General features: G+C 40.5%; 1 protein-coding gene across 1 annotated transcript; it reads left to right on the top strand.

Annotated features, from left to right (window-relative positions):
- Positions 1-44,096: 44,096 nt before the first annotated feature.
- Positions 44,097-139,998, top strand: LOC122798768 (gastrula zinc finger protein XlCGF26.1-like). The gene is made up of 4 exons (XM_044067879.1): positions 44,097-44,271; positions 72,692-72,818; positions 90,802-90,924; positions 135,889-139,998. Exons 1-4 carry the CDS (start codon positions 44,260-44,262, stop codon positions 137,598-137,600), a joined length of 1,974 nt encoding a protein of 657 aa, XP_043923814.1. The 5' UTR covers positions 44,097-44,259; the 3' UTR covers positions 137,601-139,998.
- The last annotated feature ends 4,181 nt before the right edge of the window (positions 139,999-144,179 follow it).

The following is a 144,179-nucleotide window of genomic DNA, read 5'->3' as shown; positions in this document are numbered from 1 at the left end:
AGTAGCATGAAGCATGATTTAGCCACACCCCTAACAACATGAATCATGATTTAGCCACACCCCTAACAACATGAAGCTTGATTTAGCCACACCTCTAACAACATGAATCATGATTTAGCCACACCCCTAACAACATGAAGCATGATTTAGCCACACCCCTAATGACACTCCTCAGTCTCAGCCTCTATACAAGTTTTGTACCAAGTGAATGGAGAACAACTATAGTCATTCACTTGCAAAAGAGAGGATCTTCCACAGACCCAGGCAATTATAGACTCATAAGTCTGACCAGCATCATATGCAAAACCATGGAAAGGCTTATCATGGAATTAATCAGTCAGGATATAGGGAATCTCCAAACACTGGACCAGTCTCATTTTGGATTTATAAAGGGCAGGTCATACTTACGTAACCTGCTGGATTTTTTTCAAAAGGACACCAAAGCAATAGGTGAAGACAAAATGGTACACATATGCATACCTTGACTTTGTCAAAGCTTTTGACGCAATTTGCTGGTCAGGCATAGTAGTAAATCTAAATAAACTGGGAATACACTCCCATGCCACCTGCTGGATTGCCAACTGGCTCAGAGACAGAGTGCAGATAATCAAAATAGGGGAAGTTACTTCCACAGAGAGATCAGTCTCTAGTGGAGTCCCCATAGGTTCTGTGCTGGGACTTCTCCTGTTTGGCATATCCTTTCTGAAGTAAAAGCCAATACCAAAGGACTCTAGCTGACTGTGTTTGCAGATGACTGCAAACTAGGAGCAGTCATTCAATTCCCAAATGACTTAGCCATCCTACAAGAAGGTTTTTCCCATATAATTTACTGGTGCCAAAATCATGGACTGGAACTACATGCCAAAAAATGCATTATTGTATCCTTTGGTAAGTCACCTACCTCAGTGCACTACCATGTTGGCAATATGCCTCTAAGAGTTGATTGGGATTTGGTAACTTATGTGGACAGTGGCCTAAATTTTGACCAGCATGTGTTCATTGTTGTAAGAAAGGTCTTCTATACTGCACAGCTTATAAACAAAGGAATTGTGTCTAGATCTAGAGATGTCACTGTTCCCCTTTAGTCAGCCCTCATTAGGCCAGTCATTGAATATAATGCCCCCTTTGGCATATGTCTGTCCAGACACATGCAACAACTGGAAAGCCCACTGATGGGCATACTAAAAGGATGCAAGGCCTAAACAACATATCCTACATGGACTGACTCAAAGTTCTGTTGCTATACTCAATATACTGCAAATTGTTAAGAGGTGACCTATGTCTGGCATACAAGGCATCCTCTGACCCAATATTGATGGATTTACTACACATCAGCAAGTCAAATGGCATCAGAAATACCCAGTCTAGGGATATAAACCTCTTCTGCAGCATCGACAGAATGGTTTGGAGGGACAGGTATATCTCTCAGAGGTTACCAATGCTGTGGAACAGACTCCCCATTTACATAAAACAAACTTCATCCCTATCTATATTCAAGCCCAGCTTAGATCTATCGATGGGAAACAGACAATTTACCTCAGGAATGTTCCCTGTACTACTAGTGGACAGGGGCAGCTACTAAATGCTTTATCCCATGTTTGGGCCCCCTCTTATCTGTTTTTAATTTCTCCAAATAATTTCAATTTCTAATACTATGACGGGAATGGACCCCATTTCTAAGTCAAAGATGATTAATGTTCATGAAATTAATATTGTTTCAATCTTTGATGTTAGCCAGAAGTGCTCTTTGCAGCACCTGCAATGTGTCCAGTAATGACTCCTTCTGCAATTCGTATGGGGTTACATGTATTGGTAACATATCTAAATATGATTGTAGATTCTTTTTTTATAAGACCCATTGCTCCTACTACTATTGGAACTGTCTGGGTATCTTTTTTCCACATTGCTCTCATTTCTGCCTGCAAATCCTGATATTTTATGAATTTATGTCTCCCTGTACACAAGACACTGTAGTCACTGGGTGTAGTGATTTCAATGATCAATGCTACTTTTGTCTTCTTTTCATGGATCACTATATCTGGTTTTCTAGCATCTGTCTTTTGAACTGTTGGTAATGGGTGATCCCATGTGATGTAGACATTGTCATTTTCTATGATGCTTAGTGGCTCATGTGTCCAGTGCTTTTCAGCTGCTTAAATATTATAATGTTTATACAATTCCCAGTGCAACAGTCTTGCCACATTATTATGCCTTTCAGTATACAGTCCTTCTGCCATTAGTATATCACAGCCAGCAACAAGGTGTGTGACTGTTTCCAATTCTCTTTTACAAAACCTGCATTTCTGTTTTACAGAACCTACATTTGTCTGTTCCTCCCATGTGTTCAATGGACTTTGTAAGCCAATGTGTACGTAGCCCACTATTTTGGGCTGCCAATATTAACCTTTCATCTTTTGGTCTGAATTTGCCTCATCTTAACCATTCCTGTGTTCGATCCTGATCAACATGAGGTTCTTCCATGAGTTTTCTATACTTGTAACTATATTCATGAGTTTTCCACATTTCTTGCATTCTCATCTGATCCTTCACCTTATATTCTTTCTTTTGTTTTGTGGCACATTCAGTTGCTGCCTGATTTTTAGATCATCGACAAAGAGAAGATGAGAAGTCTTTACACTTGGTCGCTTTCTGGGAGCCAAATTATAGCCATGACCTAATATGTTAAGTAGACAGCTTAATGGGTTAAAGGCAAGGCAAAAGAGAACAGTGACAGAGAGTCACCCTGGAATATCCCCCTTTGGATTTATATCCCTGGAATAATAATTTGTCCTTTATCATGGATTAACTGGAAAGTAATTTGCCACTGTTTTATGGTCGCTGTGATGTAGTTTATCAGTGTAGGATTTATCTTATACATTTTAAGTACTTTTTAAATCCATGAATGTGGGATACTATCAAATGTAAAAACAAATAATACTTTCTTTCATATGACTTTCGTTTATTGCCCCTTGGTTCTGCTGCCATAATTGAGTTTTCTTCTAAATGACTATAAACTCTGTCACCATCAACTCCCATGGATAGTTTATACATCATCGGAAGGCAAGTTATTGGTCTATAATTTTTAGGGTAGCTTGCAGGTTCACTCTTAAGTAGGAACATTGTTTTTCCTGTTGTTAGCCAGGTTGGTGTCTGTTTGGGGTGCCCATATAAATAGTTCTTACTTAAATCTTTGTGCAAAGATGTTAATATTTTAAGCAAAAGTTAGGTACTGCATCTGGGCCTGGGGTTTTCCATTTGGAAGCTTTTCTTAAATTTATTTCAGTCTCTCTGTTCGTTACTTCATCCTATTTCATATCCTGTACCTTTGAACTTCTTATTCTTTCTATTACTTATTTTATCCATTTAGCATTTTTGTTATGTTCCACAGGATCTTCATAAATACTTCTCTAAAATGTATCTATTTCTTCTTTTTATGGTGGTCTTTCAATTCCTTTTACCTTGTTTCCTAATTCTCTATAAAACTTTTTGGGTTATCAATAAATTGCTTATTTTGTACTTTTCCTTTATATTTATCTTTGTATCTTCTAAGTTTTCTGCCTTTGTTGAGAATTTTACTTTATTTTCGACAGAGCATGATAAATCCTGAGCTGTTATAATACCATGCATTGTTTTTATCACATCTATCTTTCTGAGTATTTTTATTATCTGTTTCCTCTTCTATACTCTTCTAACAGTGACACTTCTTGCCTTAATTGCTTTATAGTTTTTCTCTATGTGATACATCCATGATGGTATCCAATTTCTCCCCTTCCTTTCCCTTACTACTCTGTGTTTTTGTGGTAGAACTTCATCAGTTGTTAATTTAGTTGCACAGTAATATATCTTGTTTACTTCTGTTGTATTGCATGGATCTCTATGGACAGTCCTAATTACTGTGTTCCTTTGTTTTATCAAACTTCTAACTTTTTGGGTTTTATTGACCTTCTGCAGTTTATTTCTTTCATTGATCTTAATATGTCTATCTCAATTAAATCAAGCAACTCTTCTTTTAGCCCATTTTTGCCTAAACTGAGGGCACATTTTTTTGTTCTTCATTTTCTGCAGGCATTCTATGCTAAGTTCTATAGCATCTACCTGTGGCACATTCTCTTCAATTTCATCCCACGTCATCTGTTGTTCTGTCACATGGGAACTCGCTGGCCTATTACTCCTCAACATTGATTGCGTAAGAGTTGCCACAGTTTCCTGTTCCTTCCCTTGGCGTCCAGCTTCAAGTCAACATTTATACTGGCTTCCTGTGGAAGCCTCCAAAATATCTTCATATGGCAACTGACCAGTTGCATCCTCTTCCACTGGTTTCTCCTTAATTTGGATTTCTATTGCTCTATCCTGCTCTGGTGCTTTCTGAGTTAGATTTTCTACATTGAATCCCTCACTTTGCAAGTTCTCCATAACCTCAGTTTTTATTTCTTTAATTTCTCCATTACTAATTTCCTTTTCTATTTTTCCTCTTTGTCTTCTTATTTTTTGTATTGTAAAGTTTTCCATGCCCAGATTCCTTTGTCTGTATTTCTCTTCAAATATCTTTGGTGCTGCTCTTTTTGTATTGATTAGCTTTGCTTTTTTCATTGCATAAATATTACACCATATTAAATCTCTTTTTCTTTCCCATGTCCATATTTCTTCTTCAGATGTCTCTTGATCTTCCTGTTTCTCCTTAATTTAGGGACTCATTCCATCATGCTGCAATGTAATCTGTGTTAGACCTTCTATACCAAATCCTTCACTTTGCAGACACTCCATAACTTCAACTTCTCTTTTTTTTTAACTTCTACTTTACTAATTAATTTTCTTTTCTACATTTGTTCTTTGTGATATTATTTTTTATTGTAAAATTTTCCATGTCTGGATGCCTTTGACTATATTTCTCTTTGAATATCTTTGGGGCTGCCTTTTTGTTTTCATTAATTTGGCTTTCGACTTTGCATAAATAGTGTACCATATCAACTCTCTCTTTCTTTCCCATGTCCCTATGTTTTTTTTTTTATACTTTTCAAAAATCTCTAGGTTTTGTTGTTTATATTTTCTCACTTCCTCAGATGCTTCTTTTTCCAAACAGATCAAAGTTTCTTGGTCTATATACTGTTTTTCACAAATCTGTTGTGTTAATGAACACAACTTTTTATTTGAAGCTTCTGACAGTTTTTCTTGTGGAAGTATTTTTTTCCTCTCACTTCTCTCTTAATCATTTTGTATATATTGTGTCTAGAAATTTTGGGCTTTTTGCATAATAATAACAGTACATAATTTCTATGTAAAGCTATGTTATTATCCCAATTATTATCATTAAGGATAGTGTATAATTATCGACCATGGGTTGGATAAGGCTGATATATAACCAAATGGGGTAGGTTATTTTGAGCACAAAAAGGGAACTTGGTCAGGCATAAAATGATCCACAAGGGCCTTGTGCTAACCTATGGACCTATGGACCTATGTCAGAGCCATGGACTAAAACTTAATGCTACAAAATGCCTAATAATATCCATGTGGAAGCTGACCACCCCTGGTAACAATCATACTGGCAACACACCCCTTAGAGCTAACCCAGTAGCCAGGGACTTTGGGATGCACATAGATAGAAATCTAGTGTTTGACAGTCACAAGGCATTAATCTAGCTTTTGATAATCTCGTGTCTATGGTAGTGAGGAAACCATACTTATAAACAAAGGTATGTTAACTAGGTCAAAGGAGCTCATTGTTACACTTTATACAACACTCATCAGACCTATCATTGAGTATAATGCCCCCCTTTGGTATATACCTGACCAGGCACATCCAACAACTGGAAGGTCCGCAGAGGTTCAGCACTAAAGGAATAAAGGGTGCGAATAACATGTATCCTTGTATTCTGTCTCCTACAGGCTGTTCAGGGGAGATCTATGCCTGGCATACAGGACATAGTCAGACCCCACACTGATAGACCTCCTGCATATCCACAAAACAAATAGCACCAGAATTATCCATTCTAAAGACTGAAACCTTGCCTGTGATATAAATAGGCTTCCCAGCCATGTGAAGCAGAGTTCCTCCCTAACTCAATTCAAGTATAACCTGGACAAGTGAACAAGAGACAGAAAATTCACTCCTAGCTTTGCACATATGCCTCTAATGGACAGAGACAGCCTGTAAATGTTTCACCCCCTCCCCAAGTCCCTGCCTGTAAATGTTTCACCTCCCAACCCCCCTGATTACTTCTACTAGGGGTACCAGAATTTGTCAGAGATGTGGACTGCATAGCTAGGGTTAAAAAGGCCCCAGTGTTCACCTAGTACACATCTCTGAACCTGTGATCCAGTGCTGTCCAGAACATAAATATGAGTAGTAGACAGGAGCTGTCAGGTAGTAGCCAGAAAGAGTGTGTAGAGAGTCGATACGAAGGGAAGAGTTTAGGTCTAGGGGAGTTAGAATAAATAGATTGGGAAAAGAGAAAGGAAGGGAAAACAAAGAGCAAGACGGTAGACCTGGAGAAGACAGAAAAAGAGGAGGAGCAGACTAAAGTAAAAGCGGAAAGGAGAGATAGAATGGATAAAGGCCTGCTACAAGTTTAATCATTTTATAAACTGTCATGTAAATGAGTAGACAAGAGGAAGGGAAAGTTGTCTAGAAAGGTGAAGACAGTGTTGGGTTTTCACCTTTGCAAGGGTTCCATACTTGCTACCTTCTAATTGTTTGGTTCTTCAGCAGTTGCCAGTGGTCTATTGAAGATCTCCTTCACAGGGTCTGCAAACACACTGAGCGCATCAGTGACCTCAGAAGACAGCTCATTTACTTACTGTGCAGCCAGTTTTTCTGTATCTTCCCCCTCTTTACCATGCTGCCTTTCCAGTGTTTTCCCATTCTGCCTTATATCCCTCCCCAATATGGCATCCTCATCATGCATGTTTGTGAAGACCAAAACAAAGTGTTCATTCAGTTGCTCTTCTTTTCTATTGTCTTATAAGATCTCCCTCCCATCTTCAGTCATCCTCACCAGTGCTGTCTTACTCCCACTGCGACCACCTCTGTTAGTCTGGACAATGTTCGTTCTTGTGGCACTGGGTCCTTGTATGTAGCCTGCATTAATTGTACCAATGTTTCTAGGACTTTGAACCAACGCAGGACTGATCAAATCTGTTTCTTGGGACCTTGTCATATATTTTCTCCAAGTCTAGGAATCCCAGTCAGACTCTTTAATCATGTTCTACATCTTCTTCACGTGTGCCAATTCAAGCTGCCCAGAGGTTTCCCACTAAAAAATACAAAGCATTAGGCACAGGATATATTCTGTGGGGGACTTTAATATGGCACACATAGCATGGAGTACAATGACCACTTCCACCTGAGGAACAGAATCATTCTTGATTCCTTGCAAGTTGTTAACATCAAACATCTTTTTCAGCACATTAATGAGTACGGCGGCCATCTTAGATGTGCTACTCTTAAACAAGGACAGGAAGCGGTGCTGTCATTAGGGAGTAAGTTGTCACCAAATAGGGGGCGCACATTCATGTTCAAACAGATCAGAAACAATCAAAAGTGAGGGCTATTAACATCTAAACGGCAGATACTGGCAAAATGGGGCATAGTCTTAGAAAAATCTCCAGTTTCGCTTTTAAGAACAATACTGCTATTTAAACATGATTGACTTCTTTGAGAAACTCACCAAGGACCTGGACGAGGGAAAGACAGTGCATACCACCTATTTTGACCTAGCCAATGCATTTGACACAATCTACAACTCAGATATTATAGAGAAACTCTCCCAATTGGGAATTAACCCCTACATTACCAGATGGGTAGCTAACTGGCTTATCGACAGGACACATACTGTCAAAGTGGGTGACTTCACCTCTAGCAAAAGACCAGTCACCAGTGGCACACCACAGAGTTCTGTGTTGGGCACTTACTGTTCGGAATTTATTTCTCAGAAGTCAAGGCAACCTTGGGTAGCCTGTGGCCGTCCAAGTTCGATGATGATTGCAAATTGGGAGCAATCACCGAGTCCTTCAATGATGTTAATACACTGTAGACAAGGTTAAAGCTGACAAATTACTGGTGCCAAAGCCACAGATTAAAGCTAAATGCATTATTATTCCCTTTGGGAAAATTGACATCCCTACTAATTACATTATAGACAGCACCCCCCCTAAGTGTAGACCCAGTGGAACATGATCTGGGTACTCAGGCTGATAGCTATCTGACGATTAAGTATCCACAGTAGGAAATTACAGGGTACACAAAATAAGTCATATGTAGGAAGAATGAAAGCCCTGTCACTGTCTTCTGTCTCCTAGATGTTGCTAAGGGATGACCTGTGCCTACGCTACTGAGCAGTCTCTGACACATTTTGTAATTCAAACTGCAGAAGGGTCACTCGCTCCAGGGATCTTAACCTAGCCTCTGATATGAACAGGTCATGCTGGAGAGATATATACATCTCCCACAGACTGCCCCTTCTCTGGGACAATTCATGTTAAACAGAGCCCTTCTCTGACCCTCTTCAAACACAACCTAGATCAATGGATGGGTGATGGCAAATTCTCTCCTGAGGTGGTGCCCATGTCCCTCCTGGACAGAAGATGTTGGTATTAACTACCATAGACCCCTATCTATGTGAACTTCACTTAGCTAACCGCTAACGATTGGGGCAGCTCAGGATAAATATACCTAGGCTTGTAAGGGCTCTAGGGCCATTAGCCAAGTAATCCCCTATGAATCCATGAACATATAAAGAGTACCATCATAGAAGTGTCAAGGCTATTTCTTCAACCTAATCCGAATTCTCAAAGAAAAAAAAAAAAAGAAAACCTGGGATGGTGACCTAATGGTTAAGGTGTTTGCCTTACAAACACAAGGTGCAAGGTTTGAGTCTCACAAGGGATAATTGGCTAGGCTTAAAAATGGCTCACAAGGGCATTTAGCTTAGTACTAATCTATGAACCTATGAACATTACATTTCTCACATGATGTGACTCTTTAGGTGAAAAAAAAAGTCAGAGATTGTTTTGGAAAACTGTGAGGAGGAAGACCCAGACATATATAACTACAATCAAAGTAAACAGACTAGATAGTCAAGTCATAAATACAACTGAGACAATTAGTACCATCAAGGAAGGAGAGAAAACATTTATAGATACATGCAGAAGCAAAGAAATGTACTGATTTGTTACAAAAAGGTGTCAAATGCTGGAATGCTAAATGAATGCATCTGTTTACATTTCATGGAATAAGAAAAGGCAGATTAACTCAAACCAGCCAATAGATGTGCTTGGGATAAGGGGATGATTCATTTTCTTTTAAAGGAAAGGACGGATTCCCGAAAGTCTCAAGCAAATAAAGGTACACACAGCAATGGGGCTTGAGGTGGTTCAACACAAAAATTCTTTAAGAATTGAGAAGGGAGGTAGATGCACCATTAAATAAAATGTTTAATGAATTACAGCATGCAGGCAAAGTTCTTGTTGCGTAGGATATGGCAGAAGTAATTCTATTTCATGTAATTTGAAGCAAAACAGCAGCTGGAAATTACTGAACTGACAGTTCTACCTCACCTGTAGGAAAACTTATGTAACCACTGTTGAAAGAAAGAAAGAATTTTAAAGTATGTGGAAGTAGATACGGCCTAAGACTGAATGCCACATGGTATCACAACCTGAAGGTCATACTTAGCAATTGTGTTGGAGTTCTTTGACAGGGTAACTGTTACAAATCCAGAAATGTTTAAGAAAATAACCTAAAATAATTTATCAATGTATGTGAAATGCCACCACAAAAATAATAACACCACCACCAACAACAACAAAAATGAATATGCTTATGCTGGGTGCTAGGTATGATAATATTGGTCAGACGTCATGACTCAGAGCTTTAATATATGGCATGTACTCAGATGAAAGGATAGTAATCACTGGGGTAGCACAGTCGGCAGTGCTTGGGAGAGTCATTTTCCTTGTCCAAAGAAGTGATGGTGCTGAAAGGTAGGAAAGATTTAGCTCTTATCTCACTTATGCAACAGGGTTGATGTAGAAATGAAAGGAGGGAAGAAATTGAAGGAATAGTCTAAAATATGACATTATAAATCCAGTACATTAATGCAGAATAAAGAACCTGTGAACAAAAATCCTTATAATGAAGTGTTCCGTTTGTGAGGCAAGGGAGTAGCTCAGTAGTAAAAGAGGAAAAGGGGTAATGGGTTAGACATATCAGATAAGCTAATGGTATCTTAGGAATGTAAGAAATATGGAAGGAATGAACTACTGAGCTGTACATGAAAAAGCATCACCACAAGGAAATGGAAACCTGTCAACAGATAGTAAGATACTACCTGTAGTGGGAAATGCATAAATCTGCCAGCATAGAAGTAAGACCCCTTTACATTAAACCAGACTGCAAGACAAAATAAGTGAGAAAAAAGAGAGCTGTTTTTATTTATCCTTTGTTGACCAGATTAGCCTCACCAGGATCTTTTCAAGGGAGACTCAAGGTGATACTTATACTAGGGGAAATTTGGCCAGGGCATCAGGGAACTTCCCTTACTATTTGTGATAGGTGCAGTGCAATCTTTTACATCCACCTGAGCTACCAACTATTGTGTCACTGATGTTACAACTCAAACCGCATCAAAAGTTAGAGATAAACATACAGCATTAAGGAAGAGTACATAATAGCCGAAATGGTGTAATTACTTTAGAAGGCGAATTCTCAAGGTATATTTAGAAGCCAAGTCTTTATACGATGATGCCACCAAAATCTAGCCAAGATGATAAGATAACCTAATAGTAAAACCAGGATGGGCTGTAGATATGGTTCAGTTAGATTTAACAATGCCCTGCAACCAATGCATCACATTTCTAAAAAATATAGCCTTGAAGATTAATGTAAGGCAGTTTTATAAAAGACAAATGGAAAAAGTCATAGTAAATGAAGATACCACTAAACAACAACCAAGGATCTGCTCTCCTCCGCACACACACACACACACACACACACACACACACACACACACACACACACTTATTAAAATAAAAGTTTAACGCTTTTGTCCCCTTCTAATTCTGGACTTCATCACTACTCTCAATTTCTTTACTAAAGGATTCTGGACAAAGCTAAAAGTAGTGAGGGACAAACACCAAAAATCTGGGACTTTAAACATTAATTTCCTTAAAAAAGTTAATAGAACAGGCTTTGCATTAGCATGAGATTTCTGAACAATAACAAGTATTAAAGTCTAATGTCTGGCATTATTGACTGACTTTAATCTGCAGTGATTTTCCAGAAAATCACAAATTTTACAAGATAAAAATATGCAGAAATATGAAGCAAAATCAGGGACAGTGGAGAGTTGTGAATGATGTCTATTCAAACGACGAGAGATGTACAATATATTTAGTTTATAACAGTTTCAGAAACTGGAGATACTCTAGAGATGAATAAAGGCTGATCCTTTATTCCAGCCCAAAGCAGCATAAATATATTTCAGTTAGGAGAGCAGCTCATCTGTCAGCAGCTGTCAAAGGGAGATTCTGAACATATAAAACTTGTTTTTGAAGTATACGTGCCTTGAAATAAACTAGGCAAGGGAAGAAAACTCAGAGTGCTGGCTTAAAGAATCCATGCTAGTGCTGTATGGTATGTTATTACAGGATGATTAACATTGGATAGATATCTTTACATATTCATGGGTAAGTACTAGGCAATCAGCCTGCAGACCATTTCAAACCTAGCCAAAATCTGTATTCAAATGTTCCCTCTAGCCTCAAGGAGGACAATCAAGATGGACTGGTGGTGAGTTCAAGGCTGCTCATCCAATTATCTAGGTTTACCTTGTAGGTGGCAAGGGTGCTGCTCTGCTTAACATGCAGATGAAGTTTGTCCCAGAGGTGAGGGATGCATTCAGATATGAATCTATCAGGCTACTGTATCTTATTTATCTGCTGATGAATGTTTAGTTCCTTTAATCAAGTATTTGAGGTACCATTAGTTCTGGGAAGGAATAGGAGGTCAAATTGGGTTGGACATGGCTTGAAAGGCTAGCTACAAATCTCCACGGAGGAGTCTGTAGGAGGCTAAGTACAGAGAAAGGAATGACAGTCTTGCATGATAACGAAGATTTTTGAGGCCACTGATCTTTTTAGTTATAAATCTCTGAGGTCTCTCAAGTTGTATGACATGTTTAGATAAATACAAGGCAAAAGGTGCATTATATTAAATAATGGTTTGGATAAGATATGAGTAATGGGGAATTAAGACTTCTTTGGATCTAGTGGCGATGCATTTGGAAATTAGATGTGCCAGATAAAAGGCTTTCTGAGCTACTACAAAGTCATGATGGTCAAATGATAAGGAATTGGTAACAAGAGAACACAGATACCTTACAACAGTGTCTGGTTAGAGTGCTGCATCTCCTATATGGTAAGTGATGCTGTTTTGTTTATTGAACCATGAAAAAACAAACAATAAAACAAAAAAGAAAAACTGCAGACTGCTAAAATCTGTTTAATGAAACTGAAGATATGAAGAAGTATCATTACAAAAAACATGAAAGAGCTAATCATATGACGATTTATAGTTTGATTTTAAAACGTTTCATTAAACGGATTTTAGCAGCCTGCAGCATTTTTTTTTTGTGAAACTGTTTTGTTTACCAAAATAAACTATGCTACATTTTTTACATTCAATTTTTGACCAATATCCTTGCACCAATTGTTATCAAGGTCTAATCCATGTGTAGCAATTGTGAGTCAGCTGAAGATCGAATAATAGCACACAGTTTACAGTTGTCTGCAACATAGGCCAGGGGTGCTGGCCTGAAGGCCTGTGAAATATATGCCAAATAGGAGACAGACCAAAACTGAGTCCTGTGGTACACCAGTGGTAACCATTTTGCTTTTGGAAGTGGCACCTGCAATTCTAACCACATGGGTTCAGTCAGAAAACCAGTTGGCAATCCACAGCACAATATAAGGATGTGTATTTAGATTTATAAGTCTACCAAAAATGCCTGCATGGAGAATAGTGTCAAAGTGCTTTGCCAGGTACAGATATGCTGTATACACTATATTACCACTATCCACTGCTTCAGTTACTTTTTCAAAGAAATTAATGAGGTTAAAGAACCAGGACCTTCCTTTGATAAAGCTGAAGTGATGAGGGTTCAGGGCTATGAGAGGTCATTTCTACAGTTTGTTCTATTCAGTGTCTGTGAAGATAACACACCAGGTCAGGAAGGAAGACCCTTTTTGTTAGTGCCACACTGATCTGCAACAAGTTTGATAGACAAGAATATGAGCAGCAGAGAGAGTTTTTGTTAAGATGCAGTGTAAAACACAGGCATATTAATTAATCGAGAATCATGGAAAACAATTCTTTAAGGAAGAAATTACCCAGGAAAAAGGTACACAGCTGCAGCAACAGCAAAAGTGTTTATCAGTAGATGTGTGTATGTATGTTTTATTATCAGGCTGCCTAATTGGGCTCATTTTCACTGAAAGCAGGAGAAAGAAATCTCCAGACAATAAGAAAGCAGACAACAGCATAAGCCACATACGATAACCATAACGAGAGGTGACTGTATGAGATGTAGACAGAGTCAGGTTTGTCTGATGGGATCCAGAGGTGATAACATTAGGTAATATGAAGGTAAGTAAAGAGAGGTAACAGTATATAATACATACAGACAGATACAGGGCTGTCCAAAGGGATCTGGAGGTGATACCCTCAGGTAATATGAAGGTAAGTAAAGAGAGGTAACAGTATATAATACATACAGACAGGTACAGGGCTGTACGAAGGGATCTGGAGGTGATACCGTCAGGTAATATGAAGGTAAGTAAAGAGAGGTAACAGTATATAATACATACAGACAGGTACAGGGCTGCGAAGGGATCTGGAGGTGATACCGTCAGGTAATATGAAGGTAAGTAAAGAGAGGTAACAGTATATAATACATACAGACAGGTACAGGGCTGTACGAAGGGATCTGGAGGTGATACCCTCAGGTAATATGAAGGTAAGTAAAGAGAGGTAACAGTATATAATACATACAGACAGGTACAGGGCTGTATGAAGGGATCTGGAGGTGATACCCTCAGGTAATATGAAGGTAAGTAAAGAGAGGTAACAGTATATAATACATACAGACAGGTACAGGGCTGTACGAAGGGATCTGGAGGTGATACCCTCAGGTAATGGGAAGGTAAGTAAAGAGAGGTAACAGTATATAATACATACAGACAGTTACAGGGCTGTACGAAGGGATCTGGAGGTGATACCCTCAGGTAATATGAAGGTAAGTAAAGAGAGGTAACAGTATATAATACATACAGACAGGTACAGGGCTGTACGAAGGGATCTGGAGGTGATACCCTCAGGTAATGGGAAGGTAAGTAAAGAGAGGTAACAGTATATAATACATACAGACAGGTACAGGGCTGTACGAAGGGATCTGGAGGTGATACCCTCAGGTAATATGAAGGTAAGTAAAGAGAGGTAACAGTATATAATACATACAGACAGGTACAGGGCTGTATGAAGCGATCCGGAGGTGATACCCTCAGGTAATATGAAGGTAAGTAAAGAGAGGTAACAGTATATAATACATACAGACAGGTACAGGGCTGTACGAAGGGATCTGGAGGTGATACCCTCAGGTAATATGAAGGTAAGTAAAGAGAGGTAACAGTATATAATACATACAGACAGGTACAGGGCTGTGCAGAAGGGATCTGGAGGTGATACCCTCAGGTAATATGAAGGTAAGTAAAGAGAGGTAACAGTATATAATACATACAGACAGGTACAGGGCTGTACGAAGGGATCTGGAGGTGATACCCTCAGGTAATATGAAGGTAAGTAAAGAGAGGTAACAGTATATAATACATACAGACAGGTACAGGGCTTTCTGAAGGGATCTGGAGGTGATACCCTCAGGTAATATGAAGGTAAGTAAAGAGAGGTAACAGTATATAATACATACAGACAGGTACAGGGCTGTACGAAGGGATCTGGAGGTGATACCCTCAGGTAATGGGAAGGTAAGAAAGAGAGGTAACAGTATATAATACATACAGACAGGTACAGGGCTGTACGAAGGGATCTGGAGGTGATACCCTCAGGTAATATGAAGGTAAGTAAAGAGAGGTAACAGTATATAATACATACAGACAGGTACAGGGCTGTACGAAGGGATCTGGAGGTGATACCCTCAGGTAATATGAAGGTAAGTAAAGAGAGGTAACAGTATATAATACATACAGACAGGTACAGGGCTGTACGAAGGGATCTGGAGGTGATATCCTCAGGTAATATGAAGGTAAGTAAAGAGAGGTAACAGTATATAATACATACAGACAGGTACAGGGCTGTACGAAGGGATCCGGAGGTGATACCGTCAGGTAATATGAAGGTAAGTAAAGAGAGGTAACAGTATATAATACATACAGACAGGTACAGGGCTGTACGAAGGGATCTGGAGGTGATACCCTCAGGTAATATGAAGGTAGGTAAAGAGAGGTAACAGTATATAATACATACAGACAGGTACAGGGCTGTACGAAGGGATCTGGAGGTGATACCCTCAGGTAATGGGAAGGTAAGTAAAGAGAGGTAACAGTATATAATACATACAGACAGGTACAGGGCTGTACGAAGGGATCTGGAGGTGATACCCTCAGGTAATATGAAGGTAAGTAAAGAGAGGTAACAGTATGTAATACATACAGACAGGTACAGGGCTGTACGAAGGGATCTGGAGGTGATACCCTCAGGTAATATGAAGGTAAGTAAAGAGAGGTAACAGTATATAATACATACAGACAGGTACAGGGCTGTACGAAGGGATCTGGAGGTGATACCGTTAGGTAATGGGAAGGTAAGTAAAGAGAGGTAACAGTATATAATACATACAGACAGGTACAGGGCTGTCTGAGAAGGGATCTGGAGGTGATACCCTCAGGTAATATGAAGGTAAGTAAAGAGAGGTAACAGTATATAATACATACAGACAGGTACAGGGCTGTACGAAGGGATCCGGAGGTGATACCCTCAGGTAATATGAAGGTAAGTAAAGAGAGGTAACAGTATATAATACATACAGACAGGTACAGGGCTGTCTGAAGGGATCTGGAGGTGATACCTCAGGTAATGGGAAGGTAAGTAAAGAGAGGTAACAGTATATAATACATACAGACAGGTACAGGGCTGTACAGAAGGGATCTGGAGGTGATACCCTCAGGTAATATGAAGGTAAGTAAAGAGAGGTAACAGTATATAATACATACAGACAGGTACAGGGCTGTACAAAGGGATCTGGAGGTGATACCCTCAGGTAATATGAAGGTAAGTAAAGAGAGGTAACAGTATATAATACATACAGACAGGTACAGGGCTGTACGAAGGGATCCGGAGGTGATACCGTCAGGTAATATGAAGGTAAGTAAAGAGAGGTAACAGTATATAATACATACAGACAGGTACAGGGCTGTCAGAAGGGATCTGGAGGTGATACCCTCAGGTAATATGAAGGTAAGTAAAGAGAGGTAACAGTATATAATACATACAGACAGGTACAGGGCTGTACGAAGGGATCTGGAGGTGATACCCTCAGGTAATATTAAGGTAAGTAAAGAGAGGTAACAGTATATAATACATACAGACAGGTACAGGGCTGTACGAAGGGATCTGGAGGTGATACCCTCAGGTAATGGGAAGGAAAGTAAAGAGAGGTAACAGTATATAATACATACAGACAGGTACAGGGCTGTACGAAGGGATCTGGAGGTGATACCCTCAGGTAATATGAAGGTAAGTAAAGAGAGGTAACAGTGTATAATACATACAGACAGGTACAGGGCTGTACGAAGGGATCTGGAGGTGATACCCTCAGGTAATATGAAGGTAAGTAAAGAGAGGTAACAGTATATAATACATACAGACAGGTACAGGGCTGTCTGAAGGGATCTGGAGGTGATACCCTCAGGTAATATGAAGGTAAGTAAAGAGAGGTAACAGTATATAATACATACAGACAGGTACAGGGCTGTACGAAGGGATCTGGAGGTGATACCCTCAGGTAATATGAAGGTAAGTAAACAGAGGTAACAGTATATAATACATACACACAGGTACAGGGCTGTACGAAGGGATCTGGAGGTGATACCCTAAGGTAATATGAAGGTAAGTAAAGAGAGGTAACAGTATATAATACATACAGACAGGTACAGGGCTGTACGAAGGGATCTGGAGGTGATACCCTCAGGTAATGGGAAGGTAAGTAAAGAGAGGTAACAGTATATAATACATACAGACAGGTACAGGGCTGTACGAAGGGATCTGGAGGTGATACCCTCAAGTAATATGAAGGTAAGTAAAGAGAGGTAACAGTGTATAATACATACAGACAGGTACAGGGCTGTACGAAGGGATCTGGAGGTGATACCCTCAGGTATAATGAAGGTAAGTAAAGAGAGGTAACAGTATATAATACATACAGACAGGTACAGGGCTGTACGAAGGGATCCGGAGGTGATACCGTCAGGTAATATGAAGGTAAGTAAAGAGAGGTAACAGTATATAATACATACAGACAGGTACAGGGCTGTACGAAGGGATCCGGAGGTGATACCGTCAGGTAATATGAAGGTAAGTAAAGAGAGGTAACAGTATATAATACATACAGACAGGTACAGGGCTGTACGAAGGGATCTGGAGGTGATACCCTCAGGTAATATGAAGGTAAGTAAAGAGAGGTAACAGTATATAATACATACAGACAGGTACAGGGCTGCATGAAGGGATCCGGAGGTGATACCGTCAGGTAATATGAGGGTAAGTAAAGAGAGGTAACAGCATATAATACATACAGACAGGTACAGGGCTGTACGAAGGGATCCGGAGGTGATACCGTCAGGTAATATGAAGGTAAGTAAAGAGAGGTAACAGTATATAATACATACATACAGGTACAGGGCTGTACGAAGGGATCCGGAGGTGATACCATCAGGTAATATGAAGGTAAGTAAAGAGAGGTAACAGTATATAATACATACAGACAGGTACAGGGCTGTACGAAGGGATCCGGAGGTGATACTGTCAGGTAATATGAAGGTAAGTAAAGAGAGGAAACAGTATATAATACATACAGACAGGTACAGGGCTGTACGAAGGGATCTGGAGGTGATACCCTCAGGTAATATGAAGGTAAGTAAAGAGAGGTAACAGTATATAATACATACAGACAGGTACAGGGCTGTACGAAGGGATCTAGAGGTGATACCCTCAGGTAATATGAAGGTAAGTAAAGAGAGGTAACAGTATATAATACATACAGACAGGTACAGGGCTGTACGAAGGGATCTGGAGGTGATACCCTCAGGTAATGGGAAGGTAAGTAAAGAGAGGTAACAGTATATAATACATACAGACAGGAACAGGGCTGTACAAAGGGATCTGGAGGTGATACCCTCAGGTAATATGAAGGTAAGTAAAGAGAGGTAACAGTATATAATACATACAGACAGGTACAGGGCTGTCAGAAGGGATCTGGAGGTGATACCCTCAGGTAATGGGAAGGTAAGTAAAGAGAGGTAACAGTATATAATACATACAGACAGGTACAGGGCTGTCTGAAGGGATCTGGAGGTGATACCCTCAGGTAATGGGAAGGTAAGTAAAGAGAGGTAACAGTATATAATACATACAGACAGGTACAGGGCTGTACGAAGGGATCTGGAGGTGATACCCTCAGGTAATATGAAGGTAAGTAAAGAGAGGTAACAGTATATAATACATACAGACAGGTACAGGGCTGTACGAAGGGATCTGGAGGTGATACCCTCAGGTAATGGGAAGGTAAGTAAAGAGAGGTAACAGTATATAATACATACAGACAGGTACAGGGCTGTCTGAAGGGATCTGGAGGTGATACCCTCAGGTAATATGAAGGTAAGTAAAGAGAGGTAACAGTATATAATACATACAGACAGGTACAGGGCTGTATGAAGGGATCTGGAGGTGATACCCTCAGGTAATATGAAGGTAAGTAAAGAGAGGTAACAGTATATAATACATACAGACAGGTACAGGGCTGTACGAAGGGATCCGGAGGTGATACCGTCAGGTAATATGAAGGTAAGTAAAGAGAGGTAACAGTATATAATACATACAGACAGGTACAGGGCTGTACGAAGGGATCTGGAGGTGATACCCTCAGGTAAAGGGAAGGTAAGTAAAGAGAGGTAACAGTATATAATACATACAGACAGGTACAGGGCTGTACGAAGGGATCTGGAGGTGATACCCTCAGGTAATATGAAGGTAAGTAAAGAGAGGTAACAGTATATAATACATACAGACAGGTACAGGGCTGTCTGAAGGGATCTGGAGGTGATACCCTCAGGTAATATGAAGGTAAGTAAAGAGAGGTAACAGTATATAATACATACAGACAGGTACAGGGCTGTACGAAGGGATCTGGAGGTGATACCGTCAGGTAATGGGAAGGTAAGTAAAGAGAGGTAACAGTATATAATACATACAGACAGGTACAGGGCTGTACGAAGGGATCTGGAGGTGATACCCTCAGGTAATATGAAGGTAAGTAAAGAGAGGTAACAGTATGTAATACATACAAACAGGTACAGGGCTTTACGAAGGGATCTGGAGGTGATACCCTCAGGTAATGGGAAGGTAAGTAAAGAGAGGTAACAGTATATAATACATACAGACAGGTACAGGGCTGTGCGAAGGGATCTGGAGGTGATACCCTCAGGTAATATGAAGGTAAGTAAAGAGAGGTAACAGTATATAATACATACAGACAGGTACAGGGCTGTACAAAGGGATCTGGAGGTGATACCCTCAGGTAATATGAAGGTAAGTAAAGAGAGGTAACAGTATATAATACATACAGACAGGTACAGGGCTGTACGAAGGGATCTGGAGGTGATACCCTCAGGTAATGGGAAGGTAAGTAAAGAGAGGTAACAGTATATAATACATACAGACAGGTACAGGGCTGTACGAAGGGATCTGGAGGTGATACCCTCAGGTAATATGAAGGTAAGTAAAGAGAGGTAACAGTATATAATACATACAGACAGGTACAGGGCTGTACGAAGGGATCCGGAGGTGATACCGTCAGGTAATATGAAGGTAAGTAAAGAGAGGTAACAGTATATAATACACACAGACAGGTACAGGGCTGTACGAAGGGATCTGGAGGTGATACCCTCAGGTAATATGAAGGTAAGTAAAGAGAGGTAACAGTATATAATACATACAGACAGGTACAGGGGCTGTGCGAAGGGATCGGAGGTGATACCGTCAGGTAATATGAAGGTAAGTAAAGAGAGGTAACAGTATATAATACATACAGACAGGTACAGGGCTGCTGAGAAGGGATCTGGAGGTGATACCCTCAGGTAATATGAAGGTAAGTAAAGAGAGGTAACAGTATATAATACATACAGACAGGTACAGGGCTGTGCAGAAGGGATCGGAGGTGATACCGTCAGGTAATATGAAGGTAAGTAAAGAGAGGTAACAGTATATAATACATACAGACACGTACAGGGCTGTACGAAGGGATCTGGAGGTGATACCCTCAGGTAATATGAAGGTAAGTAAAGAGAGGTAACAGTATATAATACATACAGACAGGTACAGGGCTGTACGAAGGGATCTGGAGGTGATACCCTCAGGTAATATGAAGGTAAGTAAAGAGAGGTAACAGTATATAATACATACAGACAGGTACAGGGCTGTACGAAGGGATCTGGAGGTGATACCCTCAGGTAATGGGAAGGAAAGTAAAGAGAGGTAACAGTATATAATACATACAGACAGGTACAGGGCTGTACGAAGGGATCTGGAGGTGATACCTTCAGGTAATATGAAGGTAAGTAAAGAGAGGTAACAGTATATAATACATACAGACAGGTACAGGGCTGTGCAGAGAGGATCTGGAGGTGATACCCTCAGGTAATATGAAGGTAAGTAAACAGAGGTAACAGTATATAATACATACAGACAGGTACAGGGCTGTACGAAGGGATCTGGAGGTGATACCCTAAGATAATATGAAGGTAAGTAAAGAGAGGTAACAGTATATAATACATACAGACAGGTACAGGGCTGTACGAAGGGATCTGAAGGTGATACCCTCAGGTAATGGGAAGGTAAGTAAAGAGAGGTAACAGTATATAATACATACAGACAGGTACAGGGCTGTACGAAGGGATCTGGAGGTGATACCCTCAAGTAATATGAAGGTAAGTAAAGAGAGGTAACAGTGTATAATACACACAGACAGGTACAGGGCTGTACGAAGGGATCTGGAGGTGATACCCTCAGGTATAATGAAGGTAAGTAAAGAGAGGTAACAGTATATAATACATACAGACAGGTACAGGGCTGTACGAAGGGATCCGGAGGTGATACCGTCAGGTAATATGAAGGTAAGTAAAGAGAGGTAACAGTATATAATACATACAGACAGGTACAGGGCTGTACGAAGGGATCCGGAGGTGATACCATCAGGTAATATGAAGGTAAGTAAAGAGAGGTAACAGTATATAATACATACAGACAGGTACAGGGCTGTACGAAGGGATCTGGAGGTGATACCCTCAGGTAATATGAAGGTAAGTAAAGAGAGGTAACAGTATATAATACATACAGACAGGTACAGGGCTGTACGAAGGGATCCGGAGGTGATACCGTCAGGTAATATGAAGGTAAGTAAAGAGAGGTAACAGTATATAATACATACAGACGGGTACAGGGCTGTGCAGAAGGGATCGAGGTGATACCGTCAGGTAATATGAAGGTAAGTAAAGAGAGGTAACAGTATATAATACATACAGACAGGTACAGGGCTATGCGAAGGGATCCGGAGGTGATACCGTCAGGTAATATGAAGGTAAGTAAAGAGAGGTAACAGTATATAATACATACAGACAGGTACAGGGCTGTACGAAGGGATCCGGAGGTGATACCGTCAGGTAATATGAAGGTAAGTAAAGAGAGGTAACAGTATATAATACATACAGACAGGTACAGGGCTGTACGAAGGGATCTGGAGGTGATACCCTCAGGTAATATGAAGGTAAGTAAAGAGAGGTAACAGTATATAATACATACAGACAGGTACAGGGCTGTACGAATGGATCTAGAGGTGATACCCTCAGGTAATATGAAGGTAAGTAAAGAGAGGTAACAGTATATAATACATATAGACAGGTACAGGGCTGTACGAAGGGATCTGGAGGTGATACCCTCAGGTAATGGGAAGGTAAGTAAAGAGAGGTAACAGTATATAATACATACAGACAGGTACAGGGCTGTACGAAGGGATCTGGAGGTGATACCCTCAGGTAATATGAAGGTAAGTAAAGAGAGGTAACAGTATATAATACATACAGACAGGTACAGGGCTGTATGAAGGGATCTGGAGGTGATACCCTCAGGTAATATGAAGGTAAGTAAAGAGAGGTAACAGTATATAATACAAACAGACAGGTACAGGGCTGTACGAAGGGATCCGGAGGTGATACCGTCAGGTAATATGAAGGTAAGTAAAGAGAGGTAACAGTATATAATACATACAGACAGGTACAGGGCTGTACAAGGGGATCTGGAGGTGATACCCTCAGGTAATAGGAAGGTAAGTAAAGAGAGGTAACAGTATATAATACATACAGACAGGTACAGGGCTGTACGAAGGGATCTGGAGGTGATACCCTCAGGTAATATGAAGGTAAGTAAAGTGAGGTAGCAGTATATAATACATACAGACAGGTACAGGGCTGTACGAAGGGATCCGGAGGTGATACCGTCAGGTAATATGAAGGTAAGTAAAGAGAGGTAACAGTATATAATACATACAGACAGGTACAGGGCTATGAGAAGGGATCCGGAGGTGATACCCTCAGGTAATATGAAGGTAAGTAAAGAGAGGTAACAGTATATAATACATACAGACAGGTACAGGGGCTGCAGAAGGGATCTGGAGGTGATACCTCAGGTAATGGGAAGGTAAGTAAAGAGAGGTAACAGTATATAATACATACAGACAGGTACAGGGCTGTGCGAAGGGATCTGGAGGTGATATCCTCAGGTAATATGAAGGTAAGTAAAGAGAGGTAACAGTATATAATACATACAGACAGGTACAGGGCTGTGCAGAAGGGATCTGGAGGTGATACCTTCAGGTAATATGAAGGTAAGTAAAGAGGTAACAGTATATAATACATACAGACAGGTACAGGGCTGTCTGAAGGGATCTGGAGGTGATACCCTCAGGTAATGGGAAGGTAAGTAAAGAGAGGTAACAGTATATAATACATACAGACAGGTACAGGGCTGTACGAAGGGATCTGGAGGTGATACCCTCAGGTAATATGAAGGTAAGTAAAGAGGTAACAGTATATAATACATACAGACAGGTACAGGGCTGTACGAAGGGATCTGGAGGTGATACCCTCAGGTAATATGAAGGTAAGTAAAGAGAGGTAACAGTATATAATACATACAGACAGGTACAGGGCTGTACGAAGGGATCTGGAGGTTATACCGTCAGGTAATATGAAGGTAAGTAAAGAGAGGTAACAGTATATAATACATACAGACAGGTACAGGGCTGTACGAAGGGATCTGGAGGTGATACCCTCAGGTAATATGAAGGTAAGTAAAGAGAGGTAACAGTATATAATACATACAGACAGGTACAGGGCTGTCAGAGGGATCTGGAGGTGATACCCTCAGGTAATATGAAGGTAAGTAAAGAGAGGTAACAGTATATAATACATACAGACAGGTACAGAGCTGCAGAAGGGATCTGGAGGTGATACCCTCAGGTAATATGAAGGTAAGTAAAGAGAGGTAACAGTATATAATACATACAGACAGGTACAGGGCTGTCTGAGAAGAGGATCTGGAGGTGATACCCTCAGGTAATATGAAGGTAAGTAAAGAGAGGTAACAGTATATAATACATACTACGAGACAGGTACAGGGCTTACGAAGGGATCTGGAGGTGATACCCTCAGGTAATATGAAGGTAAGTAAACAGAGGTAACAGTATATAATACATACAGACAGGTACAGGGCTGTCTGAAGGGATCTGGAGGTTATACCCTCAGGTAATATGAAGGTAGGTAAGAGAGGTAGCAGTATATAATACATACAGACAGGTACAGGGCTGTCTGAAGGGATCTGGAGGTGATACCCTCAGGTAATATGAAGGTAAGTAAAGAGAGGTAACAGTATATAATACATACAGACAGGTACAGGGCTGTGCGAGAAGGGATCTGGAGGTGATACCGTCAGGTAATGGGAAGGTAAGTAAAGAGAGGTAACAGTATATAATACATACAGACAGGTACAGGGCTGTGAAGGGATCTGGAGGTGATACCCTCAGGTAATATGAAGGTAAGTAAGAGAGGTAACAGTATATAATACATACAGACAGGTACAGGGCTGCACGAGAGGATCTGGAGGTGATACCCTCAGGTAATATGAAGGTAAGTAAAGAGAGGTAACAGTATATAATACATACAGACAGGTACAGGGCTGTCTGAAGGGATCTGGAGGTGATACCCTCAGGTAATATGAAGGTAAGTAAAGAGAGGTAACAGTATATAATACATACAGACAGGTACAGGGCTGTACGAAGGGATCTGGAGGTGATACCCTCAGGTAATATGAAGGTAAGTAAAGAGAGGTAACAGTATATAATACATACAGACAGGTACAGGGCTGTCACAGAAGGGATCTGGAGGTGATATCCTCAGGTAATATGAAGGTAAGTAAAGAGAGGTAACAGTATGTAATACATACAGACAGGTACAGGGCTGTACGAAGGGATCTGGAGGTGATACCCTCAGGTAATATGAAGGTAAGTAAAGAGAGGTAACAGTATATAATACATACAGACAGGTACAGGGCTGTGCGAAGGGATCTGGAGGTGATACCCTCAGGTAATATGAAGGTAAGTAAAGAGAGGTAACAGTATATAATACATACAGACAGGTACAGGGCTGCTCTGAAGGGATCTAGAGGTGATACCCTCAGGTAATATGAAGGTAAGTAAAGAGAGGTAACAGTATATAATACATACAGACAGGTACAGGGCTGTCTAGAAGGGATCTGGAGGTGATACCCTCAGGTAATATGAAGGTAAGTAAAGAGAGGTAACAGTATATAATACATACAGACAGGTACAGAGGGCTGTCTGAAGGGATCTGGAGGTGATACCCTCAGGTAATGGGAAGGTAAGTAAAGAGAGGTAACAGTATATAATACATACAGACAGGTACAGGGCTGGCAAAGGGATCTGGAGGTGATACCCTCAGGTAATATGAAGGTAAGTAAAGAGAGGTAACAGTATATAATACATACAGACAGGTACAGGGCTGTAGAAGGGATCTGGAGGTGATAGCCTCAGGTAATATGAAGGTAAGTAAAGAGAGGTAACAGTATATAATACATACAGCAGACAGGTACAGGGCTGTCTGAAGGGATCTGGAGGTGATACCCTCAGGTAATATGAAGGTAAGTAAAGAGAGGTAACAGTATATAATACATACAGACAGGTACAGGGCTGTCTGAAGGGATCGAGGAGGTGATACCGTCAGGTAATATGAAGGTAAGTAAAGAGAGGTAACAGTATATAATACATACAGACAGGTACAGGGCTGTACAAGGGGATCTGGAGGTGATACCCTCAGGTAATAGGAAGGTAAGTAAAGAGAGGTAACAGTATATAATACATACAGACAGGTACAGGGCTGTACGAAGGGATCTGGAGGTGATACCCTCAGGTAATATGAAGGTAAGTAAAGTGAGGTAACAGTATATAATACATACAGACAGGTACAGGGCTGTCAAGAAGGGATCCGGAGGTGATACGTCAGGTAATATGAAGGTAAGTAAAGAGGTAACAGTATATAATACATACAGACAGGTACAGGGCTGTACGAAGGGATCCGGAGGTGATACCCTCAGGTAATATGAAGGTAAGTAAAGAGAGGTAACAGTATATAATACATACAGACAGGTACAGGGCTGTACGAAGGGATCTGGAGGTGATACCCTCAGGTAATGGGAAGGTAAGTAAAGAGAGGTAACAGTATATAATACATACAGACAGGTACAGGGCTGTACGAAGGGATCTGGAGGTGATATCCTCAGGTAATATGAAGGTAAGTAAAGAGAGGTAACAGTATATAATACATACAGACAGGTACAGGGCTGTCTGAAGGGATCTGGAGGTGATACCGTCAGGTAATATGAAGGTAAGTAAAGAGAGGTAACAGTATATAATACATACAGACAGGTACAGGGCTGTCTGAAGGGATCTGGAGGTGATACCCTCAGGTAATGGGAAGGTAAGTAAAGAGGTAACAGTATATAATACATACAGACAGGTACAGGGCTGTCTGAAGGGATCTGGAGGTGATACCCTCAGGTAATATGAAGGTACGTAAACAGAGGTAACAGTATATAATACATACAGACAGGTACAGGGCTGTACGAAGGGATCTGGAGGTGATACCCTCAGGTAATATGAAGGTAGGTAAAGAGAGGTAACAGTATATAATACATACAGACAGGTACAGGGCTATGCAGAAGGGATCTGGAGGTGATACCCTCAGGTAATATGAAGGTAAGTAAAGAGAGGTAACAGTATATAATACATACAGACAGGTACAGGGCTGTACGAAGGGATCTGGAGGTTATACCGTCAGGTAATATGAAGGTAAGTAAAGAGAGGTAACAGTATATAATACATACAGACAGGTACAGGGCTGTCAGAAGGGATCTGGAGGTGATACCCTCAGGTAATATGAAGGTAAGTAAAGAGAGGTAACAGTATATAATACATACAGACAGGTACAGGGCTGTACGAAGGGATCTGGAGGTGATACCCTCAGGTAATATGAAGGTAAGTAAAGAGACGTAACAGTATATAATACATACAGACAGGTACAGAGCTGTACGAAGGGATCTGGAGGTGATACCCTCAGGTAATATGAAGGTAAGTAAAGAGAGGTAACAGTATATAATACATACAGACAGGTACAGGGCTGTACGAAGGGATCTGGAGGTGATACCCTCAGGTAATATGAAGGTAAGTAAAGAGAGGTAACAGTATATAATACATACAGACAGGTACAGGGTTGTCTGAGAAGGGATCTGGAGGTGATACCCTCAGGTAATATGAAGGTAAGTAAACAGAGGTAACAGTATATAATACATACAGACAGGTACAGGGCTGTACGAAGGGATCTGGAGGTTATACCCTCAGGTAATATGAAGGTAGGTAAAGAGAGGTAACAGTATATAATACATACAGACAGGTACAGGGCTGTACGAAGGGATCTGGAGGTGATACCCTCAGGTAATATGAAGGTAAGTAAAGAGAGGTAACAGTATATAATACATACAGACAGGTACAGGGCTGTACGAAGGGATCTGGAGGTGATACCGTCAGGTAATGGGAAGGTAAGTAAAGAGAGGTAACAGTATATAATACATACAGACAAGTACAGGGCTGTACGAAGGGATCTGGAGGTGATACCCTCAGGTAATATGAAGGTAAGTAAAGAGAGGTAACAGTATATAATACATACAGACAAGTACAGGGCTGTATGAAGGGATCTGGAGGTGATACCCTCAGGTAATATGAAGGTAAGTAAAGAGAGGTAACAGTATATAATACATACAGACAGGTACAGGGCTGTCTGAAGGGATCTGGAGGTGATACCCTCAGGTAATATGAAGGTAAGTAAAGAGAGGTAACAGTATATAATACATACAGACAGGTACAGGGCTGTCTGAAGGGATCTGGAGGTGATACCCTCAGGTAATATGAAGGTAAGTAAAGAGAGGTAACAGTATATAATACATACAGACAGGTACAGGGCTGTGCAGAAGGGATCTGGAGGTGATATCCTCAGGTAATATGAAGGTAAAGAGAGAGGTAACAGTATATACATACAGACAGGTACAGGGCACATGCGAAGGGATCTGGAGGTGATACCCTCAGGTAATATGAAGGTAAGTAAAGAGAGGTAACAGTATATAATACATACAGACAGGTACAGGGCTGTCTGAAGGGATCTGGAGGTGATACCCTCAGGTAATATGAAGGTAAGTAAAGAGAGGTAACAGTATATAATACATACAGACAGGTACAGGGCTGTACGAAGGGATCTGGAGGTGATACCCTCAGGTAATATGAAGGTAAGTAAAGAGAGGTAACAGTATATAATACATACAGACAGGTACAGGGCTGTCTGAAGGGATCTGGAGGTGATACCCTCAGGTAATATGAAGGTAAGTAAAGAGAGGTAACAGTATATAATACATACAGACAGGTACAGGGCTGTACGAAGGGATCTGGAGGTGATACCCTCAGGTAATATGAAGGTAAGTAAAGAGAGGTAACAGTATATAATACATACAGACAGGTACAGGGCTGTACGAAGGGATCTGGAGGTGATAGTCTCAGGTAATATGAAGGTAAGTAAAGAGAGGTAACAGTATATAATACATACAGACAGGTACAGGGCTGTATGAAGGGATCTGGAGGTGATACCCTCAGGTAATATGAAGGTAAGTAAAGAGAGGTAACAGTATATAATACATACAGACAGGTACAGGGCTGTACGAAGGGATCCGGAGGTGATACCGTCAGGTAATATGAAGGTAAGTAAAGAGAGGTAACAGTATATAATACATACAGACAGGTACAGGGCTGTACAAGGGGATCTGGAGGTGATACCCTCAGGTAATAGGAAGGTAAGTAAAGAGAGGTAACAGTATATAATACATACAGACAGGTACAGGGCTGTACGAAGGGATCTGGAGGTGATACCCTCAGGTAATATGAAGGTAAGTAAAGTGAGGTAACAGTATATAATACATACAGACAGGTACAGGGCTGTACGAAGGGATCCGGAGGTGATACCGTCAGGTAATATGAAGGTAAGTAAAGAGAGGTAACAGTATATAATACATACAGACAGGTACAGGGCTGTCTGAAGGGATCGGAGGTGATACCCTCAGGTAATATGAAGGTAAGTAAAGAGAGGTAACAGTATATAATACATACAGACAGGTACAGGGCTGTACGAAGGGATCTGGAGGTGATACCCTCAGGTAATGGGAAGGTAAGTAAAGAGGTAACAGTATATAATACATACAGACAGGTACAGGGCTGTGAAGGGATCTGGAGGTGATATCCTCAGGTAATATGAAGGTAAGTAAAGAGAGGTAACAGTATATAATACATACAGACAGGTACAGGGCTGAGAAGGGATCTGGAGGTGATACCGTCAGGTAATATGAAGGTAAGTAAAGAGAGGTAACAGTATATAATACATACAGACAGGTACAGGGCTGTACGAAGGGATCTGGAGGTGATACCCTCAGGTAATGGGAAGGTAAGTAAAGAGAGGTAACAGTATATAATACATACAGACAGGTACAGGGCTGTCTGAAGGGATCTGGAGGTGATACCCTCAGGTAATATGAAGGTAAGTAAAGAGAGGTAACAGTATATAATACATACAGACAGGTACAGGGCTGTACGAAGGGATCTGGAGGTGATACCCTCAGGTAATATGAAGGTAAGTAAAGAGAGGTAACAGTATATAATACATACAGACAGGTACAGGGCTGTACGAAGGGATCTGGAGGTTATACCGTCAGGTAATATGAAGGTAAGTAAAGAGAGGTAACAGTATATAATACATACAGACAGGTACAGGGCTGTACGAAGGGATCCAGAGGTGATACCCTCAGGTAATATGAAGGTAAGTAAAGAGAGGTAACGGTATGTAATACATACAGACAGGTACAGGGCTGTCCAAAGGGATCTGGAGGTGATACCGTCAGGTAATATGAAGGTAAGTAAAGAGAGGTAACAGTATATAATACATACAGACAGGTACAGGGCTGTATGAAGGGATCTGGAGGTGATACCCTCAGGTAATGGGAAGGTAAGTAAAGCGAGGTAACAGTATATAATACATACAGACAGGTACAGGGCTGTACGAAGGGATCTGGAGGTGATACCCTCAGGTAATATGAAGGTAAGTAAAGAGAGGTAACAGTATATAATACATACAGACAGGTACAGGGCTGTACGAAGGGATCTGGAGGTGATACCCTCAGGTAATATGAAGGTAAGTAAACAGAGGTAACAGTATATAATACATACAGACAGGTACAGGGCTGTACGAAGGGATCTGGAGGTGATACCCTCAGGTAATATGAAGGTAGGTAAAGAGAGGTAACAGTATATAATACATACAGACAGGTACAGGGCTGTACGAAGGGATCTGGAGGTGATACCCTCAGGTAATATGAAGGTAAGTAAAGAGAGGTAACAGTATATAATACATACAGACAGGTACAGGGCTGTGCAGAAGGGATCTGGAGGTGATACCGTCAGGTAATGGGAAGGTAAGTAAAGAGAGGTAACAGTATATAATACATACAGACAGGTACAGGGCTGCAGAAGGGATCTGGAGGTGATACCCTCAGGTAATATGAAGGTAAGTAAAGAGAGGTAACAGTATATAATACATACAGACAGGTACAGGGCTGTCAGAAGGGATCTGGAGGTGATACCTCAGGTAATATGAAGGTAAGTAAAGAGAGGTAACAGTATATAATACATACAGACAGGTACAGGGCTGTCTGAAGGGATCTGGAGGTGATACCCTCAGGTAATATGAAGGTAAGTAAAGAGAGGTAACAGTATATAATACATACAGACAGGTACAGGGCTGTCTGAAGGGATCTGGAGGTGATACCCTCAGGTAATATGAAGGTAAGTAAGAGAGGTAACAGTATATAATACATACAGACAGGTACAGGGCTGTACGAAGGGATCTGGAGGTGATATCCTCAGGTAATATGAAGATAAGTAAAGAGAGGTAACAGTATGTAATACATACAGACAGGTACAGGGCTGCAGAAGGGATCTGGAGGTGATACCCTCAGGTAATATGAAGGTAAGTAAAGAGAGGTAACAGTATATAATACATACAGACAGGTACAGGGCTGTGCGAAGGGATCTGGAGGTGATACCCTCAGGTAATATGAAGGTAAGTAAAGAGAGGTAACAGTATATAATACATACAGACAGGTACAGGGCTGTGCGAAGGGATCTGGAGGTGATACCCTCAGGTAATATGAAGGTAAGTAAAGAGAGGTAACAGTATATAATACATACAGACAGGTACAGGGCTGTCTGAAGGGATCTGGAGGTGATACCTCAGGTAATATGAAGGTAAGTAAAGAGAGGTAACAGTATATAATACATACAGACAGGTACAGGGCTGTCTGAAGGGATCTGGAGGTGATACCCTCAGGTAATATGAAGGTAAGTAAAGAGAGGTAACAGTATATAATACATACAGACAGGTACAGGGCTGTACGAAGGGATCTGGAGGTGATACCCTCAGGTAATATGAAGGTAAGTAAAGAGAGGTAACAGTATATAATACATACAGACAGGTACAGGGCTGTACAAAGGGATCTGGAGGTGATACCCTCAGGTAATATGAAGGTAAGTAAAGAGAGGTAACAGTATATAATACATACAGACAGGTACAGGGCTGTACGAAGGGATCTGGAGGTGATATCCTCAGGTAATATGAAGGTAAGTAAAGAGAGGTAACAGTATGTAATACATACAGACAGGTACAGGGCTGTACGAAGGGATCTGGAGGTGATACCCTCAGGTAATATGAAGGTAAGTAAAGAGAGGTAACAGTATATAATACATACAGACAGGTACAGGGCTGTGCGAAGGGATCTGGAGGTGATACCCTCAGGTAATATGAAGGTAAGTAAAGAGAGGTAACAGTATATAATACATACAGACAGGTACAGGGCTGTACGAAGGGATCTAGAGGTGATACCCTCAAGTAATATGAAGGTAAGTAAAGAGAGGTAACAGTATATAATACATACAGACAGGTACAGGGCTGTCTGAAGGGATCTGGAGGTGATACCCTCAGGTAATATGAAGGTAAGTAAAGAGAGGTAACAGTATATAATACATACAGACAGGTACAGGGCTGTACGAAGGGATCTGGAGGTGATACCCTCAGGTAATGGGAAGGTAAGTAAAGAGAGGTAACAGTATATAATACATACAGACAGGTACAGGGCTGTCTGAAGGGATCTGGAGGTGATACCCTCAGGTAATATGAAGGTAAGTAAAGAGAGGTAACAGTATATAATACATACAGACAGGTACAGGGCTGTACGAAGGGATCTGGAGGTGATAGCCTCAGGTAATATGAAGGTAAGTAAAGAGAGGTAACAGTATATAATACATACAGACAGGTACAGGGCTGTACGAAGGGATCTGGAGGTGATACCCTCAGGTAATATGAAGGTAAGTAAAGAGAGGTAACAGTATATAATACATACAGACAGGTACAGGGCTGTACGAAGGGATCCGGAGGTGATACCGTCAGGTAATATGAAGGTAAGTAAAGAGAGGTAACAGTATATAATACATACAGACAGGTACAGGGCTGTACAAGGGGATCTGGAGGTGATACCCTCAGGTAATAGGAAGGTAAGTAAAGAGAGGTAACAGTATATAATACATACAGACAGGTACAGGGCTGTCTGAAGGGATCTGGAGGTGATACCCTCAGGTAATATGAAGGTAAGTAAAGTGAGGTAACAGTATATAATACATACAGACAGGTACAGGGCTGTACGAAGGGATCCGGAGGTGATACCGTCAGGTAATATGAAGGTAAGTAAAGAGAGGTAACAGTATATAATACATACAGACAGGTACAGGGCTGTACGAAGGGATCCGGAGGTGATACCCTCAGGTAATATGAAGGTAAGTAAAGAGAGGTAACAGTATATAATACATACAGACAGGTACAGGGCTGTACGAAGGGATCTGGAGGTGATACCCTCAGGTAATGGGAAGGTAAGTAAAGAGAGGTAACAGTATATAATACATACAGACAGGTACAGGGCTGTACGAAGGGATCTGGAGGTGATATCCTCAGGTAATATGAAGGTAAGTAAAGAGAGGTAACAGTATATAATACATACAGACAGGTACAGGGCTGTCTGAAGGGATCTGGAGGTGATACCGTCCAGGTAATATGAAGGTAAGTAAAGAGAGGTAACAGTATATAATACATACAGACAGGTACAGGGCTGTGCAGAAGGGATCTGGAGGTGATACCCTCAGGTAATGGGAAGGTAAGTAAAGAGAGGTAACAGTATATAATACATACAGACAGGTACAGGGCTGTCTGAAGGGATCTGGAGGTGATACCCTCAGGTAATATGAAGGTAAGTAAAGAGAGGTAACAGTATATAATACATACAGACAGGTACAGGGCTGTACGAAGGGATCTGGAGGTGATACCCTCAGGTAATATGAAGGTAAGTAAAGAGAGGTAACAGTATATAATACATACAGACAGGTACAGGGCTGTACGAAGGGATCTGGAGGTTATACCGTCAGGTAATATGAAGGTAAGTAAAGAGAGGTAACAGTATATAATACATACAGACAGGTACAGGGCTGTACGAAGGGATCCAGAGGTGATACCCTCAGGTAATATGAAGGTAAGTAAAGAGAGGTAACGGTATGTAATACATACAGACAGGTACAGGGCTGTCCAAAGGGATCTGGAGGTGATACCGTCAGGTAATATGAAGGTAAGTAAAGAGAGGTAACAGTATATAATACATACAGACAGGTACAGGGCTGTATGAAGGGATCTGGAGGTGATACCCTCAGGTAATGGGAAGGTAAGTAAAGAGAGGTAACAGTATATAATACATACAGACAGGTACAGGGCTGTACGAAGGGATCTGGAGGTGATACCCTCAGGTAATATGAAGGTAAGTAAAGAGAGGTAACAGTATATAATACATACAGACAGGTACAGGGCTGTACGAAGGGATCTGGAGGTGATACCTCAGGTAATATGAAGGTAAGTAAACAGAGGTAACAGTATATAATACATACAGACAGGTACAGGGCTATGAAGGGATCTGGAGGTTATACCCTCAGGTAATATGAAGGTAGGTAAAGAGAGGTAACAGTATATAATACATACAGACAGGTACAGGGCTGTACGAAGGGATCTGGAGGTGATACCCTCAGGTAATATGAAGGTAAGTAAAGAGAGGTAACAGTATATAATACATACAGACAGGTACAGGGCTGTACGAAGGGATCTGGAGGTGATACCGTCAGGTAATGGGAAGGTAAGTAAAGAGAGGTAACAGTATATAATACATACAGACAGGTACAGGGCTGTACGAAGGGATCTGGAGGTGATACCCTCAGGTAATATGAAGGTAAGTAAAGAGAGGTAACAGTATATAATACATACAGACAGGTACAGGGCTGTCTGAAGGGATCTGGAGGTGATACCCTCAGGTAATATGAAGGTAAGTAAAGAGAGGTAACAGTATATAATACATACAGACAGGTACAGGGCTGTACGAAGGGATCTGGAGGTGATACCCTCTGGTAATATGAAGGTAAGTAAAGAGAGGTAACAGTATATAATACATACAGACAGGTACAGGGCTGTACGAAGGGATCTGGAGGTGATATCCTCAGGTAATATGAAGGTAAGTAAAGAGAGGTAACAGTATGTAATACATACAGACAGGTACAGGGCTGTACGAAGGGATCTGGAGGTGATACCCTCAGGTAATATGAAGGTAAGTAAAGAGAGGTAACAGTATATAATACATACAGACAGGTACAGGGCTGTGCGAAGGGATCTGGAGGTGATACCCTCAGGTAATATGAAGGTAAGTAAAGAGAGGTAACAGTATATAATACATACAGACAGGTACAGGGCTGTGCGAAGGGATCTGGAGGTGATACCCTCAGGTAATATGAAGGTAAGTAAAGAGAGGTAACAGTATATAATACATACAGACAGGTACAGGGCTGTACGAAGGGATCTGGAGGTGATACCCTCAGGTAATAGGAAGGTAAGTAAAGAGAGGTAACAGTATATAATACATACAGACAGGTACAGGGCTGTACGAAGGGATCTGGAGGTGATACCCTCAGGTAATATGAAGGTAAGTAAAGAGAGGTAACAGTATATAATACATACAGACAGGTACAGGGCTGTGCGAAGGGATCTGGAGGTGATACCCTCAGGTAATATGAAGGTAAGTAAAGAGAGGTAACAGTATATAATACATACAGACAGGTACAGGGCTGTAAGAAGGGATCTGGAGGTGATACCCTCAGGTAATATGAAGGTAAGTAAAGAGAGGTAACAGTATATAATACATACAGACAGGTACAGGGCTGTACGAAGGGATCTGGAGGTGATTCCCTCAGGTAATTGGAAGGTAAGTAAAGAGAGGTAACAGTATATAATACATACAGACAGGTACAGGGCTGTACAAAGGGATCTGGAGGTGATACCCTCTGGTAATATGAAGGTAAGTAAAGAGAGGTAACAGTATATAATACATACAGACAGGTACAGGGCTGTCAAAGGGATCTGGAGGTGATACCCTCAGGTAATATGAAGGTAAGTAAAGAGAGGTAACAGTATATAATACATACAGACAGGTACAGGGCTGTACGAAGGGATCTGGAGGTGATACCGTCAGGTAATATGAAGGTAAGTAAAGAGAGGTAACAGTATATAATACATACAGACAGGTACAGGGCTGTACGAAGGGATCTGGAGGTGATACCCTCAGGTAATGGGAAGGTAAGTAAAGAGAGGTAACAGTATATAATACATACAGACAGGTACAGGGCTGTACGAAGGGATCCGGAGGTGATACCGTCAGGTAATATGAAGGTAAGTAAAGAGAGGTAACAGTATATAATACATACAGACAGGTACAGGGCTGTCCAAAGGGATCTGGAGGTGATACCCTCAGGTAATATGAAGGTAAGTAAAGAAAGGTAACAGTATGTAATACATACAGACACATACAGGCCTATCTGAAGGGATGTGAAGATGCTCATACAAGATAATAGGTACCTAAGCAGGCAGTCTGACAAAGCAGAAAAGAAGACAGGCAGAGAGATGACATGCACATGAAGAGACATTATTAGCATAAAAGAAAAAATGATAATCTCTGTATATGAACAGCTGGTATGGCCCTATTGGGAGTACTGTACGTGGTTCTAAAGACTTTGTTTCTACTAAAAGAGAGACAGGATGGAGGCAGTAAAGAGAAGGACACCACAAATGCTATATAATTTTTAGCAGAAGCTATATAAAGAAGGATTCAGGAGATTATGTATGTAGTGTATACTGTCACTTCTCATTACTTACCTGCCAATTATTAGACATGAGCACCTCCAGTTACACTGAAGTCACTTCACATAGCAAATTATTATGAATGATGGTGGATGATAATCTTATGTTCAATCTACATATACAAAACTACATAAAAAAAGCTCACCAAAAGTAAGGAATTTTTACACAGCCAAAAACTTTCTCACCAACACAACTAGAACTAAAACTGTACTTACCTCTACCTACCTCCTTCCCTCACTACTTTTGTGGTGCTCCCATCCTTAGAAACCTCCAGGCATCACAAAAAGCAAAACATGAACAATGCTATAATAAAGTGGATACATTTTCAGCAAATACCCATTTTAGAACGCATCAGTGTATAGGACGAAATAAACTAAATTAGTTAGAACTGCCTCATCAACTAACATCTACAGCTTCTTACCACATATAACATTATCCAGCATCCATCTGCTTGTCCACATTAAATACCATTCTACACAACTATGTTCTCAAGATGCCAACTTCATGCTTCTTAAGACAGAAGTGGCAAACTTTACGACACCCATGCTGATGGACAACAGAGGTACAACTGCTGAATCCTATACAAATGCACTTTATAAGCACTTACATGAGTGCATGGATCATGCAATCCCTAACAGAACCATGATGCTATCCTCCAAAAAAAGAAATTCAATCTGGTGGTCCCCTGCCATAAACAAACTCTACAACAGAAGAAAGAAGCTGTTGCAAAAAAAGAGTAAAATCCCATGATTGGAGGAACAGTAAGAAGCTGAGATCCCTTATAAAATCCGCCAAAGCTAGTTATGAAAACAAAATTGCCACTGATTCTAAAGACAACCACAAAGCATTCCATAGCTATGTCAAGAATCTCAATGGCAACACTCAGATCTGCTCTGAGTTACAGCACAATAGCACTAAATATACAGAACCAACTGATATTGCCAACATCCTGGCAGATAGGTTCAGTGCTAACTTTACCCCTCTCTCACACCCTAAAGGGCCCATCTCTATACCGGAAGAATGCAAAGTTCCTGTAATCACGGCGGCACAGGTAAAAGACACACTCTGCAAAGCCAAGAACACAGCATCCATGGGACCTGACAACATCCCAGGCTGCGTTCTACATGAACTACAGAACGAATTGGCACCCCACCTAAGTACCATGTTCAGTCATAGCCTCACCTCAGGCTTTGTGCCCACTGAATGGCGCACAGCAACGGTTATCCCACTCCACAAAGGGGGAGCCACCACAGACCCCGGGAACTACTGCCCCATTAGCCTGACAAGCCTGGTCTGCAAGGCTGTGGAACATACCATCATGGAACTTATAAACAATGACATTGGTAATCTCCAAACTCTGGACCCTACCCAGTTCGGGTTTGTAAAAGGCAGATCATGTAGCTGTAGATGAGGGTAAGGTGGTTCACACAGCCTATTTAGATCATGCCAAAGGCTTTCAACACCACCCCCACTCTGGAATTATAGATAAACTCACTAAACTAGGTATAAATCCCTATGTCACAAGATGGGTTGCTAACTGGCTCACTGATAGAACCCACACTGTGAAAGTAGCAGACTCTAAATCCAACTTCAGACCAGTGACAAGTGGAGTACTACAGGGTTCAGTCCTGGGTCCTCTCCTGTTTGGTATCTACTTCTCTGAAGTACAGGCTAACACAGAAGGTCTTTGGCTACCAAAATTCGCAGATGACTGAATACTAGGAGCCATAATCGAAACTCCTAACGATATGGGCACCATATAATAGGGCCTCACTGAGACAGATGTCTGGTGTCAAAGCCATGGCCTCAAGCTCAATGCCAAAAGGTGCACTGTCATCCCATTTGGTAAAAATTCTGTACCCATGCACTACCACATAGGTGGTAGTCTGCTTAACACCAAAAGTGTGAAAAGAGACCTTGGGACACAGGTGGACAGTAGTCTCTCCTTTGATAATCACATAAGTTCATAGGTTCATAGGTTCATAGATTAGTACTAGGCTATCAGCCCTAGGGCCTATACAAGCCTAGCCATAACAATCCCCTGGCTATTTCTTCCCACACTAGTTACTTCCCTGGACCCCTGTCTAGCAGGGCGACTGATGTAATCCCAGGGGTGAATTTCCTTTTTCCCATCCAATCGTCAAGGTTCTTTTGAAGAGGGCCAAAGAGGCACACTGCTTGACATGTATGGTATGCTTGACATCGCCACAGTAGTCAGAAAATCCTTCTAAGTGGCACACCTCATCACAAAAGGTTTCTCATCCAGGAAAAAAAAGGTCATTGTTCCCTTCTACTCATCACTTATTAGACCCATTATAGAGTACAATGCCCTTTTTGGTATGTACCTCACAAGACGTCTACAACAACTGGAAAGGCCGCAGAAATACCTCACAAAGAGGATTACCGGCCTCAAAGAGATGCCCTATGCAGACTGTCTCAAAAAACTTCAGCTTTACTCTGTCGCATATCGCCTTCTCAGAGGTGATCTCTGCCTAACATACAAAGCTATGTCAAACCCAGAGCTGTTGGACATGCTCCACTTAGAGAAATTCCAATCCCTCCAAGCTACATGCTCTAGGGACCTAAACCTTGTCAGCACAATAAACAGAACATGCTGGAGGGATAGATTTCTGTCCCAGAGACTTGCCATACTCTGGAACAAACTACCTATCTATATCAAACAAAGCTCCTCATTAGCACTCTTCAAGAAAAATCTTGATGATTGGATGGGAGATAGGAAATTCACCCCGGGGATCACTTCTGTGGCTCTGCTTGACAGGGGTACAGGAAAATAATTTTCTTGGGTGGCAAAAGCCAGGGTACCTTTTTGGCTAGGCTTATATAGGCTTCACTCACTTCCTTACTTCAATCAGTTTCTTTCCCCTGACCCTGTTTCTAAATATACCACTCTTAAGTTGAGGAGCAAAAAAAAAAAAACAAGAATCTCTTTTTCTTTTAAAAAACTGTAGCAAATTGATTGCTACAAGTGACTTGTTATAACTTATACCACACACACGAAGTAGAGTAGCTAGCACTTCAGTCCTAAATTCAAATGAAAATCAGTATCAGAATTCATTTTTGTACTGGTGTTCTGACAATCAGAAATGCCAGTACAGAAATGAATGCTGGAACTGCACAACCAATCTGAGTCTGCTGACTGTATCTCCTGACACCTTCTCCTGGAGTGGCTGCCCCTTTTACCTCACCCAAGCTACACTGCCAACACATTGGCACAATCTGGAGCTATAGGGTAGGTGACTCAAGGAAGATATAAAGATATATTATTTCACGGAAAGGGTGGTGGATGATAGGAGCAGTATTTCTGCAGAGATATTAACTGAATTCATGAATGCATGGGACAGATAAAATGTGATCCTTATGAGGCCCAAGCCTGAGGTGTGAGACAAAATCACAAACAGTTGAAGTAAAGGACTTGCAGTTAAAAAATATTCATTGGGTGAGACAAACATTCCTTGATTGCCATCAGAACTGATATTTAATTAACCTTTTTATTTTATTTTTATATAATTTTTATGCTGGGATGGCATTATGAACCTGTGATACTTAAACAAACTGAACCTCATCTCCACACATAAACCTTAAAAGTGTAAAACAACATTTCCATCCTCAAATCTATTCTAGCATGGATTTCTATTAATATCCCTTATGAGACCTTACTACTAGGTGATGTAAATCTCGACTGGCAAAAACTATACTCTACCTCTCCCTCCCTTCAAATCAATCTACACAGTTTCCATCAACTTATCACAACTCCTACTCGCTTCAACAACAATACCCAAGGTACCACCTTAGATCGGATTCTTACTTCTGACTCCACCCTATATCATGACCCCAGAGCCCTGCTCAACTCCCAAAGTGACCACCACCCTATCCAAGTCCAGCGTTACTCTTCCCAAATACCTAAATTCCACCATTTTAGAGAGTGTTACAACCTTTCTTCTTTCAATGCTGAAACCTTCAATAACAGGCTCACTTGCATAAACTGGTGCTTCCTTAAGTACCTCACTCTTAATGAAGCCATTCTACACTTTAATCGCATTTTTCTTGATATGCTTGACTCTTTATCTCTTCTTAGAAATGTGAGAATCAAAGCCAACTACTCACCTTGGCTCACCAAAAACACCCTATCTCTCATGAGAGAAAGAGACAAGAATTGGAAACAATGGCGAAAAACTAAATTGGCAACATTCCTATTAAAATATAAAGATCTAAGAAATCTAGCAAAAACAGCAATTAACAAAGACAAGAAAACTTACCTTTATAATCCCCAGTTCTCAAAAAGTCTAACCCCCAACAATTCTAGCATGCCATCAATAAAATCTTAAATCCAGGTCAACCTACAACCCCCAACTGCTACCCTAATAATTTGCCCTTAGAAACTGCCACCTTACTTAATACCCACTTCATTGAATCTATTTAAAAACTTACTCAGCCTTCCCAAAGCCATAACTACCGTCACACTCACTACACATGTAACACAACCCTTTTCTCTCTTAACCCCGTCTCCACAGCCTACATCAAGTCACTTTTACTAAAACTGAAACCTTGTTCTCCCTCTACTGATAACCTCCCTCCCCTCTTTCTTAAACTCTCTACTCATTCCATAGCCTGTCCTGGCTATATCCTAATAAATAGAGCTATCCAAGAGTTTACTGTCCCCGATATCTGGAAATCTTTCTACACCATTACATTTCACAATGGAGGTAACTCCACTGAGTCCTCTAACTACAGACCCACTGCCGTCCTATCTCCTCTATCCAAAATCCTTGAAAAAATGTATTCACAATCAGCTTTTAACTCACCTTATTAATGAAAATCTTCTGACCCCCGCTCAACATGGCTTTAGGCCACACCACAGCACCTCCACTGCCCTCCTATCCTTCACTACACTGTTGCTGAAACCACGGACAAAAACCTCCTTGTGTCTTGCCTCTTTCTCAACCTCTCTAAAACTTTCAATACTGTCTCCCATTCCAAGCTACTTACTAAGCATCATAACCTTAATCCCCCCCCTCTACTATTCACTGGTTTTCAAGCCATCTATCCAATAGACTCCAGTCTGTCAGATGGCAATCTGCTTGTTCCTCTTTCCTACCTATCCAAACTGGTGTCCCTCAAGGCTCCGTCCTTGGCCCCCTCCTATTCAACATCTTCACCAATCATCTTTACTCCTCCTGCAACACCTCTTCCCTCATAGAGTTCGCTGATGACTCTACTCTTATCTGTTCTGCTGACAACATCTCTAAACTTCTTTCTATCACCCAAAACTCCTTCTCATCTGTGGAAAAATGGCTCACAGAGCATCAACTTATACTCAACCCCCCCCAAAAAAAAACAAGCTCCTAGTGTTTCTCCCCAAAAGTCTCCACTACCTTAAATCCACCTTTACTATTTCTTCGCTAGATAACATTCTCATCAAAGCTGAGCCTCACACTAAGTTACTGGGTACAATAATCGATGACCAACTCAAATTTGACATCCATATCCAACACTGTATCAAAAAACTAACATGAAGCTGGGTCTTCTCTACAGGAATAAGAAATTTCTTGCTCCCAACTCCAAACCCACCCCTGCCCAAGCCTATCTCCTTCCATGTCTCCTCTACGCCTACCCTATCCTAACTCACCTCCAGTCAAACTTTCTCTCCAATCTACAACAAGCTTACAGTAACATAGCCAGATTCTCTAGTAACCAACCTTATAAATCCTATCATTGCATTGCCCTGAAACAGCTTTAATGGCTAGAATTCCCCCAGCTCTTACTACTTGCCCAACTGTAGCTGACACACTCCCTACTCAACAAACCGCTAGCCTGCCCATTACTCTCCACCTTAGTACCCCTTATACCCCAACCTGGTCTTGTCGTAGTTCCAACCAGCACCTTCTAGACATCTATAAACCCAACCGAACTTATGGTAAACTCCTGTGTAAACACTCTGTGTTCCATGCATGGAATAGGCTAGCACCTCACATTCATAGCATCACTAGTTCCAGCTGCTTTAAAACTGAAGTCAAGCACTACTTTCTGAGCTCAAAGGCCTGTCCTTGCCTAAATCCTCCATAATCTGCATTTTCCTTGTTTTTGTTTTCACTACTTGTCTACGTCTAATAATTCAATGACTAATGTGCTCACTAGACAATACTACATTCATAGGTTCCTAGGATGATACCGGGCTACTGGCCCAGAGGCCCTTATAAGCCTGGCCAAGAATTTCGCCCATGTTCCCTCAAGTCAGCACCATTATGCTACTTGGGAAACATATGGCATTATTGTAAATACTTCAATGTACAAGTTGTATTTGCTTCCTTTTGTTTTATTTTTATTGCAGTTATTCGTTTCACCTTATTACTGCATATGTAATTTTGTATTGCTGTACTGTTCTTCATGGGTTTTGTATATTGCCTACTGTGTTATCTTTTTATGTTTGTATTTTGTGTGGAGGCATGCGTGAATGGGCGTGCCTTCGTTAAAGGTTGTGCGTCAGAGCTGGTAACTCGGCACGTAAAAATCCATTACCAAACATTAGCGGACCAGAGTTCTGCTGTGGCGACCCCTAACCAGGATAAGCCGAAAGACACAACAACAACAACAACAACATTGATGGAGCTTTTCTCCTCAGGTCTGCACTGAATATGGGCCATTGACTCAGTTGGACTAACCCGTTTAACAAATGTCAAATAAATTTATTTATTATTTATTTATTTAACATGTGTTTGCCGGGAAAGTCCGACTGGATACAGGTTCTTTTTCAGCAGAGGCCGAAGGAGAAAAACTCCATGAGTAACAGTAAATTTTCATGCACACATTACAATAATCAATAAAGTATAAAGTAAACAAAATGTAGTATACATAAGAACATGCACATTTGTTACATCTTGACAACAAAACCTAGGGTTTGAACGTAGCTAGTAGAGAGGGTGGCCTAATCGTTAAGCTGTTTGCCTTACAAACACAAGGTGCAGAGTTTGAGTCTTACAAGGGATAATTGGCTAGGCTTAAAATGACTTGCAAGGGCAGTTAACCTAGTAGTACTATTTGTAAGTATGACTTATGTCAAGATATAAGGTTAAGACAGGTCAGTAAGAACAAAGGATTAAACACCAGTGGAGAAATTGGATATGTTTTGGGTATACTGTAATGTATCAGAGTATTCATGAGGGGTTAGTACAGGAACATAGCTCCTTATTTTTTAGATAAGCTTTAAGTGATGGCTTAAAGTGTTTTAAAGTGGTTGAATAACAAATAAATAAAAGTGATTATATAGCTATTAAGAATAACAAGGCAGTATATACTGACCATGAAGCATATCTCTTAACACAAGAATCAGGTATAAATGAAAAAATAATATGGGGTAAAGGCCAAAATTAATCAGGGACAGATTTTAAATGCTGTTCTTAGAAACTTTGTGCAGTAACAGGTTTTGCTTTAGTATGCATTTTTTGAAGGATATGAATTCTGAAACAAAAATATATGCCATAATTTAGTGATTGCAGTCCTCAAGAATTTGCTAGAAAATTACAAATCATATGAGGAACAGACCAAATTATGAGCCAAAAGCAGGGACAGACATTAAGTGAAATAATGACCGTTATGAGTTCTGCAGTACTGGGTGGGCTAGCCTATCTTATTAAATATTTAAAGAAATCCCGCCCTGCTGTACTACCTCACATCTTTATCTTATGAATATTAATACACTCATCAGCATGGGTTGGGGGCACATTTCACTGAGGGACAAACAGGAAGTGTTTGCTTACAAAGAAATAGTTGAAAGTAATGTTGCAGTGTATGTAGCAGAAAATAAAAGAAATAGATTTGTCTGTTTATTGCTCTTGGTTTTATCCCTTAAACCAGTTGCTGTTTGACTTCCTAAACAAGTCTGTCTTGTGGGAGTGTAGTCTGAATTAAGGCATCATGAAGCTGGAGGTAAGAACTTTCTGAGCTGACGAGAAAACTTCCTTTCTGTGGATGTCTGGCCTTTGTTCTTCTTACTCCAAACTGTGAAAGACAGCAGGAATTGTGTTTATGAACAGCCAGGTTTGTTTTGGCAGTGTGATCATGAAACTGAAAGTGACAAATTATCAGCTGCAGAAGGAGCTAGTTTGTGTCAATTAAATGTCCTTTGTATATCTAATCCAGAAGTGTAATGTGCAGCATATGTTCTTTTTAACTCTGATGTTTGTGCTAGTGGGGACAATAATTAGGATCACAAAGCTCTCTGGGTAGAAATGTTAAGTGTACTGGGAAGTGTTTATTTATTTTTTTTTTGAATGGATACTGTATTTGTTTTAAAGGAGCAGTACCAGGTAATTCAGAAATTATAAACAGATCCGAGCTGTAGTTCCTTGACAGAAGAAATGGAGTTCAGTCTATTTCGCTTCTGATGTTACTGCTGTTAGGTGTTGTTTTTAGCTGATTTATCTGTATGAGTATAAGTTTTCTGTAGGACGTAATGTCATTTTCCAGAACCATGCAGTTTGCAGCCGTGTAGTATATTATAGATTTTTTTCTAGGCGGTGATCCAGAACTTAAAAGACATAAAGAAATCCTAGCTGCATGTGTGAACCAGTTAATTAATTTACATTTTGTAAAATGCATATCATACAAGAGAAAGGCTCTAGGAGTAATTGTTAGACTTAACACAGTTGTTAGTTAGTGAGCATGCTGAAAGTTACAAGTAATTCCAAAGAAACAGACTTTGCTTCCTGCATTTCTTTTAATTTTCTTTTTTGAAAAAAAAATGCTGTAACTTTTGCCTTGTCATCTGGCTTATTGATATATCATTCTTGCCACATCTCCAGTGTTGGCATGTGTACAGCTTTCTTTTTTTTCACTTAATGGATCACTTACCATAGCACACATACATAACTACGGGAAGAGGTTAGAAAATAGTAGTTCTAAGTACAAGAAAGAAACCCTAACAAGCTTTTCCAGGTGTATTAACAGTCTGGAGTAAATTTGTTGTCATTCTGTGATGCAAGACTACAGGAAAATAAGTATTTTCAAAGTAGATTGAAAGCCTCAAGTCAGGCTACCTGGGAGTCCGTATTAAGTTATGAATGAGAGTTGTGTTATCTCACCCCAAAATGTGCACAGTAGTACTTTAAAATGGCTGTAAACTTTCTTTAGAGCATATTATAGTTTACTGTTTATTCCAAGCAGTAGCAACTCTAGTGGTAAAAAATTCTCTTAGCATTAATATTGTAGTTCTCATGGTCTGTACGAAAGCTGTCATTCTGAGTCCTTTATGTGTGAGAGATAAACCTAATCCCCAAACTGATAAAAGCTGATCAATTTTGTACTTGTGAAACAGAATCAAGTCAACTTTATATTGCCTATATGCAAATTTAGCATTCTTAGTCTTCAGGATATGGAAGAATTTTAAGACCTACAATCTTCTGTAAAATGTTTTTATATTCTCTCTAGTCTGCAAATATATGTTGGCACATGTAAGCAAAAGGCTGCACAGAACTCTGAATCATTGTTACATTAAAGATTGTGGACAGAATCATCTTCAGGATTGTTCTCATAGAACAATAACTGTTTCTGATAATCATATTTATATTAGAAGCAAAATATAGTGTTTTGTTAATTGTAATACCTAGATTTTTAGTTTGTAGTATAATAGCCAAAATGACATCATTCAGTGTATATGAAAATCGGAGGTTATGAACACCAAAGTGCATAATCAGTGAGTTTTTGCTATTAAGTTGTACAGAGTTCCCATTAGCTAAGATGTACAGTGCATTTAACTTACCTTGTAAATCTTGATGATCACTGATTAAGTTGGTAACTAATACTTCCATTTTTGAGTCATCAACAAAGTTTGCTATCCAGTGGTGATTAGCATATGAAGTTGTTTGCATAAAGGTATTAAACAAAAATGCACCAAACAGTGAGCCATGTGGTACTCCCCTGTGAAGTGAATAAAATCTAGACATAACGTTCCTGGCCCCAACTTGACAAGATCTTTGATTTAAACACTTTCTAAACCATAACACAATGCAAGGATGCCAATAAATGTAGTCTTTCTACAACAGTTAAATGAGGAATGGTATCATATGCTTTTGACATGTTGAGTTACCATTGTCAGTGGCATCAATGGCACGGACGTTTGGCTTAATGGTTAAGGTGTTTACCTTATAGACACAAGGTGCAAGGTTTGATTCTCACATGGGGTAGTTGGCTAGGCTTAAAATGGCTCACAAAGTCAGTCAGTCTGGTACTAGTCTATGAACCTATAATCTATGACAGGCGTATACATATTTACAAATGTTGCTAGACAGCACTTCTCATTAAATCCCTGCTGAAAAATATCAAATCCTTAATTCCATGATGAAATATAGCAGCTTCTTGAGAAATATATCAAGATGCAAAACTCAGTATTGCACTCTCAAAGCATTTTCTGTTTATTGATATCGAACTTATAGGTGTATAACTCTGTGGATTTAAAGTGCCTTCACCTTTGTATAATGGGGTGACTATTGCAGTTTTTCATTGGACAGGTGACTATTGCAGTTTTCCATTGGACAGGTGACTATTGCAGTTTTTCATTGGACAGGTGCATATCCATTTTCCAGATCGCCTTGGAGCAAACGTATTAAGCAGGCGCAGATGGTTTCTTTTCTCTTACACATAAACTACCAACTGAAGCCCTCCAGACCAACAGTAGAGTCCTTTTCAATTTTACTTGGTGCTTATACCTGTTCTGTGGGGTATCTAGGGTATGGTTCAGTCCTGTTCATAACCAGTTTCTCATCAATATTCTTAATCATAATTTCAATTATGTGAAATACATTTGCAAACAATTGTACTCTACTGTTATTCTCTGTGTCCTGTTGCTAATCTTCTTCAAGAGTCGACACTATTGGTTTTGTCTTTCAAGAAATTCCTGGCATGTTTATAAAACTTTTTCTTATCACATGTTTAGATAGACAAAATGTTTCATAATAGGCTGCTTAAAAAGCCTTAGGTGATGAAATATATCTAAATCTATTAAGTTGGGTGAGAAACGTTTTGTAACTATTCCACTGATGTTTGTTTTGAGCCAAACTTATAAATATAGCTATTCTGTCAAGACATATTAAATGTATGCCTATCAGTTACTTGTACAGAGGCACGTTGTAAAGTAACTGCATCAGTTTTTTTTTCTAAACACTTATGACATAGGCCAATTTACATTCATATAAAGGTAATCACACTATAATTAACTTGACAAACATTTTACATCACATATATTGCTGTACATCATATGACGTAAGCAACATTACATAAATTATTCAATTCCTGCCTTTTATTAATAAGAAATATTTTTATGAAACTATAGCTTAGTACATAAGCAGTCATACAGTTATATAATTGAAAACAAAACGAGCTATGTAATGTTTGACTGAAAAAGATTGGGTAGATTATAAGTGATGTATAATGTTTGCAATTGGGAGTGTGACAGTATGGTTTGTGATTAAAATGTTTGTAACTAGGATTGTGTCAGTGTGGTTTGTTTTCATTTATAGTAATGACATCAGTTTTGTTCTACACTTTAGTGTTTGTAATTCTGATTCTTCTTTCCACTTGGCAAGATGGGGTTGGATTAATGGTTAAGGTGTTTACCTCACAGACAAGAGGTTCAGAGTGAGAGAAGATGATGAGGCTTAAAATGATTTTGGAGAGCAGATAGCCTAGTACTTACCTATGAACTTACTGCACACTCATAGCTACATTTGTAAAACAGTCTCATTAAAGGTGTAGTGTTTGTATTTCCTTCGTGAGATATAAGTACTCTACACTTAATAGGTACGTGGTCTTCATTTACAAAGAGGGACCAAGATGAAACATCAAGAACTGTTGATTCGAGGGGTGGACTTTTAGAACCCAGTACAGAGAGGGGTTTCTTTGCTTCATGTATATTCTCACAGGCTGAAATTCCACTCTTGTTCTGTGAATCCTGTCATTATGAAACCCCAAGAAATATGTTACTGATAACTGATTATCAAAACTGAACTTATAAATAATTATTGTTTCAAATAGAAATAATTTACTTATTATGGTGGTGATGATGGCGGTGATGATGATGATGGTGATGATAATGGATGATGGTGATGGTGGTGATGATGGTGATGTTGGTGATGATGGATGGTGATGATGATGGTGATGATTGTGGTGATGATGATTGTGGTGATGATGATGGTGATGATGATGGTGATGTTGATGATGATGGTGGTGATGATGATGGTGATGGTGGTGATGATGATGGTGATGGTGGTGATGATGATGGTGATGGTGGTGATGACTTCCAGTTATGGAGATTTGTAACAAAACTGTACATTACATTCTCCTAGACTTATTCTTGACATGTGAGCTTCCTTCAGTGTTAAACTCCTACATAAAAAGAAACAGAACATATTCTTAGTGACAGAAACATTACCCTGATGGTTACTGGGCCCATAAAGCCAGGCTAGGCGACAAACTATTGCTGACTGCTTGACCTTATCATAGCCAGTCATTGACTAGAGGTTAGATCTTTGGATTTTTAACCCATTTATTAATGGACCTTGCACCTGCTAAGAGGGCTTTTAACAAAGTATTTATGAACATAATTACACTAGTCATAACAAGGATAAGATCATTTTATAAGTGCACTGTTTTACGTGCTTACTTTAAAAGATTTTTATTTCAAATGTGGTTGATTTAGATTTACATGGAGGTGATTGAAATAGTTGATCTTTTTTTTTTTATTTCTGTGCAGTACCACTTTGTAATTACATTGTATAAATATTCTATAATATATCCTAATTTGATCATATTGATATAGAGTTAAGAAGTAGAGACTATGATAATAATTTGAAATGAAAAGAATTGTTTTGGCAGCTTTTTCTGAATTTGTTTAAAATGAGCACATTAATGTAAAATATGAATTAAAAGCACAAACCGTAAGATATTGGTTGTGTTTTTAAAATGATATTAGTTTATATTTTAAGTGGTCACGTGATTATAGTCACATGTTTAGAGTTAAGTAATTAGTGAGTATATTGTGTATTTGGTATTCTGATGAAGTTTGACGACTGAGTGAACAAAAGCATCTAATGATTTTTTTTTTACTTTCCATTGTCGATGGTTATTTAGTTTAATTGTTGGCTGATTTGTCACTGTACCTGTTTGAGTGTCCTTTTTTCTGTTTGGTGTGTTACTTTACTTTGCAAAGTATGAATAAAATGTGTAAGATACAAATCCCTTTTTCAGTTAATTAAGGACTGTGTTATAATGCACAAACTGCCACAATAAACCTCAGTAAAACAAACATACTTTTCTAAATCTTATAAAAAAAAATGTAGTATCTTTTTTTTTTGTTCTGCACAATCAGTGTACCCTTCTTAACTTTCAGATAGGTTTGCATATACACAACATTGATACTGTGTATCAGGTCACAGTGATGTTTATAGTTACATTGTATGTAGTTAGGATGCCCTATCAGATGATTGGAACGCCGCTTCCGCGAATACGAAATGATTGACATGTATTGCACGAGCTACGTAAACGCCGAACGTCCAAAACAGAGAAATCCGAAATGTCAAAGTGTTTTGGTTGGCCCATCTACGGTATAGCTCCGTAAGGTAAATGTGTGATAGTTATGGACCTTAGGGTAGGGTTTGGGTTAAGGTAAGTGTATAGATAGGTAATATATGTAAGATTTAGTGTAGTGTTAGAAGTAGGGTTTTGTTAAATGTATTTATGTGTATTATTTATTTTGTTTGGGTATATCTCCTTAGGGGAAGTGTGCAGTAGTTATGGACCTTAGGGTTAGGGAGGGGTTAAGGATAGTGCATAGATAGTTGATGTATGTGGAGTTTAGTGTAGGGTTAGAAGTTGGGTTTTAGTGCTTTACTTTAGGGTTAAGAGTAGGGTTTGGTTAGTGTATGTATGTGGTTTATTTACTTTGTTTGGGTAGGTAGTATGTAGTGGGTGGTGGGGTTGGCCGACTATGACCGTTCGATGTTTTAAATTTCGCGGTTTAGTGCGTTCGGTCTATTCGTGGTTCGATTAATATGTGCCGCTCTTTTGGTATTCACTGAAATAGATTTTCGCAGAAATGATATAGAGCCGTAGTTAGAACTCCTACACAATACTGGTCTCTAATTTCATGTGCTTAGTGTTTCTGTGCCTGTAGAGATTGGGTCATATCTGATAAGGAACACATAGTCCAGTAGACGTACCCATTTAACACATGAGTGAAGAAAAGAAGGATAAATAAACAAGTATGCAAAAACAATCTAGGAAGGGCACTAAATTCTCATGTTTTATAATGTGGCAGTTTGTGATGCTGGGGGAGATCTAACAGAGTTATGAAGTTGGGGTTGAGAAATGCTGAGCAGTGAACATGTGGAGAGACGATGTTGGTGTCTTTGTACTGATCTTATTTATTGTTCTGCTTCCTAACATGGCTGAGTGAGGTGTAGTTACCATGAAGAGCAGGAAGGACTGGATACCACCGATACAACTAGTGACGTTAAATACAGAACATCAAAACAATGACGCCTAACCAACACTGTCATGTTAAGTTGGTGAACAGTATAAAACTGCCTGTATGATGCAATTTATTTGCATTTCTTAAGTGCTTTTGACAATATCATATATGATACATTAATTATTTAAGCTAGGTATTTCAGATACAGTCCTGAGATGGATCTGTGGGTGATTAAAAATAATGATCAGCTAGGAAAAGTACCATCAGGAACGTGTCATAGGGGCATATGGATACATAGGCTAGGAAAAGTACCATCAGGAACGTGTCATAGGGGCATATGGATACATAGGCTAGGAAAAGTACCATCAGGCATGGGGCATATGGATACATAGGCTAGGAAAAAGTACCATCAGGAGTCAGGGGCATATGGATACATAGGCTAGGAAAAGTACCATCAGGAACGTGTCATAGGGGCATATGGATACATAGGCTAGGAAAAGTACCATCAGGGGCATATGGATACATAGGAAAGTACCATCAGGAGCGTGTCACATGGATACATAGGGTGTCATAGGCATATGGATACATAGGCTAGGAAAAGTACCATCAGGAGCGCAGGGCATATGGATACATAGGCTAGGAAAAGTACCATCAGGAACGTGTCATAGGGGCATATGGATACATAGGCTAGGAAAAGTACCATCAGGAACGTGTCATAGGGGCATATGGATGTATAGCAGGTTATATATATCTAGACATGGGTAAGAAAGTAGAATTTATTGAACAAAATAATGCACTATGTAGTATAGTGCACAGCAATTTAGGTACTTATTGTAAAATTTGCTTAGTCATGTTGCCTGTCTTTAAAAGAACATATCTGGAGTCCCCAGCTTCATTATTTTCACATCCTTAGTAAAACACAGCAAAAATAAAAGTTAAAAGCACAAAAGGCACTAAAAACACGAGAGAGAAATTTAACGGGTTAAATCTTGACAATTTGTGCCTGTCATATTTTGCAAGCAGAACTGATTCTTGTATACAAAATAATACATGACTTGTTTTAAAAGAGAGGTCTGCCATATGATGATGACTTTCCTATTAAATCCAATGTCTCTATCCCAGATTGTTGAAGTGAACAAATTGTAAAGGTGTTCATAGTTGTGTGCTGTACTGCAAAGTATACTGGAGTACTTTTTACCTGGAGTGTTTTTATTTCCTCCTGGCATTTTGGGGAATGTGGTTAAGAAGACCCCCACACACACACACACACACACACACACTTGGGGTTACAAATGACTTGCCCTCCTGCAGGAATCAAAATAGCTTTTGGACTGTTACTCAGTTGGTAGTTAGTGTGTCAACATCTCATGGGGGATCCATTTAAAATCCTAAACTTAACGAAAACATATCAGTTAATGTAGAATTAAAAGCAAAAGAAAAAAACTAACCACTGGCCTTTTTGTCTGTAACAGTTAAAAATGTCAGGACTCACAATACAGAGTCACATAATATGCAGAGTGAATAACCAAACATCTGGGCTTAGATATATTAAGTCTGAGAGTGACATTTCACAGAATATTCCCTTTTCTCTCACGTATGGCAACATCAGAGTTGGGATAGATAAGTTGAGGGTTGTAGAGGCGAGCAACTGACAGGGGGTGAGAAGAGTGATTGTTCTATATTCCATCTTCTCCTATATTGTTTTAGTCGTTGTGTTTTGGGTCTCTGCATTGTTAGTCTCAACATTTTAATAAGGAGAAGGTTTTCTGACCAAATTGTGAAGATCTGCAATAAATTAGCAATAGATACAGCTTTAAGAATCTTTAAAGCTGAGAAAGATGAAGAAATGAGCAAAAACGAAATGCGGTACATATTGTGAGGCTAAATGAATATATTGTCATCCTCAAACAACCTGAACTTCCAACTTCTTGTTAAGTCAGTGGAGTTGAGGGAGCCCCCACCACTGATTGTTTCAGCATCTCCGCCTAAGTGGGGAGGCAGCCACATGAACTTTGCTATATAAGGTTAGATGCTGAGCAGTTCAAAGTCTCTTATTAATTTGGTGAAGGCAGCAGATTGCTGTCTGAATCGCCTTTTGGTGTGTAGCAGTCCCTGGGGGAAACACTTATTTTTTGACATTTGATTACCTGGAAAGATCGACTGGGTAGAAGCTCATTTTCAGTGGAGTTCCAGGGAGAAAAGCTCCAAATTATTACAAAACATTTTAAGAACAATAATTACATAATCTTCAAAAATAAATCAAAAAACGTGCAGTTTAAATAATTATAACAAATTAAACATAATATAAAAAATGTGAAAGAACCAAAATGTACACGGACTCCTTGCACCAACAAAACCACCAGATAATTAAAATCTGAACGCAAATATATTATTTTTAACAAGCGTTTTCGCCACTAAATGGTGTGGCTTCTTCAGAGAAAAACACTGACAATAATGTCATTTGCACGCTCAATTTAAATAAGAAGCTTAAAGGAAATGACATCACATTAATTAAAAACCATTCTGTACACGTCTGCATGGAATTAATGTAATACGTAAATCTTGTTACAGAAATAGTATAACCCAGTGATAACTTATTATCACAAGTTAGGTTCAATCACCAAAGAATGAATTGTACAAACATATATGTAAAAACAGTTATAACTGTTTAGGCAGTAAAATAACAATCCAGTTCAATGACTTTAATTACAAAGCAGTCTTCTGTTCATTGTCACCTAATATGATCAATGAACTTTAAAGTCAAAACAAAAAATCGTTGACAGAAAAACTGTATATAGAATATATTGTATAAAATAGTATAGCAAAGTGTATTAAAAGTGTCTAGTTTAATACTAAATGAAAATAACAAAATACGAGTAAACACTCGTCAAGTAACGTAAGTAAAACACTAAAAATGAATGTATAAAAAATGTCAAAAAATATATATCACCGACTCACATAACAAAATAACAAGGTGCACCTAATATGTGAAACTAAGTACACTACCTTAAATAGCTCCTAATTCTCAAAACTGCAGAAATATTGCAGTTTTCATTGAGACCCGGATAGCAAAAAGCTGAGAACGGACGCTTTTTGCTATCCGGGTCTCAATGAAAACTGCAATATTTCTGCAGTTTTGAGAATTAGGAGCTATTTAAGGTAGTGTACCAGTTTCACATATTAGGTGCACCTTGTTATTTTGTTATGTGAGTCGATATATATTTGACATTTTTATACATTCATTTTAGTGTTTTACTGCTATTTGACAGTGTTTACTATTGTTATTTTCATTTAGTATTAAACTAGACACTTTTAATACACTTTGCTATACTATTTTATACAATATATTTTATACACAGTTTTTCTGTCAATGATTTTTTGTTTTGACTTTAAAGTTCATTGATCATATTAGGTGACAATGAACAGAAGACTGCTTTGTAATTAAAGTCATTGAACTGGATTGTTATTTTACTGCCTAAACAGTTATAACTGTTTTTACATATATGTTTGTACAATTCATTCTTTGGTGATTGAACCTAATTTGTGATAATAAGTTATCACTGGGTTTTACTATTTCTGTAACAAGATTTACGTATTACATTAATTCCATGCAGGCTTGTACAGAATGTTTTTTAATTAATGTGATGTCATTTCCTCTAAGCTTCTTATTTAAATTGAGCGTGCAAATGACATTATTGTCAATGTTTTTCTCTGAAGAAGCCACACCATTTAGTGGCGAAAACGCTTGTTAAAAATAATAAATTTGCGTTCAGATTTTAATTATCTGGTGGTTTTGTTGGTGCAAGGAGTCCGTGTACATTTTGGTTCTTTCACAGTGGTCTTGGTTTTGTCGTTTTATAATATAAAAAATATTGGCTAAGAATCAATACAAGGTGCATGACAAATATTCAGAGAAATTGTAGACACTTTGTAGAGAAATTAAAGGTAAGTTAGTCTAATACAAATAGGAATGACAATATAATGTGAGGGAAAACAGGCTGGGTATTAGGCAGCAAGACCCCCCCCCCCGATAAGATATTGCCCCATATGAACCTGGTGCAGTACAGTGACTGGGTCCCATGTCTGTTGCATTGTGGATGTTCACTTAGACGACCAAGTTCAGTCCAGCCCGTAATTTAATTGGGACAGGCGGTGACTGGACGCTACTGAATTATTGTCTGCTGCATCAGTGTAGAAGTGGGTAGTGGATACTGAGACACACTGAAAGAAAGCCTGGAGTAGGCTTTCGACATCCCTTCTGTTTTTATCATTGCCTGTTGAAAGAGAATAAATGTTCCAGAAATTATTTGACAGTTAATTAAAATGTTCAGAAACATGTTTGGTTTCTCACCTGATTCCATAAGATGAAATTGTTATAATAAGTACTTAATAGCTCCCTGTTGAAGGGCAGACCTCTTCCTCTTAGGCTGTCCGTTATTCAAGCCTTCATAACCACTCTCTTTTACCATTAACTTTATACCAACTAGATCAGTACCCACCTACAGCTTCAGAAGCCTTGACCATTGTAGGTCTGTGATGTTACTCCCTTAATCCAAACTGCACACCTCCAACTGGTCTTTCTCTATTTTGGGCCCTAAATGATGAGAATCTCCTCCCCCGCCTCACACACACACACACACACACACACACACACACACACACACACACACACACACTATTAAGGATGCCTCCTGTTATTGAAACATTTGTCAGTTTTCAAAGGCCCATCTGGTTGTCCAGTGTAAATGTACAGGCTTCAAAGCAGAGGGTATAAAACATAATTATTCCTCCTTCCTTCTCATCGTACACCACTGTCAAGTCAAAATTTGCTCCATTTCTTTAACATACTAATCCTGCATCTCACACTTTCCCATAGCCATCACGTTCCCCAAATCATTGCATTTATGTCACTTTCTGTTTTTACTCTTGACATGTTTTGTTTAATTAAACATATTATCTATGTACCTTTTATACACATGACAACAGTACAGAAGAAATGTTAGAGAGTTCAGTAGTACATAAGTGTACAAGAGCTTGGCCTAATATTATAAGAGAACTGGTATTACAAAGTTATTTTAAAAAATATGAAAAGTAATAATTGTAGTAGATCTTTTTACCAGTCAGTGACAGCTATTTAAAAAATCAGTGCCTGTCTCTCAGGTTGAAATTATAGTAATAATATGTTAAAATGTTATAAACTTAGAGGGAGACATCACATTGCTGATATGAAAACTAAAGAATCGAGGCAGCCTAGTGTCACTATTTTAAAACCAAGCTATTAAGATAGACTGTATTTTGGAAGGGAGGCTAGTTCAAGCTCGGTTGGAGCGTGCATGCACAATTTCCTCTTTAAAAGGTTCCTTGGGGTGTAAGCATAGCATTACTAGCATTCAGAAAGTGGCGTATTCCTTTACATGTGTAGGAACTGAGGTGGTACTGAGGAAGTTGCTACAGCCTATGGTTGTAAGACCTGATATGACTCGTAAGTTAATAATAGGAAAAGGTTGCCCCCATTGAAAAGATAGGTGGAGCAAGAATCCATGTTCATACAGTGACAAACTCAACTTTGTAACACGAAGGAAAGAGAGTGGCGGTCTGACATCCCTTTTCACTGTAAGACTCAGGATGGAGGGGGAGCAAGGCATTGACAGTCATGCAGAGATCCAGAACAAGAATTTGGAGAAGGAAGTTGGCTTAGAAACTGCAAAAGGAAAACTCTTGCATGGTAGAAAGTTGCAGCTTACTGTGATGAGTAGTTTGTAAACCTAGAATCTGTAGAAGTAAAGGATTTGTACACCGAAATATTACTACAACAAAACCTGTAAAAGTAATACACATAGCCACTAAACTGCTGTAGCCTGTTTGAACAGAGTATCATAGGGTGACTGATAAATCAACACACAGAGTAACAGAAAATAAGATGGGAGATGGGTAGTTTCGATACAGATCAGGATGCAGGACAACTGACCCAATGTTTTCAGTTAGGGAGATGGATGAAAAAAGCTAGAGATAAGGAAAGAGTCCAATTGGGTATTCCTAGACTTGGAGAAAACATATGACAAGGTCCCAAGAAAGCTAATTTGAGCTGTCGCTGATTTGGGCTGTCTTGTGATGGTTCAAAGTTCCAGAAACAATGGTAGAATTAGTGCATGCTATGTACAAGGACCCAATGACCAGTATGAACAGAGGGGCTCCCAGTCTCAGTGGGTGTGTATCAGAGTTCAGCACTGAGCACACTGCTGTTCATACTGGTGAAGGATTACATTAGCAAACAGGTCGAAGGGGACAACTCAACAAAGTTACAGTATGCAGACGATATGGCATTACAGGCAGACCCTGAGCAAGAACTTGCAAAGGATAGAGGAATGGAATCCAAAACCGAAGGCCAAAGGGATGAAATTAAGTACAGATAAGAGTTGTAATGGCAGTAAACAGGGGAAATCAGAAGAAGCTGAGAACTGAGATAGAAGGGAAAGTAGTGAAACAGGCTAACAACTTCAGGTATCTTGGAAGGGTGGTTGAGGAGAAGGGAAGTCTGAATAAGGAGGTCAAAGTTAGAATCAGAGGGCCTGCAGCCAACTGGCAAAGTATGACAGGAGAATACTGAAGTAGCTGAAAAGTAAGGTGTGTAAAATAGCGGTGCAACCAGTACTACTGTATGGTACAGAAACCTTGGCAGTAAAGGCAGAGCAGTTGTGGGAGCTAGAGGTGATGGAGATGGTTGTACACCATGGGACAGACAAAGAAATGAGGACATCTGACCAGAAGCCGAAGCAGCTTCAGTTGCAAACAAGGTCAGAGAGAAGAGATTGTAGCGGTTCGGGTATGTGTGAAGAAGATTTGGGACAGATAGGAAGAAGATAAGAAGAAATTAGGGCATCTAGCAAAGAGGTGGATGGACTGTATAAGAAAAGACGTATGACAGTCAGGCATGAGTGCTGAAAAAGGTAGGAGAGAAGCATTGAACTGAGAGAGATGGTGAAAGTTAGCACCATACCCTGACCACTTGTAGAAAATGGGAAAAAAGGGGGGTGATGATGATGATGATCAGAGCATCATACAAGGCTGAAACCCGTGGAAGGAAGAGATTCTGATGGTAAGCCAATGCAGTTTGAAAGTGTCGTAAAGCAGGGAACAAAAGTGAAATAACAGTGATAAATGTTACTGGACAGACAGTAGAAGAATCATTCCAGCTTGCTAGCATCATAAGGCAGGGAATAGAATAGAGGCCTAATGAGTAAAGCATTAGCCTCATAAGCCAGGGATTGCGGGTTCAAGTCCCATCTGGGGTAATAAAATCTTGGTACTAGTGGAATTTCTTTTTGATGAGTGGATGGAAAACCACAAATTTGTCCCAGGGGTTCCACCTGTGTCCCTCACTGACAGGGGCGACAGGTGCTGATTGAGGTTTCTTTATTGGGGATAAACTCTTGGCTAGGATTGTAAGGGCCCCAGAGCCATTAGCCTAGTAACCTCCTATGATCCTATAAAACAAAGGCAAGGCCCGAACAATGGAAAAGCACCCTCCTCAGCCTCAGCAGGCAAATAAGACAACTTGTCAAATCCTCCAAGAGCTCCTTTGAGAGAAACCTAGCAAGTACAGCCAAGGATAACCATAAGGCCTTTTACAACTACATACATAACCTAAAGGGTAGGAACCAAGCATGTGCAGAACTAGTGGTCAACGGTATCACACACACTGACCCCATAGAAGTAGCAAACCTGCTAGCGGATAGATTTGGTGAAAATTTCACTCCCTTATCTCCTCCTAACTTACAACAAACCCTCCCCCATCACCCTTCATATCAGAAGGGTAGGTCCTCAAAGCCCTGTCCAAGGCAAAAAACACAGCCTCTATGGAACCAAATGATATCCTGGGCTGTCTTCTAAACAGGCTAAAACATGAACTAGCATCACCACTAAATACCTTTTACAATCATAACCTAACCAAAGGCTTTGTTCATGTGGAATGGAGAACAGCTACAATTATTCCCCTCCACAAAAGTGGCCTAGCAATTGACCCAGGTAATTACAGAACCATAAGCCTAACCAGCCTCATCTGTATGGCCATGGAATATATTGATATGGACCTCATAAATAAAGACATAGGTGACCTCCAAACCCTGGATCTTACCCAGTTCGGCTTCATGGAAGGGCAGATCCTGCCTGCTAAATCTGATGGATTTCTTTGAAAGTGTGACCAAGGCCATCGATGCGGGTAAATCTGTGCACACAGCATACCTTGACTTGGCAAAGGCTTTCGACACAATCCCACATTCAGACATTACTGATAAACTTAGCAAACTGAATGTAAACCCCTTTTTTTAAGATAGGTTGCCAACTGGTTCACAAACCGGACACGCATTATCAAAGTGGGTGACTCCACATCAACCAGCACACCTGTTACCAGTGGGGTGCGACAGGGGTCAATACTGGGCCCCCTACAGTTTGGTATATACTTCTGAGAAGTTCAGGTCAAAACTAAGGAGCTGTGGCTGATCAAGTTTGTAGGTATATACTTCAGATGATTGAAGTTTGAAAACTTTGAACATCGTATAGCCGAGGAAAAGATGATGGAAGTTTTGAAACTTTGAACATTCTCAATGGAGATCACTGTACAGTGCAGAACAAGAAATGTATTGTTTTCCTCGCTGTAGTGCGATCTCGGAGTTGCTATATTTAATTTGCAGGGGGTGTGGGGGTTGCAGGGGGGGTCTTGCCTCCCTGCAAAAGCATAAAAGAAAACTATTTTGTTTTTATTTATGTATTTATTTATTTATTTATTTATTTTTGATGTTTGAAGTTTCAAAACTTCAATTATCTGGTCTTTGGCCATATGATGTTCAAAGGTTTGAAACTTTGATCATCTGAAGTAGACCCGTTTGCAGATGACTGCAAATTGGGCACAATCAGTGAAACCCCAAATGATTTCAGTATACTCCAGGAAGGTCTCACACAGACCAGCGACTGTTGCATTAGTCACAGTCTGAAACTGAATGCAAAGAAATGCATCATCATTCCCTTCAGCAAAAACAATGTCCCTTCACACTATTAGATCAACAACAATACCCTAAGTACTCATTAATTGGTAAAGGACCTGGGATCACAGGTTGGCTGAGACCTTAACTTCAACTAACAAGTGTCTACCTTAGTAATGAAAGCTTTCCATGTAGCACACTTGATTAATAAAGGTATCGCTTCGAGAGCAAAAGAATTTATAACCCTCGTACACTGTGCACTTATTCAGCCCATAATTGAATATAACTCTCCATATGGAATGTACCGTACTAAGCACCTGCAGAAGTTAGAGAGATCTTAGAGGTTTCTAACAAAAAAGATCAAGGGGCGCCAGCATGTGCCTTACACAGACTGACTAAAGTCCCTGCCACTATATTCTGTATCATATAAACTTCTTGGAGGAGACATGCCTGGCCTACAGAGCAATCCAACACCCAAACCTAATGAACTTACTGCATATCCATAAATCAAACGGGACTAGGGCTACCCATTCCAGGGACCTAAATATGACCTGCAACTTAAATAGGACATACTGGAGGGACAGATTTATCTCACTGCGACTGCCACGTCTTTGGAACAGGGTATCCATTCATGTGAAACAGAGCACCTCTATGACACTGTTCAAGAGGAACCAGGACAAGTGAATGGGGGCTGTAAATTCTTACCAAGGATAGTGCCTGTGATGCCCATGTACTGGCCCAGTAATCAAAGAGCCTCAATCCTCACCACTGGCAACAGCCAGGGGATGTACACATTGGGAGGATGACAAGTACACATACAGTAATGTGCAATTTCCCTTAAGAGCACACAGAGACCACAGTCAGTCTGAGGCTGGTTTCTCCCTTTTTCAACAGATTTCCAGTAAGACTCCCCACTGGCACAGCTATAGGGTTCAGATCTCAACTGAGTGGCCAAGCCTAGACCTCCAGCACCCTCTCTGTCCAACCAGTGCTTTGTGTCCCTGCTCTAGTACCTGACACACACACACACACACACACACACACACACACACACACACACACACACACACACTTTGAGGTTTGATTTAGATATAAACACACACACACACACACACACACACACACACACACACACACACACACACACACACATATCTGAGGAAGGCTGGCACAGGTTTACTAGCTATGGCCCCTTCTGCCCACACTATAAGGTAGTTTCCACTGCCACCAACCCCTACTTAGCCACTATAAGGCCCTTCCTACTGTGTAATGTTACTATTAATCGAAACGGTAGTCTGACCAAGACTTGCAAGGCTATTTAGGAGTGACCTGTACAGTGTCACCAAATACATATGCAAGTACTCCTAAGAGCTTAAATATGTCTCACATATATCAGCCACAAAGATAGGTTTAAATATATTTAATAATAAAATAATAAAAGAGCAACACAGCACTCAGTTAATCAACACAGTAACTTCAGATTTCAAAATCACAGGAAGTATTTAAAACAATATTTAGGACAGTCTTAAATAAATAAAGACAACATCTAAACTAATCTTTACTATATTCCTAACTATATCTGAAAGAGTTACTATGCCATAAAAAACTTACTTACAGAGCCAGGCAAGTACAGATGGTGATGAGTGGATGTTCTTGTTCGGTCCAAGACAAAATACAAAATGCCCAGTCTCTCTCTGAAAGAGTTCTTAAATTTAATATCAAATCTTACTGCTGGGTTAGCTTAGATGACATCACTTTTTGTCACCTGACTTCAGTTCCCAGGCTAAAACAGAAACTAACAGAATTTAACATCTCTGTATTAAAATACATATATCTCAGAACTGTGCATCTGCTAGGAAGTCATAAAGCACTTTTTACATTTTAAACCTAGTAATTACTTCTTTTTCAAGACAATATAAAAACTTCTAGCTCTAGACATTGTGTCTGCTTCTGCATTGAAACTGAGAGATAACATCTCTTGTTTATGGCCCAGCTATAAAGTAACTTAACCTCAGCTATTCTTAAGTTTTGCAATTTAATCTTCTATGTTCCAGCAGAGTGCATTGTGGATACATCTTAGCTCAGTACATAACATACAGTTCTGTATAAATCATATCAGTATTCACAAATAGAATTATTTACAACATTCCAGATAGCTTGTCTGGCAGTCTGACAGCACCCACAACCGTTCTGGACATGGGCAGTCATCACTAAATGTAATTTTGGGTAGTGGGTACCACTTCCATGGTTTTTTCATTGGGTTGAAATGGCTAGGCTTAAAATGACCTACAGGTTGATAACCTAGTAATCACCTATGATCCTATGATTAGTAGTGCTGAGAAGGAGGACTAACTCACTGAGAAAGTGTAACTTAAGGAAGTAAGTTTAGGAACTAAAGAAAAATATACAATGTTAGAATTTGCTATTTAAGCAAATTTGGTAGAATTCATAGGTTCATAGGTGTGCACTAGGCCAATGGCCCTGAAGCTTTTACAAGCCTAGACCATAGGATTACCTTGGCATTGTGCCGCTCAACCTTAGTTCCTAGTGCATCTGTCAAGTAGAGCCACTGGAGTGATCCCTGGGGTGAATTTTCTATTTCCCATCCACTAATCAAGATTCCTCTTGAAGCGGGTCGGTGAGGTGCTCTGCTTGACATGTATGGGAAGTCTATTCCATAGCATGGGCAGTATCTGGGTTATGAATCTGTTCCTCCAGCATGTTCTGTTGATTGTGGTAATGAGGTTGAGGTCTCTGGAGTGTGTGGTGCAGAGGGAGTGGGATTTCTTTAGATCTAGCATTTCTAAGAGAGCTGGGTCAGACATGGCTTTGTAAGTCAAGCAGAGATCACCTGTAAGTAGGTGATATGAGACAGAGAATAGTTGGAGTTTTTTTAGTCTGTCCATATAGAACAAGTGTTAAGGCCTAAGATTCTCTTTGTGAGGTACTTTTGCGGCCTCTCCAGTTGTTGCAGGTGTCTAGTAAGGTACATGCCAAATGGGACATTGTACTCGATGACTGGCCTAATGAGGGAATTGGTATTTAAGCAACTGGGTCTGCTACCACTTTAAACATTTGGTATGTTCCAGAGGCTGTTGATACGTTATTTGAGCCAATTTATATAGTACCAGAGGCTATTTTTGTCTACATGTTTAAACACTTGTGTTTGATTCAGCTTTAAGGCTGGAGGTTAATCATTTACATTGCAAAACATTTGTTTCACTTGCATGTAAAGGTTATCTTTTCATGGCTACAGGACTGCCTTTGATGTAAACTTAAACTAATGGCTGAAACTAGAGACTATTTATTTCAGTGCTAAATGTACTGTTTAGTTAATCTAGAAGAGGGCTTTGAGATATGAAATGCTCACTGTTATTTACCATCTTTTACTTTTTTTTTCTCAGCCCCAAGCCAGCTGTGTCCCATAGCATTTGAGGCACATATCCTGTAGCAAATAACACCGCTAACATAAGTAAAGGCAGTGGGAATTCCAACTGTTATGAAGAACCTTGCAGAACTTAAATGTATGTCTCGTTATAATACAAAAGGCATTAGTATTTTTTCTGCTGTAATCCTTAATGTACTGAGCATAAATGCATGAGCCAGCAGCAGGGATTTCAGTCCCCCCCCCATTCTGGTTTCTATCCTTCAAGTTTGTAAAACACTCCACACTGAACTGTAATACTAGCCCTTCCAGTCTCTAAAGAAACATTTATCCATCTGTTTTTTTTTTCTATGTGATGCATCCCCACTACCCTCCCAGTCTGTCTCTGAGTCAACAATAGCCGACTCACTTACTTACTGCCCTCAGATAAGGTAATTTCTTAGGACATCCAACTGGTCAAATTAAAAGGGCTCTCAGTACTTTTTAAAGAAAAAAAAAAGCATTAGTAACAAAAGAAAGACTAGCATTACAGATGCGACTTCAGGGCAACTGATAATTTATTTTTAATCGCACATACTTTGCTTGGCACATCTTCCAGCAGGATAGACTTTCTGAAAAGGGGGAGGTGTCGCCATCCTATACTCAGAAAAGCTTAGCCTCTCTCCCCTCTCCTTACCATCCCAGACTTCTCCCCAGCAGAACTTACCTTTCTTAACTATCATCTCAACCCTCATGAAAAACTGGCCATAGTGTCTGTCTACATACCCCATGGCAACAACATTCCAGTCTTTGAAAATATCTTGAATGTCCCAAAATAGATCATATGAAACAGTCATACTAGGCGATGTTGATATTGATTGGAATAAGTTCTCCCCCAACACCCCCAGTTCCTCTATTAATCTGTTCGGCTTCAGTCAACTTATTTTTTTCTCCCACTCACATACACAAAAACTCCAGCTCCACACTTGATTGGATCTTAACTTCCAACCCCAATCAGTGTCACAATCCCACCGCTTTACCAGACTCAATAAGTGATCATCTGCCTATCTCGATACTAAGGCTACCTTCACAACCCCTAAAATTCACCTCTATAGACAGTACCATAACCTGTCCAAATTCAATGCAGAAATTTTGAAGTACCAACTCTCCCTGATCAACTGGTCCCACCTATATAGCCTTCCTCTAAATTATGCCGTTCTTGAATTTAACAAAATTTTCCTAAGCATACTAAATGCCCTAGCTCCCATTAAGAAAATTAGGATCAAACCAAATCTCACCCCCTGGCTGTCCAAAAATACCTTCCCACCATGAAACTTAGAGACAATACCTGGAAAAAAATGGTCTAAGAACTCAGAAACATCACTAAAAAACTTATTATTCAGGACAAAACAAAATTCTGTCAAGAAGCCCAATCCACCCAGTTTTCTAATCCAAACAAATTCTGCCGCACTATGAACAGTATACTCCATCCTGGTAAACCCTCTACCCCCAACCCCTTCCCTGACAAAACCCATCTTGAAACTGCCACTCTTCTAAATAACTACTTTGTAGACTATCAGAAAACTAACCCCCCACCCAGCTCCATTCAGCCTTCTCCCTGAAACCTGTTTCCACTGCCTATATCAAATCCCTTCTGCAAAAAGTGAAACCTTGCTCACCCTCTTTTGACAACCTACCCTCACAATTTCTTAAACTTGCTGCCAACCCTATAGTGTGTCCCATCTCAATTGTTATTAACTGTTCTGTCAAAGAATCCTCAGTCCCCGAGATCTGGAAATCCTTCTGTACTCTTCCACTTCACAAGGGAGGTAACTGCACTGAACCTACCAATTACTGACCAATAGCAATCCTCTCCCCCTCTCAAAAATTCTTGAGAAATGCATTCATAGTCAACTTTATGTCCTATTTACTTCATGACAACCTCCTTCCCCCCTCTCAGCATGGATTTAGACCTCACCACAGCACATCCTTAGCCCTACTATATAAACTCATATCATGTGTCTTCCTTGACCTCTCTAATGCTTTTGACACTGTCTCCCACCCTAAACTCCTCTCTAAAGTATCCAAACTAAGCCTCTCCACCTCAACTATCCTCTGGTTCTTCAGCTGTCTCAACAACCGACAACAAACTGTTAAATGTCAGACTTCCTATTCACCCTTCTTGCCTATCCAAACTGGTGTCCCCAAGTATCCATCCTTGGTCCCCTTCTCTTTAATATTTTCACTAACAATCTTCGCTCTGCCTGTATCTCATCTTCTCACTAATCCATTACACCAATGATTCTACCCTTGTCACCCTCTCTGACAACCCCACTGACCTACACTCTCTAATGCAGACTACCATTAATATCATCGAATACTGGCTAACTGACAACCAACGAATCCTTAACCCAAAAAAAAACAAACTCTTCCTTGTCCTCCCAAAATCGTTATCCCATCTTAAAATGTCTTTCAGTCTCTCTTCTCTTGACAACACCAGTATCTATGCAGACTCCACTACAAAACTTCTAGGAATCGCAATTGGCGACCAGCTGAAATTTGACCATTACATCCTACAATCCATCAAAAAAAAAAAAAAACAATCAAAAACTAGGTTTTCTATATAGACACACAAAAATTCTTAACTAACACCACTAGGACCTCACTTGTCCAAGCTTATCTCCTCCCCCTGCTTACTCTATGTCTTCCCTATATGTACACACATCCAAGCAAATGTCCTAACCAAACTAGAACAAACTTACAACCAGATAGCCAGATTTACCTGTAATCTCCCCTACAAATCCCATCACTGCCTCGCACTAAAAAACTTCAGTGGCTTCAGTTCCCACAAGTACTGCAACGTTCACAGCTACAAATTGCACATTCTCATTTCTACAAACCTGAACATTTTCCCTCCCTGTCCACCTTCCTGTCCCGCTACAAACCTTCACAATCTCTTTGTAGCACTGCCCAAGCACTACTGAACACCTTCAAATCCATCAAAACTATAGGCAGGTTACTTTATAAATGACTCATATCTCAAACTTGGAACAAACTCTCATCTAACATACGACATATCCAATCTTCGCTCCTCTTCAAAAAAGAAATGAAAAAATACTTAGCCAACTCTCCCTCCTGCAACTGCCACCACCCCACCTAATCTCCCACTACCATACCAGAACTCCTCTCTCCCCCTCAACCTTCCCTCAAGAAATATCCTCAAATATAACTTCCTCTACTATCACTAGGGAACAGGTCCTTAATGCTCTCTCTAAGACCATGAACACTGCATCAATGGCCCCAGATAATTTCCCAGGATGCCGTCTAAATAGCATGACACATGACCTATCTGGGCCTCTGGAATTACTATTTAACTGTAGCCTCCAAACAGGCTTCATGCCTCTTGAATGGAGAAAGGCAACAGTCATCCCTCTGCACAAAGGTGGGCCATCTACAGACCCATAAGTCTCACTAGTCTTATATGTAAAACCATGGAAAGAATTATCATGGAGATGATCAGTTGAGATATAGTAAACCTCCAGACACTGGACCCAACCCAGTTTGGTTTTGTCAAGGACGGATCATGCTTACTCAACCTGGTGGACTTCTTTGAAGTAATGGATGAGGGAAAAATCGTTCACACTGCCTACCTTGACCTGGCCAAGGCATTTGACACAGTACCCCTCTTGGGCATTGTTGACAAACTCAAGAGGTTAGGTAAAAATTTGTATGTCACCCAGTGGATAGCCAAATGGCTCACAGACACACCCAGGAAGTTAGAATTGGGGAGTTCACCTCTACAAAGAGGCCAGCCACAAGTGCAGCCCCTCAGGGATCAGTCCTTGGACCGCTTCTTTTTGGCATTTACTTCTCAGAAGTTAAGGCTAATGTCAGTGGACTCTGTTTGACTACATTTGCAGATGCTTGCAAATTAGGAGTTGTCATTGAATCTTACACTGACACAAATGTTCTCCAGGGGGGGCTAACACAAACAAACAACTGGTGTCAGAGTCATGGACTAAAACTAAATGCCAAAAAATGCCTAATAGTATCCTTTGGGAAGTCAGCCATCCCTGGTAACTATCTTATTGACAACACACCCCTTAGAGTTGAAGCAGTAGTCAGGGACTTAAGGACACGCACAGATAGTACTCTAGCCTTTGATCATCACGTGTCTACAGTGGTGAAGAAATCATTCTATATTGCGCAACTTATAAACAAAGGTATGGCATCTAAGTCCAAGGAAAGTCATTGTTCCACTGTATTCGGCATTCATCAGACAAGGGTTCCTCACTAAAAGAATACAGGGAGTAATTAATATGTCCTGTGCAGACCGCCTCAAGGCCCTATCCCTGTATTCTGTCTCCTACAGGCTTTTGAGGGGAGATCTATGCCTGGCATACAGGGCATTTTCAGACCCCACTGTGATGGACCTCCTGCATATCCACAAAACAAACAGTACCACAATTACCTGTTCTAAAGACTTAAACTTTGCTTGTGATATAAATAGGACCTGCTGGGGAGATAGGAATGTATCCCAGAAACTAACCCATCCATGTGAAGCAGAGTCACTCCCTAATCCAATTCAAATGCAACTTGGACATTTGGGTGGGAAACCGGACATTCATCCTTGGTTTGGCACCCATGTCTCTGATGCAAACAGGTAACCTGTAAATGGTTCATCTCCCAGGCCCATGCTTACACTTATCAAGGGTATCAGTACATATCAGAGATTTGGGATGCAGGGCTTGACTTAAAAATGCCCTTGTGGTCGTTAGCCTAGTAAGCACCTATGAACTATTCCCTTCATACATTATATATACTTACAGTCCTGTGGATCCTGTAGTTACACCACTGAGCACTCTTAATAACTAAACTTTCTTCCCAACTTTTCCCCTCCCCCATTTTACTTCTTATTTCCTTGGACACCCCAACTCTTTCCTCCTCATTTTCTTCTTTCCAGTCTATCTAACTTTACCCCCTCTCCTTCCACCCCACCCACTATAACCGACACAACTGACACTCTCTGCTATTCTCTGTCTCTTCAATTATTTATTCACACTTCTCTACACTCCACTTACTATTCTTCTGTGTTGTTCCACCAACTCGACCTCTATCATTTTGTTGTTGTACATGCACAAAATGCGTACTTTTAATGATTTGTACAGGGCATTAATGTTGTTACTCACATGCCTCTCTACGTTGCCATTTTTAATGTTCTTGAACTTGCAACGTAACTTGGTATGGTTATGATATACGAGTATTATTTAGTAATGTAACTTGGTATGGTTATGATATGCGAGTATTACTTATTAATGTAACTTGGTATGGTTATGATATACGAGTATTATTTATTAACGTAACTTGGTATGGTTATGATATACGAGTATTATTTATTAATGTAACTTGGTATGGTTATGATATATGAGTATTATTTATTAATGTAACTTGGTATGGTTATGATATACGAGTATTATTTAGTAATGTAACTTGGTATGGTTATGATATACGAGTATTGTTTATTAATGTAACTTGGTATGGTTATGATATATGAGTATTATTTATTAATGTAACTTAGTATGGTTATGATATACAAGTATCATTTATTAACGTAACTTGGTATGGTTATGATATACGAGTATTGTTTATTAATGTAACTTGGTATGGTTATGATATATGAGTATTATTTATTAATGTAACTTAGTATGGTTATGATATACGAGTATCATTTATTAACGTAACTTGGTATGGTTATGATATACGAGTATTGTTTATTAATGTAACTTGGTATGGTTATGATATATGAGCATTATTTATTAATGTAACTTGGTATGGTTATGATATACGAGTATTATTTATTAATGTAACTTGGTATGGTTATGATATACGAGTATTATTTATTAATGTAACTTGGTATGGTTATGATATACGAGTATTATTTATTAATGTAACTTGGTATGGTTATGTTATACGAGTGTTATTTATTAATGTAACTTGGTATGGTTATGATATATGAGTATTATTTATTAATGTAACTTGGTATGGTTATGATATACGAGTATTATTTATTAATGTAACTTGGTATGGTTATGATATACGAGTATTATTTATTAATGTAACTTGGTATGGTTATGATATGCGAGTATTACTTATTAATGTAACTTGGTATGGTTATGATATACGAGTATTATTTATTAATGCAACTTGGTATGGTTATGATATATGAGTATTATTTATTAATGTAACTTGGTATGGTTATGATATATGAGTATTATTTATTAATGTAACTTGGTATGGTTATGATATAGGAGTATTATTTATTAATGTAACTTGGTATGGTTATGATATACGAGTATTATTTATTAACATAACTTGGTATGGTTATGATATACGAGTATTATTTATTAACGTAACTTGGTATGGTTATGATATACGAGTATTATTTATTAACGTAACTTGGTATGGTTATGATATACAAGTATTATTTATTAACGTAACTTGGTATGGTTATGATATACAAGTATTATTTATTAATGTAACTTGGTATGGTTATGATATTTGAGTATTATTTATTAATGTAACTTGGTATGGTTATGATATACGAGTATTATTTATTAACGTAACTTGGTATGGTTATGATATACGAGTATTATTTATTAATGTAACTTGGTATGGTTATGATATACGAGTATTATTTATTAACGTAACTTGGTATGGTTATGATATATGAGTATTATTTATTAATGTAACTTGGTATGGTTATGATATACAAGTATTATTTATTAACGTAACTTGGTATGGTTATGATATATGAGTATTATTTATTAATGTAACTTAGTATGGTTATGATATACAAGTATCATTTATTAACGTAACTTGGTATGGTTATGATATACGAGTATTGTTTATTAATGTAACTTGGTATGGTTATGATATATGAGTATTATTTATTAATGTAACTTGGTATGGTTATGATATACGAGTATTATTTATTAATGTAAGTTGGTATGGTTATGATATATGAGTATTATTTATTAATGTAACTTGTTATGGTTATGATATACGAGTATTATTTATTAATGTAAGTTGGTATGGTTATGATATATGAGTATTATTTATTAATGTAACTTGTTATGGTTATGATATACGAGTATTATTTATTAATGTAAGTTGGTATGGTTATGATATATGAGTATTATTTATTAATGTAACTTGTTATGGTTATGATATACGAGTATTATTTATTAATGTAAGTTGGTATGGTTATGATATATGAGTATTATTTATTAATGTAACTTAGTATGGTTATGATATACAAGTATCATTTATTAACGTAACTTGGTATGGTTATGATATACGAGTATTGTTTATTAATGTAACTTGGTATGGTTATGATATATGAGTATTATTTATTAATGTAACTTGGTATGGTTATGATATACGAGTATTATTTATTAATGTAAGTTGGTATGGTTATGATATATGAGTATTATTTATTAATGTAACTTGTTATGGTTATGGTATATGAGTATTATTTATTAATGTAACTTAGTATGGTTATGATATACAAGTATCATTTATTAACGTAACTTGGTATGGTTATGATATACGAGTATTGTTTATTAATGTAACTTGGTATGGTTATGATATATGAGTATTATTTATTAATGTAACTTAGTATGGTTATGATATACAAGTATCATTTATTAACGTAACTTGGTATGGTTATGATATACGAGTATTATTTATTAATGTAAGTTGGTATGGTTATGATATATGAGTATTATTTATTAATGTAACTTGTTATGGTTATGGTATATGAGTATTATATTTTTTGGCATCATCTTAATTATCATGTGTTTGTGGAGCTTTTCTCCTGTGGTCTCCACTGAAAATTGGTCCCCAGCCCAGTGGACTAACCCGGTTAACAAAGGACAAATAAACAAATAAATCAATTCTAAGCTTTCTGGCAAATCATTAAAGATTCAGAAGGGGAGAATTCCAAGCACCAGATGAATGTCGATGAAGAACGGTTTACTAGTAAGAGGTTGCATTAATGTAGTTGAGGAGAGAGGTGAAATGCTTCACCAGAGTCCTAACTCCCTTCTCTCAGTTCAGAACAAAAAATGAAGAGTGTTTTGAGATGGCCTTTTCAAAATGAAGTAGAGAGGAGCAAAGTGAATGAGAGGGTGATGTATATTCATCCTGAAATAGGACAGCGACTTAGAGAGAAAAACCTGAAAAATGAATGTTGGAGAATAACAAAAGCAGATCAGTAAAAAGGAGAAAGTACCGTACCCCAAGAGTCTGCGTAACCTGGAACAAAGCCTTGGGGAGATTCCTGATGAGTTAGAACAAGTTCGAAGAAGGTAAAGGGGTTCCATAGATGTCAGTATAGCAAGTGGAAATGAGCGAATGAGGAAACCTAATCCAGGGTGGATCTTGAGAGGAATTTATGCACTGCTGTACATTTTTGAAGGTACTGTTTATGTCTGTCTTGCAAGTCCAAGTGAGGCAATATTTTTATTTGTAAGGTAAGTAAATGAAAGTTTCTGAGTGTGTCCTCCTTCCGGTGTCACAGTATAAATGTATTATTACATTCTTACATAATTTTTGTTTTGAATATCCTCTACTAACTTTGAAACATTAGGTGAATGAACCATCATGCACTTGCACGTACACACACACACACACACACACACACACACACACACACACACACACACACACACACACACACACACACACACACACACACACACACACACACACACACACACACACACACACAGACACAGAGACACACACACACACACACACACACACACACACACACACACACACACACACACATACACATCGTCACATCCACAGCTCATGTTCCGAGACATTATGTTGGAACATACAAATAAAAAGTAGAGTCATACGGGGGCAAGTATCTCTGTACCCTCCCTACTCTTAAGATTGCACAATACTGAGTTTTGAAGAAGACCAGATTGGTTATGGATGAAAGCGCTTAACTTTTTGACTAATAATAAACCTTGCCGATTTTTTTATTATTTTTTCCTGACTTTTGGATCCTGTGCTTGCTTACACTGCACATTGTTATGGTTCATGAATATTGGGAAAGGGACAAATTCCCTAACCTTGGTACTATAGCAGCTTTGTACCACTGTCTACTGCTTTCTTGTTGAGGTTAAGCTGTTGACATTACTCACATTTGACCAGCTTAAGGGAAGCCGTACATGCTGTGTGTTCATGTGTGTATATGTACATATGTGTATATATACACACACAAACAAACACACACACATTTATGTATATATATATATATATATATATATATATATTTTTTTTTTAATGAAACCAATACAAAACCACGTAGCAGATAACTTATTTTCTAAGAACAGTAGTGTCCTCCAGGGTAGGTGTTGCTCGTACTGCTAGACATTATTAAATGTTGCTGTCTGTTTGCCATTTCAGAATAATATGATCTGTAAAAATGAATTCAGGAGTAAGCCAACATATTTTATATGTTTCCAGATGCCAGAAAGCTTTGAAGATGTTGCTGTTGAGTTTTCAGGAGAGGAATGGAAGATACTTAGTGAACAGGAGAAAGAGATTCACGTGGACGTGATGGTGCAGAACTATGAGCACATGGTTTCTGTAGGTAAGCAAAAGACCTGAGAGGTACCACTGTAATCTGAGACAAACCTCTCAACTGTACAGGTTTTCATCTCATATTGTTGCTCCATTTTTCATAAAATTGTGGTTTTCTAGCAGGGCATCGAAGATTTAAGTCAGAAAATAATGACATACTGTACATTTGAGTTTCAGACTTCAACCCCTTCAGAAATTTCATGCTAATGCAAAACCTCTTATTCTATTAGTTTTCTAAGGTTGTAAGAGCAATATTTAAAAATTGTCTACCCATTTTGTATGCCTTCATCCAAATTTCTTGCTCTAAGAGGTTGATAGGTATGATCTGAGAGGTGCAATTGTATAAAACAGACATGATATGTACAGCAGAAGGATAAATTGCATGAGATGTTATGTTGTAAAATTGTTTATTTCAGTAAGCTAAATGGTTTTGAATTACTATAACTTTCCACACTTACTTATGGCAATGCCTGTTGTTATAACTGCCCTTTAATCTGGAGGTTAATCTAGAATTAGTTCATTTTAATTGAAGAGATCAGTTGTGTTTTGCAATTGGAGAGTTTGGGAGTCAGTCTCAGATACTTAAAATACTGTTAAGTCACTGCTGATTACATTCATTACTGTCTCTTGGGTGCATTACTCTACTGTCAGGATAGTTGTGGGGGAGTGCATAATGAAACTGTGAGGGCTTTTACCCTTACCAGGGTCCTGACTGCTTTACAGGGGGTATGATGCTGTAGAGGTGACATGAAGGCTTCTGCTGTGGGATCAGTCACTGGAAGATACTTTTAACTGTGGACGTGGCCCTGTCTGAGAATGTGAAGGTATGACGCCTCAATGCCCTTTTGGGTAAGTAATTATTCATCAGACCACTTCCTGTAATATTAAAAAAAAATAGAGACCAAAGGAAGAAGCACAGAGCTGATGACCGAAATGTTTCTCTGCCTCATCCCAAAATACAAGAGAAATTCTCTCTAAGGAAGATCATTTTTACTGGAAGCACGACAAAGGTAAACATTTGAAGGGCAAGAAAGCCACATAGCAGAGAAACTGGAAGCAAGAAGTTAGAAAGAATGCTTTGAGGAAACAGGGTCCAGGCCCCAGCAGGGACAACTTTAAATCTACCAGTCTCCGCCTTTCAGATCTTTAGAACCCCCACCTTTGGCATCTTTTCCTTTACACCCCCCCACTTACCATGCTGGCCTTCTGTTAACAGCATTGTTCAGACGTAACCACAAGCTAGTGGATTTTACAGATTGTCTCCATAGGTTACAAGCTTCAGTTTCTTATCAGACCACAGAAAAGTGGTCTGCCACAAGTTCCAAAAGACCAATAAGACCTTGCTGTTTCACATCTAGCAGAAATGTTAACACACAACCTGTCCATTACATGCAGGAGGAGGAATGGTTCTTTTCAGGGCTGTCCGTTTTACCCAGAATGGACGGATCTTGGAGCCCCATGTTGCTCTTGTAATTTCCATCCTCTGGAATAGGTTATCAGTGTAAAGCAGATCTCTTCTCTAACCTTATTCATATGTAACCAAGACCATGGGATGGGTAATCAGAAATTCACATCTTGCACCTATGTCAGTGACAGACAGAGACCGCTAAATCACTCCCTAACTAACACAGAGCTCTTGTAATAAATTTTGGGATATAATAAGTCGTGGGACACATTTAGGTTTCAGAGCTAGGCTTATAAAGGCCCTAGTGGTCATCAACCTAGTAAGAACCTATGAACTTGTCAAGACTAAATACGTTTCAAAAGACTTTTGAAGTTTAAGGCATTAACTATGCAGGCGTTACTATCACTCTCAGGCCCTCCTAGTGATATTAGCTCTGAAAGATGTGTACCTCTGCAATTTTCAAGGAACACAAATAGTATCCAAGGTTTGTGTTAGGAGACAATCATTTCCATTTATCTTCCTTCCATTTGGTAAAGCTGCTGCATGCATTGCAGAGATGTCAACGTCATGGCCTTCTGCCCTCAAAGTGCCCTTTAGCCAACATAAGTCAAGGTAGGAAAGCTAGCAGACTACAAGTCCTGCTGTACTGAGTAACTTTATTTCTGTTTTGGAGTCTGTGGCCTTCACTGTTGTATACAATTCCTCATACAACCCTTATGGTCATTTGAATTTGAGAACCATGACTCAGAGTTATTACAGAATATCTTGCCTTTGTAACACAACTGCTGGACCAAGGGCATCCATATTACCCTCTACCTGGACAATTGCTTGATACAGTTGCAGACCCAGGTGGAGATGCAGAACACAATGGAGTATACCCTGGATTTTCTCAATAAATTGGGATTTTTCCTGAAGTCCAGCTTGCTCCCAGGCAGAAATATAGTTTTCTTTAGAGCAATACTAGATACCAGTACAAACAAAACTTGTCTATCACAGAATGAGGTAGACTGCCAGATTGCCTTCTTCTGTGACTTGTCCAAAAAGTCAGTAACGATGGCTAGGCAGTTCCTGAGCATTCTAGGCCACATGACAAACACCATGGCTCCTCTGGCAAGATTGCACATGAGGAATCTGCAGTGGTTTGCAAAGAGTACTTGAGACCAGCGGTCTCAGTCCCTGAAGTGGACCATTCCAATCCTGCCCTGTGTATGAAGGGAACTTAAATGGTGGATAAAACAACTGCAGACGAACAAGGGCATGTTGTTCAGACAGCCTATCCTCAACCAGTCCATGACTACAGGTCCTTCAGATATAATCTAGGGTGCACACATCATACACATCAAAGTGCAGGGCACCAGGAGTCCCAATTAGGAGAAATTACATGCAAACATTAAAGAAGTTATGACTGTTACCCAAGCTGCCAAAGTCTTCAAGATAGTATGGAAGCAGAACTCAGTGTGTCATTTCAGGCAGTATCACACTTATATGTTGCATAAATAGACAGGAGGAGCACTGCAGGCTAGCCATTCAGGCCTTGGAGCAGGCATTGAAGTCCAACATTCTTATGAAAGCAGCTTGCATACCAGTGTAAGAGAAATGTGTGGACCATCAGTTGAGCAAGATCTCTGTGAATCTATACAAGCAGATGCTAGACACTGAAATATTCCTGGACCTCACAAACAGATGTGATAGAGTTCTTTGCTTCTCCAAGTAACTAAAGGCATTTTGCCCATAGCACCAGATAAATAGCTTGGGCAGTAGATGTCCTCTCCCTGACTTGGGTGAGTTTACTTCTCTCTGCTTTTCCTCCCCTACCCTTGATCCCCAGAGTAGTTCAGAAATTATTCTGACTGCACCTTTCTAGCAAAGACAGTGCTGGTTCTTTCACATGCTCCAAATGATAAGGGAGAAACTTTGCTTTTAAAAAAAGCGCATTTCATGATGCAGTGCAGGGGGTCCCTAGTACACCCCAGTCTGTGCACACTAGCACACCCCAGTCTGTGCACACTAGCACACCCCAGTCTGTGCACACTAGCACACCCCAGTCTGTGCACACTAGCACACCCCAGTCTGTGCACACTAGCACACCTCAGTCTGTGCACACTAGCCCACCTCAGTCTGTGCACAGTAGCACACCCCAGTCTGTGCACACTAGCACACCCCAGTCTGTGCACACTAGCACACCCCAGTCTGTGCACACTAGCACACCCCAGTCTGTGCACACTAGCACACCCCAGTCTGTGCACACTAGCACACCCCAGTCTGTGCACACTAGCACACCCCAGTCTGTGCACACTAGCACACCCCAGTCTGTGCACACTAGCACACCCGAGTCTGTGCACACTAGCACACCTCAGTCTGTGCACACTAGCCCACCTCAGTCTGTGCACAGTAGCACACCTCAGTCTGTGCACAGTAGCACACCCCAGTCTGTGCACACTAGCACACCCCAGTCTGTGCACACTAGCACACCCCAGTCTGTGCACACTAGCACACCCCAGTCTGTGCACACTAGCACACCCCAGTCTGTGCACACTAGCACACCCCAGTCTGTGCACACTAGCACACCCCAGTCTGTGCACACTAGCATTACAAGCTCGTGCAGCATCAGTGCTGCAACAGGTATTACACTTGCCTTTGGTGCTGGAATGGCTGTGGGTTTTATTCCTATGCCAAGTGATTGAATTGCTGACACTGCAGAGCAAGATTAAGGAACTGCTTTATTCCTGAGTGTGTCCCTCTTCAGATGGGATGTTAAACAGAGATCTCATCTTCCTGAGTTGGTGGAAAATCCCACAGCACCTGTCAAAAAGAGTAGAGGAACTTGCCTGATGCCCTGCCAAATTTCTCCTTGCAATATATGACCACCTGGGTCTCCTCTGAAAAGAGACTACTACCCCAGTGGGACTATCCTAGTCAGCAAAGAATAAATAAATTAAATTAAATTAAATTAAAGTGCAGCCTTTAAGTACCTTTATTCTCAGTCCTTGCTGAAAATACAGGAAAGTCATTGGAAGCCAAATGGAGAGTTTCCTTTTGGTGCAAAATGGAAGAACTAGCATCCAAACCCAATGGATGTGGTTCTCCAGTATCAAGCTGAGCTGTTTCCCACTGGCTTAGCTTATACCTCTGTAAAGGTATATACATCATCCATCTCTGCTTGCCTAACATTAGATCCCCTGGTGGCATCCAGTCAGTCAGTCAGACAATCCTTGCAGATCATCCTGTACCTCAGTCTTTCTTGGAAGAATCTGGGCTCACTCTGGAACTTGAGTTTTGTATTGGGGAAAGTAACCTTAACCCCTCCCCCATTTCAACCAGCTACTAAAATACCACTAAAGTTTCTGACCTAGAAGACAATGGTTTGTATTTCTGCTATCTCAGCTGGAAAGGTCAGGCTGGAATGTGCACATAGACATATCTTATGTTCCACAAAGTCAGGGTGACCTTGGGCACTAGCTTCTCTTTCCTACTAAATGTTATTACAGAAATAGCCTTGAGACAAGCAGTCCCACTTGCTATATTTTTCTCTAAACCTTAGCACAGAGGTCTAATGGTTTTGTACTCTCTAGATGTGCATAGATAATTGAGATGTTACTGTGATCTAACTAAAGTCATAAGAAAATCAGAACAGTTGTTTGCATTCTTTTTTGGAAATTGGACAAGGGCTAAAAGTAACAAAATAAACTATAATTAAATGGATATTATACTGTGTTAATTTCTGTTACAAGGCTGATGGTTGGATCTTCTGGGATAATTCCTACCCCATTTAACAAAGGGCAGAGCAGTTGTTGCTGTCTTCCTTAAGTGCCCAGGGTATCTTAGAGGCAGACTTTTGCTCCTCTGTACACACACACACACACACACACACACACACACACACACACACACACACACTTTCCGAAAGCATTATAATTTGGGTGTGCTTTCAGGAACAAGGGCAGAATATGCCTGTGCCATTCTAAAGGGAATGTTCAGTCCTCATTCCAGGAGGGAAAAAAACATCCCATTTAACAGGGCGAACTTTGGGATTCTTCCCAGTGTTGTGACTGCAGCAATGACCCACATGAAGAACATTGTGCAGTTGTATAGGCAACTTACCACAGTTGTAGATATTTCAGTGTGATCACTTTTTGCAGTGTTGGTATTGTCCATCCTCACTACTGCTTGAGGCATGTAGGGGTGCAGGTGGGTCCCAGTCCCTTTCCTCCTGCCCCTCTTGTCATTATCATTACTTCCTGGTCTGTCTTCCTTTTTCTGGCCCCTCACACAGGCTTGGATTCTACAGATCAAGGACTAGTACAGTACAGTTGTGTGCACTTACCATAAATTACATGATGTAATGTGATCCTATCTCGCCTACATTCTCTACAGATGGGTTCGGAGCCGATCCTCGGCTCCGACGCATATACTATAGAGCGAGTCTCTTATTGGCTGAGTTACCTCATATCCCAGGATGCACCACCACTACCTCCCCAGATCTCGTTTGCCGCTTTCCAAGCATAGACGTGGTCTCGGACTTGGCTGAGCTAAGTACCTCTAGTTAGAAATCTTTTTCTGTCAGATTTTTCTGAAATTCACCCAAAAGCTGTTTTAACAGCTATTGTTGTTGTACGTTTGTGATTCGATAACTTTTTGTGGTAAATTGTGTTTGTTTTTTGGGTAGGAAGGTTCCGTTTAAGTTAGAGGGGCCTAGCCCTACTTTAGGCGTTTGAGTTAGAGCCTAGTTGTCACTGTCATTTGTTAGTCTGTAGTTGTTGTTAACTGTCGAAACCATGTCAAAGGAACATAGACCTTCTGGTTTCAAAAAATGTGTCAAGTGTAGCTACAAGATGTCAATCACAGATGATCATTCCCTGTGTGTGTATTGTCTAGGTCCTAAACACCTGCAGGAGTCTTGTAGCGTTTGCCACGCTTTTTCTCTCGAGTCCTCCAAGAGAGGAAAAACAAATTGATTTTAAAAGGGCTCATTGCCTTCTTTTGAGGAAGCTTTGTCCTCTTCTTCTTCCCCTTCTGGCAAGAAGAAAAATCCGGCTCGACCAGCCCGTCGGAACCGATAGCCAAAAGTCTAGGCAGGCTTCTCCGTCGGCTCCACGGACTTGGAGCCGAGGTCGAACGGTCTGCCTCGATGCCTCCAGCCTCGACTCCCTGGCCTTGGAGCCGAGCTCGGACATCGAGAGGTGGGTCACCTTCATCGGCTCCACTGACTTGGAGCCGATGAGGATTGCCCGCTCAGACACTTCCCCCGGAGCCGAAGTCCACATCGGCTCCGAGGGAGATTGCAATAGTGGTGGAATCTCCCTCGGCCGATCGTCTCGAGCCTTTACGGAGCCGGTCCCTCACTCTTTCGAGCCGGCGGAGAAGTCGACTCGGACCCGATCGGTCTCTTCTCGATCTTCGAGGATGTCCGATTTGGACGTCGACAGGGTGCTTCAGACTCTTCCAGTCACGGTCTTCGCTAAATTGATCTCGACTCCTGCCCAGTTGGCTTTGGAGCGATCCTTATCCTTCTACTACCATTCCTCCTCCGACAGCCTTGGTGCTGTTGGAGCAGGTGTTGGTGGATCCGGTCGCAGTTATCGAGTCGGCTCCGACTCTAACTTCAACTCCGTCCCTTGGGTCGGGGTTCAGTACACGAACTTCCTCCGTCGGCCCGGGAGGCTTGGATCCGACCCTTCGGTTCCAAGCCTCTCTCTGGAGTCGCGTCGGGGCTCCTGTTACTGTTGTGGCCTCGGGGATAGCACCTTCCCAGGATTCTGGGGTTCCTGCCTTCGATGCCATGAGAAGTGCCTTAGCCAAATCCTCTTTGGCCACCTCCACCTTTCCACCACCACCCCTTCCTTGGACGTGGTGACTGGCGTTTCTGGAGTCCCCCTGTCTCGTGACAGCGGAGCCCCTGGGCCTGAGGTTACCCCCATTGGTGGTTCCCTTCTTCCTGGAGGTTCCTCCGACACTCCTTCGGAGGAACCACCCAGGAAGAGACTGTAAGAGGAAACACGTCGACTCCCCTGACGAGTCCCTCACATCAGATACCGACCTCGATGATGCGGAGGGGTCGCCAAAGTCGTCATCGGAAGATGTCTCCTTTGCTGACATTTTAGAAATCCTTAAACACCGAGGCGATTGGCAATCCAAACCCCCTTCCGCTGAGGAGTCGGTGTTCCTCAAGGCCTTCGGGGCTCAGCCCTCCGCCTCCTGGGTGTCTCTGCCCTTCGATGAGCTTCTGGATTTGATCTCTCGAAGGGCGTGGGAACACCCAGATTCTGTGGAACCGGTGCCAGCTCGTCCCAATAAGTTTCTCTCAGCACCCCCGGACAAGGAGTTCTTATCTAAGGGTGTGGCTGTAGATGCTATGGTGGTGGCATCTGCCACCCAACAAGATGTGGCACAGGCTTCCACCTCCATCCATCCACCTAACAAAGAGTCTAGGAGCATGGATCGGTACGGCAAGCGTACCCTTACTTCAGCGGCCTTTACGTTAAGGTCTCTGAATTACTTGGCACACTTCACCAGACTACAGAGGGATCTGATCAAGGAGCTGTCGGATGCCCTCTCGGGTAACTTACCTGATCAATTAACTCAGACAGTTAATTCTCAGTTGGCTACCCTATCCTCTTTATCTAATTCGTCCATGAGGCTCATTTCCTATGTGGCGAAGGCGTAGAGTGGCGGGAACAGGTGTTGCTCTTGGAGACAAGCCTGGTTACGCCTGTGTCATTTCGCGGAGGCCTTTAAGTCTTCCTTTGCCGGCCTTTGATGGGTCCTCATTGTTTGGACCCAAGGTAAAGGACACTTTGACTCGCTGTGAGCAGGAGAGTAAGACCTTGGCTGCCGTGAGGGCCGCTTTTCCACTCCCATCAGGCCTTATCCCAAGGCCCGGAGGGAAAATGTGGTTCCGTAAGTCTCAGAAGCCTTACTCTCAGCAGAGGATCCCCTTCTAGAGGCAGAGGAGGGGAAATTTTCAGGAGACGCCGTCCCAGAGGCGGCAGGCCCTCGCAACACTGGAGACCGCGAGTCCTTTCGTGGCTCCTCCTCCTTCCAGCATCCCTGAAGGAGTGCCCGACTGTGCAGCTCCGAGCCAGTCGGGGTCGTCTCGAAGCACCTAAAGGCCTGGGAATACATTACTCAGTAACAATGGGTGCTTCGATTCATTGCCGGAGTTTACTCCTTCCCCTTCTCAACCGCCCCACCAGTCCAAAGAATCCCGGACCCACCACCCAGTCAACGGGATCATGCAGCCTCAGAAATATCAAAGCTGCTTCAAAAGGAGTCATCCAACCTGTCCCGCAGACCAGGCGGATTAGGGACTTACTCAAGATTCTTTTGGTGCCAAAAGACCGGGACTTGAGACCCATTTTGGATCTCAGCAAACTGAACCGATTTGTAAAAGTCCAAATTCGGATGGTCACTTTACAATCCATTCTCCCACTGTTGGAGAAAGGAGTTTGGATGTGCTCCATAGACCTCAAGACGCCTACTATCACATTCTGATGGATCAGGCGTCGAGGAGACACTGAGCTTCAGCCTGGGAGACAGTCATTTTCAGTTCCGGCTGCCCTTTGGTCTCACCACAGCCCCAGGGTGTTTACCAAATGTTTGGCAGTCGCGACTGCTCTCTTGAGGAGTCTAGGATTCCAGGTGTTTCCATACCTAGACGACTGGCTCCTAACTGCCACTTCCAGGCATCAACTCTTGCAAAATTTAGCAGCCACGATAGCACTGGGCAAATCCTTAGGAATCACCTTCAATTGGTCAAAATCTGTATTGCAACCATCTCAGCGTATTCTGTTCATCGGTGCAGAAATAGATTCAAGGCAGATGCGAGTCTATCTTCCTGCAGAAAGGATCAAACAATTCAGTCTCAAGTCCGACTCTACTCCTCAGGTCCAAAGCTCCAGCAAGAATGGTCCTGCAACTGTTGGATTCCATGGCAGCCACCATTCTTCTGGTCCCCTTGGCAAGGTTGCACATGAGGATACTTCAGTGGCTCCTCTCAGTCCAGTGGTCTTATCAGGACCTTCCCTCAGTCACCACATTCTGATCACGGACACGTGCAAATGGGATCTCCGTTGGTGGCTTATAACCTCCAACCTGAATCAGGGCGACCCTTCGTTCGCCTCCTCCTCTGCCACGCTGACTACGGACGCCTCCCAGACAGGGTGGGGGTCATTCTGGACAGGTCGGTCCAAGGCACGTGGCACCCGGAAGAGTCTTCTTCATATCAATATCCTGGAGATGAGGGCGGTGCTTTTAGCGTTGCAAGCACTGCACGATCACCTCCCTCAGGGTACGATTGCCATTCAATCCGTCAGCATGTCGGCAGTCTGGTACCTAAATAAGCAAGGAGGAACCAGGTCCTATCCTCTTTGCAGAGAGGCCATGAGAGTATGGGATTGGGCAGTCTCAACCAAGCGCTTTCTAATGGCAACTTACATTCGGGAAATCCAGCGTGTTAGCCGACAGACTGAGCAGAACTATTCTCTCTCCTCACGAATGGTCCTTGAACATGACAGTTACAAACATATTTTGAGCTTTTCTCCCCAGGAGGACTTGAAAAACGGGTTCCTTGTGGCCCAATGCAGATCTTCACAAATGGGGAGTTCCGTGTTGCGACCTCTTTGCGACTCCTCTCAATGCGAAGTGCAATCAATTTTTCTCTCTAACCCTGGTTCCGGGGAAGAGCCCCATGGACGCATTAGTCCATCCTTGGCCCTCCGGCCTGCTTTATGCCTTCCCTCCAGTTCCTCTCCTCCCAGGGTGATTCAAAGGCATCTCTTAGGGAGCAAGATGATATTAATTGCCCCATACTGGCCTCGGCAAGTCTGGTTTCCTATCTTCAAATATGCATTGGAGGGTCCTTGGTTCCTGGACCAGGTCCCAGACCTACTGACTCATCAGTCAGGACAACTCCATCAGTCCCTCCACACCTTGAAGTTGACAGCCTGGCTCCTCCTCTTCCAACCATAATTAGGAGTCATACTTTGGCTCCTGAAGTCATACACATATTGTCTTCAGCCCACAAGTCTTCTACAAAGAAAATATATTCTAGCAAATGGAAGAGATTTGCTATTTGGGCCCAGCTCGGGATTAGACCCAATTTCTACTCCTGGCAGAAGTACTAAAATTCCTGACCTCTCTGTTCCAGCAAGGCTCTTCAGTATCTACCATCAAAGTACAATTGGCAGCTATTTCTAATTTTCATGAATCCATAGACCCACCTTTAATGAGCAACAAGCTTGTGTAAGACCTTCTTGAAAGGTGCTGCTCTATTAAGACCTCCATTTCTCATCCTGCACCTCCATGGGATCTGAATGTGGTATTAGGTGCCTTAACTTTTTCCTTTGAACCGGCAGCAACCTGTGATCTCAAATTCCTTTCTTGGAAGACAGCCTTTCTAGTTGCTATTACTTCAGCAAGAAGGGTTTCAGAACTTCAGGCTCTGTCAGTTAAACCACCTTACCTGGTATTCCACACAGATAGAGTATCTCTTAGACCAAATCCATCCTTTATACCAAAAGTTTGTTCTAGTTTCTGCTTACAACAATCGATGGAGCTACCAGTTTTCTTTCCCAAATATTCCAATAGAGCTGAATACATTTTCCACTGCTTAGATGTGCACAGGCAATTGCGCTTTTATTTGGATAGGACACACAATCAAGGAAATCAGATCAACTGTTTGTGTCCTTTTCAGATAACAGATTAGGCAAAGCCATCACTAAAGTCACTATTGCCAAGTGGATCAGGGACTGCATCACTCAAGCTTATATTTATTCTAACAAAGAGCTTACCACCTCTGTAAAGGCTCATTCTACTAGAGCTATGGCTACTTGGTAGCCTTTCATTCCAAGCTCTCTATTGGTGACATTTGTGCTGCGGCTACATGGACATCTTCACACACCTTTGTTTCTCACTACAAATTAGATGTGGCATCCAGGGGTCGAGCTTCATTTGGTTCCACAGTACTCAGGAGTGTTTTCCAGTGAGCCACCCGGGAATTAGGTGCTAGGGACGCTGTCCCATCAGTCAGAATGTAGGCGAGATAGGATCACATTACATCTTTTAGTTATGTACTTACCATAACTTTAGATGTATGGGATCCATCTCTACATTCCTAATAACCCACCCCTTCCCCTGCCTTGTAGACCAGAGGATATCAGAAGGTCCGAATCCTGTTCTTTCCTCTTGAAAGATCTAACAATGTTATATAAACAAGCTGTGCATGTGTGAATGAATGCGGACAAACGAGATCTGGGGATTAGTGGTGGTGCATCCTGGGATAAAGATAACTCAGCCAATAAGAGGCCTGCTCTATAGTATAGCGTGCCTTGTTGGAGCCGAGGATTGGCTCCGAACCCATCTGTAGAGAATGTAGGCGAGATGGATCCCATACATCTAAAGTTATGGTAAGTACATAACTAAAAGTTCGAGTGTATTCCCTCAGTTGGCCTGAATATCAAAGTCTTGGGTCCTTTCCATGATGTCAGGTCGTCAGAGGTGCCTATATATATATATATATATATATATATATATATATATATATATATATATATATATATATATATAACAATGCAATTGTAACAACATAGACTTTACCTTCATCTAAAAGCAAATACACCACAAAGGCTGTAGAATATAGTAAGTTCTAGAAAAAAGGGCGATGGCGGGTGGGTAACCTGGACTGCAACAGTGAATACACTCAAACATCTACATTTATCGTAAGTGTACACAGCTGTACTATGTTCTTCGTGTTTCACTTTTGCAGTCATTACATTTGGGTAGAATCCCAAAGCTATGGATGGGAGGCGGAAACTAAATAGCCTTAGAAGCGGCTATAAGGCCCTGCAGAACTGCAGTGGCAAAGCCTGCCCTGGACTTAGAGAAGAGAGGCAAATGATAATGCTTTGTAAAAGTATGAACAGAGCTCCAAGTAGCAGCTTCTAGAATATCTTTGGTTGGCACCTCTCTGAGAAAAGCTGCTGAGGTAGATGCAGCCCTGGTGGAATGTGAACTGATACCCTTGGGCACCGGTTTACCATGATGCAAATAACAGAAACGGATGCAGTGACTTATCCATTTTGAATTAGTCTGCTTTGAAATAGCCTTTCCCTCTGATCCTGCAGCAAATGCCACCAGTAGCTGTTCAGATTTTTAAGAGATTTGGTCCTGTTTAAGCAGAATCTTAGTTGTCTGTGTACGTCCAAGGAATGCAGAATCCACTCCCCCTTGTTCTGCGGATTTGGGTAGAAAGTTGGCAGGTGAATAGTTTGGTTAAGAGCTACACTGGATACCACCATAGGCATAAAGGAAGAGTTGGTCCTGAGGGACACTCTGTCTGGGTAAAATATAATAAAAGGCTCCACAGCCATAAGGGCCTGTAGTTCTGAAACCCTTCTTGCTGAAGTGATTGCCAGAAGGAAAGCTGTTTTCCAAGATAAAAACTTTATATCTGCAGTAGCTGCTGGTTCAAATAGAGGCAGGGTGAGCTTTTCCAACACAAAATTGAGGTCCCATGCAGGAATTGGTGATCTTCTGGGAGGCCTTAAATTGTTGGCCCCTCTAAGATACTGTTTTAGCAGAGGATGAGAAAAGATGGGAGGGTCTGTTTTGTAATAAGCCGAGATGGCAGAGGCATGGATTTTTATTGATGAAAAAATAGGCCCTTGACAAGCATCTCAGTTAAGTATTGTAAAAATCTGAGGAATATTGGGCTTTGCTGTCTCTGTTCCTTGTGCTTGGTTCCAAGCACAGAATATCTTCCATTTATCAGCATAAGATTTTCTAGTACTAGGCCTTCTGGCTACCAAAATGACATCCATCACAGATTTACTGAGAGGTGTTGTTTGAATAATTACATGATCAGCCATGCTGCCAGGTTCAGAGTTTGGAGCTGATTGTGCAGAACTTGATTGTTCTGCTGAGACAGTAGATGAGGTATTTGAGGCAAGTACCAAGGAGGGAGTTGAGACATATTCCTTAGAATTGGATACCACTGCTGGTAAGGCCAGTGGGGCAATTAGGATCATTTTTGCTTTTTCCTGCCTGACCTTTAGTAGGACCTTGGGAAGAAGGGGCAGAGGAGGTAAGGCGTAGACTGATAGATTTTTCCAACTGAAGGATAGAGCATCCACTTTCCAAGCTTGGCTGTGATAAGTCCTTGTGCAGAATTTGTCCAGTTGATAATCCTGGGAGGAAGCAAATAGATCTATGTTCAGGCTCCCCCATTTCTCTGTTATCATGTTGAAGACTTGTGGATCCAGTTTCCACTTGTGAGGGTCCATAAGATTTCTGCTTAGGTCGTCTGCCAGAGTATTTTGTTTTCCTGGCAGGAATTGAGCTTGAAGATGTACTTGGTAAGTCATTGCTGTGTCCCATAATGTCATGGCTAGTCTGCAAAGGGGGTAGGAATGTGTACCCCCCTGCTTGTTTATGTACCACATAACCGTAGTGTTGTCCGTCTTTATCAGTAGTTGTCCTGGATGAAGTAAGTCCTCGAAGGCTTTCATGGCATTCTGACCAGCTAACATCTCTTTCTGGTTGATATGCAGATGCATTTGTTTTGGGCTCCATGTGCCCTGAATGCATCTCCCCGCCAGGTGGGCCCCCCAAGCATAGTCTGATGCATCTGTAGTTAGGGCTTGGTTGGCAGGGGGTAGAGTGAAAGACCATCCCATGTTCTGGTGACATGTCTCTGCCCACCAAAGAAACTCCTGTTGTAGGCAGGGAATGAGAGGAATCATTGTTTTCAGACTGTGACAATGCTGACTCCATAAACTTTTTAGATATCACTGTAGTTTCCTCATATGTAGTCTTGCATATGGAATTAGTAGAATGCAGGATGCCATGAACCCCAAAGCCTGCAGAATTTGTCTTGCAGATAACTGGGTTTTTGCTACCATCTGTTTGAAGTAAATAGTCAGTTGTCTTTGTTTGTCTGGCATAAGGTAAGCCATCTGGGCAGTTGTATTCAAGCTTGCACCCAGAAATGTAATCTTTTGAGAGGGTACCAGTTGTGATTTATTTTCGTTTATTCTGTACCCTAGGCATGCTAGAAGCCTTTTTACAAACGCCAGATGTTGAAGAAGAATGTCCTTGTTTTCTGCTTGAATGAGACAGTCTTCCAAGTATGGATAGATTTGTATGCTTCTTTCTCTGCAAAATGCAATTACTGGTGCCAGGCACTTTGTAAAGACCCTGGGCACAGTAGATAAGCCAAAGGGCAGTGCAGAGAATTGGTAATGCATAAAACCAGCCTTGAAGCAGAGGTATCTTCTGCACAATTCCCTTATTGGGATATGCAGGTATGCCTCTTTTAAGTCTAGAGTCACTAGCCAAGCGTTCTTGCCCAGCATGGGCAGAAGCTGTTGCAAAGTCAGCATTTTGAATTTTGGGATGCCCAAGTATGTGTTCAAAATCGATAAATCCAGTATTGGGCGCCAGGCATTGTCTTTTCTGGGTACCAAGAACAGTCTTGAGTAAAACCCTTGTCCTTTTTCTAGTTCTGGTACTGGCTGAATAGCCCCCATATCCATGAAGGATGTAACTTGTTTCTGTGCCTCTGCCCATTGATTTTGTGGCAGATCTGGCCAACCATTTGGAATTGGCAAGGTATGGAAATGAAATCTGTATCCCTGGGATACTATGTTTAATACCCACTTGTCCTGGGTTATTAACTTGCCAATTTTGAGCATGAACTGCTAGTTTTCCCCCTAAGGGGGCTGCCAAAAGATAAGTGCTTGGTGATGACAGCGGGAAGTCATTGAGACTGTTTACTGTAGGGTTGTGCTTTTGTTTCCTCCAGATTTGGAGGTAGAGGCACCCAATTGCTTTGACCTGTAAGAACCCTGTGATTGATATCTGGAGCCTTTTGAGCACCTGGATTTGCCCCGCGAGGCTCTGTCTGTCACAGAAAGGACCATTTTTTTGTAGGCCAGTGTCTACTGAATCTTGGTGGCTGCACTTTTAAGAAGTCTTTTACAGTTTGCATAGAGTTAGCTTTGTCTTCCATTTTCTTTAAAAACTCTTCTGCCCTATTACCAAACAGAGTATTATGCTGTAATGGTGCATCCAACAATTTAGCTTTAACATGATCAGGCAGATTTTGCTCCTTGAGCCAGGCATGCCTTCTAATCACAGATCCAGTAACTGCGGCCCTGCAGGAGGCCTCCAAGGAATCAAAACCACATTGCAAAGTATGCTTTCCAACCTGTTCTGCTGCATGCAATAATTCCTGTAATTCTTTATTTTCTGCACATTCAGAAATCAACATAATTTTCTGTTTCAGTAATCTCATAACATGCTGTTGATATTTAAGCATATGAAACTGGCAGTTTAAGGCCCTAATTGCCAAGGTTGCAGACATATAAACTTTCTTTCCCCATCTATCTAGCACCCTGGAATCTCTATCAGAGGGCGTAGGATTCTTAGCTGTTGAGGCCTTTACACCTTTGGGACCCTGTGAGATAGTTTTGGGGTCAGCAGCAGGGTTTTTGAATAAAAATTTGTGGGAGTCAGGATCCTTGTAATATCTGTCTGGCTTGCTAGGAGCTGGAGGTAGGGAATCTGGAGCCATGTTTGATTCCAAAAACACATCATCGACAATGTCTAATACAGGAGGTATGGCCAAAGGCCTATGCTGAGGAAGAAGAAGAAAATCCCTAAGCCTCTTTTTTGATTCTGAGAAATCTTGACTCTCGCAATGAAAATGTTCCCTCAAAGTATGCAAGGTTTCCCCAAAAGAATAATCCTCGGGAGGAGATGCAGATGGGATGGATTCCTCTGCATCTGAATCCTCATAGAGTGGTATAGAAAATTCCTGATCAGAGGGGTTAGGAGGGTGGCCTAATGGTTAAGGTGCTTGCCTTACAAACACAAGGTGCAGGGTTTGAGTCTCACAAGGGATAATTGGCTAGGCTTAAAATGACTCACAAGGACAATTAGCTTAGTACTAATCTATGAACCTATGAAGAAGAGGAATCAGAAAAAATAGAAACCTGATCTGAAGATTCATAATCAGTGTCTGGCCTAGGCCTCTTTTCAGAGTGGGGTTGGGAACCCCTGATCAAGGTAATTAATTCTTTAACCATTTTGATCATCTGTTTTTTGGGCATAGAGTCCTGAGCACGTGGCTCATGCGTCAGTTTTTTTAGCCTTAAAAGTTACTTTTGTCTTTGTTTTTGAAGCTGACGTCGGTTTTATATAGAAATGCTGAGGCCTGAAAACGCCCTCAGAAGCCGGTGCCTGCTCAGCGGTTCCGGACCCATCCAAGGGAGAGACATCCGCGGGTACAATACTTTGAGAATCTCGCGGCATGCCGGACTCCACATGGGTCTCGGTAGAAGCCTGCGACTCGAAAGTAGCGGGTATCAGAGGCTGCAAAAGCACCTCACTGAGTACCGGTGACTGGCTTAGGAGAAGCTTCGTTGTCGGTTTTGGACTTTGACGGTCTGTCTCTGTCCTTTTCTTTGCGTTTTTTGTGAACTCGGTAGTCGGATTGCTATCCGACGACATTTTAGGGTAATTAAATCTATTTCCAAAATATTTTGAAGCAAAGATATACCGACGCTTAATAGTGCATTGGTTAAATCTAGCACAAAACCGACAGCAAAGCACATTATGATCTGGGCCTAGGCAAGGAATACAGTGCAAATGGAAATCCTTTTGCGGCATTTGCTTCCCACAAGTAATGCAATTATTAACTTTTACTGACATCGGTATGGAGCAAGAAAAAGTTTCCCCAACGGGGTACTTAGCTTTAATTGAAGACTTCAGTTCTGAAACTCGAATGTGAAAATTTCAGGAGTCGTCCGACCGGCACTTGCGAACTGCTTCTGGCACCGTGCAGCAAGAAAGACTAAAGAAAATGGCGTCGGCTGCATGTTTTATACCCCTGATGACCTGACGTCATGCAAGAGGAGACAGCAACCGATGCAGGACCCAAGACTTTGATATTCAGGCCGACTGAGGGCAACCTGCCAGCAGATTACCCAAATGTAATGTCTGCAACAGTGAAACACTAAGAACATCTGGGGAATCTTTCACTACTAACAGACTACTATTAGGCTCTGACTGACCTGATGAGGAGTAAGAAAGAACTAATGATGGCGTATTCAGATGCCTTCCTTATCCCAGGTACATGAAGATGTCTGAGGTAAGATGACATCAGCCCAGTTATGGAGTAAGGGTGCCCTGCCCTGCTTTGAATGACAGATCAGGTGTCCGCCTCGGACTTAGTCTGCTGCAGATCCACAATGTTGTGACAAATTATGGCTCTCCCACTCACTGTGTGTGTGTGTGTGTGTGTGTGTGTGTGTGTGTGTGTGTGTGTGTGTGTGTGTGTGTGTGTGTGTATTTTAGAGCAAAATTGCAGTATTTTTCATATAAAGAGAAGTCAGAGATAAAAGACCATGTAATAACAGAAGGAAGCTGTTTAGTTGTAGACGTATCCAAACTTTTTTCCGCATTTTTTGTTTTTGAAATGTTGTTGTGGTATAATTCCATCTTTATCTGCTAGCTCTTTTTGTACATACTATTGTAAGCATAATACAAAAACTCCAACATTTTAACTGTTTCTATTAATTTTCTTATGCAGGGTATAATGTTCCACTAAATCACCTGTTGGCACTCTTTGACAGAAATGAGAAAGTTTCACCTGATGACAAGGAAGGCAGACAGAAGATGCTGAAAACAGAGCTTCCTGATGGCTCTGCTAGTCGTAAGTAGTTTGTGTGGCATTTAATTATTCGAGTGGTTAAGGATACGTCCAAAATTTTCAGAAGGTGGAGAAAGGCATTTTCTGTCATGGATATGTACACCTCTACCGCATATCAGAAAGATTCTTGGACTTCACATGGTCTGGTAGACCCAAATGAATAAGAACTTCATCTATAATGGTCACTGCTTTTAGAAAACTGGGAATTTTACTGGTAGTTACGTTTGGATGCAGGTAACTGGCCGGGTTTAAATGAACATATTTCTATTAGTCCCCTATTAAAGCTTTTGGCTTTGGATAGGTAGAAATACCTTTTTAATTAACTATTTATGCACCATTTTCATATATCCATTTATTGGTGTTAAGGCTAATGGTTTATATGTATTTTGTATCTTTAAGGGGGGTGTCTATTTGTTTAATTGCTTTTATGATGTTATTGAACTTAGTATAAATGGAGTCAGTTTGTTTCTGTGGGTTGTCTGATGAAGTTCTTACTGTTAAGGATGAAACCGCTTATGTAATAAACAGTTTTATATGAATTCTACTTTTTGGTCTTCATTTTGGGAATTCTTCAATTGTACAGGAGCTTTCCCCCAACTGTTTTGGCAGCCTTTTTTGGATTTAGTTAATCTATAATGTAACAAGTCTAAGATCCATATTATTTATTTGATTTAACATTTGTTTACCGGGAAAGTCCGACTTGGAGTGAAGCCAATTGTCAACAGAGGCCAGGGGAGAAAAGCTCCAGGTGTATGTCTTTGTAACATGGGAGGAAAGCGGAACACCTGGAGGAAACCCACATGAACGCAGGGAGGACATGCAGACTTTGCACAGGCGGCACTCCAGCCGAGAATGGAACTATAGAACCTCTTGCTGTGAGGTGTGCTACTGCTTCACCACTGTGCCATCATTACATTTGTTTATTATATTTTTGTGGCTATTTTTAAATGGCTGCAGTCTCAAGTAAGGGAAGGAGAAGTGAAATTTGACAGTGAAAATAATAAAATAATCGTTGTTGGACCACTTCTGTTGACAGGGAAAGGGTGAGCAAGCACAACGGTGGAAATAAAGCCCCATGGATGGAAGGTTGTGAGAAAATGAAGTATGTCAGATATCTGGACAACATGTGCAGGAAGAACTGGACAGAGGGGAGCCCTGTCTGGAAAGGATCCTAAAGGTGTTTCCTATAAGCACTTCAAGCTTCAACTGTGGTTCAAGAGATGGCATCTAGTAATATAAAGGAAAACTAAGTCAAATGTACTCAGAGAAGTTTACAGTAAATGAAACAGGAATACATCAACTCAAATAAAAGGCTGGAAAAATAGAAGATACTTTTAACTAGCTAGTCTGATGAACTGATTAAAACTCCAGAAATCAGAGGATACAAATTAAGAAAAGACTAGCTGAATATGAGGCTTCTCAGAAGTGTTGTATCAAAAAAATAGAGTTAGAAGACAGAGCGCACAGAGAACACCTGAGATTTTCTGCAGTACCACAGAAACTGGAAGGACCAGGCTATTCATTTTGTGAAAGCACAAACAAGCAACTAGACTGGTGTTCCACAGCAGGATTTGTTAAATGAAAGGGCACATCCAGTGTGTACTGTAAATGTGGGCATGAGAAAGCAGCTAAGACCTGAATAAATAAAGATACAGTCATAGCAGCAGAAAGATTCGATCCTGACATAACTGTTGTAGAAGGGGAAAAGTATCCACAATTGGAGACATCGGAATGTTTGTGAAAAATTATTATTTTCTGTACACCAGGCAGAAGAGAAGCAAATTTATCCGAGCAGTCAGTGAATGTCACATGGCAGGTGTGAGATTCAAGCTGCTGTGTCCACTGTCTTCAATTTTTTTTCCTGGACAATCAAAGACATTTTTTGATGCAGAACAGGCTAAGGAGGAAATAAAATTAGTTTAGTCCACAAAAAGTGAGACATCGAGCAGAAGGAGGACTCTGCTTCTACTTTTTCTGACAATAAGTCTCATTGAGACTGTTTGCCAGTGAGCCTTTTCCAGTGTTCCAAAGGAATATGCCTGAGAGTCAGAAAAAGGTCAGGAATTGACTAGAAAAATCAGAAGTACCTTTGACTTCAAAAATGCAGGTGATTGGGAAGTAGACCTTCGACATTAAAATTAAAGAATTAATAAGATTGATGTTTTCCAGTCTTACATTTATGATATATGGCTTTGCAAATAAAAGTGACTGGACATTTGGGTGGACTGTAAAGCATGCACCCCACATTATAGCTTTACTTTTTTCTCTTTAGTCTCATTTTAAACATTAACTATAAGAAAAAACAATTTTGTTCTTATTAGTATTTGTATGAAACAAGCAGATTTGTATAGTGTGCAGTCAGGGTATTTTAAGTGTTGGTGTTTTTTTCAGTGGCAGTGTTAATGATATTAAAGTAAACATGTACCTTTTTTAGTTGTAAAAAGTATAGGAGTTACAGTGTATCATCAGAAGAAATGTTGAACATAAGCAAATTTAAGTTAATATAATGCTGTGATCGTGGTATGCTCAGGTGGGGTGGGGTACAAAGGTATACTGATGTTCTAGAACTAAGAAGATAATTCCCCAGGTTTAACAAGCGTGGATGTCTAGATTAATGGCTGTAGCTTAAGCTATAAACATTTTTCTAAGTAAAAAAGCTTGAAAGTAAGACACAATGATGAAAGCTATAAACAATTTAAGCTTCTTGCATCAGATGTTCTTTGTGAGAGACGAAGTCTTCAGTTTAAAGCATTTAGCCAAAATTCTGTATGTTCTCTTTTCAGTGAAATTTACAAAGATTCCTCCATGCATCTGCAAGTTGTCCCCCCCCTCATTTCTGACTAGTTTTACATGAAGACAATGTCTTCAGGTGCAGTCAGTTAATCTTAAGAGCTCTGAGCATTCTTTGCTAAGGGAAGTACAAAATTTAAAAGCACAGTTAGAAGCAGTTCAGGGAAGAATAATGTTAATGGAAATGAATAAGAAATAGCAGCCTTCCCAGCAGGCCTATTACTGTGATGCATTTAAAAGAACACTGCATACATTGCTTTTATTTAAAAGTAGTCAGTGCACATTTTCTTAGGGATAAAAGTTAATATTTTCTGAAAGTATGCAAGCTGTTTTTCACATCTGGGAAGGAAACTGAGATAAGAAAAGAACAAACCGCAATCAATGCAAGTGGGAACACGGGTTGTAACATGCACTGTGGCATGGGTAGACTTAATTTTAGTGTAGGTTATGCCCGTTGCTGCAGTTGTTGATTTGGGGCAATGATTCCTGTCTGGAAGGTTAAACTTCATTTGTTGAAAATGTACATACTTTCCTGTATGTGTTCTTGGTTAATAGGGGATGGTGTGTTCTGAAAATACATTTAGGCTTTTTTTTTGAGGGTTTTCATTAAAGCAAAAAATCTTGAAAAATGTGACATAGGTTCAAATGGAGATAAGAAATATATAAATATATATAAAAATTAGCCTGACAAACATTATTGTGTGCATGGAAGGCAAATGCATGTTCAAAAGAGCTGTCATATATGTTATGTGGAGAAAAATAGCTTTTTATCATAATGACTATACCATCCATATTATCATGGAATGTAAGTGGCCTTTCAAGTTTAGAGAAAAAGAAAGGAGTGTTGAATTATATTAAGACATGCAGAATGCATTAGTAGTGTTGTGGGAAACATATTTGGAAAGAAATGAGCATGTAATTTTGACAAAGAAAGGATTTCAGAGTGGTCAGTCACCAGAATATCAGGGACAAAGGAAAAAGAGTAATAATACTGATTGCTGGAGGGGCACCAATAGTGATAGAATGACAGTAATGGTAGATTCGTGGTTGTAGGGGGCTATTGGCAAAGGATGAAGATTACAGTATTTATATTCCACCAGAAATTGTTGTTATGGAGCTTAAGAAAAATTTGGTACTGGAACTTGATTTGCAATAGTGACATGTATCAAGGAGACCTAGAAGGAAAAATATAACAAAAGAGGGTAGATTTCTGAAGAAATTTATAAAAATATTTGTTATAGAAGGCATGAATTCAGTTTTAGGAACTCTGAGATAATTTACATATTCTTCCCCAAGGTAAACAGCTGGGACACACTGGACAGAAATTATATTTCACAGGAACTTGTGCTTTTAATTAAAAGCTTCGACGCCCATCTAGTAACTATTTTAGATTATGCACTGATAAAAACGAAGATAAAATGCAGTCCAGTTAAGTTAAAATCTGACACAGGCACTTTCCCATCTACCTGGAGAAATTAAAGGAATGGCAGTAGAAATTAGGGAAAATAGAAATTTCTTCATAAGGATTAACTAGTGAGTGTGATGAAACAAAAAAGGAGTTTAAAATAAGGTAGAAATTAAAGAGAAAGAGATATGATTAAGAAGTAAAAGAAATTATTTAGAGAGCCTAAGAGAAGTTAAAGTATTGCAAAATAAGGGGAATCCTCAGAAAAAGAAGACAAGCAACTGCAGAGTGCTAAAGAGAAAATAAGAGAATATTTGGATAATATGCATGAGTTTAGAAAGATTGCTGTTAAGCAGCTATTTTTTGATAACAACTCTAGACCACAAAAACTTTTACCACAACAACTCATCCAACTGAAAGTAGAAAATATCATTGCCAAACTTAGGGAGCCTGTGGCAAGGAAAAATAACCAGAGATCCTGTAGAGGTATTAGAGATATGTCGGAAATGTTATGAAAATTTGCATAAAGAGGGGGACTGTGGAAACCAAGAAGGAGCACAAATAGAAATATTTATGAAATACTTAATTAAGCCAAGGTTGGGGGGAGAAGAGGCTGAACATTTAATAGTTAAGATAGGAGGTGATGAGATGAAAACAGTGATGTATTATCAATCTGCAGGGAAGTCTCCAGGAACAGATGGTATTCCTGTGGAAGTTTTGAAGTTAGGAGGGGAAACGTGACAAATATCTGGCAGATGTTGCTTAATTATATTTTAAAAGGTGAGAAGGAACAGTATCTTTGAAAAACTCTGTGGTGGTTGTATTACTCAAAGAGGGTAAAGACCAATGAGACCCAAACCCATATAGACCAATTTCAATTTTAAACTGCGATTATAAAGTGTTTATATGTATACTAGCTAAAAGAATGTCAAAGGTTTTACTGAGTGGAGGCAAACACTTAATGGAACAATGATGATCCAGAGGGAGGCAACATAGAATACTGATGCTGTTGTTGTGGGGTCTTGATGCAGAGAAAGCATTCAACGGAGTAAGCTGGGATTTTGAGTAGGGCAATGAAGGTGCTTGTGCTCCCCGATACAGTAAAATGATTAATTAGGAGGATATATGAAGGATCAGAGGCAAGAATTAAAATGGGAGGATACCTCTCTGTTATGTTCGTATTTGAACAGATATACGAAACAAAAGGGTGTCCTCTTTCCCCTTTGTTATTTCCTTTGTATGTAGAGCCACTGTCAAAGAAAGTAAGGGACTCACAAATTCAAGGATGTAATTGGTATGGTAATCAAGAAAAGTTGGCTTTATTTGCAGATGATACTTAAGATATGTATGAATAGACTTTGAAAAAGATGATACGGTAACTGAGAAACTGGAAGCTATTGTTTTATGGATATGGATAAGATATTGATTTTATATACAGGTCAGGCATATTTTTATCAATGAGAGGAAAGATTGAGGGCAGTAATTAATAAAACAGTTAAAGGAATTTATCTGGGAGGGAAAGAGGGCAAGAGATAAGTGGGATAAGGTGATCCTCCCAGTAGAACACGATGGTTTAGGATTACCTGATTGGAAGTGATATTTTAGAGCTACACAATTTAGGCTCATGTACATAACACAAGCTGAAGGTTATAAACCAAAGTGGAAAGGGATGATGATGAAGCTGTGGGGGGTGAAGAAAGAAAGAGGGAGTGAGATTTATCCATAAGTAGAATAATAACCATCATGCATAATATTATAGTCATAAACTTGCAGAAAGTATTATTAAAAACTAAGCCAACACATGAATGGAGAAAGAAGATTTTGCCAATAAGGATGACTGTAAGTAAGAGTACATGAAATAGGCAAGAGGGTGATGGAAAGGAAAGGACAAAGGTATTGGAAGCAAATGACTATAGAGGGATAGGTAATAGTGGGATGAGGCTCACAAGTGTATACTAGGCTGATGATTACATGGGCCTTTATAAGCCTAGCCATGCAACCCAATTGTATCCCACAAGATGTCCTTCCATATTACTGTTGCAGTATTCATTACCTGTGGGATCTCCTTCCTAGGGTAGCCCAAAGTCCGCCCACTTTACCAAAGCCTTTAACTGTTGTACATGTCCTAGTCATACTTATGCCCCCCCGTGCTAGCGTAGGGCGTAAAGGTGATGAACAGACACTCCGCCTCAGAACTTCTTTGCTACCAGTCCGAATGCTAAAGTTGTACATTGGTTTGAATGCTCTTTGCTGTACTGATTATACCGAACCTTGTTATAGATAAGTACCTGACTAAGTACTAAGAAGCGTTCTGTGATTTGAAAGCAAAAGTGCTTACATATTTTACCTGTTCGTCAATAAAGTGCGTTATATTTTGCATCTGAGCCTTGGAGCCTTCTCTCTATTTTGTTTTTATGGACTTTATTCAGAGCTTGTTTAATGACCTGATGGTCTTGAGACCACCTCAGGGGGTCTCTCTTCCTGCCTCTCCTTGATCTTCTACTCCTACTAAAAACATGACTCTTCTGATGAAGAGTCTGATTTGGAAGTAGAATCTCTAGCTTACTCCTCCCTAATACCATCTACTTTAGATTATGGGTCTGAGGAGGAAGAATATCTGAGTCCTGACTCTCCCTTAGAGGAGTTGTCCTTTGGAGATTCACTAGTGAGCATTATGGAGCATTTCAAGTTAGACTGCTCCTAAGATTCTGACTTTCAGAAGAGATGTTATGAGTTGCTGCAGATGGACTCACCTAAACCTTGTTCGATCTTCCCTGTCCTAGCTGCTCTCTTGGATACCTTTTCAACTGCTTTATTGGCCACTGACTCCCAGGCCTCAACTCCAAAGAAGATGACCATTTTTAAAAGCTGCCTGAGGCTTGTAAGTTCCTCTCCAAGTGTCCTTTTTCTTAACCAGCAATTGTGTCTGAATCTGCTGACAAGCCTTCTGAGCTCTTTTAATCTCATGCAAGCTCCTTCCTTCCTTCTAATAAGGACTTTGGCCATCATGTGTCCACACTTGTGAGGAAGTCATTCTCTGTGGCACAGTTTATAAGTAAGATGTTTATTTATTTATTTAGTTATTTACTTAACATTTGTTGACTGTGAAAGTCCGACTAGGACAGAGCCTATTTTTAGTGAAGGCCCTGGGAGAAACACTCCAGACGCATGTCTTTGGAATGTGGGAGGAAACCCACGCGAATGCAGGGAGGACATGCAGACTCTGCACAGAAGGCACCCCGGATGAGAATCATACCAGAGAACCTCTTACTGTGAGGTGACAACATTGACCGCTGTACCACTGCACTGTCCAAGTTATAGCCCCACTGTACTCACCCCTCATTAGACCAGTAATTGAGTATAATGTGCCATTTGGCATGTACTTGACTAGGTACTTACATCAGCTGAATTGACGTCAGAGGTTCCTCAAAAAGAAAATACAGGGCATTAATAACATGGCCTATGCTGATGGATGTTCCAGTTGTATCATGTGCGTGGTCAGGTTCATACCGAGGGGGGCGTTATACTCACTGATGCATCTGCTGATGGCCAAATGCAGTGGCATGATGATCTCCGTTGACGTAGATGCCTTGCCCTTATTTACAAGTGGAGTGATACAGAATGACTTTATTACTACCTTGGAGGGTCTAGATCATTTGATTGAATATTATTTTGTCGATTACCTTTTTGTTGAACATTTTCAGTGAAACACGTATTTATCAAATGTTCTATTTGCCAAAGTTCTTTTAGTAGAAATTGTTTTGTTGGCAATACCTGGAAGCAATGCAGGACGTGGCTATAATTTGAAATGTAAGACAAGTGAACACTGTTAAGTTAAAAATATCAATAGTCCATTGAAGACATGCTATACAATATTTTAGTTATTGTTAACTGATTCATGTATTGCTCCAACGCAGCAGTTCACCAAATAAACATAACTGCTCATCATTCAACAATTCATGAAAGTTAATGAATATTCATACCGCTGGCAGCTTGAATATTTGTAGGCCATTTCTAGGTTACCGTTTTTATCAGTGTAGTGCAATCTCGGAGTTGGTATATTTAATTTGTGAGAGATGGGGGAGCAAAGCCCCCCACTTGGTGGGTGCAGGGGGCATAGCCCCCTCTGCAAAAGGGAAGGTGTTTTATTAAGTATTTCTGTTTATTAAATTAATTTTTAATATTTATGTATTATGTTTACCAGTGAAATGGTTCCAACTTCTGTAGTTGATTAGTGACGTGTAACTTTGCATAGTTTTAAGGTGGCCAACAAAAATAATTTGTTTTAATGAAGTTCAGGAAACAGAGTGATCGACAAGAAGGAGCTTTGGTGAAAAGGCTTCGATAAACAGATGTTCAGTATAATAATAGTTTGATGAAGTGATATAGACCCAACTTAGACATATGTTGGTCGAAGGCCAGGTTACTATCTACATGCATCCCCAAATCCCTGACTACTGGATTAACTTTTACAGGTAGTTTATCAGTGAGATAGTTTCCCAGAGTAGCCAACTTCCCAAAAGATACAATTTTGCATTTCTTGGCATTGAGTTTTAAGCCATGGTTTTTGCACCAGTCAGTTGTTAACCTTAAACCTTTCTGTAATATGTTAATACCTTAAGGGGATTATTTGCGGTTTCTAGATCTTGGCCTTGACTTCCGAAAAGTAGATGCCAAAGTGTAGCGAATCCAGGACAAAGCCATGAGTAGCTCTGCTAGTGATCAGCCTCTTTGTGGAGATGGTTAGTCCTGTCTGTGAGCCAGTTGGCTGACCAGTGTGTTATGCCTAGTTCTCTGTGTTTGTTTACAATTCCTGCATGGGGTATTGTGAGTCTACGTCCCAAGCATGAAAGACCACAATACTGAAGACTATAAGGCCAAGACGAAAACTCAGAAACTTCATTTCAATGAGTGATTGCATAGCAGACAACTTTCTGACGGTAAGTAACCAGCTGGCCAACAAGGGGAATTTACCCTTTTCCCCACTACAGTGAGATCCCAGAGTTGGCATATTTAGTTAGGGGGGTTTTGGGGGGCACAGCCCCCCCCACATTGGGAGATGTGGGGACATAGCCCCCAAACCTGGGTGGGTTGGTGATGGTGCGGTGTGTTTTCTGTAAGTTTTTGGCCCAGTGGTTACTTACTATTGGAAAGTTGACAGGTTTGTGGTCATTTGTTCATTTGAATGTTGGAGTTTTCATCTCTGCCATTTCGCTTCAGTACTGTGGTCTTTCGTGCTTGTGAAGTAGACCCGGTATTGTACCAAATGACTTGGCCAGGTCAAGATAGGCAGAATTCACTGTTTTGCCCTCATCCATTGCCTAGGTGACTCTCAAAGAAGTCTACCAGGTTCAGTAGGCATAAACCTACTTTTGGCAAAACAAAGCTGGGTGGTCCAGTGTCTGTGACATCATCCTTGCCAACCCCCTTATTCCCATTTTCTACATGGGGTTGGGGTGTTGAATCAAAAGCTGCCATCTCTGTCTATTCAATGCCACTCTTCTGCCTTCTTCAACACTCATGTTTGACTGTCAGATGTCTTCTCTCACACACTGCATCCACCTGTTTGCTGGTTGCCCTTGTACAGTGTCTGTATGTCATTGTTAATCATTTCTATGATAATTCTTTCCATGGCTTTGCATACAAGACTACTCAAGCTAATAAGTCTGGAGTTCCCGGGATCTGCCAATGATCTGCCCTTGTTCAGAGAGATGACCGTTGCAGTCCTCCATTCATGTGGCACAAAGTCTTTTTAGAGGCCATAGTTGAATAGTGACTCCAGTGGCCCTGATAGATTAAATTTCGGGCTGTTTAGGAGGCATCCTGGGATGGTATCGGGTCCACTGAAGCTGTGTTTATGGCCTTAACAAGCACACCCAGGACCTGCTCCCTATTAATAGTTGGAGGGCTTATGTTAGGTGGGAGGTGGCTGGGTGTGAGCAGAGGAGGCAAAATTGGAGCTGAATTTGTCTGCTAGTAGATTTACTATATCTATTGATGGTGTGATTCCAGCAGAGTGGCTTGTTTTTCTGACATAGTTCTGCACTTCTTCCTGGTGGGTGCAGCTGCCTTTATGCAGCTATTAACATGCTTGTACAGGGTTTCTGTGAACAGTTCCTCACAGGCAACAGTGTTCTCAGAGTTTATGGGGGCTTGAAATTTTGTCAAGTTATCACTTAATATTATGACGTTAGCCTTAGAGTAGTTCCTGAACTTTCCAGTGTTAGTTGGGGTTCCAGGTTTTATTGTTACTTTAAAGGAGACTGTTTTGTGATCTGTATCATCACAGAGGACATTATGTCAGGGGGTGTGCAGCACTCATCCGTATTCGTGAGGACTGGATCCAGTATGTTTGCACCCATAGTTGGTATATTGACAATCTAGTACAGGGAATTTGTGTTTGCAAAACCCAGGAATCTGTGTGTGCATTTTTGATATCATATATGATTCCCATTTAATAGTAGGTAATTAAAGTCACCCGTGAATATGGTATTGGGTTGGATGATGAGTGTTTTCATTAAGCTTAAATACGTGTTGTAGGTTTCCTGGATTGTAGAGGGATCACTCGCAAGGGAATGGTATGAGATTTTGAAGAGTGATCTGAATGTGGAGAAGCTCAGGTACATCATCCTGTGACCAGCCTTGAGGTATATTTATTTTTGATGTAAACTGAGATTCCTCAACCTTTAATCCCTGCCTTTGTAGTAGCTGGTCTAAATGTGTGGAAGGCATTATAGCCTTGCACTGCTGGGGTGCTCTTCGTGGCTTTAAACTGTCTCTCACATCAGAATTCTCTGGGTGAGGAAAGCTTGTAGGAAGTGGAGTTTCTTGTTTAGACTCCCAGAATTGACCAGTGACACATTTAGATTTTCTTGGTTTAGATTTGCAATGTTGGAAGTACTTTCAGTTTTGCATTGCCTACAAAAGGCACTATGGGGGAGGACAAGGTTTTAGCTAATATTCAAAGGCCTAGAGGGCAGAGGTGCAGACCATCTTTGGCAAAGCAGCATGGTCTGTTGACCATCTCTTTCCATGCTGACGAGTACTGCACCCCTTTAGAATGACACTAGAAACTAAGCCAATTAGTCAGTCATCTTTTCTTTGTATTGTGGCATCATCCTTGTGGAAGGTAAAATGCTGCTTAATGCTAGGCTCATACCAGCCTGGGGCACATATTCCGAGGGTTCCATGATGTTTCTTTCCGTATAATCTAGAGAGGTATGTCTCAGGTCATTACACCCACGTGGACTATGGCTGAGTCATACTGGTACTTTGGGTCCTATGACCTGAGTGCATGTGTAATATGGTGGATCCTGGCCCCTGAGAAGCAACTGACAGTGACTTTCTCCACACAGAAATCAGTGTTTCTCACAGTGGGGTCTCCAATGACCAGAATGTTGGGTTGTGTGATCATAAGATCATAGGAGGTTACTAGGCTGTTGGCCATGAGGCCCTTATAAGCCTAGCCAAGAGTTTAGCCCATGTTGAGACAAATCAGCATCTGATGCCCCTGTCCAGCAGGGACACGGGTGGAATCCCAGGGGTATATTTTCTGTTTCCTATCCAGTTGTCCAGGTTGCACTTAAAAAGGGTAAAGACATACTCTGCTTGATGTGGAGAGGGAGTCTGTTCCATAGATGGGGAAGTCTCTGAGACACAAATCTGTCCCGCCAACAAGTCTTGTTGATGTCACAGACCAGGTTGAGGCCATGTGTGCGGGTTACTTGAGTGGAGCTTGACTTGCAGATATTCAGCAGTCCCATCAATGTGGGGTCCGTGATCGCCTTGTATGCCAGACAGAGGTCACCTCTGAGGAATCTGTATGAAACTGAGTAGAGGGATAGGGCTTTTAGCCTTTCTGTGTATGGTAGATATTTGAGGCCTTGGATTCTCCTGGTGAGAAACCTCTGTGGTCTCCCCAGCTGCTGCATGTGCTTTGTGAGGTACATGCCAAAAGGGGCATTATACTCAATAATGGGCCTTATAAGGGAAGAATAGAGAGATGTTATGACCTCCTTGTCCCTGGATGAGATACCCTTACTTATGTGGTGGGCCATGTAGAAGGCTTTCCGTACAACGGAAGCAACATGGTGGTCAAAAGTAAGGTTGCTGTCAACCTGGATGCCCAAATCCCTCACAACTGACACAACTGATGAGTGCTTAGGACATTGTTGTTATTGTGATAAATTGTGGGGACATCACTCTCCCCAAAGGGGATGATGATGCATTTTTTGGTGTTCAGCTTGAGGCCATGTTTCTGGCACCAGTCATTTGTCTGAGTGAGACCCTCTTGGAGAATGTCCACCTCACTAGGGGAATTGATGACAGCACGCAGATTGCAGTCATCTGCAAACTTGGTCAGCCATAGCCCACTGGTTTTTGGCCTGCATCTCAGAAAAGTATATCCCAAATAACAGAGGCCCCAAGACTGAACCTTGGGGTACGCCGCTTATTACAGGTCTACTGCTTGAAGTGGCTTCCCCTGTTTTGACTACATGGGTTCTATCAGTGAGCCAGTTTGCTACCCATCTGGTAACATATGGATTAATGCCTAGTTGAGAGAGTTTATCTGTTATGCCTGAGTGGGGAATAGTGTCAAAGGCTTTGACCAGGTCAAGGTAGGTGGTGTGCTCTGTCTTCCCCTCTTCCATGGCTTTGGTGACTGTCTCAAAGAAGTCGACCAAATTTAGCAGACATGACCTCCCCTTGACAAAGCCAAACTGTGTGGGATCAAGTGTTTGGAGGTTGCCAATGTCCTTGTTAATGAGGTCCATGATAATCCATTCCATGGCCTTGCAGATCAGACTAGTTAAGCTGATGGGTCTGTAATTTCCTAGAGCGGTGGATGCTCCACCTTTGTGTAAAGGGAAGACAATGGCTGTCCTCCACTCAGTTGCGATGAAGCCAGTACTCAGGCTTTAGTTGAATGGGGTGCCTAATGGTTCCTGCCTGAGTTCATGTAGGATGCAGCCTGGGATGTTATCGGGTTCCATGGAGGCTGTATTTTTTGTTGCAAGATGCATTTTATTTTCCATGGACATGAATCTTCTTCTATGCTTTTCCACCCTTTCCATTAATACCCAGGGTCAATCTGAAGATTCAGAAGGAATCCCTCAAAATCATTGCAGTGACTCCCTTTCTGACCTAGGCAGCATTGGTTGTCCCTTCATTTGGAAGCGGCCAGAGGACAATTACTACAAACTTCCTCACAGACTGGATTTACTCATACACAATAAGAGGTGTCTGATACATCTCAACACCAGTCATCTACAACTGATTGCCTAGATGATAGAATTTTAGTACTTTTAGGCACCTTTTCTCAGAGGATGTACAGCAGGTATTAACTGTGACAATAAAGCCTTCTCCTAGAAAATCATTTATTAGCAAATGGAAAAGGTTTTCAAGTCTGCGCCAACAAAAGAACTTGTACCCATACAGTATTTGCGTGATATACTATGCTTTGTACCCATACAGTATTTGTGTGAGTTACTGTGCCTTGTACCCATACAGTATTTGTGTGAGTTAGAATACCTTGTACCTATACAGTATTTGTGTGAGTTAGTATACCTTGTACCTGTACAGTATTTGTGTGAGTTAGTATACCTTGTACCCATACAGTATTTGTGTGAGTTTCTTTGCCTTGTACCCGTACAGTATTTGTGTGAGTTACTGTGCCTTGTACCCATACAGTATTTGTGTGAGTTACTATGCTATGCTCTGTTATGCTCCTCAGCCAGGATTCAGTTGTTGGCCATCATAGCATGTCAGCCCATGGACCCCCCCCCCTTTCAGTGCAACCTCATGTGAAAATGTTTTCCAAAGGGGTGTTGCATAAGAAGCCTCTTAGGAAACCATTCGCTCCTCCTTGGGAATCTTTATTTTGTGTTAGAAAAACTCTTGCTCATTTGAACCAGATCACCAGACTGACTTGAGGCTCTTAACAGAAAAACAGCCTTACTGTTTGCTCAGATCTCTGCAAGAAGAGTATCTGAATTGCATGCTGTCTTGGTGGGTCAACCTTATCTCATTTCCCACCAAACTTGTACCTAAAGTGATGTCCAGGTTTAACTTAAGCCAAGCTATCAGTCTTCTTGTATTCTTTCCAGAACCTGAAATTGCATACTCTATACTTTGGATGTCTGTAGACAACTCTGGTACTGTCTTTACAGACCAAAATACTGTAGAAGTTGTGATCAGTTGTTCATTTCTTGCGAAGGTAAGAAAAAGGACAACCTGTGTCAGAACAGGCTTTCTCAAAGTGGTTGCCTCATGTTGTTACTGTTTGTTATACCTACCATAACAAAACAAAGCGCTATAAACTATACTCCTTCTCCAGGTCTAGTACAGGCTTTGGTAAGACCATTCTCCAGGAACTCTGTGATCCCCATCCTTCCCCCTCCGCCTAGTTTAAGTTTGCAGTAGTGATCAAATGAAGAATGCAGTGGACCTCTGTAAGTATACTTAGCACAACAGTAACTAAGGCTACTGTAGCAGTGATCATTTAAGCATCAACTGTTATGATGTTTAATTACACCACTGTCCTTTTTCAACACCAATTATGTGTGCAAAACACTCAAAAAACAAGCAAACTGTATTAAAAAATTGTAAATATGAGAAAAAATACTGGTTTTGGTGAATGAAGGCTGTGGCCTAAAATGCCAAATTCCATCAGAATCCTACTCGGTCTAGTTCCAGGGTTTGCAATTTTATTTTTCTAGGAAAAAATGGAAAATCAAGGTCCCTGCTAAGAACACATTGAAAGGGGGTCAGAAAGCTTGTACCACTTAGCAAAATAAAAAATAAAGAAAAACTCTGTCACATTTAAATCCCCCTCAAAAACTGTTTCCTTTCTTTATTTAAAAGGTTGTAATTTTCCTACAACATCAGTGGCACAGTGGGTAGCTTACACTCCTTTGGCATCAGAAGCCCAGAAGGCTGTAGGTTCTATTACCAATCCATGTGATTGGATTGCTGACATATAGTCCTTCAGATGAGATGTTAAACTGATGTCACATCTGTTTGAGTTGGTAAAAGCTCAAGCGGATGCAAACATCCCATGACAACTATCAAATAGATGCCATAACCAAATTTCCCCTAATAGTAGAAATACCACTTTGGTTCTCTCTTGAAAATATGCCAAAAGCCTACTGGTACGAACCTAGTTAACAAAAGATAAATTCATAACATAAAATAAATGATATTTAAAGCTTCACTTATGTAAGTTACTCAGATTTATAATTGTATGTATATCACTGAATGTATATTATTAAAAAAAGAAAAAAATATACACTATGCACATAATGTGCTTATGAGAGGTAGAACTTTTACAACTGAATTTTAACCAAAAGCAAAGCTTCTAAAATATACGTAAATCATGAGACTCACATCTCTTCATTTTTATGGGGGTTGGGAGGGTGGCCTAATGGTTAAGGTGTTTGCATTACAAACACAAGGTGCAGGGTTTGAGTCTCACAAGGGATAATTGGCTAGGCTTAAAATAGCTCGCAAAAGCAGTTAGCTTAGTACTAACCTATGAAGCTATGAACCTATGAAATAATTCCAAAAATGATAGCCAAACTTTGTAATTTAGTACCTCAAATTTGAATCGTAATTTGTTTCCATTTCTTCATCAAACACTGTTCTTATTATACTAATTAGTTCAGAAAGTAAGTCTAGAGATCTTTGTAGTTATCATTTTCCTAGCAATAGCCATTAAATATCACAAGAGAGGATACTGATCTTTACTAATAGAAATAGGCAAAGAAAGACGTAAAACTAATTCTCTTTTAAAAGTGACATTGTTCATCAATATTGCAGGAAGTCTGGATGCTGGTCCAGAATTCTTTAAAATTGAACGTTAAGATATCACACGATTCTAATCTGCTTTAATTTCCATTTCACATATCCAGGATTTACTTAAGTCTGATTTTTTATCTTTGATAACGTCTCTGAAGTATAAAAAAATCAGTGTTTATTTTTCCATGTGAAAGTTCTCCTAATTGATGCTGATGTAGCTTTAGCTGTTGAGCTCAACATTATTTTTTTTCTCAGTAATTCCTAAATTCTTTTATTCGAATAAAATCTTATAAAGGTCAAACAGAATGGACGTGCCTGTCTTATTTTTGTATTTTAATAGCTTAAATCGTAGGTTTTTTGTGTAAATCTTGTATATTTTGAGATTTCTCTGTCATTAAATTTCTTCATCCTTAAAAATTTAACTATTCATTTTTTTTTCATCCTGAATATTTTTTGATTCAGGTAATTTAAGATGTATGCTATGGTAGTGTACACCAGCTTACAGAATTATTTTCCTCCATTTAAGCATTTTCCTTATTCAGAGTCTCCTGTTAAACTTTTTGTTGTACAAAAACAGATGTATTGTAAACAACCACATTATAAGTTTATATAGTGCTATATATTTATATACTCTGAATTAGTGGTATTAATGTATTATATTATATATTTTACAGAAAACATTTTATTACTAAAATTAATTGTTACATTCAGTCATTAATAAATGCCAACATTTTTCAAATTCTCACTTAAAATTAAACAATCACTATTAACTAGTCACACTATATACATCAGTTGCATGCCATTTAATTAAGTAGTAATCAACTGCAAATATGTACTGAAATAATCAAGATACAGTCCATCTAAAGCTATTTATTGGATAAGTTCATAGTTTCCAGACATTTTTTTAATTTCACGTTCATTAAATACTGCACTCAACAAAGGGTGAATTCTTTGGATTGTGGGGAGGTTTAGGATTTCCTTTTTCTTGTAGTGGCCTTTCAGTCTACTGCTAAATGGTTTCTAAAAGGTAGTATTTGTGTTTTGCATTTGTTTACCAGGGTGGTACACCAATTACAACTGACCTCTTGCAGGTACTGCATATAGTATCCAGTCTGTCTTCAAAAGTAAAACCTACGCTGTTCCATTTTGATATTAAATTGTTACCAATAATTCTGTTTTATTGTAATTGTCATTTTATTTAATTTGTATCATATTTTAAGATTATTCCTCAACATATTAGCTTTTTAAGTTGTAATTATTACCACTTGACATATTTGACTCATGGATTTATTTTATTAACATAAGCTTAGTGTTTATTTCATTAAATGGCAATCCAGATTTTTTTCAAAGTCCTTTAATATCTTTTATAGCTCTGTTATAGAATGTTTAGTTTCAGTTATAGTTAATAGAATGCCATTTGCAAATAAAGACATTTTTTAGATTTGTGTTTATAATTAGCTTTAATACCTGCTATATTAGAATTTTTGTCTAATTATAATTGCTAAAGGTTTAGTAAGCAATTCAAAAAGAATGAAGGAAGAGGGACACCCCTCTTTAGTACCTTTCTTTCAAAGTAATGACTATGGTAAAAAAGAGCCACTTTTGGCATATCTTTCCTGAGTGTAAAGTTTTTATTGATTGTATACATATTTCTAGAAAACTAAATTCATCTGCAACGGTAAATAAATATTCACAGTTAATTGAATGGAATGTTGTATCAGTGACCACATTTATAAATGCTATTTTACAGTTACCATAGTCTGCCAAGGTTAAAATTCTCTCAATATTGTCCTGTGTCTATGTAGTATTAATCCTGTTTGATATTTATGGGTTCATATGTAGTAGGCCTCATTCCATTAGGGCTACTGCGCAACTGGACAGCATTTAAGGGGGTGGCAACCTAGATATTTTGGGAGGCAGCTACTTTTCTCACAGCATTACTCTTCAAGCATCTAGGGCTTCCTCTCGGCTGTTTTGCAGGGCATGTTGTCAGCTTGGCTATTTTGTGCAGGGCATGTTGTCAGCTCCCTGCTCTTTGGGGATTTGCCAGCCTCTGTTCCTCTGCTTTGGGATTCTACCATGTGTTAGTACAGACAATGTGTAGTGAAGAACATATATTAGTTTAGATCCTACCATAACAGATGTTCACTTCCCACATTGCTTGGGGTGGTTGTGTGGGTGAGTTATGTGGTTGTTTATTTGTATATATTGTATATATATTATTGTAAATTTGTATATATTGTATATATATTTGGTAGGTTTGGTTTTTTTGTTTTCTTCTTACTCTTTAGACAAATCTGATCTGGGGGCAAGCGCGATGGTCAGCGTCGACGCCGGTCACATTTGTAATTTTAATGCCCTGACGGACCTGAGATTACAAGCGCCCCGATCCATTGGATATATTACGACTGGGCCGACGGACTACCAAGATCACCCAAGTGCAGCACTGCAGATCTTGAACACATCTACATTTATGGTAGGTACAAAACTGTACTTTTACTGTCTTGCTTGCTCAAGGTCACACAGCAGGCAAAAGAAAACAGAGAGACTCAAACCTTGGAAACAAAAAGCAGCTTGTTTACAGCTTAGAGCTGTAATCTTCTGTGCTGACTGACTTTTTTATTAACTGTAGTGTATATATTTTTTTGTATTTCTGAATGTGATAAAAGCATTTTGTAGCCTTCGTTCAGTAAGCAGATATGTCTATTACTCGTAAAGCTAGTGAGTTGTTTGTCTTGCTTTAATATTGGAGATTTTAATGAATAATGTCTCTTATGAAGGAAGAATTTGATTATTATTTTTTTTTATTATTTTACATTTGTTAACTGGGAAAGTCTGATGAGACACAGGTCCTTTTTCAGGTGAGGCCCAGTGAGAAAAGCTCCAGTAAAAATATAAATTTAAAATACAAGTTAAGTATACATAAGCATATAAGAAAAAAAAAACACAAGATTCACAAATGTGTACAGCCAAAGCAACAGTGACAATTGCAGATTAGACAGAAGTTAACAAACATATAGGCGGTATTTAGTTTGATAGCTAAATAAGAGAATGCATAAAGAATACAGTTCTTTAGTTAAAAACATTGACATTATACACAGAAGGCTATTACCCTGTAGATGTAGTTGATGCTAACAATGTGATATTTTGCTTTGTTTTATTTTTAAGACAATTTTCATTGAAACTAAGTAAAGTCTATCCAGGAGTGTTGCAGGAACGTAGCTAGGTGTCTGCTAGGTGTGACCTTAGGAGCTTTTTAAATTGTGTAATATAGCTGTTTGAGGTTATTAAGGTAGGTAGCTTATTCCATATTTTAGGAATGTAGTTAGAGAAGTGAAATCCCAGCATGGTTGCTGGTGTTGGTAGTATCTAAAGGTGTGGGTTACTGGAGCAAAGACATCAGTAATTGGTTTATGGGACTATAATATTTTGTAGAGCAGGGGTTTTATCAGGTTGGTAGAGAACTGTGTGTGCAAAGGTTAGCTGGTTGAAGTGTAGAAGCTGAGAAAGTTCAAGCCAATTCAGTTGTTTAAGAGAAGCACAGTGCAGTGACCTGTAGGAAGCACCAGTTGCAAATTTTGATATTTTATTATAGCAGGATTCCAGTTTGATTGTCTGTTTTGCGGAGGTTGGTCAGTATTGGGAGGCATAGAGAACGGTTGATAAGAGGTGTGTATGGGCTATAGCAGCTTTTGTGTTTCTTGTCAGAAATTGTTTCTATATAGGAGACCTAGTTCCTTGTGAACCTTTTTGATGGTTTGGGCTATGTGTATATCAAATTTCAGATTATTGTCGAGTTCTACCCTAAGTAGTTCCGTGTGTGTTACTGGGGTGGTTATAGTTTTATTTTTGGACAAGATAGTAAATGGCTGCAAAGCTGAGGAGGATCTCGTGGGCTAAAGAGAAGGAGCTGAGTTTTGTTGGGATTCAGAATGAGTTGGGAGTTAAGACAGATAGGAATGAATCTTGTGTAATGCTATGTTGGTCTTGTAGTGTGGAGACTGCACATATTACGGTGGAGTTGTCCGTGTATTGGGCTGCAGAGACATGTGGTATGGAGGTGCTTTGCTGGTTGGTGAATATAGAGAAAAGTAGCGCTCCAACTATGGAGCCTTGTGGAAACCCTAAGAGAACTGGGAGCTGAGGGGAGAGTTGGTTTTACCACTGGATGCCTTGCCGACATCCTGCTAGGTCGCTTTGGAACCATGTGATAGCAGAATTACTAAGTTTTAGGGTGGAGAGAATGTTAATGAGTTTATTGTGATCTACCATGTGAAAGGCTTTGGAAAGGTCCAAGAGTATACTAGATACATATTGTCTGTTGTTTCTGTGTTGGTTAACAATATTGGCAAAGGCCATTAATGCTGTGGTGGTGCTATGAAAGGGATGAAAGCCATGTTGGGTGTGTGATAGTAGTTTGTGTGTGAAGATAGTTCATTACTTGGGTATGCACTACTCTTTCAAGTATTTTAGATAAGGGAGATAGGATGGCAATAGGGTGATAATGTGTAAAATCTGTGAAATTACCGCCTTTATGTAGTCGTAGAATATGGGAGGTTTCCAGATGTTTTTCGTGTTTCACTGTTGCAGTCATCACATTTGGGTTATCTGCTTGCAGTAGCCCTCATTCGGCCTGATTATCAAAGTCTTGGGTCCTGCTTCAGTTGCTGTCTCATCTTCCATGACGTTAGGTAGTCAGAGGTATAAAGCATGCAGCCGATGCCATTACATCAGTCTTTCTTGCCGTACGGTGCCCGAAGCAGAAGCAGTTCGCAAGTGCCGGTTGGCCGACTCCTGAAATTTTCATTTTCGAGTTTCAGAACCAATGTCTTCAACTAAAGCTAAGTACCCCATTGGGAAAACTTTTTCTTGCTCTAAACTGATGTCAGTAAAAGTCAATAATTGTATTTCTTGTGGAAAGCAAATACCTCACAAAGATTTTAATTCGTACTGTATTCCTTGCCTAGGCCCTTACCATGACGTACCTCGCTGTCGGTTTTGTGCCTTATTTAAGCAATGAACTATTTGTCATCGGTATATTTACGCTTCTAAATATTTTGGTACTCTGTTCAATTATCCAGATATGTCTTCTGTAAGCCATCCGACTACCAACATTCCGAAAAAAATCAAAAATAAAGACAGAGACAGGCCGCCTAGGTCCAAAGCTGCCGACGAAGCTTCTCCTAAGCCAGTTGCCAGTTCACCAGTACTCAGTAAGGCATTTTCACAGCCCCTGTTACCTGCTACTTCAGATTCGCAGGCCTCTACTGAGACCCATTCGGTGTCCGGTATGCCGCGAGATGCTTCAATTGTGGAACCTGCGGATGTCTCTACCTTGGATGGGTCTGGAGCCGCTGTGCAGGCACCAGCTTCTGAGGGTGTATTCAGGCCTACTGACTTGCATATTAAACCAACGCCATCTTCTTCTTCTTCAAGGCCTAAAACTTGAACTATGCCTAGAAAACCGATGCCCTGACCACATGGTCAGGCTTGTCTGCCTAAAAAAACAGATAAGAATGGCTGAAGACCTTATTACTTTAATCAGCGGAAGCCAACCCTTCCCCCTCTAAGAGACCTAGTACTGAGTTTGCTTATGATACTTCTGACCAGGATTCTGAAATTTCTGTTTCCTCTGATGACCAGGATTTACCCTTATCTACCTATGAGGATTCTGATGCAGAGGACTCTATTACCTCTGCCCCCCCCCCCCCCCCCAGAGGATTTCTCTTTTGGTGAAACCTTGCATACTCTTAGGGAGCACTTTCGCTGGAAAAGCCAGGATTACTCTGATTCTAAAAAGAGGCTTGGGGATTTGTTACTCCTGCCTCAGCACAGGCCTTTAGCTATCCCTCCTGCACTAGACATTGTTGATGATGCCTTTTCAGAATCTAGCTTGGCCTCTTACTCTTTACCTCCTGCTTCCAGAAAGCCTAATAGATATTACAGGGTTCCTGACTCTCACAAGTTCCTTTTTAAAAATCCTACTGCGGATCCTGAGACCATTTCACAAGGACCCAAGGGCATTAAGGCTACTACTGCCAAAAATCCTACCCCCCCTGATAGAGATTCCAGGACGCTGGATAGATGGGGTAAGAAAGTATACACTTCTGCAACTTTGGCCATTAGGGCCTTAAACTGCCAGTTTCATATGTTAAAAGTATCAGCAGCATATCATTGGATTGCTTAAACAGAAAATGATGTTGATTCCTGACTGTGCTGAAAATAAGGATTTACAAGATGTAATGCATTCTGCTGAACAGGTTGGAAAGCATACTTTGCAATGTGGTTTTGATTCACCAGAGGCATCTTGCAGGGCTGCTGTCACTGGGTCTGTACTTAGAAGGCATGCTTGGCTTAAGGAGCAATCTTTGCCAGATCATGTTAAAGCTAAATTGCTGGATTCTCCCTTAAATCAGGACCACCTGTTGGCAACTAAGCAGAAGAAGTTCTTAAAAAGATGAAGGAAAAAGCTAAATCTATGCAAACTGTTAAAGATTTCCTACAAGTACAACCTCCAAGATTTAGTAGGCATTGGCCCTCTAAGAATCGGTCCTTTCCTGCCTCTTCCAGGCCTTCTCAGTCCAAACCCAGAACCAGCAGATCACCCAGGCTTCAGTCCCAGGGTACACACAGGACTAAACAGGGGGGGGGCTCCTACTTCCAAATCAGGGAGTAGTAAGACTCCCCCCATGCTAAACTGTCTCAGTGACTTAACTTTAAAACTTCCAAGCACTTCTCAACTGACCCCTCCTTTAGGGGGAAAGATTGCTCTGCAGGCAAATGGGTGTTAAATATAGTTTCCCAAGGATACAGATTTCATTTCCACACATTACCAACCCCAAATCAGTAGGGAGAGGCTCAAAAGCAAGTACTCTCTCTCTTAAGTATAAAGGCAATTCAGACTATATCAGAAGAGGAAAAGGGACAAGGTTTCCACTCAAGACTTTTCCTGGTACCCAGGAAAGATGACTCTTGGAGTCCAGTCCTGGACCTTTCCATATTAAACACTTTTTTGGTGATTCCAAAATTCAAGATGCTAACTCTTCACCAGTTACTTCCTATGCTAGGCAAAGATGCCTGGTTGGCAACACTGGATTTAAATGAAGCCTACATGTACATCCCAGTCAGGGAATCTTGCAGAAGTTACCAACGCTTCAAAGCAGGCTACATGCACTATCAGTTCTCTGCACTGCCATTGGCTTATCTGCTGCACCCAGAGTATTCACAAAGTGCCTAGCTCCAGTCATTGCATTTTACAGGCAAAGAAATATTCAAATATACCCCCCTCCCCACCAAAAGGGCAAATATCTATCCCAGCAGAGTGCTGCCCCCCTGACATCTCAGATGCTCAGGTAAGAGCCGCCCTCTCCAAAGCAAAAATCAAAGCATCAATGGGACCAGACGGTGTCCAGGGCAGTGTTCTACATGAACTCCAAGAAGAGCTAAACCCAAACATAAAACTACTGTTCAATCTCAGCCTTACTACAGGATATGTGCCCAAAGAGTGGCGTACAGCAACAGTGGTCCCTCTCCATAAAGGTGGTGCCTCAACGGATCCTGGAAATTATCGCCCCATAAGCCTGACTAGCTTGGTCTGCAAAGCTATGGAAAGGATCATCTTGGACCTCATAAATAAAGATATTGGGGACCTACAAACACTGGATCCTACCCAGTTCGGCTTTGTTAAGGGCAGATCCTGCCTGTTAAACCTGGTTGATTTCTTTGAAACAGTCACCAAGGCCATTGACGAGGGGAAGGTGGTCCACACAGCCTACCTGAACCTCGCAAAAGCCTTCGATACAATACCCCACTCGGGCATTATAGATAAGCTCACCAGCTTAAATATAAACCCCTATGTCACTAGATGGATTGCAAACTGGCTCAAGGACAGAACCCACATGGTTAGAATTGCTGGAGCCATGTCAGACTCTAAACCAGTTACAAGTGGTGTCCCACAAGGCTCAGTCCTGGGACCTCTCTTGTTCGGTATATATTTCTCGGAGGTACAGGCCAACACGGAAGGACTGTGGCTGACCAAGTTCGCAGATGACTGCAAACTGGGCGCCATAATCGACTCTCCAGCCGACTCAAGCATCCTCCAAAAGGGTCTTATAGAAACAGACAACTGGTGCCAGAGCCATGGCCTCAAGCTAAATGCCAAAAAGTGTATAGTCATCCCCTTTGGCAAAAACAAAGTGCCCATAAATTACCACATAGGTGGTAATCCATTAAGTACAGAAGAAGTAATTAGGGACCTGGGGACCCAAGTTGATAGCAATCTCTCATTTGACAACCACGTGGCCAAAGTGGTTAGAAAAACATTTTATATAGCCCACCTAATCATGAAGGGATTCACATCTAGATCAGGGGAGGTCATCGTGCCTCTTTACTCATCCCTCATCAGGCCCATAATTGAGTACAATGCCCCTTTTGGGATGTACCTTACCAGACACCTGCAGCAACTGGACAGACCCCAAAAGTACCTCACCAAGAGGATCAAAGGCTCAAACTGATGCAATATGCTGCCCGGTTAAAGAAACTCCAGCTCTACTCAGTGGCATACCGCCTGATGTTCTTCATCTCACATTGCTGCAGTCATAACCTGTGGGTAGTCCGCTGTCCTCGGTCGGCCCGAATACCAAAGTGTTAGGCTGGCGTCGGTCATGGTCGCTCAGATCTGACGTCAGTACGCCGTGGTATTAAAGCGCATGACCGACGTCATATCCTCAGTCTTTCTTGCCGCATGGTCCGAAGCAGAAGCAGCGTTTGCAAGTGCCGTTCGGCGTTCTGAAATTTTCGTATTCTGAGTTTCAAACCGAAAACCAAGTTGGGCTAAGTACCCTGTTGGGGAATATTTTTGTCTTTTCTTGCCTCAGTTAAATCCGGATGTCAGAAAAAGTGAATAATTGTATTTCTTGTGGGAAACAGATACCTCATAGGGATTACCACTCTCTCTATATTCCTTGTTTGGGGCCTGAGCACGACGTAGTCGGGTGTCGCTTTTGTGCTAGATTTAATAAGCGCACCATTAAACGTAGGTTAGATTGCGCTAGGCTTGTCTTCGGTAAGCGGTGTAATTACAATATGCCGTCGGATCCTCCGATGCCCGCTACCGCTAAGAAGCGCAAGGAAAAATCGTTAAAGTCCAAGCAGGATGAGTCGTCCGTTCCGGATGCCAGTTCTTTAGAAACTACGGTGGAATCTGTGGATCCAGCCGAGGTTTCAGCTGAGTCTCAGGGGGAGCCGTTAATTTTGCAAGATGTGGCCTCTCAGGAGTCGGGTCAGGCTGAGGGGGCCTCTCAGGTTGCTGTACTCCCTTCTTTGCATAAGGTGGTTAGGCCTTCCCCTTCTGTCTCTAAGGTACCTTCCAAGGTCAGGCTTCGTTTGTCTTCCTCTGGTGTCAGTCCTAGTTCTGCAGGTTCTGTACCTAAAAAACACATGCTAAAAATGGCAGAAGATTTGATTTCCTTAATCAGAGGTTCTATGCCCCCTCCAGATAAGAGGCCTAGGGTGGAGCCAGAGGTGGAAGGTTTGGAACATTCTTCAGATTACTCAGAGTCTTCGGCTGAAGACATTCAGGATTTTCCTCCTTATTCTGATTCAGACGCTGAGGATTCTAGTCCTTCTGCTTCTCCTCCAGAGGATTTTTCTTTTTCAGAAACCCTGCATTCTATGAGGGAGCATTTTAAATGGGAAGGTCAGGATTTCTCAGATTCGAAAGAGGCTTAGGGAATTTTGTTTTACCACAACATAGGCCCTTGGCTATACCTCCTGTTTTGGATGTTGTTCAGGATGTTTTCTCTGAGGCTTCCCTTAATCCAGACTCTTTGCCTCCTGCACCAGTTAAACCAGATAGGTATTACAGAGTGCCAGAGGCTCATAAATATCTGTATAAGAGCCCAAGGGCTGACCCAGAAACTATTAGCCAGGGACCTAAGGGTGTCAGGGCTTCTGTTGTAAAGAATCCAGTTCCTATGGATAAAGATTCTAGAGCTTTGGATAGGTGGGGTAAAAAGTGTATACCTCTTCCACTCTAGCAGTGAGGGCTTTGAATTGCCAGTTTCATATGTTGAAGTACCAGAATTTTCTCCTTACTCAGTTAAAGTCTAAGGTAGATGCTTTGGCAGAGGGCATAGAGTGTAAGGAATTACAGGATTTGGTTCATGCCTCTGATCAGGTGGGTAAGCATTCTTTGCAGTGTGGTTTCGATGCTTTACAGGCTTCTTCCAGGGTGGCTGCCACTGGATCAGTTATTCGTAGGCACGCCTGGCTTAAGGATCAGAACTTGTCAGAGCATGTTAAAGCTCGAATTTTGGATGCTCCTCTTCAGTCTGAAGTTTTGTTTGGTTCTCCTGTGGAGTCAGTCTTGAAGAAAATGGAAGACAAAGCTAAGTCTATGCAGACTGTTAAGGATTTTTTGCAGGTGCAGCCCCCTAAGTTTAGCAGAAATTGGCCTACTAAGGGATGGGCTTACCCTTCTTCTGATTTACAGTCTAGGGGCAGATCTAGATGCGGTAGGGGCAGAGCTCAGGGTTCTTTCAGGCCTAGAATGTGGCGTTCCCCTGCACAATCTACAGGTGAGGGCAGGGGCCAGTCCTTTCATAAACAGACCCAATGACCTGCTTCTTCAGCTGCCAGATCCTTCCTGTCTGGCAGCTCCTCTGGGAGGAAAGTTGGCACTTTTCAGGCAAAATTGGCTTTTAGTCACCCAGGACAAATGGGTGTTGGACATTATAGACCGAGGCTACCAGTTTTATTTCCACACATTGCCTCCTTTCAAAGGCATGCCAGACGTTCCTCCTCAGCAAAGGGTGGAGGCTCACAAACAGATTTCTTTACTTCTTCAAATGGGGGCTATACAGCAGGTCCCTCTGTCAGAAGTGGGCCTAGGATTTTATTCTCGCCTGTTTCTTGTACCAAAGAAAGGAAACACTTGGAGGCCAATTTTGGATTTATCTATCCTCAACACATACCTGGACATTCCAAAATTCAAAATGTTGACTTTGCAACAACTTCTGCCTCTGTTGGGCAAAGATCACTGGATGGCAACTCTGGATCTCAAAGAGGCTTATCTTCATATTCCTATCAGGCCCAGTTGCAGGAGATTCCTGCGTTTTCGGGCTGGGACTTTACATTATCAGTTCTCTGCATTGCCCTTTGGCTTATCTACTGCACCCAGGGTGTTCACAAAGGTTCTGGCTCTGGTGATAGCCTTCTTAAGGTTAAGAGGAATACAAATTTATCCTTATTTGGACAATTGCCTGATTCTTGCTCAAGACAAAGACAAGCTACTTCACCATCTACAGTATGTTATGGTAGTGTTAAGGTGCCTAGGGTATTCTGTGAACGAAACAAAGTCCAGTCTAGTACCCTCTCAGGAAATGTGCTTTCTGGGTGTGAGACTGAATACAGCCTCTCAGATGGCTTTTTTGACCCTGGACAAGCAAAGAAATCTTACACTTTACTTCCAACAATTGTCTCTACGGTCCAGGCTGACTGCAAGGACAGTCCTTCAAGCCTTGGGATTCATGGCATCTTGTATTCTGGTGCTTCCCAATGCCAAACTGCATATGAGGAAGCTACAATGGTATCTCAAAAGTGTATGGACTCAACACTGCCACGATTTGGACACTGTCATTCAGATAATACCTTGCATTCAAAAGGAATTTTTGTGGTGGGCTCAGGAATGTCACCTAAACAAGGGACTCTCTGTGACCCGACCAGAGGCAAGTCAGATCTTAACGACAGATGCCTCAGACAAGGCTTGGGGAGCACACCTCAATGAAAAATGGGTTCAAGACACGTGGCCTGCCAGACTTCAACATTTGCATATCAACTTGAAGGAGATGTTAGCAGTCCAATTTGCATTGATGGCTTTCAAGGATCTACTTCACCCAGGACAAGTGTTGATTCAAACAGACAACACAACTGTCATGTGGTACATCAACAAGCAAGGGGGAACCCATTCGTACCCTCTTTGCAGGCAAGCTATGATTTTGTGGGAGACTGCTCTCAGTTTGTACCTCACTCTTCAGGCAAGGTTTCTGCCAGGAGCACAGAACTCCTTAGCGGATGTTTTGAGCAGACAGATGGTGGATCCCCACGAGTGGAAGTTGGATCCTCATGTATTTCACAGTTGACAGTGATTTGTGGGGACTCCAGACATAGATCTGTTCGCTTCTCCACTAAATTTCCAGTTGCCAAAGTTTTGCACAAAGATGTTTCATCCAAAAGCTTGGAAAGTGGATGCTCTATCATTCAGTTGAAACAATCTTCACGTCTATGCCTTTCCTCCTCTGCCTCTCCTTCCCAAGGTGCTCTTGAAGGTCAGACAGGACAAGCCCTCCATGATTCTAGCTCCAGATTGGCCACGGCAGCACTGGTACCCTCTGCTGAGGAGTTTAGTACGGGAGCCTCCTTGGCCTTTGCCATCAATTCCACACCTTTTGTCCCAGGCAGGCAATCATTTCCTCAATGTCAGGATACAGTCCCTGCATCTGACAGCCTGGCATATTCTGTTCTAGAACCTGGAGGGTCGCAGCTTCCTCAACAAGTTTTGAATGTCATTTTGGAGGCCAGAAGGCCTAGTACAAGGAAAGTTTATGCTGATAAATGGAGGAGATTTTTTATTTGGAGCAAAGCAAAGAGCTTTGATGTTTTAGGGCCTAATTTGAGGGTTTCACTTCAGTATCTTACAGAATTATTAGACAAGGGTTTGTCTTTCTCCTCTGTAAAAGTTCATGCTGCAGCCATTTCTGCTCACTATGACTGTGACCCACCATTATTCTCTCATCCTTTGTTTAAGCAATTTCTTAGAGGGGCAAAGAACATAAGACCCCCACGTAGAGCTCCTACTCCTGCCTGGGATCTCAATTTTGTGTTGGAAAAACTCACTTTACCTCCTTTTGAACCTGCAGCTACATCTGAGTTGAAGTTTTTGTCTTGGAAGACTGCTTTTTTGTTGGCCATTACGTCTGCTAGAAGGGTATCTGAATTACAGGCTCTAATGGCAGTTGAACCCTTCCTGATTTTTCATAAGGATAGGGTATCCCTGCGTACTAACCCTACTTTTATGCCTAAAGTGGTTTCAAATGTGGCCTTGAACCAATATATTCATTTGCCTACATTTTATGCTGATCCCCAAAATAAAGAGGAGAAAATTTTGCACACTTTGGATATTCACAGGCAGTTGCGTTATTATTTGAGCAGAACTAAAGGGTTCAGACAGTCTCAACAGTTATTTGTTTCTTTTGCTTTGGGCTCTCAGGGGAAACCTGTTTCAAAACAAACTATTTCTAAGTGGATTGGCCATTGTATTGCTTTTTGTTATTCTCATCATGGTAAGGAGATTCCGGCTGGAATCAGACCTCATTCCACTAGGGCTACTGCCACTTCTACTGCTTTTTTAGGGTGTAGCTACTAAAGATATTTTGGAGGCAGCTACTTGGAGTTCAGTGCACACTTTTACTAAGCATTACCATCTCCCTCTTTATTCCAAATCTAGGGCTGGGTTTGCCACTGCAGTTTTACAGGGCATGTTAGCAGCTCCCAATGCTTTATGATTTTGCCAACCTCCCTTTACCTTTGCTTTGGGATTCTACCCACAGGTTATGACTGCAGCAATGTGAGATGAAGAACATAGTACAGTTTTGCACCTACCATAAATGTAGATGTGCGAAGATCCACATTGCTGCAGTCCAATTTACCCTCCCTCCTTCCCCTCTGCAGTTTGGAGTGGTTGTGTGGTTTGGGTTGTAAATATTGTTTGTACATGGGTTTTGGAGGTTTTCTGTTTTTGGCTATGGCCTTTCTTTTTAGGGCCTTCTGACATCTGGGGCAAGAAAGACTGAGGATATGACGTCGGTCATGCGCTTTAATACCACGGCATACTGACGTCAGATCTGAGCGACCATGACCGACGCCAGCCTAACACTTTGGTATTCAGGCCGACCGAGGACAGCGGACTACCCACAGGTTATGACTGCAGCAATGTGGATCTTCGAACATCTACATTTATGGTAGGTACAAAACTGTACTTTCAGAGGCGATCTGTGCCTGATGTATAAAGCCATGTCCAACCCGGAATTAATGGACATGCTGCACCTCAGAAAATCCAAATCCCATCGAGCTACGCGCGAGACTTGAACCTCAGCACTGAAATAAATAGGACATGCTGGAGGGACAGTTTCATAACCCAGAGGCTCCCTTCTCTCTGGAATAAAATCCCAGTCCAGGTTAGGCAGAGTCCCTCATTGACTCTCTTCAAGAGGAATCTTGATGAGTGGATGGGAGATCATAGGTTTACCCCGGGTATCACTTCTCTGTCACTGTTAGACAGAGGCACTGTATACTAACCTCGAAAAAGGGCATAGCAAAATAAATTTAAAATGGGTGGCGAAAGCCAAACACATTCTGGCTAGGCTTATAAATGCCCTAGGGCAGATAGCCTAGTATGAACCTATGAACCTGGATGATTGTCTAATTCAGGCAGAAAGCCGGGACATACTTTTGAATCATCTGGCATTTGTACAAACGATGCTAACTTGTCTGGGGTACACCATAAATGAAAAGAAATCAAATCTGGTACCCTGTCAACAAATTATATTCCTGGGAGCAAGCTTGGACACAACTTTCCAGATGGCTTTCCTCACGCCAACGAAACAAATTAATTTGACAACTTACTTTAAACTAATGGCCACAAAAACCCTGCTATCTGCAAGGCAAATACTGCAAGCCTTGGGGTTCATGGCCTCCTGCATTCTACTAATTCCATATGCAAGACTGCATATGAGGAAACTGCAATGGTATGCAAAAAGTCTATGGTGTCAACATTCTCAGGATCTAGAAGCAATGATCCCTATCATACCTTGCTTACAGTTAGAGTTCCTTTGGTGGGCAGAGGCCTGCCACTTAAACAAGGGACTACCATTCACTCTACCCCCTGCCGCCCAAACCCTAACAACAGACACATCAGACTATGCATGGGGGGCTCACCTAGCAGGGAAGTGCATTCAGGGCAAATGGAACCCAAGTCAAATGCACCTGCATATCAGTCAAAAAGAAATGTTAGCTGTACAGAATGCTCTGACAGCCTTCAAGGACCACATTCTTCCAGGACAATTAATGGGTAAGGACAGACAACACCACTGTTATGTGGTACATAAACAAGCAGGGGGGTACCCATTCTTACCCCCTCTGCAGACTAACCATGACTCTGTGGAACACAGCCTTGAGCTACCAAGTGCATCTACAGGCTCAATTCCTGCCAGGAAAACTAAATACACTGGCAGACACTCAGCAGCAATCTCATGGACCCACACAAGTGGAAACTGGAACCAAAGATTTTCAACATTTTGATAAAGAAATGGGTGAGCCCAGATATAGACCGGTTTGCCTCCCCCCAGAACTACCAATTGGACAAATTCTGCACAAGGACTCCCCACAAACAAGCTTGGAAAGTGGATGCTCTGTCCTTCATCTGGAAAAATCTATCAGTTTATGCCTTTCCTCTCCAAAGTACTACTAAAGATCAAACAGGACAAACCAAGGAAGATACTGATTGCACCAGACTGGCCACGCCAACACTGGTGTACCCTCTCTTGTACAGTTTGTCACTACTGGGCCCATGGCACCTGCCTCAGACCCTTACCCTGCTGTCTCAGTAGGAGAGCCAGATTCTACACCCTCCGCTTCAAACCCTGACCCTGGCAGCCTGGCTAATTTCTTAATCTCTCCATTACCATCCCTCAGTAAACAAGTGTTGGATGTCATCTTGGAGGCAAGGAGGCCTAGTACTAGAAAATCTTATGCTGAGAAATGGAAAAGATTCTGTGCCTGGAACCAAACTCAAGGGATGGGCACAGAAGCGCTCAGTTTACCTCAGATTCTTCAATACTTAACTGAGATGCTTCACAAGGGTCTATCTTTTTCCTCCATCAAAATTCACGCCTCAGCCATTTCAGCTCATTAAAACACAGAACCACCCCTCTTCTCTCATCCACTGCTCAAGCAGCTCCTCAGAGGGGCCAAAAACTTAAGACCACCTAGGAGAGCCCCAACTCCTGCTTGGGACCTTAACTTTGTATTGGAAAAACACTCTTCCTCCTTTTGAGCCAGCTGCAAGTGCAGAGTTAAAATTTCTCTCTTGGAAAACAGCCTTCCTTTTAGCAATTACTTCGGCAAGAAGGGTATCTGAACTACAGGCCCTTATAGCAGTGGAGCCTTCCATAATTGTTCATGCGGACAGGGTGTCCCTCAGGACTAATCCCTCCTTCATGCCCAAGGTGGTATCCAGTGTGACCCTTAATCAGTCCATTCAGTTGCCAACCTTCTTTCCTAATCCACAGAACAAAGGGGAAGGGATCCTGCACTCATTAGATGTGCACAGACAACTTAGATTCTACTTGGACAGGACTAAACCTCAAAGGAAATCTGAACAACTGTTGGTGGCATTTGCTGCAGGGGCAGAGGGGAAGGCTATTTCAAAGCAAACCATCTCTAAACGGATAGGTCATTACATTCATTTCTGCTATACACACCATGGAAAACCTATCCCACAGGGGATTAGACCCCATACAACCAGGGCTGCATCTACCTCTACAGCCTTTCTCAGAGGCGTCCCTACCAGGGACATCCTAGAAGCTGCTACCTGGAGTTCTGTACATACCTTCACCAAGCATTATCATTTGCCAGTTTTCTCTAAATCCAGAGCTGGCTTTGCCACTGCAGTCTTGCAGGGCCTTATAGCTGGTCCTAATGCTAAATGCCTCCTCCCATCCTTAGCTTTGGGAATCTACCCAAATGTGATGACTTTAACAATGAAACATGAAGAACATAGTACAGTTGTGTACACTTACCATAAATGTAGATGTTCAAGTGTATTCACTGTTGCAGTCCTGGTTACCCTCCCTCCAGCCCCCTGACTTATTTTGGCTATACCTCTACTCACCTTTACTATGCTTAAAAGCTTTTTGGTGTATTTGCTTTTTTGTTGAAGGTGTAACCTTGCATAGATATATATATATATATATATATATATATATATATATATATATATATATATATATATATATATATATATTTTATATATATATATATATATAAATATATATATATATATATAGATATATATATATATATGGATCTATCTTACTACGACAAGTCAGAACGCCGACAGCGAGAACACCGACGCCAGAAGATCGGAAACGGAGAAGACCGACGGATCAAAACCCCGACGCTGAGAACATCGACATGGGAAAAGGCTGTGTATGTATGCGTAGTGACGGACGTTAGGGTGCAAGTAAGGTAAGTGTGCGACTGTGATAGTTTGTGGGTTAGGGCGGGTTAAGTGAGTTAGGGTTAGGGCGGGCTAGGTAAGTGTGCGACTGTGATAGTTTGTGGGTTAGGGCGGGTTAAGTGAGTTAGGTTAGGCGGGTTAGGTGAGTGTGCGATAGTGGCGGACCTTAGGGTTAGGGTTTGGGTTAAGGTTGTAGGTAGTTGTGTATGTGAGGTTTAGTGTTGGTTTGTAAGGATTTTGGTGTGCTTGTGTTGTGTGTGTGCTTTTTGGACCGGGGATTTGTTTTGTTTGTTGCTTGTCGGGATTATGGTGTGTCGGGCATGTGAGGTTTCGTGTTTGTGAAATGTCGGTTATGTGGTGTCTGTGATTTTGTTGTCGGCGTTTTGACTTGTCGACGTAGTAAGATAGATCCATATATATATATGGGTCTATCTGAGTTCACCGACATTTTAAAATATCGAAAACGGATTAACCGACACGAGAATGTCGAAAGTCACGTCACCGACGCCAGAAGATCGACGAGGCAGAAGACCGACGGAGGAAGACACCGACGCTGAGAAGCTGCGATGGGGAAAGGATATGTAAGTCTGCGGTAGTGACGGACGATAGGGTGAGAGTAAGGTAAGTGTGCGATGCTGGTGTTTAGTAGGGGTAGGGGTGGGGTAAGTGAGTTAGGGTTAGGGCGGGTTAGGTGAGTGTGCGAGTAAGGTAAGTGTGCGATGTTGGTGTTTTGTAGGGTAGGGGGATAAGTGAGTTAGGGTTAGGGCGCGAGTAAGTAAGTGTGCGATGTTGGTGTTTTGTAGGGGTAGGGTGGGATAAGTGAGTTAGGGTTAGGGCGGGTTAGGTGAGTGTGCGATAGTGACGGACCTTAGGGTAAGGGTTTGGTCAGGGTTGTGGATAGTTGTGTATGTATGGGTTAGTGTTTGTTTGTAAGGATTTTGGTGTGCTTGTGTTGTGTGTGTGAGTGTTGGATAGGGATGTGTTTTGTTTGTTGGTATGTTGTGTCGGGTGTATGTCGTGTTTGTGAACTGTCGATCTTCTGGCCGGTTAAATGAGTTTCGATGTTTTGGTGTCGGTTAATTCGTTTTCGGTATTTTCAAATGTCGATGAACTCAGATAGATCCATATATATATATATATTTATATATATATATATATATATATATATATATATATATATATATATATATATATATTTTTTTTTTTTTTTTAATTGCTTCCCATTAGGGGGGCACTTGACATCTGGGGCAAGAAAAACTGAAGTAATGGCGTCGGCTGCATGCTTTATACCCCTGACTACCTGACATCACGGAAGATTAGACAGCAATCGATGCAGGAGCCAAGACTTTGATAATCAGGTCGACTGAGGGCTACTGCAAGCAGATAACCCAAATGTGATGACTGCATCAGTGAATACACTTGAACATCTACATTTATGGTAAGTGTACACAACTGTACTATACTAGGTACATGGCTCTCAGATATTGACCGGTTGATGAGTATGGCTACTTGATAGACTATAGCTTCAGCTGCAATTTTTAGAAAGTCAGCTGGGACGTTATCTGCGGCAAGAGTGGTTGGTTTCAGTTTTTAAAGTAATTTTTTATGGATTTATAAAACGGGCACTGGGTGTAAGCTTAAGTGAGGGGTATTATTTTGGGAGATGATGCTGTGTTGGGGGAGTGATAGAATTGCTGACAGTGGCTTGAGAGTTTGCAAGGGCTTGAATAGTTTCTGTGAAGTATTTATTGAATTGGGTTGCTAAGTTGCCAGAATTGTTAGTTGTTGTTGGATTAGGGGTAGTTGATTTACATAGATGAATTATGTTACTAATTGCAGCCCAGAACTTTTGAGGTGTTTTGAGTGTTTATTCTAGATATTGTGGTAGCAGTTGATTTTGTCTGATCTCACTAGCTTTTTGCTTTGTTACATAGTTCTAGGTATGCTTGTTTTGTCAAACTGGGTTTTATTTTTTGAAATTATTCCCATGCCTTGTCACTAGCCTTTAATAGGGAACTGCATTCCTTAGTTAGCCAGGGTGCATAATTGGATTTAATCCTAATAGTTCTAAGGGCTGCATGGTCATTAAGTACGTCTAGGAAGGTGGCACTGAAGATGTTCACCACATCTTGTAGAAGTAGCTGCTTTGAATATTAATCATGACCGTATGCAATTAATAGTGTTTTCTGTGAAGTTCTTACACAAGTCTGAGATAATACTACCAATACCCAGAACCTTCTTTGTTTTTAATTTTCCACCAGCACTCTTGGTGATGTGAATAAGAATAAAGACCCACTTTCAGCATGTATTCTTAGTCATTGCTGAATGAACAGATGCAACAGTGCAGGTTATTCTGCCTCAAACTATTTTCTGCATTAAGTTAGTCAGTTCATACCAGTGACTAATGTTTCTGCCTCATTTCCACCAGTTCAGAATTCACATATCATTATCTCTAATTAAGGCAGTAATAAGTGTCAGAGATGGAGGGTCACATCATGCCATTACACAGTGGTGGTAGTTGTTGAGGCCTGACAATGTTCGATTGTTTGTGGAGCCCAAGTTGTGCATTGCCACTAAAACGAATACGGCTCCTGTGATACCTGCACATTATAGTAACCATTTATACAAGTGAACACTGTCCTTATGTCTGATAGTGTACAACTCATTCCAGAAATGGTCTACTCATCAAAGACGCTTGTGGTCAGAATTTTCAGTGTCTTTCTTTCTTTTGTCTCACTCCGCACATTTTGGGGGAGATAACTCTACATATGTTTCTGTTATAACTCAGGCTGCAAGTTGAGTAAATTTGTACACTTCTCACTATGCTTTTTGTTTTACTAAGAATAAGCTGATTGTTTTATTCTGATGAACCTATTAGTATTTATAATATAACTTGTGTATATTGTTGAACTGTATATTGTGCAGTATTCATTATTTAATATTCTGTTATTTCTGTAATTTTTCTAGCATCTGTTTTCCATGTCTGCTATAGAAAGGCCAATGTTCATTGAGGTTTTACCCCCAAACATGGAGTAAACATAGGTTCATAGGTTGGTACTAGGCTATCGGCCCTAGGGCCTATACAAGCCTAGCCATAGCCAAACAATTCCCTGGCTATTTCTTCCCACAGTATTTACTTCCCTGGACCCCTGTCTAGCAGGGCGACTGATGTGATATGTATTGTAGGAGGCAATTTAGAAATTCAGCTGTAATCATTAAACAAACGTTTAGACATAGTGTTACAAACCATTTTACAACTTAATGACACTCATTTCTGAGCTATGTAAGAATTATTTTCTAAAATGATGTATACAAATGTGTGCAACATTACATTAATGTATAATTTATATTGCCATGATATATACAAATGTGTACAAGTTTAGATTAATGTATTATTTATATCACCATGATATATACAAATGTGTGCAAGGTTACATTAATGTATCATTTATATTGCCATGATATATACAAATGTGTGCAAGGTTGCATTAATGTATCATTTATATTGTCATGATGTATACAAACATGTGCAAGTTTAGATTAATGTATCATTTATATTGCCATGATATATAAAAATGTGTGCAAGGTTAGATTAATGTATCATTTATATTGCCATGATGTATACAAATGTGTGCAAGGTAGCATTAATGTATCATTTATATTGCCATGATGTATACAAACATGTGCAAGTTTAGATTAATGTATCATTTATATTACCATGATATAAACAAATGTGTGCAAGGTTAGATGAATGTATCATTTATATTGCCATGATGTATACAAATGTGTGCAAGGTTACATTAATGTATCATTTATATTGCCATGATATATACATACTTGTGCAAGGTTAGCTTAATGTATCATTTATATTGCCATGATATATACAAATGTGTGCAAGTTTAGATTAATGTATTATTTATATCACCATGATATATACAAATGTGTGCAAGGTTACATTAATGTATCATTTATTATGCCATGATATAGACAAATGTGTGCAAGGTTGCATTAATGTATCATTTATATTGCCATGATGTATACAAACATATGCAAGTTTAGATTAATGTATCATTTATATTGCCATGATATATACAAATGTGTGCAAGGTTAGATTAATGTATCATTTATATTGCCATGATATATACAAAAGTGTGCAAGGTTAGATTAATGTATCATTTATATTGCCATGATATATACATACTTATGCAAGGTTAGATTAATGTATCATTTATATTGCCATGTTGTGTACAAATGTGTGCAGGGTTACATTAATGTATCATTTATATTGTCATGTTGTATACAAATGTGTGCAAGGTTACATTAACGTATCATTTATATTGCCATGATATATACAAATGTGTGCAAGGTTACATTAATGTATCATTTATATTGCCATGATATATACAAATGTGTGCAAGGTTACATTCATGTATCATTTATATTGCCATGATGTATACATACTTATGCAAGGTTAGATTAATGTATCATTTATATTGCCATGTTGTATACAAATGTGTGCAAGGTTACATTAATGTATCATTTATATTACCATGATGTATACAAATGTGTGCAAAGTTACATTAATGTATCATTTATATTGCTATGATGTATACAGATGTGTGCAAGGTTACATTAATGTATCATTTATATTGCCATGATGTATACAAATGTGTGCAAGGTTACATTAATGTATCATTTATATTGCCATGATGTATACAAATGTGTGCAAGGTTACATTAATGTATCATTTATATTACCATGATGTATACAAATGTGTGCAAGGTTACATTAATGTATCATTTATATTTCCACAATGTATACAAATGTGTGCAAGGTTACATTAATGTATCATTTATATAGCCATGATTAATGTACAATTTATATTACCATGATATATACAAATGTGTGCAAGGTTACAGTAATGTATCATTCATATTGCCACAATGTATACAAATGTGTTCAAGGTTACATTAATGTATCATTTATATTGCCATGATGTATACAAATGTGTGCAAGGTTACATTAATGTATCATTTATATTGCCAGGATGTATACAAATGTGTGCAAGGTTACATTAATGTATCATTTATATTACCATGATTAATGCATCATTTATATTGCCATGATATATACAGATGTGTGCAAGGTTACATTAATGTATTATTTATATTGCCATGATATATACAGATGTGTGCAAGGTTACATTAATGTATTATTTATATTGCCATGATATACACAGATGTGTGCAAGGTTACATTAATGTATCATTTATATTGTCATGATATATACAAATGTGTGCAAGGTTACATTAATATATTATTTATATTGCCATGATATATACAAATGTGTGCAAGGTTACATTAATGTATTATTTATATTGCCATGATATATACAAATGTGTGCAAGGTTACATTAATGTATTATTTATATTGCCATGATATATACAGATGTGTGCAAGGTTAAATTAATATATCATTTATATTGCCATGATATATACAGATGTGTGCAAGGTTAAATTAATATATCATTTATATTGCCATGATATATAGAGATGTGTGCAAGGTTACATTAATGTATCATTTATATTGCCATGATATATAGAGATGTGTGCAAGGTTACATTAATGTATCATTTATATTGCCATGATATATACAGATGTGTGCAAGGTTACATTAATGTATCATTTATATTGTCATGATATATACAGATGTGTGCAAGGTTACATTAATGTATCATTTATATTGCCATGATGTATACAAATGTGTGCAAGGTTACATTAATGTATCATTTATATTGCCATGATGTATACAAATGTGTGCAAGGTTACATTAATGTATCATTTATATTGCCATGATGTATACATATGTGTGCAAGGTTACATTAATGTATCATTTATATTGCCATGATATATACAAATGTGTGCAAGGTTACATTAATGTATCATTTATATTGCCATGATATATACAAATGTGTGCAAGGTTACATTAATGTATCATTTATATTGCCATGATGTATACAAATGTGTGCAAGGTTACATTAATGTATCATTTATATTGCCAGGATGTATACAAATGTGTGCAAGGTTACATTAATGTATCATTTATATTGCCACAATGTATACAAATGTGTGCAAGGTTCCATTAATGTATCATTTATATTGCCAGGATATATACAGGTGTGTGCAAGGTTACATTAATGTATCATTTATATTGCCATGATATATACAAATGTGTGCAAGGTTACATTAATGTATCATTTATATTGCCATGATATATACAAATGTGTGCAAGGTCACATTAATGTATCATTTATATCGACATGATATATACAAATGTGTGCAAGGTTACATTATTGTATTATTTATATTGCCAGGATATATACAAATGTGTGCAAGGTTACATTAATGTATCATTTATATTCCCATGATATATACAAATGTGTGCAAGGTTACATTAATGTATCATTTATATTGCCATGATGTATACAGATGTGTGCAAGGGTACATTAATGTATAATTTATATTGCCATGATATATACAAATGTGTGCAAGGTTACATTAATGTATTATTTATATTGCCATGATATATATATCAGTCCATCATGGGAATATAAATGACACATTAATGTAACCTTGCACACATTTGTATATATCCTGGCAATATAAATAATACAATAATGTAACCTTGCACACATCTGTATTTTGAATACTGTAGTTTGTTTTCTTTACCTTGTGTTTTGCTTGCATTCTGTTTAACAGCATATTAAAACTTCAAAAGAGACCACAGCTCTCTCTGTTCTGAGTCAGGCAGAATTTTTCCCCACCCATTTAAGTTGTCTTGTTAAATACCACTGTCTTTCTAGTTGCCCGCCTCTTATGTTAATCTGACCATATATCTCATTTCTCTCTACTTTCACTGGCTTATGTGAGTAATCACAAAACCATCACTTTTGAAATCCCACCCCTTCAATTATTTAAATTTATTGGCCATCCTACAGTATTTCATAGTACCAAAATACAAAAGTAACCACCCTTTCAGTCCATCTTGCTGTTTTAAAAGAGTAACTCTCCACTAAACCTTAACTTTTAAACAGGTAAAACTCAAGTTACCTACTTTCATATCTAACTTCTCTAGTGCACACTGCAGAGTGCATTCTTTTCAATCTTACCTTTAAGCATCCCTGTTACTAGCACTTTCTCTAATACCTAAAAAGATCATCTCTACTTGACTCCAAGTAGACTTTTCTCTATCTGTTAAACCTAGCACTTGCTCCTACAGTACTTATTACCTTGATACGGCACTCTTATAGATAGCACCCCAAAAGGCAAACCCCATTTCTCGGTCACCACGTCCCCGAATCTCTTTTAAAGTTTTTTGTCTATTCGTTCTAGCATGTCGAGGGAACAGTTGCTAGTGTGCGGTCCTGGTCAGCTAGTGCACCTAGGAATACTGAGGCAGTGTTACAATTGCCTCATGTACACAGACAACCCTCTCCTCCTCCCACAAAACACAAATACATGAGATGCAACTATACGGCCAAACTGGAGGCTGAGCTCTTCAACATAGGACTGGCAAGACCAGTCAGGAGGAGAAGGTTACCACACACTATAGACCCAGTCTCACATAGTACCATCACAACCTCAAATCATACACATAAACACACAAAGACATACTCAAGGCTCTGATCAAAAATCTACCAAAACAGCAGAGGCCACCAAAGCAGACACCCAAACAACCACCACCTCAGAACACAACACCTGCAACACATAGACCTTACAGTCAGAGTGTCAAACAGTCACAGCCCTTAAGGCCAAACACAATGCCAGACACACTAGTCATTGGTGACTCCATAGTCAGACACACTGACTGAGTAAGGAGAAGGTCACAGTAAGCTGCCTGTCGGGCACTAGAATCCGCCACATAACGCAAGCACTCAGGTCTCTCAACAGCAGGTACAAATATGTAGCCCAGGCAGGTATGACCCTGACCTTGAGCAGTATCCTATCTTCACCAAGAATGATGCCACAATACAGAGATAAGATGATCAGCTTTAACAATTGGCTTAAACTCTGGTGTCATTCAAAGGGGATCCAATGTCTGTCTGCCTGGGATGACATGCTGGACAAGCCTTGCACCTGTCACCCTGGGATTCGGATATTGGCAAAGGCTCTTGCCACCCCATAGTGCCTTTTTAGGCAAGGCTCAAATTCTAAACCTACCACCTAGAACACAAAAGGAAAAAAACTAAGGGTAATGCTGCTCAATGCCAGAAGTCTAAATCTCAAAATGCAGGCCCTTCTCAGTATGGAGAACATCGATGTCAGTGAAGTGACAGAAACCTGGTTCAAGGCTCCTGAGAGCACCCCAGCACTATCAGGTTTTACCTCTTATCATCCGGACAATACTAAGAAAGGAGGGTATCCATATTCATCAAAGACACCCACACCTCAAGACTGGTGGCAACGCACGATGCATCGGAGACCATCCAGGTGCAATTAACCATAGGCAAGACTGCTCTGCAAATTGTAGCATGTTACAGGCCACCCTCACAAACTCAGGAACCTCACATGGCCTTCCTGAAAACACTAGAGGGGATAAATGTATCACCAAACACCATCATACTAGGTGACTTCAATTACCCTAATATAGACTGGGATCACTACTCAAGCCCAAACACCCTAGCCCAAAAGTTCCTGGAATTCATAAACTCAAATGCCATGGAACAACTAGTCACCATCCCCACAAGAGGAGAAAACATACTTGATCTCATCATCACGAACATGGGAGCACAATGTTCAACACCGAGTATACCCCTCACTGGTGAGATCAGATCAACTAATCTGGAGGTCCTCATCCCACCCCACCTGAAATAAAAAGACCACAGTAAAGAACTTCGAAGCCGACTTCACACTTCTAAAGACTAGTGTGGTCTCCTTTAAGGCCCCGAGCCGACGGAAAACAGTACTCAAGCCGCTGAATCACTTACAAATGCCTTCTACCAGCACCTGCAGGACTGCATGGATAAGGCAATCCCAAGCAAAACAAAGACTCTTTGTAAAGGCAAGCGTCCACTCTGGTGGACCCCAGCCATAAACAAACTCTACAACAAAGAAGGAAGCTACTACAAGATAGAGCAAAATCCTTAAAAGGTAAGACACCCTTGATCACTATAAGTAAAAACTAAGAGCTCTCATAAAATCATCCAAAGCAAATTTTGAGAGAAAAATAGCTAAAGACTCAAAAGACAATCATAAGGCCTTCTTTAGCTATGTTAGAAACCTGGGAGGAAACTCCCAGATATGCTCAGAACTAGTTCAAAATGATGTGAAGATTACTGATCCTACAGACATTGCCAACATACTGGCTGACAGGTTCAGTGCAAACTTCTCCCCCTCCCCAAAAGGAGAGATATCTATACCAGCGATTGCAGCCCCCAAACATCTCAAGTGAGAACTGCTCTCCAAAGCAAAAACACAGCATCCATGGGACCTGATGGTGTCCCTGTGTGCTCAACTCAACGAGGAATTAAACCCACAGCTAGGACAGCTGTTTAATCATAGTCTTACCTCTGGATATGTACCCAGGAGTGGCGACTGCAACTGTGGTCCCACTTCACAAAGACGGTGCCTCCACCGACCCTGGAAATTACCGCCCATTAGCTTGACAAGCCTTATCTGCAAAGCCATGGAGAGGATCATAATGGACCTCATAAATAAAGACATAGGGAATTTGCAGACTTTGGATCCATCCCAGTTTGGCTTTGTCAAAGGCAGATCATGCCTTCTAAACTTGGTTGACTTTTGAAACAGTCACCAAAGCCATTGATGAGGGAAAGGCAGTCCATACAGCCTACCTCGATCTGGCGAAGGCCTTGATACAATACCCCACTCGGGTATCATTGAAAAACTCATCAGCTTAAATGTTAACCCATACATCACAAGATGGGTTGCAAACTGGCTGAGTGACAGAACCCACAGGGTCAGAGTTGCTGGCGCCATGTCAGACTCAAAGCCTGTCACAAGTGGTGTACCACAGGGCTCAGTCCTGGGCCCACTCTTGTTTGGCATCTACTTTTCCAGTACAAGCAAACACAGGAGGGTTATGGCTGACAAAGTTTGCAGATGACTGCAAACTGGGCCATAGTAGAAAACACATCTGACACAGATATCCTTCAGAAGGGTCTCACAGAAACGGATAACTGGTGCCAGAGCCATGGCCTAAAGTTAAATGCCAAAAATGCATAGTCATACCCTTCGGGAAAAACAAGGTTACCCTAGCTACCAAATAGGTGGCAATCCACTGAGTACAGAAGAAGTTATCAGGGACCTGGGGACCCAGGTTGATAGTAGTCTGTCATTCGACACCCATGTAGCTAAAGTAGTTAGGAAGACCTTCTACATTGCCCACCTTATCATGAAGGGATTCTCATCTAGATCAAGGGAGGTCATAGTCTCCTATACTCATCACTCATCAGACCAATGATTGAGTACAATGCCCCATTCGGAATGTATCTGACCCGACACTTGCAGCAGCTGGAGAGGCCACAAAAGTTCCTCACCAAAAGGATAAAGGGTCTCAAACATCTGTCCTATGCTGCCCGACTGAAAGAACTCCAGCTCTATTCAGTCGGCTCAGAGGTGACCTTTGCCTAACATACAAGGCCATGTCAAACCCAGATTTGATGAATATGCTTCACCTCAAAAATCTAGATCCATCAGAGCCACAAGGGCGGGAGACTTAAACCACGGCTATTAATAGGGGCGTGCTGGAGGATAGATTCATCACCCAAAGACTCCTATGCTGTGGAATAAAATCCCGGTGTATGTGAGGCAGAGCACTGGCCTTGTTCAAGAGAAATCTTGACCAATGGATGGGAGATCGCAGATATACCCCAGGGATTACCTCAGTGTCACTGCTCAAAAGAGGCACAGCAAAATAATGGGTATAGTTCCCCATACTAAAGGGGTGGCGTAAGCCACAAAACTATGGGCTAGGCTTGTAAATGCCCTCGGGCAGATAGCCTAGTATGAACCTATGAACCTATATATACATATGTGTGCAAGGTTGCATTAATGTATCATTTATATTGCCGTGATATATACTGATGTGTGCAAGGTTACATTAATGTATCGTTTATATTGCCATGATATATACAGATGTGTGCGAGGTTACATTAATGTATCATTTATATTGCCATGATATGTACAAATGTGTGCAAGGTTACATCAATGTATCATTTATATTGCCATGATATATACAAATGTGTGCAAGGTTACATCAATGTATTATTTATATTGCCAAGATATATACAGATGTGTGCAAGGTTACATTAATGTATTATTTATATTGCCATGATATATACAGATGTGTGCCAGGTTACATTAATGTATTATTTATATTGCCATGATGTATACAGATGTGTGCAATGTTACATTAATGTATTATTTATATTGCCATGATATATACATATGTGTGCAAGGTTACATTAATGTATTATTTATATTGCCATGATGTATACAGATGTGTGCAATGTTACATTAATGTATTATTTATATTGCCATGATATATACAAATGTGTGCAAGGTTACATTAATGTATTATTTATATTGCCCATTTTAGCAAGAAAATTAATTTATTTGTGCATTTTTTACTATATTCTGATGCATCTGTTTTCTTTTAAGCCCTCAAGAATGCAGGTTGCAGTGAGAATCTGAAAGAGCAGGTATCTTTTCGAGAATACATTAAGCCTAATTGCAACAAATCTTCACCAGAATCATTTTCCATTACAAGAAGTGATGTGATACGTACTGGAAGTAGAAGTGAGAATTCTGTGGAATTATTAAAGGCATTTATCAAGAAAACTAAACTAGAACTGCATCCAGAAAATGAAGGAGGGAAACAGCATATAAAGACATCTAACCGCAAAAACAATTCCACTTTTCATAAACACACTGTAAAATTAACTCACAGCGGGAGAAAACAGAAGAATCTGTCTACAACAGATGATCGTACTTTCACTACAGAAAAAGCATTTAATCACAATGGACCAAAGCAACATAAATGTTCCATATGTGACAAAACATTTACTCGAAAGTATCACCTGACAAGACATCAGTATGTTCATAGCGAGCAGAAACCGTATAAATGTCCCCTATGTGAGAAGGGCTTTACACAGAAGAAAAGTTTAGAAGTTCACCAAGTCAGCCACACTGGACAGAAACCCTATAAATGTCCTACATGTGAAAAGGGTTTTAGAGATAAGTATTACTTGGAAAAACATCAATTAGTCCACACAGGACAGAAGCCATATAAATGTTCCACGTGTGATAAAGGGTTTTCACTTAAGAAAAGTTTAGAAGTGCACCTAATTACTCACAGTGGACAGAAGCCATATAAATGCCCCACATGTGATAAACATTTTGCAAGAAAGAGTACAATGGTAAAACATCAGAGTGTTCACAGTGGGCAAAAACCTTATAAATGTGAAACATGTGGTAGATGTTTTACCCAGAAGAGTAACATGATAAAGCATCAATATGTTCACACCGGGCTGAAGCCACATAAGTGTGACACATGTGGCAAGTGTTTTACAGATAAGACTAGTTTGAATGTGCATAATGTTAGCCACACTGGACAGAAACCGTATAAGTGTTCCACTTGTAGTAAGGGCTTTGCAGATAAGAAAAGCCTTGCATTGCATCAGTTTACCCACACCGGACAAAAGCCTTTTAAATGTGCCACATGTGACAAGAATTTTACACGCAAGTATAATTTAATAGTGCATCAGGTTAGCCATACTGGTCAGAAACCCTATAAATGTGCCACATGTTTCAAGTGTTTTACAGTTAAAAGTCATTTGACAGTACACCAGGTTATCCACACTGGGCAGAGGCCGTACAAATGTTCCACATGTGACAAAAGTTTCAGATTCAGGAGAAGTTTAGAAGTGCATCTGATTACTCACACGGGAGAAAAGCGTTATAAATGTCCCATATGTGGTAAACATTTTACACAAAAGGGTAGTGTGGCAAAACATCAGAGTGTTCACATTGGACAGAAACCATATAAATGTACCACATGTGGCAAGTGTTTTAAGCGCAAAGAAGGTTTACAACTGCATCAGGCTAACCACGCAGGACAAAAACCCCATAAGTGTTCCACATGTGATAAGTGCTTTACAGTTAAGAGTAGCTTGACAGCACATCTGATTATACACACTGGGCTAAAACCCTTTAAATGTGCCACATGTGGCAAGGGTTTTGCAGCTAAGAGAAGTCTTTCACTGCATCAGATTGTCCACACAGGTCAAAAGCCATACAAATGTGCAACATGTGGTAAGGGCTTTATATGCAGGAAACATTTAGAACAACATCAGGATAGCCACGCTGAATAGATGTGTAATTATGTGCCTAAGGTTATCATGGTAAAACATCAGTATTTTCACAAACGCCAAGGGACAGCTGGCAAAAGAAAGCATAAAAAATCAAAAAAGGCACGTAAGGGTAGAAATACGAAGAGAAGAAAGGAATGTAGGTCACTGGAGCAGCCAGTTGTCAGTCATGACCTCATCATGACCTCATGCACTAATGATTAGAGAATGGCGAATTTAGTACGAAAGATGAAAAGTGCAAAATGGAAGTTCAGATTCATGAACTGCTCTTTGAGTGATTCACTAGCTCTGTACAAAAAGAGGGAAATGCAGCTGGATGCAGATTCTATAGTACAAAACTAGGAATGTGTGCAAATCTAGGAGAAAGGTGTGAAATGCTTGGCTGTTGTGATCCACATACTGATGAGCAAATGATTGGGGTAGGATTCATGCATTGGAATTTGTGCATTCATTTCATTATACAGGTAGCAGAAAAACCTCAAAAGTGTGAGTCGTGAAATATCAGCACATGGGATCTGACAGTGCGGACTGTTCAGAAATTGGAAAAATTTGAGATTGTAGTTGGGGACATTCTCTTTCACTGGCAAGTTTGATCAACAGCAGTTAAAACTAAATAAACTGAAAGACAGGTTCGGTGAGTTAGCTATTTTTGTTAATGTTTTTTTTGGAAATAGTCCTTCGGTTTGTCATTTGTTTGACAGTGTACTTTTTAGGGATTGTCATTTTATGCTTGGGTCACTGCATTTAGAGCTGTGTTTCACTGCTTTAGTGACTGCAGTTCTTCAACCAGAGAGCAGGGATAGAGTTTCAGCGTAGGTTGTCTTCATCCCTCCTCACTTCTGTGACCATTGAGTTACTATATTTAATTAAGAGAGTGTGGAGGGGGTGTTACTTTTTGTTTATTAACTGTTCCCCCTGGGTTGCGCATTTTCAAACTGTGGATTAATTTGTAAGGGGTTCACTTGTCAGGGCTTTGATCCTGTGATATAGCTCCATAGTATTTAAAAAGGACAGTCATGTCATTAATCAGTGATATAGTCACCTTTAGTGACTACAGCACCCTGAGAGCTAAGAGATGTAAAAGTATACGATATCAGGATTATGTGCCTGAACCATCTTTAAAGCCCGCTTAAATGCGCTACAAATATCGGTAAATAACACCATAGGAAAGCATCGGTAACTGAGCTGTCTAAGAGGAGATACCATTCAGGAAGCCAAGAGGGTGCATTTATGCTCTTGCCAGCATCCAGTAATTAAATACATCTGCATACCCTTACCTTACCTCTGGCTGGGGGGGGGGGTGTCATGTGATCTGCATTACCACAATTCAGTCCTCTTGTTCAGTGCAAACTTTTGTACAACAGCTATGAAGGCTGTACCACCAATAGTCACTGGCAGCACTCCGTAAGAAGGTCAGTTGATAGGAGTGACCTGATAAAATATTGTTAACTTTTTAGGTTTGTGATTGAGTGTCCTTTTACCAAAAAAATAGTTGTGAATATATTAAAATGCAGTAAGAAACAATGTGCAAAAAAGTATACAGGACACTGATCAATTAATAAGATAAATAAATATAGTAAGTGAAACTGCTATGGCAAAGTAGTGCCATTAAAACAAAAGAGAAAAAATGGACAGAAGCAAACACAGACTTTTGTTATGAAAGTAAACAAAGTTCCAAAAAGATTGTGATATATTGGAGGGATTTAGGGAGGGAGTAAGGTCAGTGGAAATTCTTAAAAAGACAGATGTACTAATGATAAATGATATTAAGACAGATCTAGATTTGTGTTTAACCATTTCTAACCTCAAACTAAAAATCTTTTCTCTGGCTAAATAAAATAAAAAATATACAGTGCAATACAAAGAATAATTTGGCTGCTACAAGTGTACAAATGACACAGTTTATAAAATCTTACATGTATGGGAGTTCCTGAGGGCTAGAAAAAATCATTTTGGACCCCAAGAATTTGAAAGACCATCACAAGACATGAAAAGAGACTGGCTGGGAGGGGCTGTGGTTGTGAGTTGCTAAATAAGACTTTAGTGAGAGTAAGTCTGGTTATCAGAAAACTTTTAGGTATTTATTTTCACCAGTATTGCAAGAATGTATTATTATGATATTTAAGTAGTATCACTTTGCATACATTGTCCTGTAAATTTTAATTTGTGTACTTTTTTTTTGGAGGGGGGGGGTGATGATTTTATTGGTATTTAAGCCTGATGTATGTTTTTACCTTTAAAGGCCAGTGTGGCAGAAGCACTAAAATAAAAGTTTAATAGTGGTTTTCCTCATGTGTTGTCTCTGTGCAAACCCTGTTGAACACATCAGAAGTGTGTATGTAGATACAAGAGGTAAATAAATAAGTATAATGTAATATATAATAAACTCTTCCAAATTTTATTTTATTTATTTATTTACTTGTATTTGTTAACTGTGTAGCTGAACTGGTGCAGGGAGGATTTTCAGCCGTGGCCCAGGTGCTGAAACCCAAAGCAGTGTATACATATGTAATACAAAGCACATGAAATACACAGAAGTACAAAGCCAGAAATAGCATGCGGGAGTGAATAGCTTGAGATGTCATTTAACTACAGATTACTATAGCTTGGATTAATTATTAATTAGTTATTAATTAAGTCATCCTACCTCTCTCTGGAGTCTTTCCTTATCAGATCTATCATCTAATATGCTGTCCCATCTGGTACATCCAAATCCAAGTATATCGATCAAATGGAAAGGTCCCTAAGATTTCTAATCATGAACATTAAAGGTTTTAAATCTTTCATCTATCCCATAAGATTAGCACGGACTCTAATACTCGTCAGCTTACTGGCTGCTTCAAGGCTACTGCAACGATCCAATCCTAATTGACCTCCTCTTTCTTTGCAAAACCAGTGCCGCTACAAACACCTGCACTAGAGACCTAAATCAAAGCCAAAACATAAACAAGACTTAGTGGAGGTATATGTTCCTAACACTGTATATTTCCAACCTATGGAATAAGTTGCACTACAGGTCAAAGTACTACTTTAGCTAATTTTAAGGCTAGTCTTGATGGTGGGATGGGTAGACACAAATTTAGACCAGTAGTATTGTGTAAAGCCCTGCTCAATTTGTGAGGTAAGTAGCATTATGTGCTTGACAATGGTATTAAAAACTTTTAATTTTGTCCACTTAAAGGTGCATATGGCTAGGCTTCTTATAGATGTTCTTTGTGTTTCACTGTTGCAGTCATTATATTTGGGTAATCTACTGGCAGGTTGCCCTCAGTCGGCCTGAATAACAAAGTCTTGGGTCCTGTGTCCGTTGCTGTCTCCTCTTCCATGATGTCAGGGGTATAAAACATGCAGCCAATGCCATTTTATTCAGTCTTTCTTGCCACGCGGTGCCCGAAGCAGAAGCAGTTCGCAAGTGCCGGTCGGCCGACTCCTGAATTTTTCGCATTCGAGTTCCAGAACCGAAGTCTTCAACTAAAGCTAAGTACCCCATTGGGGAAACTTTTTCTTGCTCCTTACCGATGTCAGTAAAAGTTAATAATTAAATTACTTGTGGGAAGCAAATACCTCATACGGATTTTCATTTGTACTGTATTCCTTGCCTAGGCTCAGATCATAACGTGCCTTGCTGTCGGTTTTGTGCTAGATTTAACCAATGCACTATTAAGCGTCGGTATATTTTTGCTTCAAAATATTTTGGATCCAGATTTAATTACCCTGAAATGTCGTCGGTTAGCAATCCAACTACCGGAGTACACAAAAAACGCAAAGAAAAAGACAAGACAGACTGTCGAGGTCCAAAACCGACGAAGAAGCTTCTCCTAAGCCAGTCGTCGGTTCGCCAGTACTCAGTGAGGTGCTTTCGCAACCCCTGATACCCGCTACTTTTGAGTCGCAGGCCTCTACCGAGACCCATGCAGAGTCCAGTATGCCGTGAGATTCTCAAAGTATTGAACCCGTGGATGTCTCTCCCTTGGGTGGGTCCAGAGCCGCTGAGCAGGCACCAGCTTCTGAGGGTGTTTTCAGGCCTCAGCATTTTTATATAAAACCGATGCCAGCTTCAAAAACAAGATCAAAAACATCTTCTAAATCTAAAAAAACAACGCATGAGCCACATGCTCAGTCCCCTATGCCTAAAAAAAAACAGATGATCAAAATGGCCGAGGACTTAATTACCTTGATCAGGGGTTCCCAACCCCCCCCCCCCCCTGCTAAGAGGCCTAGGCAAGACACTGATTATGAATCTTCAGATCAGGTTTCTATTTCTTCTGATTCCTCTTCTGATCAGGAATTTCTATTCCACCCTATGAGGATTCAGATGCAGAAGAATCCATCCCATCTGCATCTACTCCTGAGGATTATTCTTTTGGAGAAACCTTGCATACTTTAAGGGAACATTTTCATTGGGAGAGTCAGGATTTCTCTGAATCAAAAAAGAGGCTTAGGGATTTCCTTATTCTTCCTCAGCATAGGCCTTTGGCAATACCTCCTGTATTAGACATTGTTGATTATGTGTTTTCGGAGACAAGCATGGCTCCTGATTCCCTACCACTGGCTCCTAGTAAGCCAGACAGATATTATAGGGTTCCTGACTCCCACAAATTTCTATTCAAAAATCCTGCAGCTGATCCTGAGACTATCTCACAGGGTCCCAAAGGTGTAAAGGCCTCTACAGCCAAAAATCTTACCCCCTCTGATAGATATTCCAGGGCGCTAGATAGATGGGGAAAGAAGGTTTATACATCTGCAGCCTTGGCAATTAGGGCCTTAAACTGCCAGTTTCATATGCTTAAATATCAGCAGCATGTTATGGGCTTATTGAAACAGAAAATTATGTTGATTTCTGATTGTGTGGAAAATAAAGAATTACAGGAATTATTGCATGCAGCAGAACATGTTGGAAAGCATACTTTGCAATGTGGTTTTGATTCCTTGGAAACCTCTTGCAGGGCCGCAGTTACTGGATCTATGATTAGAAGGCATGCCTGGCTCAAGGAGCAAAATCTGCCTGATCATGTTAAAGCTAAATTGTTGGATGCCCCTTTACAGCATGATACTCTGTTTGCTAATAAGGCAGAAGAGGTTTTAAAGAATATGGAAGACAAAGCTAAATCTATGCAAACTGTAAAAGATTTCTTACAAGTGCAGCCACCCAGGTTCAGTAGGCACTGGCCTACTAAAAACTGGTCCTTTCCTGTGTCCAACAGAGCCTAAAAGGCTCTAGATACCAATCACAGGGTTCTTACAAGTCAAAGCAATGGGGTGCCTCCACCTCCAAATCTGGAGGAAACAAAGCACAACCCTACAGTAAGCAGTCTCAATGACTTCCCTCTACCTTCACCAAGCACTTATCTTTTGGCAGCCTCCTTGGGGGGAAAAGTAGCACTTCATGCTCAAAATTGGCAGTTAATTACCTAGGACAAGTGGGTATTAAACATAGTATCCCAGGGGTACAGATTTCATTTCCATACTTTGCCAATTCCAAACGGTTGGCCAGATCTTCCACAGAATCAGTGGGCAGAGGCTCAGAAACAAGTTACGACCCTCATGGATATAGGGGCTATTCAACCAGTACCAGAACAGGAAAAAGGACAAGGTTTTTATTCAAGACTTTTCCTGGTACCCATAAAAGACAATGCCTGGCATCCAATACTGGACTTATCAATTTTGAACACATTCCTGGACATTCCAAAATTCAAAATGCTGACTTTGCAACAGCTACTGCCTATGCTGGCCAGGAACGCTTGGTTAGTGATTCTAGACTTAAAAGAGGCATACCTGCATATACCAATAAGGGAATCGTGCAGAAGATACCTCCACTTCAAGGCAGGTTTTTTGCATTACCAATTCTCTGCACTGCCCTTTGGCTTATCTACTGCGCCCAAGGTCTTTACAAAGTGCCTGGCACCAGTAATTGCATTTTGCAGACAAGTATACAAATTTATCCTTACCTGAACGACTGTCTCATTCAAGCATGGCGGGGAGATGCATTCAGGGTATATGGAGCCCAAAACAAATGCATCTGCATATCAACCAGAAAGAGATGCTAACTGTTCAGAATGCTCTGACAGCCTTCAAGGACTTACTTCATCCAGGACAACTACTGATAAAGACAGACAACACCACGGTTATGTGGCACATAAACAAGCAGGGGGTGGTACACATTCCTACCCCCTTTGCAGACTAGCCATGGCGTTGTGGAACACAGCTTTGACTTACGAAGTACATATTCAAGCTCAATTCCTGCCAGGAAAACAAAATACTCTGGCAGACAACCTAAGCAGAAATCTTATGGACCCGCACGAGTAGAAACTGGATCCACAAATCATCAGCATGGTAATACAGAAATGGGGGAGCCCAGACATAGATCTATTTGCCTCTCTCCAAAATTATCAACTGGACAAATTCTGCACGAGGACTTATCACAGACAAGCATGGAAAGTGGATGCCCTACCCTAAGTTGGAAAAACCTATCAGTCTATGCCTTTCCCCCTCTGCCTCTTCTCTCCAAGGTCTTACTAAAGGTCAGACAGGAAAAAACAAAAATGATCCTGATTGCTCTGGACTCGCCTCACCAGCACTGGT

This window comes from Protopterus annectens, chromosome 3.part1, assembly GCF_019279795.1.
Source record: "Protopterus annectens isolate FY-2018-M chromosome 3.part1, PAN1.0, whole genome shotgun sequence".
Classification (NCBI taxonomy): Eukaryota; Metazoa; Chordata; order Ceratodontiformes; family Protopteridae; genus Protopterus; species Protopterus annectens.
Note: the sequence above shows the minus strand (reverse complement) of the source record. Positions and strands in the feature narration are given on the sequence as shown.

Bases quoted from the DNA above. Each gene is read 5' to 3' on its own strand.
- LOC122798768 (XM_044067879.1), top strand. The intron at 72,819-90,801 runs GTAAGCAAAAGA...TTTCTTATGCAG, and splicing joins TGAGCACATGGTTTCTGTAG to GGTATAATGTTCCACTAAAT. The intron at 90,925-135,888 runs GTAAGTAGTTTG...TTTTCTTTTAAG, and splicing joins TCCTGATGGCTCTGCTAGTC to CCCTCAAGAATGCAGGTTGC.